At 41.8% G+C, this 144,179-nt stretch overlaps 1 protein-coding gene across 1 annotated transcript; it reads right to left on the reverse strand.

Moving 5' to 3' along the window:
• Positions 1-30,198: 30,198 nt before the first annotated feature.
• On the reverse strand, positions 30,199-95,091 carry Sv2b (synaptic vesicle glycoprotein 2B). Its single transcript, XM_051206569.1, has 12 exons — positions 94,398-95,091; positions 72,492-72,672; positions 71,832-71,983; positions 62,419-62,552; positions 61,111-61,200; positions 55,514-55,624; positions 54,616-54,704; positions 51,509-51,673; positions 41,278-41,411; positions 38,729-38,929; positions 35,359-35,518; positions 30,199-33,065 (listed from the first exon to the last, which is right to left on the reverse strand). The coding sequence occupies exons 1-12, from the start codon at positions 94,846-94,848 to the stop codon at positions 32,882-32,884; spliced, it is 2,052 nt and encodes a 683-aa protein (XP_051062526.1). The 5' UTR covers positions 94,849-95,091; the 3' UTR covers positions 30,199-32,881.
• Positions 95,092-144,179: the final 49,088 nt, after the last annotated feature.

Consider the following 144,179-nt stretch of genomic DNA (forward strand, 5'->3'; position numbering starts at 1 on the left):
GTGTCTTTCAGAATTCTCTGTTTAGCTCTGTACCCCATTTTAATTGGATTATGTGTTTTTTTTTTTTTTTTTTTTTTTTTTACATCTAGTTTCTTGAGTTCTTTATGTATTTTGGAGATCAGTCCTCTGTCAGGTGTGGGGTTGGTGAAGATCTTTTCCTATTTTGTGACCTGCCTTTTTGTCCTAATGTCGGTGTCCTTTGCCTTACAGAAACTTCTCAGTTTCAGGAGGTCCCATTTATTAATTGTTACTCTCAGAGTTTATGCTACTAGTGTTCCATTAAGGAAGTTGTCTCCTGTACGAGTGCCTTCAAGGCTACTTCCCATTTTCTCTTCTATCAGGTACAGTGTAACTGGATTTATGTTGAGGTCTTTGATCTACTTGGACTTGAGTTTTATGCAGGCTGTAGATATTTGCATTCTTCCACATGTCAACATCCAGTTATGCACCATCTGTTGAAGATACTTTTTTTTTCATTGTATAATTTTGGTTTCTTTGTCAAAAATCAGGTGTTCATAGGTGTGTGGATTTACATCAGGGTCTTTGATCCAATTCCATTGATCCACCTGTCTATTTTTATGTCAATATCATACTGTTTTTTTACTATTGCTCAGTAGCAGAGTTTGAAATTAGGGATAGTGATAATTCCAAAAGTTCCTTTATTGTACAGGATTATTTTCATTATCCTGGGTATTTTGTTTTTCCATATGAAATTGAGTATTGTTCTTTCAAAGTCTGTAAAGAATTATGTTGGGATTTTAATGGAGATTGCATTGAATCTTTACATTGCTTTTGGTAAATTGACCATTTTTGGCTATGTTAATCCTACTGATTGATGAGCATGAGAGATCTTTCCATCTTCTAATATCTTTTGCAATTTCTTTCTGTAAGACTTAAAGTTTTTGTCATATAGGTCTTTCATTTTTTTAGTTAGGAAGAATCACTCCAAGATATTTTGTATTATTTGTGTTTATTGTGAAGGGTGTTGTCTCCCTGATTTCTTCCTTAGCCCATTTATCATTTGTATATATGGTTCTTGTAAGTTAATTTTGTAACCAACCACTTTCCTGGAGGTGTTTATCAGCTGTAAATGTTCAATGGTAGAATTTTTGGGTTCTCTTATATGTGCTATCATATCATCTGTGAATAATGATACTTTGACTTCTTCTTTTCTGGTTTGTATTCCCTTTATGTCCATTTGTTGTCTTATTGCTTTAACTAGAATTTCAAGTAATATATTGAATAGATAAAAAGAGAGTGGACAATCTTATCTTGTTCCTGATTTTAGTGGAAAAGATTTAAGTTTCCCTCCACTTAATTTGATGTTGGTTGTCAGCTTGCTGTATGTTGCTTTTATTATGTTTAGTTATGTATTGTCAAAGGTTTTCTCAGCATCTAATGAGATTATCATGTGTGGGGTTTTTTTTTAGTTTGTTTATATGGTAGATTACATTGATAGATTTTCATATGTTGAATGATCCTGCATCTTGGGATGAAGCCCATTGATCATGGATGATTATCTTTTTGATGTGTTCTTGGATTCTGTTTGCCAGTATTTTAATGATTATTTTTGCACCAATGTTTATAAGAGAAATTGGTCTGTAATTCTGTTTCTTTGTTGAGTCTTTGTGTGGTTTGTGTGTCAGGGTAACTGAGACCCCAGAAAAAGAATTGGACAGTGTTCCTTCTGTTTATATTGTATGGAATAATTTGAGGATTATTGGTATTAGCTCTTCTTTGAAATTCTTGGAGGATTATGAGCTGAAACCATATGGCCATGAGCTTTTGTGGATGGAAGACTTTTAATGACTACTTCTATTTCATTAGGGGTTAGAGGTCTATTTACATTGTTTAACTGGTCTTGATTTTATTTTGTTATGTGGTCCCTATAAAGAAATATGTACATTTAGATTTTTCCAATTTTATGGAGTACAAGTTTTTGAAGTATGACCTAACGATTCTCAATATTTCTTTGGTGTTTGTTGTTATGTTCTCCCTTTTCATTTCTGATTTTGTTAATTTGGATATTCTGCCTTTTTAGTTAGTTTGGATAAGGATTTGTCTATCATGTTGATTTTCACAAAGAACCAATTCTTTCTTTAGTTGATTCTTTGTATTGTTCTCTTTGATTCTGTTTTATTGATTTCAGTCCTCAATTTGATTGCTTCCAGTCATTTACTCCTCTTTCTATGTTTGCTTCTTTTTCTTCTAGAGCTTTCAAGTGTGCCATTAAATTGCTGGTATGAGATCTCTCCAAATTCTTCATGAAGGCACTTACTGCTACAAACTTTCCTCTTAGTGCTATTTTCATCGTGTCTCAGAAGTTTGAGTATGTTGCGCATTCATTTTCATTGAATTTTAGGAAGTCTTTAATTTCTTTATTTCTTGACCCACTGGTAACTCAGTTGAGAGTTGTCCATTTCCATGTATTTATAGGCTTTCTGTACTTTGTGTTGCTGTTTAACACCAGCTTTAACACATGGTGATCTAATAAGATACAGGAGATTATTCCAATTTTTTGTATTTGTTGAGATTTGCTTTGTGAACAAGTATATGGTCAGTTTTAGAGATGGTTCCATGAGTTGCTGAGATGAAGGTATTCTTTTGTATTTGGATGGAATGTCTTGTAGATGTCTGTTAGATCCATTTGAGTCATGACATCTTTATTTGCCTTATTTTTTTTGTTTAGTTTATGTCTAGAAAACCTGTTCATTGGTAAGAGTGAGATGTTGAAGTCTCACACTTTTAATGACTGGGGTTCAATGTGTTATTTAAGCTTTGTTGATGTTTCTTTTACAAATGTGGGTGCCCTTTTATTGGGAGCACCAATCTTCATAATTGAGATTTCATCTTGATGAGTATGAAATGTACTTCTCCATCTCTTTTGATTAAATTTAGCTTGAAGTCTGTTTTGTTAGATATTTGGATAGCTACACCAGCTTGTTTCTTAAGTCCATTTGACTGGAAAATCTTTTTCCAACCCTTCACTCTGAGATAATGTCTATCTTTGAAGTGAGGTATGTTTGTTGTCTGTAGCAGAATGATGTCTCCTATTTTCATATCCATTTGTTTAGCCTGTGTCTTGTTATTGGCAAATTGAGTTCATTAATATTAAGGGATATTAATGACAGTAATTGATAATTCCTGTTATATTTTGGTGGTGGTGGTCGGTGAGAAAAAGAGAGAGAGAGAGAGTTTTTCTTTGGATTTTTCTGGTGTGAGATTATCTATTGCCTGTGTTTTCAGCTAACTTTCTTTGGTTGGAGTTTTCCTTCTAGTTCCTTCTGTAGGGCTGGATTTGTGGACAAGTATTGTTTAAATTTGGTTTTGTCAAGAAATATCTTATTTTCTCCATTTATGGTGATCAGAAGTGTTTCTGGGTACAGTGGTCTGGGCTGGCATCCATGATCTTTTAGTGTTTGTATGATGTCTGTCCAAGTCCTTCTGGCTTTTAGAGTCCCCATTGAGAAGTCAGGTGTAATTCTGAAAGGTGATATGTTACTTAGCCTTTTTTTTCCTTTGAAACTCTTAATATTCTTTCTTTATTCTATATGTTTAGTGTTTTGATTATTATGTGGTGAGGAAAAAATTTTTGGTCTAGTCTACTTGGTGTTCTGCAAGCTTCTTGTACCTTTATACGCATGTCCTTCTTTATATTGGGAAAAGCTTTCTGCCCCAAAATAATTTTTTTATTTTGTTTAATAGATTTTCTGTGCCTTTGATCTGGGATTCTTCTCCTTCTTCTATTCCTATTATTCTTAAGTTTGGACTTTTCATGGTGTCCCAGATTTCCTTGTGTTTTTTGCTAGGAATCTTTTAGATTTAAATTTTTCTTTGACCAATGAATCTATTTCCACTATTGTTGGGACCCATAAAAAATGGCTTTAGTTTATCTTGACATAAGATCAGAGAGTTCAAACCCACTGTTGCTCTTTCAACCACAGAATGTTTGGCATTAGGTGCAGCTGTTACTTATCTTGTTTTGACAACCGGATACTTGGTTATGGTGTGCTTATGTGATGTTTTGGGTATTGCTTGTTCTTTGTACCTTGTTAAATAAAGTCTTTTTGCCTTCCCCCACTTTTTATTGGGGTATATAAGGACTGATTGTAATAAACTTGAGGCTTTTTCCAATATTCACTGGAATGTCCTCCCAACTCTATCCTATGTCTCTCTCTTTAGTGTCAATAATTTTTCTACCTGCATCCCTATAAGCATGAATGAATAAATTGGGGTGAACCCAGGGATATTACACTCTATCAAATCTTTAAAGCCTGATACTCTCTCTTCAATCTCTTCTATTCTGTTGGTGATGCTTGCATCTGTAGTTCCTGATTGCTTACCCAGATTTTCCATTTCCAGAATTTGCTTATTTTTGTGTTTACTTTATTTGTTTCTATTTCAATTTTCAGGTCTTGAACTGTTTCCTTCACCTGATTGGATGTTTTCACTTGGCTTTCTTGGCATTCTTTATGGGATTTATTTATTCTAATTTTTTTGTTTCTCTTTTCCTCAATTTCTTTAAGGGAGTTTTTATTTCCTCTTTGAATGCCTCTATCATCTTCATAAAGTTTTTAAGGTCGTGTTCTTGTTCTTTAGCTACATTGTAATGTTCAGGTCTTGTCTTGCTGTCATAGGATCACTGGGTTCTGGTGGTGCTATGCTGCCCTTTCTGCTATTTAATGTGTTCTTGCACTGGCATTTAGGCATCTGGATGACTATAGGTCTAGGTGTTGATTCTTGTGTTTGTCTTATTGGATGGGTGATTTTTACCTTTGTTTTATATTTCCTCTCTTGGCTCCCAACCTAAGTGGTCAAGGGCTCTGGTGACTGGCAAGTTTTCATGTCATGGGACCTTGGGTGCCTAGATCAACCCTTGCCTCCAATAAAGACAAAATCTATGCCTATAGACTCTGCTCTTCTTCTACCTGGTATGTCTGTTCCTGGGACTATGGGGTCTACTGGAGCTGCTGGAGGGGACTGATGGGGAATTGAACAGATCAGTGATGTTCCATTAGAGTTGGGAGCAGGGCCCAGCAGCCTTGCTGGTGCTGAGATGGGATAGGGAGAGGTGGGGGATGTGCCCTGAGGCTTAGGGTCTAGAGATTGAGGCAGTTAGCTGTACCTGTCACTCACCTGTTCTTCAGACTGGTGTAGACTGTACCTGTGCTTCTTATGAAGCCTTCTGGAGTAACTTACATAGTTTTCTTAATTTTCTTTTTTCTTTTTCTTTTCTTTGTTTTTTTGTTTGTTTGTTTGTTTGTTTTGTTTTGTTTTTTGGAGGGGGGCTGTCTAATAGCATCCAAATTGTAACAAGTGACTCCATAACCACAGAAAGAACTCCAAGAACTCCTAACTATGGGCTCTTGTTTCTCAAAGGTTTCTTTTTGCCTGTGCCATACTTAGCCAGCTATAACTGACAAAGCTCCAAACGCATCAGGCTCAAACACTGTGTTCTGAGCTTCAGATGGTAAAGCTTAACTTGTTTAAATCAAGAATCCAAACAACTACCTCACAAAGTCACCATGGCGTCTTTCAGTTTGGGGCAAACTAAATATATACAATGACTATTGACTCTGTAGTAAAAGTACACATCTGAAACAAAAAGAGTCAAAATAATACACCTGTTCTGAACCCCCCAGAGGATTATAAGAGGAGGATTACAGAGCACATGACTAGCCAGCATGGACAAGGCCCTAGTTTTAATGTCCAGACCCATTGAAAAGTGAAATGTCTTCATGTTCACTGATGAGTAGCCAGTTTCTACTATGAGGGTGTCCACATTATGTACTGAAATGTTTGAAATAAAAGGGGACCTAGATTCAAAAAAACCATGTCTTACCAGAAAAAGAAAATGAGGAGCAATGACAGTCATCACTTTTACTTCTGTCTGTCAAGATTAACCACATAGTTGGAACCCACCAGATAGTTTGATGGGTATAGACTTTTTCACTAAGCCTGACCACATGATTTAGTTCCAGGAATCCATATGGTGGAGGAGAGAATTGACTCTCTCAAGTTGTAACTTGGCCTCCACACTTGTGCAGTAGTAGCATGTGTAGAGAACACACACTCAAATACAAAATAAAAGTATAACTGAGATATAAAAGATTAAAAAAGATTAACCACAGAGGCAAACTAGAGTGATGCCACCATGGAAACATATATCTGATACATCATTCTTTGGAGATACTGCTGTATCTGGGCTTTCTCACAGGTCATATGCATATACCACAGCATTTATCAGAAGGGTCTTGCATGGCTATGGGTTAGATGCCCACAGAGATCCTTGAATCAATGACCTAGGTGGATAAGGAAGACCACATACCTAAGGCTATCAAAAGCACATACATATGAAGTGCTAGCATCAGCACCAGTCCCCTCAGTAGCTGAGGAACACCTGGGAGCCAAAGCACTATCTCTTGGTGATCTGGTGAGGCTCCTATGGGCCAAGGTTCAGATCAAAGACCTTATTGTCCATCAGCCTCTGTATCATCTCATCTGCCAGCTGTTTCAATATTTTAAACATGTCATCTGGGTTCAGAATCATGGAGAAGTCATGTCCCTTAATCTGTATGGTGATCCCAATGGTGTCCATGAGAAAAACATTGGACATTTTCTCCAACTTTGGCCTGTCAGCCCAAAGGATCACAAGTTTAAGTTCCTTGCCCAGGAAGAAGGAGTAGAAGCACAAGTAGTTGATGCTGAGGTAGAGTCATTCCATGTTTCCTATGTAGGAAAGAGGGCTAACTCCAGGGCTGACTGAAATGCCTCAGGTCTACTGTAGATTGGACATCAGACTTTAACACCATTCTCTAGGCCAACAAGCATCAGTACAATGCACTGTGATGCAGCTATGCTGGTTGTCTGGTTCCCAGGGGAAAGGTGGGTTTCCAGAGCCCTGCATCATAGCTCATCTGCTACACCAAAACTGAATTCCTTAGACCCATCAAACAATGCACAAACCAGAACACTAAAACGTCTAGAGTCAGAGCAGGCTCTGAGAATGCTAATGGAAAACTTGATCTGATAGCATTTAAAGGAAAACAGAAGTGAATGTCTTTTTTTCTTAAAAACAATCACATTTATGTTTATGGAGAGGGGTAATGGTGAGTTCATACATGCAGATCAACCAGCAACTCTCATAAAGACTCTGGGGCTTGAACTCAGGTTGCTGGGCCTGGTGACAAGAGCTTTTACCCACTGAGTCATCTCACTGGCCCAAAACACAAGTTTGTTTTCACCCAGGGCCCTTTCACATGTGAGATAACCCTGAAATCCGGCACACTAGAGAAAACTAATACTTTTCAGATCCTGGACAATCCTATGAGGGCAGATGATTTGCTGAAACTGACAACACCACCAAAGTGGCTAAGGAAAGTACCAAGACCATCCATTTATAAGCCCTTGCTTGGCATACACAGTGAAGCATGAAGACACATTTTATAAGGACTTTGAGAGATACCTCTCCTAGTTTGCTTTCTGTTGCTGTGACAAAACACTGTTACTCAGGGGAGAAAGGATTTATTTGTCTTATGGGTTATATACAGGCCTCATCAAGGGAAGCCAGGGCAGAACTCAAGGCAGGAACCTGAGACAGAAACTGATGCAGAGACAGAGGCATACAGGCTTGCTCTCCTGACTAATGTTCACCTTGCTTTCTTATTTAAGCTAGGACCACCTATGTGGGGGTGGCACCATCACCAATAGAGTGAACTCTGCCATTTCAATCATGAATTAAGAAAATGCCCCAGACTTGCCCACAGGCCAATCTGAAGGGGTCCCACCTTCCAGGTGAGTCTAGTTTGTGTTAAGTTGACCTTAACCAAACAGAATAATGCTCACCAGAAAATATTAATGAACATAGATCATTCTCAGAGATTTTTCCAACCAAACTATTCCTAGAAACCCAGATCATTATATAGTTGTCTACAGAGAATGGAATATTATGTGGTCAAGAAATAAAAGTCACAAGGACCCAGCTTTATTTGGGGAAGCTCCTGGGCAAGAATTCCCAAAATCTTACTAGACAACCATAAGCAAAAGTGTTTTCTTCCCCTACCTAAACTGACTCCTGGCTTGACATGGATGGATCCTCTCCAGTCTAGCTGCAGAACTAGTCCCAACACATAGGCAAAGCCATGAAGCCACCAGAGAGGCCAACAGGAGTAAACCTTCCCAGATGGCAGAGCTCATCTACCACAGACTGACCTTGACTGGCTGAATAGTTCTTGTTAAATGTTAACAAGTGGACTCAAGTGGCACAATCAGACTCACTAAGCCCCAGCTTTAGTTCTAAGACTATAATTTCAGATCACACAGTCGGCTCTGTTGGGCAGGAGCCTGGTGCTGTGTGTGACTGCCACTGACGGAGCAGATCTGTTTTCCCTCCCATGGCATCAGTCATACCAGTACAGCAGAGAACTTTATTGCTTTTCTGAACACTTGCTTGACTTCTCAGAGAAGAGAGGAAGTACAGGTGCTTGAGAGCTCCTATGCCCCAGTACCCTCCCTGTCATCACTCAGCAGGTGTCAACCCACTGAAACCAACAGGACACCAGCTCGGGGAATAGATACTTCAAAACCTCTCCATGAAGCTGTAAAACCTCATTGTGGCCCTGTGAAGCAGCCAACTATCTCACAACCACAAAGGGATGAAGGGAAAAAGAACACAGGCAACTTTTTGATATGAGAAAAATTTAAATATCAAAATCCAGAATGGTTCCACTCGCTGCATGCAAGTATGCAAAGTTATCTATGAAACTGGAACTAATTGAATCCCTAATGGGAACATCTAGGCACGATGAGTGGAATTCTATTATGCACTAGACTACTGGAGAAAAAAGGCTTGTTAAATTGTTGTGTACCTTCTTATTTTATCAATTTAATGATATCATTTAAGAGTTTGAACATCAGAGAACCATATTATCCATGATAGCTTTTGTAAAGGAAGGAAGTTAATAGGCAATGGTTATATATGAGATGTCAAGGGATGTACCTGCAATAGTACAATTAGCCCTCACTACAAAATTACAAGGTGGATAGAGCTCTCTCTGTTTTCTTCCTCATATAATACAAAGAAAATTGCTAACCGATGCCAATAAATCAAGCTATGGTCTCAGGTCTTAACTCTTTCTCCAGTAACAGGATTGTATGGCTGTAACCTTTTCTAACCTGTTCATGAGAAAACACACTCTTCCATTGGCTCTGAGCCCAACTAGGTGGCATGTTTGGACTCCTAGGATATTAGCAGCTTGGAATGTGTTTTTGTAGGTAGGCCTACAATCTTGCCCCTCTGCCTTTCTGCCTTCACTAGCCTAGTCTTCTGGCCAAAAAAAAAAAAAAAAAAAAAAAAAAAAAAAAGAAAGAAAGAAAGAAAGAAAGAAAGAAAGAGAGAAAGAAAGAAAGAATAAAGACATATGAATTAGATCCACACACACCCCTGAGTCAAATGTAGCTATTCCTATCCCCAGCCCCCATTGCTTATTCACCCGGTCTCATGCTGCCCCATACACATATGAGCTAAGCTAATACTTACAGTGTTTGGGGAGCTAACTTTTTGTTTTTAATTGACACATAGTTAACTAGTACTGGGCACAATGCCATGTTTCATCTACAAAACTGTTGTATAACAAGAAAATGATGGCAATTGACAAATCAACTCAAATATTTATCACATCATTGTGAAAGAATATCCAAAGCCCTCTCTTGAAGCTATTTTGAAACAATAGTGCATAATTGCTGACTGGAGTCAATCTCCCATGCAACAGAACTTAAGAACTTAGTCCTTCTACTTGACTATAACTTTATTCTCAATGGGCAACCTCCCCCTTTGTGCCCTCTCCAAGCCTGACAACCCTCTATCTTAGGTTTCTATAACTAAGATAAAACAACATTATCAAAAGCAACAAACAAAGGGTTTATTTGGCTTACACATCTAAACCACAGCCCATCATTGAGGGAAGTTAAAGCAGAAAATCAAGCATGAGAGGAACCTGGAAGCAGGAGCTGATGCAGAGGCCATGGAGAAGTTGCTTACAGCTCATTCCCCATTGTTTGTTCAGCTTGCTTTCTTAGACAGTTTAGGATCAATGGTGCCACTGTTCTCAATGGACCTGGTCCTCTCATGTCAGTCACTAATGAAGAAAATTCCCAGACTTGCCTGTAGGTCAATCTTATAAAACAGTAATTCTCAACCTTCCTAATGATGCCACCCTTTAATACTGTTTTTCATGTTGTGCTGACCCCAACCATAAAAGTATTTTATTGCTACTTCATAACTATAATTTTGCTTCTGTTATCAATCTTAATGTAAATATTAAGCTTTTTCCTGTGGTCTTAGGTGAACCCTGTGAAAGGGTCATTCAACCCCAAGGTCAAGACCCACAGGTTGAAAACTACTGTTATAGAAGCATTTTCTCAACTGATATTTCCTCTTCCCAGATGTTCTAGCTATGTCAATGTTAAGTTGAAAACAAAAACAAAAACCTGTCAAGAATGCCTTATTTTTATGAGATCAACTAAATACCCATGGAAACTCTAATGTTATGCCATTGAAATGTGATTGGCTGTTACCATCATTATGGACAACATCAATGGAAACATTAAGTCAGAATTTAAACCCAGGCCAAGAATAAAACCCATAGTTGTTACAGTAAGGTTGTTCCTGCTGGCCTGGACCTACCGCGGCGCCAGCCCCAAATAACACACAGAGACTCTGTATTTGATATAACGCTGTTGGCCAGTTACTTCTTATCGGCTGGCTCTGTCTTAATTATTAACCCATTTCTATTAATCTAAGTATTTCCACGTGGTCTCATCTTACCAGAGAGTGAGGCCTGTGTCTGCTCTCCCCAGTCTCTACATGCTGACTCCTTCCTACTACTTCCTCAAATCCTCCTTGTCTCCTAGTCCCGCCTATCTTGCTTTCCTATTGGCCAACCGTGCTTTATTCATTAACCAATATGAGAAACATATTTACAGAATGGCATCTCCCATCATCTCCTCTTTTCTGTCTAAATAAAAAGAAGGGTTTTAACCTTAACATAGCAAAATATATCACACAACAGTTATCAAATAAGAATCACAGTTAACAATATTTAGTCCATTAACATTTAGTAAGACTTAAAAAATATTCTATCATCTATCCTATCGTTATTTTCCTTCTCAGGTCTTGATGAGGTTGAAGATTAAACTATCACAAGTATTATTCTCTCTTCCTAGTTAGATATATTAGGTACTAGACTTAAGTTTTCCAGCTTAGGACAACTCTATTGTAAACTCTGTTATGCATTCACCCTAGGACTAGATATGTAGGTTGTTTTGTTCTCGATTTTCCTTTTCTTAGAGCTCACTTGTTATTCACTGTTTTGTATGTAGTTTTGTATCAAGCCTAAATCTTTTCTTTAGACTAAAAGGGGAATTGTAGTGGGATATTCACTTTGTCTCCTTCTGTGGCACTGACCATGCCCATTGGGGGGTGGAGCCAGGGGCAGAAGTGACCTGTGGAACTAGGTCTGAGGAGGAGCTGGGGAATGCTGTCTTACTGGTGGGCTGCGGAGACAAGAGCATCTGGTGGAACTTGCTGGTGTTCATCTGTCTAGGTTGTAAGTTATTTCTCTCTGAATAAGCGTCTATTTGGCCTATTTGTTTATCCTGATCCTTATTAAACTGCAACACATAGTCTTATTTTTTTTCCTAAGCCACAGAATCTAAAGCTTTCCCATTCATGCTTGAAATAAATTGTTCCTGGCAGTGTGGACTGGTCCTGAGTCTCAGGGCTAGACAGGGCAGCTGGTGGATCCTAGTCATACAACTGGTGGGTGCCAGTCGTGCAATTGGTGGGGTTCTGGTCTATGAAGAGACAGACAGAGCTGGGTCCCTTAGCCATGAGAGCTTGAGAGTCTCTCATAGGGAGTGGGCTGGGATCTGGTGAGCCTCAAAGAAAGGGGAAAAGGCCCCCCTAATGCACATTTGATATGTGGGAAGTTATGATCAAATAAAAAGAATATTGAACAAGTTCAATCTTTGCCATCCTTTCTCTTTTCCCACGAAGACTCTCCCTCTAAACTGGACTAGTCTCTACCCTAAAAATAACAAAGCAATTGGACTAACACAAACTTTGCCACAAATAGTTAAAACTGAATTCACTGTGATTAGAATAAAATAGATTTTATAAAGTAATATCTGCTATCAAACAAACAGAATCACCATTACCAAAATCCTAGCAGGAAGATGGCTGCAGTACATCTAAGCAACGAAATAGCCTTCTCGATTTTATATGTAAAAGCTAAGTCAATATTTGCTTAACTTTGAATAAACATGGAAAAAGCACAGATGGCACTCTCAACTCTCACGTTGATCACATCAACCTGGATGGAAAGCACAGCTGTAGATTTTAGAGATTCAATGTGGCCCATCTTGAGTTGTACCTGTGAAAACTGCTCACAGGTAAGCCTGTGTGATCCTGGCTCTGGCTACCTCTTCAATAATTCACAGTATCTTACATTTTGTTCTCACATGCTAGGACTAGGTGATTTTTCCAGAACAGGGGAAGGAGATTACCAACATTCCCTTTATTTTATCTTTATATTGCTCTACTTACTTATCCTGTGTCACAGTCAGCCATTGTGTATTTGAATTCTCTGCTTCCTCTCTCTCTCTGCTTCCTTCTGATTATCACAGGATAACATGAACTCAACTGTCTCCCATTGTTGTCTGAAACCTTGCTCACTTTTATTCCTTTTTTCTCTCAATTCTTCTTGCCTCATCTCTGTTGATATATACCCTATTTGGGTAATTCTTTTCTTCTTTCACTTCAGATCAAGCCTCAGGCCCTCTCTGGTAAATGTTTAATCTGATTTATGTACTTTCCAATTCCATTTGTTCCTGTTGTATAATCTATATTTTGTATTAGTATTCTTTATCCGGTATACCATTGTTATCCTACCTTCCTTTACTTCCAAATGCTATTGTTGCCATTATTTGTGTGAACAGACATAACATTAGTCTTCTGCTATAGCAATACGACACCTGGGTCTGGGGAGACATTTTATTTGAAAAGACACTTGCAAGCACAAGGACCTGAGTTCAATACCCACAACCACATTAAAAATGAATTAATTAATTAACCCAGTAATAATTAATTAATTTACTCAGTGGTGTGAACTGTAATCTCTGCTATGTAGGTAGAGGCAGGTGGATCCCTGAACTTCACCAGCCTGACCTACTTGTCAAGCTTCAGGTCAATAAAGAAAAGTTATGTCAAATAATAATAATAACAATGATAATAATAAAATCTGTAGTTGCCCTATGACCTCGCATACTTACATTTGCCTGCACATTGCTCAAGCAAGCATACACACATATCTATGGCATCTGATCTCTCTCGCAAGCAGTTTTTACAGCTCTCTGACTTACAACACATAGATAAATATTTTTCTGAGTTTGCTTTGTTTTGTTTTTTGTACATTGCATTTGTTTTCCAAAGTGGAAAGGATCTCTAAATGGTGCTAGTTTATAACACAAAAGTGAACCTTTAATTTAGCTGGCTATTTGAAAATGTGGCTTGTACTAGATTTCTTGGAATCAAGCAGACAGTATTAATAAAGCCAACAGACTATATGAAATGATTTACAGAAACAACGTGTAATTTTCTCACCATTACTTTTATGGGAAAATAGCTTATCTAAACTGCCATGTAGGGAATGTTTCTTTATATACTGTCTAATTTCCTGGTGGAAACTAAATCTTTTCAATGGTGGATCATAACAGCTCTGGGTACCAGTGTCTCTGAAAAGATTGCGTTTGTTATTCTCCTAATTTGTTGTTGTTCTTGTTTAGTTGCTGCTGGATTTAATATGAATGTGACTCCTGATGCTGTTTCCTAGAGATGTATAGACTTGGGTGTGGCATAGTCACCTGGCAGGCCTTGATTTCCTTCCCCTACATCTCCCAGAAGCCCAGCTCTCCTAGAAGCCTCTAGCCAATTTCACTGCCCTCACCAGTCCCCTGAGGTAGAAATGTACTCAAACCTAATCCGGTCGGATTCCTGATGTTCATGTTGGAGATTTGTTTTGACCCCAAAAAGGATCTCCAGTCCCCAATTGTAAGCAAACGAGCTGGTCAACAGACTAAGCTATGCTTTCACTGGGCCTGCGTGCCAGCTGTCTCTCCCCACAGCATTTGAGAAGGTCCTTGGGTTTGAGCATCACACTTTAAATGACATCAGCTGCTTTGGGAGGGGAGTAGGAACATCTACGTGCTTTGTGGACAGTTTTGCTAACTCTCTGTGATGTAGCTGGGGGGGAGGGGCAAGGGAATGCTGTTAGCTTCTCTCTGCTCTAGAATGGATGCTCAGTGAGAAGGATACCATAGATTGGGGTCTCTGTGTCTTGCCTGCTGTGGCTTATAGGCTAGAATAAAGAGTGTATAGGAAACTCTAATACCCTCAACCTACCCTAGTCCACAGTGCAGGGTAAGCAGAAGGGAGCCTCTACCTGGGACTCTGTCTCAACAGCAAGTGCATAGGAACAAGATGGGGAATGCTAGTGTCTGCTCCTCTCAATAGAACAGTCTCTGGCTGGTAGCAAATAGACAGGGACTCCTGGGTTCTTGGCTGCAGCTTTCAGACATGGAGCGAATTTGGTCAGCAGACAAGTTGAAGAAGCGAGCTCACTTCACGGGAAGGGAACAGGTAGACACACCCCATTTCCTGTTCAGTGCCCATAGTCTCCTGAGTAGCTCTATGCACTTGCTGTTGGCCATTGAGACCTCTTCCATCGGCTTCCAGGAGATTTGAACCCTGATGAGTGGGTAGAGTTCCATGCTAGCACCAGAAGTTGATCTCCAGTCACTAGCCTTGCATAAATAATGTTTGCAACCCATGAGTGTATAAACATAACAAGTAAAAGCATGTAAGGATTTTACTCCCGACATGTTCGTGTATAGATGTAGAAACTGAGGCCCAAAGTCATTAGTTCAAGGCTATCCCCACTTGCTAGCAGTAGGGCTTGGACTCATATTGAGGTATATTTCAAATGTGTATCCTTTTTTGTACCTCACCCCTCATCATCGGTTGCTACATACAGTTTCTGCGAGTGTCCTTAACCCCTTTTCCTGGCCCCAAATCATTCTCTAGTACTCACCACACCTCCATTGTTTTGTGGTAACTTGCCCTGAGGATTCCTGTTAAGTCTCTGCCATATTTTACTCTAGAGAAGCATGATAATGGAATGAGACCAGAGTATTTTCCAGCCCACAGTAAACAAGTGGAATCCTACTATACTCAATGAATTGAAAGGCACTAAATTTACTAAGTTTCTATTCCCAAGAAAATCTATTGCCTTCCCTGAATGAAGGCAGATGTGATCATTATAAAGAAAGCCCATAGTGCATGGTGGAAATGCCTGCAGTTCTCTAATGATAGATACATGTCACCATACATTAGTGAAAATCCACAGCCATGCAGAGCCATGCAGGAGCAAACTGTGGACTTGGGCTGACAACTGTGTGTCATTATAAGTCCACTGATGTGTCACTCTTGGGGAAACTGTCTCTGTGGGTATATGTGGGGAAATCTCTATAACTTCCTTTCAGTTTTCTTAAAATTGCCTGCTCCCCAAATTAAGTCTTAAAACTAAAGGGTGTCTTCCTCAAGGACCAGGAGAGATGCTTTAACTGTATTCGTGCTGGAATAGAAAAGCCAATTAAACGCCATGTTGAAATGCATGACATTCCCATCAGGTATTTTTCCCTTTCATGTGACCAACCATCTGACAGTTTAAGGAGGTAGGATTAACAGCTCATGTCTGGATGAGCTTGTCATGGGGCTTAGTTGCCTCTCCTAGATCAGGAAACAGGGCTGGGCCAGAAACACCTGCCTTGTTCCCCTAAAGCCCTCCTACCTCCTCCAGCTGGGCCCCACCTCATAAAGGTTGCACAACCTGGCAAAACAGTGTCCCCAGCTGGAGACCTAGTATTCAAATATGTGATCCCAGGGGAGAACACTTGACATGCAATACATGGCACTTCCTACAATAGCTAAAATATACAAAGGAGCAATCCTGAGCCTTGGTGAGGGCATAAAGCAACCAGACTGCTGGAAAGATAACAATTGCTACAATTTCTCTGGAAACTTACAGCGGTGTCTGTTAAAACTTTAGTGTATATGAATTCTAAACTCCAGCAGTTCTGCTCTGAGTACAGACCCCACTGAGATGCAGATACACATTCAACAGAACTGTAAGAGTAGAAAAGGTAAAAGTTGGAAATGACCTCATGCTCTGCAGGGAGCTACAGTAGTTTACAGTATGTTATTAAGGACCATCATTGTGAACGGAAAGGAAACAAAGTTGGGCAGAGAAAGGGATGTTTGGGCTAGAGTGCAGTCACATGACCTGCCTGATTCTACAAGGAGTCCTGAGCCTGGGATGAGAGCCCAGGCTGTCCTGTTTTCAGAATCCACAGTGTTAGATATACCTACCTCGACAGAGATGTGCAACCTTGGGCAATACAGTTCTCCTTAGCCAGTGGAGCAGAGGAATAGTATCTCCTTCAATACGGAGAGGTTATCCAGACACACAAAACAACAGAATGAGAAAACACAGTGAATGAACTGAGGGAAATTCACTCAAGGAAAAACAATACAGTCATAAGAATAATGAAATCGTAGAACCAGACATACTGAGGAGGCTACAGAGCAGATGGGAGAATTCCAAACATACAAGTTTCTAAAGCAGCCACAGAGGAGGGTGGCGGCTCGTCTGGTCGCAGTGGACAGGACCATAGAGAGTTCTGCTCACAGAGTCTCTTGGTTTGAGTTCTGGGGATGCAGGGTAAGGAGATGTCAGGGAATTGCACATGTGACTTGTGAACTTTTTTTTGAATGGATTTTTTCCCCCTCTGATTAAACTTTTCTTAAGCAGAAAAATAAAAGAAGAGGGCTCAGTTGAGATGGAGGAGGAGCAATAGAAAATGGGAAATAGTGAATTAAAAATGATAATATGTCTATAAGTAGTATAAGCAATAAGTTACTTGGATTTTGTGGTCTAAGGGCCCTTTCAGTTAGTTCTTGCCTCTCGTTTGCCAGGTTTCTCCTGTTCTAGGTGGTGTTGGAAGACAAAGGAGAATATAAATCAAGGAAAAAATAAGAGTAGGCATGGTAGTCCTAAATCTCTCAAAAACCTCATGACCTGGATGGGGCCCAAATGGGACCAGGAGGGCATGTGGCAGGTTCAGCCTTCCAGAAAGAGTAAGGGACAATGATAAGGGGAACATCCCTCTGCTCATCTGCCCTACTTCAACAAGGACAGCTCCCACTGAAGATACGGCCTATTTCTGTGGCCTGGAGCCCCCCCCCCCCAGTGCCACCCACTACAGAGCAGGTCCTGGCTTTCTTTAGAATAGTTCCATTCAGTCACGTCTCCTTTAATCTTATTTGACTAAAGATAACTCTGCTTTGTTGGACAAAATCGCATCTGGAGTACAGCATCTTCCCAGAGAATGGGCCCAGATGGTAGAGGTATTTAAGGAAATACAGTTTTCCAAACTGGGGATTTGTAACCCCTTCTGATTTCATTTATACGATTTGCCAAGCCCCTCCCCCTGCTGTGACCTTTACAGGCTGCTCAAGTGCCAAGGGAGTTGTGTGATGTAGTCATAGTAACCTTGAAAGTCACTATGCTACACACACACACACACACACACACAAACACACACACACACACACACTGGGGGGGGGGAGGCAAAAGCTTCACCCACCAGCTACAACTCCAATAATGACTTTCATTCTTCTTCAAGTGAGCTTAAAATACCAGACACTAAAGCTGAGCGAACCCCCGCATGTTGTGTTTTTGTCACTATGTCTAATTAGTATTCACACTGAAGGTAGAAACCATAGATGGGTGGCAGGTTGTTTTCCGCTGAAGACTTTCTTTGGGTTGAGAATGAGGAATTCATACCCCCTACCCCTCACCCCCACCCCTCACCCTCCCCACCCCCTGCTAAAACAGAAACTTGAAATTGAAGGTGGCCTTAAAGACGCACACTTTCCTGTTTTCACTTTCCTTGCAGTAATAATTATTCTTGGCTAATCACATTGGCTTTTAAGGCAGGTAATTAGTGCTTTCAACACAGTAACTGAATTCTCTGGTGGCAAATACCTGCATTCCACCATCCAGGTCCCCATTATTTGACCAGGAGCTGAATTTCAATAAGAGGAGATAAGAATCCCCATGAATGTACAGGTTAGGCCACACCTGAGTTAGAGAGGAGAGTTTCCAGATGGTTTTGGGAAAGCAAGCATGACCAGTTCCACATTCGGATCTGAGCCAGATCAGAAATCCTTGTCTTAAGACCAGAGGAAGGCCAGTGAGATACCTCAGTGGGAAAGACAGCTGAAGCCAAGCCTGACCACCTGAGTTCAATCCCCATAGCAGCCTGCACAGTGGGAGGAGAGAATGGCTCCAGCGAGCTGTCTTCTGATTGTCTCACACACACACACACACACACACACACACACACCATGGCATGAGCATGCACACACACACACTATGGCATGAGCATGCACACACACACACACACACACACACACACACACACACTATGGCATGAGCATGCACACACACATACACACACACACACACAATATAAAATAATGTGAAAGACAAGAGGAGTCTGACCTGCAGAAGTCCAAACTTAAAAATCCAAACTTAAAAGTCCAAACTCTTTTACACTACATCACCGCTGAAGAGCAGAGTAGCTCTTGGGGAAGGAGGTCCAGGGATACACTGCTCCAGGCCCTCGCCACCCTCCATGGTGAAAGCACTGGCTTCAACATTGGTCCTATGTGCTCTGCAGTGGCATGTTTGAGATACCCCTCACTCTCTTAGTCTCTTGTAGAGCCATAGAGGGAAGTTTTCCTCTGGGAAGGTGATCTAGGGATCAGGGCATATGGAGCATACAAAGACTGGGAAAGCCACTATCAGTGTGCTCTGGTGTAGTGTAGTGATCCACTCATTTCCACACCTAAGGCCTTAAACTACCCTCCATTTTATATGTAAGCATTCATTAGGATGGCCAGTTCTTTGGTCATGCCATGTGATAACTGCTGGTGAGTGCACTGTGTGAACGTGTGTGTGTGTGTGTGTGTGTGTGTGTGTGTGTGTGTGTGTGTCCAAGGGTGGCAGGAAGCAAGAGGACTTCACTGCAAGAAACTTGTCAAACTTGCGTGGCTGATGGCCATAGTGGCTACCATGGAAACAGAGGCTAGGCCAAGAGGAACTCGGATGACATAAAAGATGCAATCGATGTGTCCACAGAAGTGGAGTAACATCTAAGCAGGTAGGAGATGCAGGCCTGGATGCTCAGTCACTTGTTAGGGGAATAGTAGTGAATGGACTGTCCATTACTGACTCCAGGATGCAAGTCCCCACTCCAGCATCTTTTCCAGGCATTGTACTGTGATGGTTTTCATGCACTTGAAATGCTGCTTGCCAGTGGGCTCACCTTCTACCCCTCTGACCTGTTGGTAGGTAGGGTGCTGTGCCAGGCCCAAGACCGGGGTCCAGGTGCTGGACTTTTTTGTTCCCCTGTCGGGCTCTCCGAACCCTTTCTCTCTGTATTTCTAGAACCTCTTGTAATGACCTATTTCTTGCTTCCCTGTGAACCACCTGCTACTCCCTTCTGACTTGGTCTTGTTCCAGGCCCTCTTGCCTTCTGTCTCCTTCCCTCATGATCTCAGTCATTCTCTCTCTTCTCTTTAGCATCTTCCTTTTTGGCCTGGCTTCCTGGGGGGAAATCCTAGATGCAGTGTAAATTAGATCTGAGAACTTGATGAAAATACATTATTGATTTCAGAAGCAAGATTGTGTAAATTGCTAGTAGTCGATTCTTATTGCTGGAATTTCTTTGACAAAATTAGGAAGCAGAAATTCTTTAAAACAAGGCTGCTTAAAAAAAAAAATGTAAGGGTCAACCCATGAAGACTTCAATGCCCAGCATTTTAGAGACAAGTTAAGCTACTGAATTTTGTTCAGTTTCTCCACACTTCTCACCTCTTCTTCCATGTGAGACACTTCATTTTCCTACAGCCACTTTTATGTGGTATGTGACCTGTAACTATTCAGTATACATTTGTGTCCTATACACCAGTCTTATACACCAGACCACATTCCGTCTTCTCCCGTGTTCCTCGGGGTTTTCTCCACAGGTGCCACTCACCTTTGAATGGGGTTACACACCAACAGAAATGAAGTGGGAAAATGCAATAAAATGATGACGAGATGGCTCAGCAAGCAGATGCAAACAGGATAACTGAGTTCAGTCCCCAAATCCATGTAAAGACAAGCACACACACACACACACTACACCTCACATGAGCTAGTGGCTGACAAGGACCTACCACTTACAGCCAATGCCCAACATAACAAGAATTTAATCAAACCACATACCTTCAGCCAAGAAAAGGTTGAAATTCAAATTTTAAAGAACGGCTATTAGTGCGCATACATTATTTTGCTCCATCATAAACTGGAAAAGAAATGTAAGTCAAAGTAGTATAAGTCAGGAAGTATGTCTGTATAGATTTAAGTGTCATTAAGAACCACATGGTAATCTAATTTAACATGCCTATCTACAGATCCAAATGTAGCACCCACATATGAGACAGAACATGCAATACTTGTCTTTCTGGGTCTTGGTTACCTCAATCAAAATGATTATTTCCAGATCCATCATTTACTTGAAAATTCCATAACTTTGCTTTCCTTGACAGCTGAATAATATTCTATTGTGTAATGTACCACATTTTCATTATCCATTCATCTGTTGACAGACAGCTAGGCTATTTCAATTTCCTGGCTATTGTGAATAGATCAGAAACGAACATAGATGAACAAGTACTTTTATTATGGGATGTGGAGTTCTTTGGGTATATCCCCGAGAGTGGTATAGCTAGATCATAGATCTATTCTGGGTTGGGGAAGGGAACTTCCACACCAGTTTCTATGGAGACCATACCAATTAGCCACCCCCACCAAGAAGCTTCTATTGCACTAAATGGAAATTAATACAGAAACCCACAAATGATCTATACCTAGGAAATAGAAGATTGCAGAGTGCTCGGCTCTAAATGACACATCTATGTCACACCCCTTCCCTGAGAGGTCATCACAGAAGAGAGACTGGAAAGATTGCAGGAGCCAGAGGCAGTGGACATCCACAGTAACACAATGCAGGGCCATCGCACACACAGTGGCTGTGACTACAAGAACAAGACCTGCACAAAATCAAGCCAGCCAAAATCTCTGCATGGATGGAAGAGAAACTCATGACGTCCCATTCCTAGCTGAGGAACATTGACAATTGGTGACATCTGGGAGAGGGAAGTAAGTTTTCTTTGGGAGTGCAGACCCAGATAAGCTACCCATGCTTCCGCAGATGCCACTGCACTCATGCACATACAGGCAGCACTCAGCAGACTCGGTGGGTCTTAAAAAGATGATCACATCATCAGTGTGAGGAAACCATGGGAGGGGAGATATGGGTGAGGAAGGAGAGGGGAGGGAATGCGGGTATATTTGACCAATACAAGTATGAAATCCTCAGACAATAAAGAATAATTTTGAGAGTCACATAGCTGTCCTGTCTTAGTCAGGGTTTTTATTGCTGCAATGAAACACCATGACCAAAGAGATTACACTTCCACGTTGCTGTTCATCACTGAAGGAAGTCAGGATGGGAATTCAAACAGGGCAGGGTCCTGGAGGCAGGAGCTGATGCAGAAGCCATGGAGGGGTGCTGCTTACTGGCTTGCTCTTCATGGCTTGATCAGCCTACATTCTTGTAGAACCCAAGACTACAAGCCTAGGGATGACACTACCCACAATGGGCTAGACCACCCCCCCATGATCACTGAGTGAGAAAATGCCTTACAGCTGGATTCATGGACATATTTCTTCAACTGAGGCTCTACTTGTGTCCAGTTAACACACACAATCAGCCAGTCCATGGCCTTTAACTGTTTTCCTCATGCCCTGCGACATCTTGCTTCCTTTCATCAAAGCACACCCTCAAGCCCTTGCCCACTTTCTGCATTGCTAAGACTGCAGCCACAGAATCTGCAACACAACTATAGTCTCCTCTGGGATGAGTAAAGGCCTCTCTGTCATGAGTGGCTCCCAGGAGGCCCAGAAACTGATCTAAGGTTGTATTATCTTTCCTGTCCTTTTTTGCCCATGCTGTGTGCCTGTTTTTAATCTCTCTTCTGAAAGCCAAAAGAATCCTGTCACACAAGCTACTGCCAGGAAGTTCTTCTAAGAAACACAAGAGGACTAGAATTAAAGAAGCATCCAAGTCCCTCACCCATCTTTCTGAAAGCAATGTGGCTTCTTCAGTACCCTGGTTCTCCTAGTATACTCTAAGACATTTCCCTATGTGTTTGGGCCTGTGGAGAATCACCTATACTGGATGGGTGAAACTTAAGCTTCAAGAAATGAAATCTTAGAAAATGCTCTCTCTCCCTTGCTATCTCTCTCTCTCTCTCTCTCCCTCTCTCCCCTCTCTGTCTCTCCTCCTCTCTCTTTCTCTCTCCTCTCTCTCTCTCTCTCTCTCTCTCTCTCTCTCTCTCTCTCTCTCTCTCTCTCTCGCTGTCCACCTTCTCTAGGACTTCCCTTTTTCATCTACCATGTCACTGGTATCTCAGTTAAGGTGTTCATTCAAATCTGAGATCAATTTTCTCTGTGATTTTCCTGTAAACTAATCCTGAACCCATGTTTCCTTCAATAAAACACAAATCACCTGTTGCTAACTTGCTCCCTCTGCTGGTGAGCAATAAGCCGACCCTTAAATAAGTTACCTGGCCACACAGCCAATATGGCCTGTGCACTTTCTTACATCCAGTCATGAGTCCCTCTCAGTGCTTTGGTTTGCATGCATTCATGGGTGGGCGTTGTTCTCACTCTAGAGTCAGAACTTGTAGTCACTTTGCAGCCCTTTTTGTTTGAAGCCTTTCTGTGTTAAATATGAAGCAAATGTGATCAAACAACCAGCCCAAGGCCTGGAAGCCTTTCTCTAAACTATACCCAAGGGACTCTGGGCCTCCCAGAGGAGCTTCTTCTGGTATATGCCGATATCATTACACGACTCAGTTGTGCTTTGGACACAGTGCCCATTTCTGTGACCTCAGGCAGATCAGTGGCTATCTGATTTTACAGCTAATGTCAAGAGTCCCCTCCCATACGGAAGAATTCAGGCTTTGAGGAGAGGTCTTCTTGTTTAAACACATTATCCTCATGAATTTCCAGGCACACACACAGAATTTTTTTTAACAAAAAATTAACCAAGGACAGGAAACAGCGAAGAGCTGATGTGTCTGGGTTCAAACTCAGCTGTCTACTAGGATGGTGCAGGGAATGTCCACACCAGTGTTTAACAAGCGTTACTGATCTACAGTTCCTCCAGAAACAAAGACATTTCTTTTTTTCAGATCTGAGCATACAATAAGCCTGAGGGGACTCCAATGTCCTTCATAAAATGTCTTCTGGAGTCCTCTCTATATTCACCTACATACTAAACAACAGAGTGTGAAATAAGCATTTCCTCAGGTTGATCTTTCACTGGACAGAGACTGGGTGAAAGAGGTAACCAATCCTGGAGGAGAAGCAGCCTTGCTTATTCCAGGTAGCCACTGCCCTCTAGTGTTGGTACAGGAATAAAGCGTCAAACATCCTTAGATTGAAGTTTTTAATTAGCTGTGTGTCTCCGCAGCCTTGGCAGGTACCTTGGTGACCTCAGTAGGGTTGAATCACCATGTCTCTAAAGCTTCTAATCATCTCATTCACACCACGCTTCCATACTTCCATACCAGTTAGCACAGCCAGGTCTCTCCTCTGGATGCCCCAGTTCTCTCCACTATCTAGTAATTAACCATAAAGCTGGAGAAAACAAGGGGCTGGAGAGCGGCTTGGAAGTTAAAAGCACTGCTTCCACTTCCAGAGGACCCAGGTTCAACACCTACCACCTGCATGGTGTCTAACAGCCACTTATAACTCCTTTTCCAGGGGGATTCAACTCCCTCTCCTGGCCTCTGTGGGCACCAGGCGTGCCGTGCACAGAAAGTCATACATACAGGCAAAACATTCACACACACAGCATAAAAAAAAAATCCCAGCAAACAGGGACTTCACACCCAGCCAGCAACCAGCACTGCAGCAGTGCTGAACAACCCAGAGGTGGACTGTCCTCAACATTCAACCAGAGTCTCTCCATCATGTATGGTCATCCACTATGACCACACAAAAGTCACAAGGTGCAGGAAGAGGAGAGTCCTCTTAGGCCATGGTCGTGTGCCCTCTCTACATTTAAGATGGCTACTAATTTAGCGAACAGCAGCAGGGTGGCCCAGAAACACTGCTGGCTGATAGCCAGTCTCCACTGGGGCCTGTCTTGGAGATCAGTGGGCTGCTGCACTGTTTTACGAGCTGGGTAGTGGCGGTGGGAGCACTGATGTTGCTCTTTCTTTTTTAACCTTCATTTCAAATTTTACTTCCTTTTAGCGTGTTTCTAAAATTTCTTCATTTTAATTTTAATGTTTATATGCAGTGTCTTTTGATCATATCCATCACTCCCCCCCCCCTTTAAGTCCTTCCAAAACCCCAGTATCCCCCTCCCCACTTCACATTATACACTTTCTCTAAGTTTCTCTGAGTTGAACTAGCCTTATCCTTAGCCACATGGGCATGGGTATAGAGTCATCTCCTGGGGCAGGAGCAACACCCATAGGGATTTCCCCACAGCCCGGGGTCGGGGGCTGACTCTCCCTCCCATAGCATCCATCAACTGAATTGCTTTAATAATAGAAACTTTTATCAAAAACAATTTGTTTCATACTAGGAATGAACCCAGGGCCTTATGAATGCCAGAGGCAAGAGCTCTACCCCAAGTTGCACCCCAGCCTTTGACCCCAATTATTAGGAACTGTTTGATGTTTGGTGAGCGACTTAATCTATGCTTCTTATTCCCCCATTTCTACAAGGAAGAAAAACAACACATCCTTAAGCTATTACAGGAGCTACATGAGATAGTCTACACAGGTCCTTGTGAATTCCAGCTAATGTGAGGATTGCAAAGTTTTAAATCTTAAAAATTCATTCGCTGACCGCCAAATGGAATACTCATTGGAACATTTCAGATTCCCAGGGATGATGAGAAGGAAAGGGTTCAAGGGGAGAGGGGCAACTCGAGCAGGAAAAGTAGCATGAGAAACGCAGCACAACTGGGCCTCGCGCCAGCACCGGCAAATCGCTCACTCGCTGCAGTTGCTTCCTGGGGCTTTTTGTATGGACTGATATGAAAAACTCGAGGTGGGTGTACAGTCAAACTGACCCAGTGAGTTGCCAAGCCATGTTGAACTGGATGGCCTCTTTGCACATTGCTTGCAGACTTCCTCGTGGCTGTGTGCCACTCACTTGGCTGTGGTACTCTAGGACTGGTCATTGTGACGCAAAACTAAAAACAAAGCTGACTTTTAATTAATCTTTTCTTAATGGTGTCTTACAGAAAGATGGCAAGCTTCCCAAGGAGCATATCACCCCTCTTTGGTGTGGGCTGGTATGCGTCATCGGCACCGGTAGTGTTCCAAATGCCTTCTTTGGGTGGGTCATGACAGAAGAGAAAAGAAGATTGGCGGAGGGGGGAAACAGAGAGGGACGTAGAATGCATGTGATAATAAAGCACAGGATGGGCTAAAAAGGCAGAAAAAATGTAAGCAGCTGGAGGCAGGGAAAGAATGGGCCTGGCAAAGGCAGTGTGAGAAGGAGACACATGAGAACATACACACATGTATGAAGATCCCATGAAGAAATCCATTACTTGACCTTAACTGTTAGTTCTTTTAAAATCCTCCCCATGAGTTTTTTTTTTACCTACAAACTATTTTTCACTCTTCACTGGACAGAGTACCAGAGCATCCCAAGTACCTGAAGATACGGCCGCCTCCGTCAACATTGTTCTTAGTCACCACTGTGCCAGAAACCTCCTCAGCAGCTCACATCTAAAACGCTAGAGGTAGCTAGCGTCTCACCTGCTGAAAGACCTAGGATGGCACCTGTGTGGAAACTGCTGGGGGAACCACTCTGAGGACATTCCCACACCACAAATAGTTCCAGCTGTGGTTTTGATGAGGTTTGTTCCCATTCATACTCATGTTGGAGCCTAGTTCAATACAATGGAGCTGAAAGTTGTGGGGACCTTAGAGCATGGTAGGGAGGAGGAGGAACTGACTGGACCATAATTCACCCTCAGGAAGGGATTAATGTTGGTCTCTCAGAGTGGGTTAGGACTGATGGGAGTGAGTTAGTCCTAAAGACAGCAGGTTATTATAAGAGTGAGCCTGGCCCTTTCCTGGCTACCTTCCTTTCTCTCCCACTCTGTGAACTCTCTTATCAGGAGATGTCACTGGCATGTTTTTACTTAGCCAAGGAGTCCTTGACAGACACTGGCACCACATTGCTTAAACTTTACAACCAACAAAACCATGAGCCTTATTAACCTCTTCTCATTACACATGACCCAGAGTCAAGCGTTCTGTTATAAAAACACACAGTGGATGGGACAGTCATCCCAATATACTTTATCCTTTCTCAAACACTGACACTTTCCTAGGACCATCTTCCACCAAAGAATAAAGCCTATTAGCCCTTCAGTTTTTCACTAGAACCCAAAACTTTCCCAACTTAGGACATAACTTTGGAATTGGGAAAAGACAAAAGAAAACAAGCATACATTACTGTGAACTGCATATAAGCCATCAAACCCTGAGTCCTTTCTAATGCATCAATCTACTTAACCCACCAAACACACACACACACACACACAGAGAGAGAGAGAGAGAGAGAGAGAGAGAGAGATATTTCTAGTATAGTAAAGTTGGAGACATCCAGGATTCATCTGTGCCTTATTTTCATGTAGAAAAATAATCCTAAGTATCTCCACTATTGAAGTCTAAAATGCACTTGTCCCTCACATTGCTGTTTGGCCTATTTGAAATAAAGCATGCTTTGAAAAATTGCATAAGCTATCTGATAAATATTTCAAATTTTCAAAAATCTTTTTCTATTTTGTTCCTATGTAAAAATTAAAAACTGACTAATCCATGGTGTGTATATTAGGCAAATATGTGTGTCTGTGTCTGTCTGGTGTGTGTGTCTGTGTGTGTGTTTTGTGAGACATTTTTTATGTTTTTATGTCATAAGTACCTACATTGCACTTTCCCAAAATACAAATTTTTAAAAATGTTGGGTTTCTTTTCAATCCATCTATTAATCTCCCAGGATAAGCACACACACACACACACACACACACACACACACACACACACACACACACGTTCAGAGTTACCTACACAGCATGCTTTCTCTGGTTCCACCAGTCATAGCTGAGCAACACACTACCAAACTCCTTTAAAAATGATGATCTATGGTGATATCACATCTCCACTATTCAATGTGAACACTGGAGGCTGTTTTTAAAGTGACCTCTCTTAAAACCATTAGCACAATGCCAGTGATCACATCACATGCTGTCTAATGAATTTCAGTAGGAAGGACTTTAACCAGAGACTCATTTCTAATCCATTCATCAACTGCTTAAAAGTTTTCCCACTCATTCTTAAACAATGCTTTGTGATATGATGTCCTTGGAAAGCTGTTTTTATTAATTTGCCTTTACACTGACAAGTCCAAATTACATATATTTGTGGTACGCAACATGCTTTGATATATAGATCTGTGCTGCATGGAGATAAGCTGTATAGGCAGTTATGGTCCTCTAAGACTGGGCTTCCTGGTAGCTCTGTACCCAATTTTGTGTGGGCACACACTCTGATGTTTGCACCACTTTAGAACAGCCTAACATTCATTTCTCAGAACACACCTGCTTCTCTGGTTAAACACATGCCTAAGTATATATTGTCAGGTGGCTAACTCAAGCTATTTAACTCCACATAGTTATCTCCTTTTCATTTTTCCTTTTGATGTAATAAAATGCTGTTTTTGTAGGCTTTTTGTTCTGATTCTGCTGACATCATCACAAATGCTGATTTGAAGAAACCTGAACTACTGAGCATGTCTATTGTAAGTGAAGGTCAGGGCTGCCATTTTTAATGGTTTGTTCTCCAAAGTGACAGGAGCTGTGCTTCAGTACACGTCCCTGCCTAAGTGAAAGTACCAAGCATGGTGCCCACATTAACTTCAGGAGAAGACATCTCCACATGTCTCCATGAACACTAACATTTTAAAGTGTGCCGAAGGTAAGTGGGCAGCTAAATGTGCATTTAATGTGAGGTGACTGTAAGTACTCTCTCTCCATTCATGAACTGAACCTTACATAGGTTATGGGATGAGCCTGCTAAATAAATTTCCTGCCCAACCCATGACTTACAGTAACTAACAACTTTCATTCTTCCATTTCACATCTGTGAACAGTTCTAGTCTGTTTTTCATTCCATTAGTAATCTTACAAAAGCTGTGTATAAAAATTCTTCACCATGCCTCTGCAAATTAAATAAAATGTGCCTAAAGCACACTTGAATTCAAAGGTGCTTTGTGATTGATTTGCAAAATGGCTCTGGGCTATGTCCAAAGATGGCAGGGCTACCCACACAGCAGCACAGCATTTTAACTTGGGAAAATCCTCCTAGGATCAGATCCCTGACACAGCACAAGGGCACGGGAGTTCTGTAAATTGTGTCCCATGGGATCTGCCCTGCCTCATCTCTAAAGGGAAAAATCTTCCCATCCTTGTCAAGAGTGTCACCAAGCAAGGTCAGCTGGTTTCAACCTCACTCTGTCATGATCATCAGGTAGAGAAAAGCTTGTAGAATCAGACTGTCACTGGAGAGACATAGTAGTTCCATATACCAAAGGCATATTTGTTTGCAAAAGTCTATAAACACAGCCACTACAAACAAACCAAGGGGAAATAGTCAAGGCAGACACCAGCAATCCCAGGTGAAAGCTACCCCTGCTGAGACTAGGAAGAGGCAGAGCTGGACCACCAGACATGGCCCAAAGGCCAATCCCTGGGGGGAAACCAAAGTCTATAGAGATGAAAATGTCACACTAACACCAAAGAGTCCCTGATGTCTGCCATTAGTCAACACCTTTGAAATGGTTTTAAAAACTCTGTCACCCCATCCCCATTCCAACAAATCTAAAAATCTAAGTACTTTGCTATGGACAAGTTGACTGTACTTCTCCAAATGCAATTTGGGGACTAATACCACCCACATCATACAGAAGTTTGTTTAAAATGTTGATTCTCAGACCCTACACCATACATACAAAACCAGAGTCTCTGGGGATGCAGCCAAGCTGTATGTTCAGATTCGTGTTGGGGGTGGGGTGTACATGCACATGAGTATAGAGACCAGAGGACAACCTCTGGTGACATTCTTCAAGCAGTGTTCACATTTTCCTTGATGTTTCTTATTAGCCTGGAAGTCCCCAAAGAGACTAGGCTGACTGTCCATCAATATCAGGGGTCCTTTCCACCTCCCAAGTATTGGGATGATTAGAAAGACACAATGTACAGCTTAGTAGGGTCCTGGGGATCTGGCCCAGGACCTCATGCTTGTCGAGCAAGCACTTCAGTGGCTGAGATTAAAGCCCCGGTCCCCCAGTCCAGGTGATTCTGATGAACAATAAATTTAAGAAGAATGATTCACTGGTTTGCTTTCTTTTTGTACCAAAAACTCACTTTGAAGAAATGATGGTCATGTACCCTGTAAGTATATTTCCCAGCATGCCCTGCAGCAAGGGAGGTCAATGATGCTCATGTGGAAGTAACTGAGAGGGACCCCAGTAAAGCAGGTTTGAAAGTGACTAGTTCCACTTGGAGAGTTAGTCTAGAAAAAAAGACAGCATCTTACTGGGCCTTGTTGCACAGTCCTAGCTCCATAGGTGGCTGAGCCACATTTACCAGCCTCTCTAAGTCCACATATGATAAAATAAGAAAGGCAGAAGAAAGAATTCTGTCACCTTAGAAGAGAGCTGGGTACCTGAAAATGTTCTCTAGCCTCAGTTCTTAGAGAGTCGCTTACGGTTATTTTTATTGATTTTGCCATGAGTCAACATGGCAAAAGTGGAGTTATTTATTACATGATCTCAAGCTCATGGGCTACAAAATTTCAGAAACAGGACACCTCTTTCACTAATTAGTTTTAATAAAATGAAAGATCAAAAATCAGCATCAGGAGATCACACAATACAGACGAGACTGTTGAAAAGAAGAACTCCCAAACTGACCATCATAAAATCCATCATGAACCACAAACAGTCTTGTTCAGAGAAGGAATGACTCTTCACTTTCACCCTCTATGGATGCCATGAAGAGGGCAAAATAGAAGATGGATAGGTAAGAATATTGTACATTATCCCCCAATGACCTGCCATAGAGACTATTTTTAAAGACTTATTCATCTCATCAGGAGTGACAGCAGTTATGAAATGGCCAGGTATTATGGCCAGATAATCCTTCATGAGAGAGGTTGCAGACAAGGGCTGCATCCTTCACACAGCCCATGTGATGGATGGGATGGGAATTGTCCTTGGTAGGTTGGGTAGTTAGTTTAAGGATCCATAAATGTAATGTAGAAGACAGAGCTTAGAAACTAAACAGAGTTAACCTACAAATGGCTGCAGCTACCCCTGCACTCAAAAATTAATCAGATTACAAGATCCATCTGACTGAAAACGTAGACTCTGTCTTATACATTTCTTAAGCGGTAGCTGCTCACTGAGGTGTATTGTCCCATTAAAGAATACTGTTATGAGGGATTTGTAATCACAGATTTACACAATTCTCTCATGATCCTAGCCAATGCATTCCATATCACAAGAAAATGGGAAAGGATATTGTAGCTATAGTACAGAAAGTCTCTCATTATCAACAGAGTGGTGTGTTAGTTAATGCCTATAAAACACCAAGAGAAGCGTTAATACATTCTGTATATTTATATATATTTATATTTGGGGGAATCGGGGTGTCATGTCAGAGCTGATGTGGCATCTTCCTTCCCTATACAGAAAGTGAGGGAGGTGTAAAGAAGTGTGAACCAGAGAAGCAGAGTAAACATGTCAGCCAGACTTGAGGATAGGAGAAAAGGTCTCAAAAAATCCACTCATTCCCCCTGCTGGATTACACTCTGGAGGATTACAGAAAGATGGCTTCAGCTGTATACGGGTTCTACATAACCCACAAAACTGAGAAAACACTCAATGTAGCCATTAGTCTCATTTAGATTTGGGGAGGTTTCTAATGCACAAAGTTTAGCACTTTATAGCTCCTGGGTGTGCTGCAAATAAAAAGAGCCAACTAGTTCTTACAGATTGATGTTCCCCTGGCCCAGGCAAGCACAGCTCCAATGACAGGAACCCCTAGCTCCCTGTCTCTACCACTGCTAGATAACCCCTGATGAAAAAAAAAAGTTGTTCTTTCAACATGGAGTCAAGGCCTCAGATGATGGCTGACACCATCCAGAACAGTTTGTCCTGACTTCCTCTCCCAACCCGCTTCCACATTCAAGTTCCAAACTGGATCTCAGGATAGATTCCTTAGAGCACTGAAGAAATGAATGTATTTAACACCCATCACATCCTAACTTCCACCCTAATGGCCTGTTTCAAAATCCCTGGAGCAGGGTGTAGAGCATAGATTTCTCATAGGTCCGAAACATCATAGTAAATGTGCATCGTGTTCTCCTGCTAAATCAAACAGGAAGAACTCACATTTTGAAGAACTTTTTCCCAACTTTAGTCAGTTACCTGTGTTGTTTTAGTCTCTATATAGAGAGTGCCAGCAGCCATAGAACACTTCCTACTGCTTCTGAGTAAACAGCAGAGTCAAATGGCCCTGGATTTAAGCTTCACAAATGGTTATAGGAGAGAAAAGTAACTGCACCACTAAATTGAAAAGTTCCAAGGTGATGGAAACTACTCATGGCTTGCTTTGTACATTCTCTTGACAACAGGCTCTATAGCTGTATTGAAATTGTGGTCAACTGTCATCCAATTGCACCAAGTTTCCAGGGACCTTGAATGGCAAATCCTTCCCAAATATGGCTAAAACACTGGCAACGTTTGCAGCTACCATTTGTAGAAATAAAACCTCAAAACTGTTATATACAAACTCAGTTTACAGAATACACATTTTTAGGTTTCTCTGACTAGAGCAGAATCATAAATATCATTCTTAATGTATCATCTCTTCATTGTGCAAAGTTGAGGACGCTTTGGAAGAAAAGTCAGTCTATACAGAATTTGCTTAAATATTTGGTTTTCCTATATCAGAGTACCTTCAATACTACTGTGCCAATTTAAAATTGAAAATATTATTGGTGATACTTTCTAATGCAAATGTATATCTCCTTCTCCTAGCCCAGTATTCACGTAATGACCTCAACTCCCAATGGAGGCAATCTGCTAGGTCACAGGGCTCCTGGGAGCTTTGTGGAGGAACTTAATTGTTTGTTGCCCTCGATTTCAATCTGAAATGCAAATAATTCCTCGAGCCTCATTTACAGAAACACATATTCCTTGCTCACTGTATGTGTTTGCTGGATTCTCCTCCCCTTCCCTGCCTTGGATGGAGAGACCTGAAACTAAGCACACAGTTTTGGGATCCTAAGGGTGACTCAGGGTACCCCTAGTCAATCACCTGAGTTACGAATGTATTGACAACTGAAGTGGGTCCTAAACTAGGGATCTCAAAGTCCATTTCTCCTCCTGTGTTGTCCATGGTATCCCATGGACAGTGAGAGGTGGGAGTCGTGGCTGTGCTGGAGTGTCCTGGAGAAGATCATCCCATCTTTCTCCCAGTGAGTTGTTCACATCAGGACCTGCTCTCGGGTCTCTGGCAGTCGAAGGGCAATCAGGCCACCGCCAACCAGAGAAGCAGCAGCCAGAAGAATGGGAACCACTTTGGTTATCCCAACAAAAGAAGCAAAGATAGTGTTTCCCAGGATGGCGCCAAACTTGCACAATCCATTGAGGATGCCAAAGGCTGTAGCCCTGGAAAAGAATACAAGAAAGAACTCTGTGAAGTCCTGGGCCTCGCTAGATGAGCCTTACCCTGTTGTAAGAAGAGGAGCTGTGGCAGTACATTTTTTACCTAAATATAAAAGCAACATCTTTTTTGCCAACATTGGAAATTCAGAATAATAGAAAGATATAGGGACATTTAAACTAACAACCACTAGTAACGTTTTAAAGTAATGCCTTCAAGCTTCCTCATCCTCCCAAGTTATAAGGATTTGCTTACAGAAAAACACCAAAAAATTAAGCTGCATGCAAAATAAAATGTGAGTGCACCCCTTTCACAACACTCTCAGGACACAGACTGCTTGCTCACCCTGAAAAGCAGGTACCCAAGTGTAAGACTACATTTCCCAGAGTTCCCTGCTGCTGGCTGTGTGGACGTGATTTCGTTTAGGCCAATGAGACAGAAGTGCAAGCAGAGCTACTGAGAAATTTCCTGAAAGAAGATTTGAGTGGGCTTTTGTTCTCTCTTTGTTTATTTTTTACCCCCTTTTGTCTTAAGTCTTTCAACAGAGATGGTCTGTGGTGGAATATAAGGAAGGGACAGTAACAACATAAGCTGCTAATGGAGAGGATATGCAATGCCTAATCCCCACGCTGTTCGGATTTTCTATTGTCCATGACAGAACCCAGTACCCTAGGTCGCATTTCAGTGGTAACCATCAGGAATCACATAGCCTGTCCTAACCCTGCCAGTATTAAGCAGTGGTTCTCAACCTGTGGGTCGCGACCCCTTTGGGGGTTTTAAATTACCCTTTCCTGGGGTTCCCCTAAGACCATTGATAAACAAAGATATGAATATCACAATTCGTAACAGTAGCAAAGTTACAGTTATGAAGTAGCAATAAAAATAATCTTATGGTGGTGGTTGGGGAGGGGGTTAACCACAACATGATGAACTGTATCAAAGGGTCTCAGCATTAGAAAGGTTGAGAACCACTGGTATACAGGAGCAGTATTTTCAAAATGGCCATTCCCAGGCTGAAGTAAACTGTTTCTCTTGTATATCAAAAGTTTAGGAATGTTGGCATCTGCTTTACAGTTACAGATCTTGTTCTACTGCTATCTATACATGAACAACATGGCACCTTTATGAGCTCCAGCCCCAAGCTGGGTCCTTCTGTATTTGCTTTAATTTTTTTTCCATTTTCATATGCATGCTTTTCTAAATAAAATTTAAAATGATGTTTTTTCCCCCAACTTTCCAGGAGAGGAAAAGTCTCACCGAATTTTTAAAGGACTTGGAAAAATTGAATGAAACTTGTCATTTTTCTGAGATTAAATCGTCTTATCCACAATGAAAAGTGTCTTGATTTCTATTTTATGTTAGCTTCTATATTGTAGTAAAAGTTTATGGTTTTAATCATGAATGTTTCAAGTTGGCTTCTAGATATTTTATAACTTCTCCTGTTATCAGGTGTATTTTGAGAACATTTTTAACTTTTTTGATATAGCTAAACATTTACATTCTAAGATTTTATTTTTGATCGCCTAATGTTTCTAAATTGTATCTTTATTTCCCTGTCCTAAATTTCATATCTGTAAAGCCACAGCCCATTCAATAATGTCCATTGTGCTGTCTCTTACTATTTATAAAACTTGGCATCCTGTGGTTCAGGAAAGGGTCTTCAAATATGGTATGAGGGCACAACCATAGCCATCCAAACCCTGGACAGTGTGTGGTTGACATTAGGAATGTCACTAAAAGAATTCAGAGTTTCATTTACCCATCCTCCATATCATGCCTATTCCTTATGAGCACTTATCTGCTGTACTTACAATTTGCAGTCCCTTCATGAAGAGAAACACCTACTGGGTAATAGCCTTCACCCTCTGCTTTTAAAGAAAAAGTAAACCCTGGCAGTCCTGGACCACTCTGCCTCCACCCACCTTTTCTTCCTTCCTATCAAGTCCCATCCCATGCTTTTCCAAATCTTCACCTTTTCTCCTTAGTTCCCATTGGCAGGTCTGTGCTCAGCTACCAAGAGGACTGCACAATACTACACAAGGCTTTATCCACTCTTCACTCTTACCCCTCTCCTCAGACACTTTACTCTTGTCCTTTGGATCTTGTCCCTCACTCAATCTTATCAAGCCCAGCCTGTCCAGGTCCAGGCCTCTGTCACCATTTTGGAGAGAAAACCAACTGCCAAGGAGACATGGACTCCAGGAAGATCAAGGCCATGTGTGGTGCAAGATTAGACAGGAAGCAGGCATCTGGCCAAAGAACCACCAGTCCTAGGAGGAAATCCAGAGAAGAACCAACCTTTGATTGGTGGGATACAGCTCCACTGTGATCACATCCAGAGCATTCCAGGCTGCAATGCTGGTCCCACAGAACAGGCATTGCCAGCCGATCATTGCAGACTCACTGTTGCCAAAAAACAGGAAGAAACAGCAGACTGCCGAGATGAGCATGGAGCCACCTGTGGAGACAAGATAAGAAACCTGTGAAGCCTGTGTCCTAGAGTCTGTTCCCACAAGATCTACCCACCTCCCATCATCATAGGCTCGGCTGAGGTAACATGTTGCTTGAGTTATTAGGGTCCATCTTCTACTTGGAAAGAGTTCAAATGAAAAGAACAAACTCATGCATATTTTAAATTAGAAATACACATAAAAAGTAAAAATAAATACACATAGAAATGTAAATATTGACATAGGCATATGGAAAGAGTAGTTGTATGTTTATATATGACCCAAATTTAAGGTATTAAAATTTAACATTTTTAAGAAATTAAAATAAAATATTAAGAACCCATACTCATGTAGCCTACATTCCAATGTGAACACATCTGTGGGTGGCCTACAAAGTGGGTTCCAATAAGTAAGTGGGTGAGCCCTTCCCTGCCCTGCCCCCCAGCATCAGGAAAGTGGGGCAGAGCATCTGCCTTGCTAGGAATCCAAATGCTTACCTGACTCTAACAAGAAATTACTTCCTGATGGGACCTCACCCTGGAATCACACCAGGACCCTGGGACTTGGAGGGAGCCTGGCTAAAAAGCTAGGGAATGATAATTGTCAGCTGCAAGCAGACACTTCATGTTGTTTCTAACAGCCAGGGGAGGTGAGTGGAGGAAGGAGGCCCAGCATCTATGGGCCACAAGAGTCCTGAGAACAATTCACTCTAAACACATATTCTCAGACTGGAGAGATGGCTCAGAGGTTAAGAGCACTGGCTGCTCTTCCAGAGGTCCTGAGTTTAATTCTCAAAAAGAGAGAGAAAACTAAACAAAACCAAAAAACCAAACACAAACACATAGTCTCCTCAGCGGGACCAGTGTGAGGCTTAGCTAATAAATTCTGATAAATAAAACACCATTGTGGAATCAAGCAACAGTCAAGGAGAGTTTCCTTGACTCTGTGTTAACTGTTCCTACCTTAGAGCCTCAGGGACCAGTGTACTTTCACGCCCATAACCCTGCCTCCTCATCTAACTAAGAGGTCTGAGTTCAGATTCAAGCTTCACCACTTCCAATCTGTGTGACTCTGAGTAGATCATTTACCCTTTCTGCTGTGTCTCATTTTCCCATCTGTAAAATGTTAATAAAGAATACCTACCCCACGGGGTTATAATATGGTGAGGGTTCAAATGCATTAATGTTTACGAGATGCTTGGAACAGAGCCTGGTGGATAATAAGCACCCCGGCATTAGTTAAATGAAATCTCTAGCTTGTGTCTGCCTCTATCTATTTATCATTTGCTCTTTAAACATGAGGATATTGACGGTTTCAATTACTGTTATATTCCCATTGCTTCCTTGCAGCCTGGCACAGAGCAAGGACTGTATAAACAAATGTTTATTAAATGATTGAGCAACAGCCTCATTAAGAGAACTTCTACACTGTCCTTAATAAGAAGTGACTCCAACCAGACAAGAGCCCCAAGGAGTGAGCAGGACAAGGCTGAAGCAGCTACAGCAGCCAGGCTGCTCTGAGGGTCTCAGAAAACACTGCTTCAAAGAAGTTCCCTGCATCCTATTGTACAGGGTGGAAGGGAAGTTCACCGAGCGCTTGAGAGACTGGTGCGGTGCTCCTTATGAAATGAGAGTGCTGTATCTGGTCCATGGACCCAGGCCTTTCTGTAAAGGTGAGGGGTGCAGAGGGTGAGCAGTCATGGCCTGAGCATGCTAGCACCAGGGTATTCTCTCTCTCTTCCTATCTCTCTCTCTCACTCTCTCTCTCTCTCACACACACATACACACACAATTTCTCTCCTCTGTCTTTCTGTCTATATTTATCTATCTCTATCTATATCTCTCCCCTCTGTTTCTCTCTGTCTCTCTCTCTCTCTCTCTCTCTCTCTCTCTGTGTGTGTGTGTGTGTGTGTGTGTGTGTGTGTGTGTGTGTGTGTGTGTCCTTGAAGAGACTCCTGAACTGAAGGGCACTTCCCCTAACAAAGGCGACTCATTCTGTGGTACCCATAAGATGACTTTCCATCTTTCCCCTGAGATGAAGAAGCCCAACCACAGGCACATTTTGTGGTTCACCATTTTGAATATTCATCTCCTATTTATAATAATAATATCCAATACAACCCAAACACCCAGAAAGTTTTCTTCCCATGAAGATTTGATCTACTTTCTCCTCATCAACAAAATGACAATGTGATTGATTTTGTTTTGACATTGGAAAGTTTGGTATTAATTTTCCTGATTAACAGCATCCTGGGGGCAGATCCTTAATGGCTTTTTTTATTAATATACCTCTACTTCGCTAGCTCTGGTCTTAGCTCACATTTAGTACACAGACTTCTTGGCCCTCAATGTACACATTTTACTTTTATTGATCCCTCAGCGTTGTGTTTTGGTACCAAGTGGCGCACATCCTGGTGAAAGAAACAAGGCAGATGTGAATAGAAATGCCACTCCAAAAGTACATTATAAGATGTTTGGGCTAGTTTATGTTCAACCCTCACAAAATCCTCCCAGCTGTTACACCTCATATTATAGGCAGCCAAAACCTAAAGTCAAATGGCCATGTGTGCAAGGATTTCAACATGAGTCTGTTCAACAAAGCCTAAACTATTTTCATGTAATTTAAAATTGTTTTTATTCTTTACCTATTCACCTATTCTTTCACAATTTCATACACACATAATAGAATTTGATTATATCCCTGTTATATCTCTTATACCCTCTCATTTCTACTATCAACAGAAAGTTATTATTAAATAAGAAAAGTAACATGGAGCTGGATGCCTTTAATCCCAGCACTTGGGAGGCAGAGGCAGGCAGATCTCTGTGAGTTCGAGGCCAACCAGGTCTACAAATCTACACAGAGAAATCTGCCCCCTCAAAAAAACAACAACAACAACAATAATAATAATAATAATGTTTACCTTGACTCATTAAACTATCTTTAAAGAACATTAAATATCTTTCCTATAATAACTTTATGAAGCAGGTGTGGTAGATATGTTTGATAATTGTTTATGGGAATACTAATAGAACACCCTAGAAACGATGCAGAAACCCTCCCTTCAAATCCTTTCTATAAAACCCTAGGATTCTGTGAATATGCCTCCTTGGTTTTACAGCAGCAGATCCAGCCTTACCTCGTGCAATATTTCTTTAAAAGAAGGAAGCAAACCACTGTGGCCAGCAGACCCAAATGCTCCACCACAAGCAACTCACCAATCATCTTGAGTCTTCCGATTCTATCCATGAGCAGGGCAGAAATTATGTTCCCAGGCAGGACAGAGAGGCTGCCGAGAAAGCTGACAAGGTAAATCAGAAAATCGTTGTCCTCCTCGAAGTCCATGTGGCAGCCCTCCTTCTGCTCCAGAAAGGTGGAGTTGATAAATCGACAGTCAATGAACTTGTGCTTGTACAGGTCTGGGGAGAGAAAGAAGCCTTGATTCATGAGAGTGGCAGGAAGCTGGGGCAAGAAAGGCAGAGACAGAGATGTCCTCTTTAGGGACAACCTGTGACCTCAAAGTCAAGGTGATGTTTGGCCAAACATGTCATGTTCAAATTCCTGCAATAAAGAGAGATAGTTTACATGTGTATGTTTGTGAGGTATGTGCGTGAGTGTGTGTGTGTTTACATATGTATGTGTCCACAAGAATATAAGACATGTTGGACATCTTGCACAGCATCTCTCCACTTTATCTATTCAGGTGGGGTCCTTCACTGAAAGTGGAGTTCACTTATTCCAGATTCTTGAGCTAGCCAGCTCGCTCTGAGAATCCTGTCTCTGCCCCTCCAGTGCTGGGGTTACAGACATCAGCCACACCTGCTTAGGCTTTACATGGATTCTGAGGATGTTAACTCCAGTCCTGGTAAGCACATTATCCAGGATCATTTTCCCTGCACTGGAGTATCCTGTCTGTCCCAATCAGGTGACACTCAGGGTCATAGAGAAGCTGGAACAGTTCTCTGAAGTAATCCAGCTTACAGAGTAGAATTTAAGAACTGAGGTTAGGACCTGGCAAAATAGATTAGTAAAGTGCTGTCTTCGAAAGGATGAACACACACACACACACACACACACACACACACACACACACACACAGTTCACACACAAGAATTAGGGCCAGCCTAAACTGTCTGCAGCAGAGCCCTGGCAGTAGCTTATTCAAAACCCTAAACTTTCTCAAAAGTAAAAACCACTTGCTGTGAAAACAACTCCCATGTTTTCTGACACTGTGAAAGACCAACTTTTCTAGTAGGAACAATGCTAAGTAGGGAAATCTGGGTCTGATGGCTGACCCTAACATGAATGTCTACCTATAAAAACAAAGGTGTACAGGAGCCAGGGAGATGGCTCAAGTGGTAACGTGCTTGTCATGAAAGCCTAAGGACCTGAGTTCCAATCCCTAGACCCTGGTTTAAAAAAAAAAAAGCCAAGTATAGAAGCCTGTGCAAGCCTGGGGAAGTAGCACAGGGCACTCTCCAGGGCTTGTTGACCAGGAAGTCTAGGTGAATCTGTGAGTTCCAGGGTCAGTGAATGACCCTGTCTCAAAAAATAAGGTGAAGAAGTGATTGAAAAAGACATTCAGTGCCAACCTCCAGCTTCCATATGCTCATACACACACATACACACACACACACACACACACACACACACACACACACACACACACACACACACACCTGACTGTGGCCTTTCCTTCTCCCAACTATGATATTTCCCTACTACAAATGCTAAGGGGGAAAAAAGGCCTGTGTTGAGTATGCAAATGAAATGAAATGAAGACTCATCATTGAAACTTGAAAGAATAGAAGGGTAGGGCAGTTTTTAATAACAAATAGAACTTCTGGAATTAGTTATTTTGTTAAGGAAAAGCTAGGAAGAAATTCAGGAAGGTATGTCCAGTAACAGATTAATAGTCACCGGAAAATGTTAGAGACCAGATATTGAACATGCTGAAACTGAGAGCATGAGAGAGAAGAGGTTGTGTGAGTGTCTGTTGACATTGATGCTAAGGAGGAAGCATGAATATGAACATGAAGCCAACAGTCTGGGCAGAGTGCAGCTGTTTGGGCCAGGTATTTGAGAAATGGCTTCCAACTCCTTCTCCTTGCTAGCTGTGTCCTTGATCAGTTGCTAAAATCAGAATACACGTCTCCACAGGAACCCCATAAGGAAACACTCTCCTAATACACAATGAGTTCCCACGTGTGCCAGCCACATGGGCGAGGCCCTACACTGGTTATGGTGAACACAGCAGAAGTAGCAAGGGTGTTGGAGTGTTAGAAATCTGTGATATGCTTTTTAAATCATGAAACAGTGAAATTCTAAAATGCTCTTATGTACCAAATCTGAACAGAGATAACATTCCCTTTTGAGCTATTATCACGAAAACAGTTTTTGATTGTGCAGGTTTTAAATTATGTAAGGCCTCCAGGAAGGAATCCAGCATCCTGGATGCTGGTTTTATGAATGTCATACTGTATTTTTGAATAGCATCAGTCTCGTTCAGATGAGGACACTCAGCCAGAAGTTTTGTTTCAATTTACATGTGAAAAACAATGAGATATAGATTAAACAAATGCCAGACCATCCAATGGACCTTACCTAATGAATGCCCTCCCTGGGTGTAGAGACCATTTCTTCCCCCACTAAGGCTGGCATTAATAGCTGTGAATCCCTTCACCCCTGCTCCAGCCCTGACCAAGGGCTTTGACTCCTAAACCCCAGGCCACCTTTTTGTGCTCCTCCCAACCGTCCATCTTCTTACCTGTGTTGTAGAAGGTGGTTGACTCAATGGTACAGTTCTTGAAATATGTATCTGTGGATGTTACATCTTCAAAATAGCATTTGTCAAAGAATGTGTCCTCGAAGAGGACATGTTTAAAATACATCTTTACAAACCTGTGGGAAAGACAGTATCCCTGAGTGAAGCATCCCAGGAAAAGAACACTTGTGATCAAAGAGGAAAACACAGAAGGTCAAAAGCAAGAATGCCATAGCAAAGGTACTAAAACATTGTTTCAAGCCAAACTACTGCCCCATTTCTCAACTGCTTTTCTATTATTGACAATAGGTTATGGGGCCATGGAGGACAACATCTGGTCCAGGTGTACATGGAGGACCCTGCACCAATGACATGGCTCCCAAATTCAGATCCATGGACCCTCCCATCAGAATGACAGAAATGGGAAAAGCATGAAATGGAGATTTAACCAATGTCTCATTTTCCCATGAGCCTTGAATCCATGCAGATCCCCAGGATAATCCTACATGTGGATGGATGGGCACTGTCCTCCACAATGATAGCACAGTGTAATCAGTGTAGTTTCTTTGGGGGACATTTTCACAGAATTTAAACTTTACATCTCCTTTGACCTAGGAATTATCTTACATGTATTTGCTCATATATTGAAGGAGACACATTCACTGGTCTTTGATAGTAACATTGCTTATGGTAGAAATGGACTACTACATATCTTTACCTACAGGTATATATTTGTGCATACATGGGAGTTAGACCACAGACAGCTACTATGCAGTGTAATACTCTATGACCATTACAATAAATAAGGCAGATCTATATGTATTAATAAGGAACCATGTTCAAGACATGTCAAGTGAGCAAAGTGTGATGGTTCACTCTTGTAGTCACAGTACTTTGGAGACTGAAGCAGAAGAATTGCTTTGAATTTGAAGCCAGCTTGAACTATTTAATGAGTTTCCAGACAGTCTGAGATACAAGCAAGCCTCTGAGATACAAGGAAGGAAAGTGGGGGAGAAGAAGAAATGGACATATTAAGTGAAAAAAACTAATCAAGATGCAATATAGGGCTGACAATGTGGTACATGTTTTCAAATATATCTTCAGAGTTATGTCACCCAAAAGAAAAGAAACAAAAAACAGCAGTCATGAGGCCTGGAATCTTATAATAAGGTTAGGAACTGGATCAACTTTTCACTTTGGACCAAGAGTATAAGGTTTTGTTTGTTTGTTTGTTGTTTGTTTTCACTTAGTGGGCAAGGCATCTAGGTAGTAATGAGGTACAGCCACATTGGGAGGCCTAGTGATTCAGCCCCAACACCCATGTTATAGCTAGAAAGGAAGTCCTTTCCATGATTGTTAATCTCATCCTTTGTAACTTGGTCAGATGTTTGGGCTGGAGCTTTTGGATAAGTCCTTGTTAGTGATCAACTACAAGCCACTTACATTTGTATGTTCAATCTTTAGCCAACCCTCTCTGAGCAAGATACTAAAAATCATGGGTACTGTATCCTATGAGCAGAGAGAAAAGCCGTGTTCCCCACCCCTCAATCTAAGTTGGGGGTCAGGGGGAAGAAATGATTCTTCAAGAGAAGTAGATCACTGCCATAGAGTGGGATCACAGAGACAGAGAAACACAGGATGCTAATTGCCATTGCTCCTCTTCAGCACACCAAGATGATGCACTTCCTGACAACATGCAATGGCCAGTGTTCTACTGTGGCCTGCTCAGAGCCTAACCTAGAGAAATAAATCATTAGCTTCCTCAAAGGGAGCACCTTCCCCAAAAGAAGGTTTAGGCCAGTGCTTCCCACTGTCATAGCCTCTGAGCACTTCATCAGAATAAAACAGGGAAACTATTATTAAAAATTCAGTTTCCATTGCTGGACATGGTGAACACCTGTAACCCTAGCACTGGGGTTCTGAGGCAAGAGGATCAAGAGTTCAAGGATAACCTAGGATATATAGTAAGATCTCTCTCTCTCTCTCTCTCTCTCTCTCTCTCTCTCTCTCTCTGTGTGTGTGTGTGTGTGTGTGTGAGATATATATATATATATATATATATATATATATATATATATATATATTTCTCAGGAAGGGAAAATAGTTATAGTTAAGATCTTCTGAGTAAACTGGGAGGGGACTAGAAGGGAGGGATGGGAACATAAGAAATCAAGAAGACTGAGTTGGGTGAGGGACGGAGGGGAGAGCAATGAAAGAGATATCTTGATAGAGAGAGACGTTATGGGGTTAGGGAGAAACCTGTTGCTAGAGAAATTCTCACAAGCATGACCCCTGCTAAGACTACTATCAATAGTGAAGAGGGTATCTAAGCAGGCCTTCCCCTTTAATTGGATTATTGACTGCCCTAACTGTCATCATAGAACCTTCATACAGTAGCTGATGGAAGCAGAAGCAGTGGCCCACAGCCAAGCATTGGGCTGAGCTCCTAGAGTTCAGTTGAAGAGAGGGAGGAGGGGTCATACAAACACCTCATGCCAACAGGCATGGAAGTAAACTCAGAGAGGTGAGAATGAAAACTCAGTTCAGACTGATTTCATCAACTGGGATCAAGACCTTGGGGAGTCTGATTCCAGGTGGTTTATTCTCAACAAATTTAAACATGGAAGAATTTGGGAAAGGTTTCCTGATGTAATAGAAGTCCGGTGCAAAAGGAGAAATAATTAAATCAAAACTTAATCCAGGGTATAAGAAACTTCTTCCAAGAAGATGGGTTCTAGAGATAGGCTACCTGTACTAACAATCTAAGGGCCTAGGGAAGGGTCTGTCCTGGTCTCAGTCATACAGATGGCATAGAGATCATTTGGCCTATTAGCCACCTCTGGTCCTGGTTGTGAGAGCCTGAGGAAGCCTCTGGCTGTACAGACAGTGTAAGGGTCATTTTAGACCATTATGTTGCTCTGGTCCTGGTTATAGGAGCTTGGAGCTCTGGCTATATGGATAATGTAACAGTCATTTAGACTATTGGGCATCTCTAGTCCTGGTTGTGGGAGCCTAATATGATCTAGCCGAACAGATGACAGGGCTTTATTAGTCACTGCCAATTTTCAGTTTTCTGAATGGAAGAATAGGTTTTACATCTTCCCCATTGGAAAGACAATCTTACATGCTAACATTCCTGGAGATCTGTGGACACAAGGACCTTCATGCTGTGATCCCAGCAACATTAAATCATTTTCCTTAGGCACAAATTTGAATGGACATTTGAACTCAAGCTTACAGAAGCTGAATTTTTCGGTCTCTATAGAAAAACTAAGTGGAACATGGTAGCTAACTCCTGTCAAAGCAGCACTTAGGAGGCTGAGTTAGGAGAATAGCTGCCAGTTAGAGGGCAGCCTTAGCAACAGAGTGAGGCCTGTCAGAGGAAAAAAAGATGAGGATGGTGACACTTGCCTATGACCCCAGGATCCCAGCATTTGGGAGGCAAAGGAAAATCAGGACTTCAAGTCACCCTCAGCTAGGAATCTGTGGCCAGCCTGGTCTATTGGAGACTCTGCCACAGAAGGAAAGTGGGGGAGTAGGAGAAGGGAGGGGAAGAGAGGAACAGAAAACTAACTGGGACACTCTTATTACAGGACAATGTCTGTGGTTTCAAATATTGCACACCAGATGTGTTTATGTGGGACAGCTATTCCTGTCTCTGCCTTCCTTAAGATAGCCTTCTCTTTAACACAATAATAGGCAGGTGATGTGGCCTTCAGAGGTATTTTAATATTCTTCCAAAGGTGGGTAAGAAAGCCGGGCCATAAATCAAAAATGAGTCTGATGCAGGCAGACCTTAAAATGTATCTCCAAGTGGGTTATAAAAAGCCAAACTTATAAAGAAAAAGATAAAAGGAGAAAGAACCAACACATATTTTATGAGTCTTTCTTTACATAAATCATCTCTCCCAATACCTAACTTACACACTGAGCCATCCCAAGATTCCTCATTCAGGAAAATTCAGAGGCCAAAAGCAATGTGACCAAAAGCAGGTGTCATCAGGATCTGCCTTCAAGCCCTGTGCTTGGGAGACTGAAGTGGGTTCAGAGACAGTCTGGGCATACATCAAGATCCTGCCTCTTATGAGATGCCACTAGTAATGCCAAGTGTGGAACAAAACTATTATGACAACTCTGCTGAGCCTACGCGGCTACATGGCTCCAATGGATAGTTCCAACTCTGTTGTCAAATGAGATGTCCTAGCTAAGACCAGTGGGTCCCAGACAAAACAAAAAAATATAGATATGTGAAGTATGGTCGGCAGAGATGAAAGGGAGGTAAGAATAATCAGGATGCATTTTATACTATCTGAAGTTGTCAAAGGACAAACAATACACTTTAAATTTTAGAAAAGAATCATTATGTAGTCTCCTTTAGACTCAGTGCTTTGTCTACCAGGTTATCTACAGGACACCGGACTTGTACCAGTGTAGTCCTCATGGTTGTGGTTTGATGGTGTCACCATCAAGAAGATGGCTCTAAAGAAAAGGTTGACGGTTAAAATGGAGTGTGATCATTACCAAGACAGAGTCTATAGTACCCAGTCACCACCCAGGCTCAGGAAATACTGCAGTGGAGGGGGGCAGAAATAACGTAAGGGCTTGAGGGTAAGGAGGAGTGCTGTGAAATGCTGGCTAAGGATCATGGCAGGGCTGTTTCTCCCACGAACTGGCAGCAGCTGTGATTGCCTGAGCAAGAGCAAGCCAGTCAACATGCCGGCAGAGATGGGAGAGGGCTCTTGAGGCTCTATTGCAGCTAAGGAGCTAGTGGGAATTGATGGCTGCTGGGGGAGTCATTTGTCTCCAGGAGTACACCCACTTGTAGGTTGTCCACGCTGTGGTGGGTGGCCCCACACCCATGTGCCTATAGACAGCACTAACTGAACTTAGTGATCAAAAGAGAAGGGGGTGGGGAGATGAAGGTGACGGGAGGAAGTGTTAGGGGGATCCCAGGAGCGAGTATTAGGGAAATTATGGTTGGATATGACCAAGATTTGGCGTATATTTGTAAAATTTGTCAAAGGATGAATCAAAATTAAAAAAAGGAAAAGAATGCATTTTACAGACTCATTAGGATCCTTGTCACAACAAGCAGAAGGAATTGCTGAAATTATACATAACTCAAGAGAAATTACCAGCATAGAAACACAAAGATAAAAGGAATGGAGGACAGAAAAGAACATGTAAATGCTGTGAGGAAATACCAGTCTAATATAGGTACAGTTCAAAATTCAAGACGAAAAGGGGAGAGAATTTACCAGAAGAAATACTTAAAGAGATGATGGTGGATAATTCTAAAGGAATAAGAAGACAAAACGGTATGTTTTGTACGGAACTTGGGAAGTCCACAGAGGAAGTACGGAGGAAGCACAGGGAAGAGAAGGATGCCTCCTAAACACAAACATAAATAATACAAGGGCAGGTGTGGGGGTAGGGAAGAGCAGAGTGATGAAAGAGATATCTTGATGGGGGGTCCATCTGGGGGATAGGGAGAACCCTGGTGCCAGGAATCCACAAAGATGATCCCAGCTAAGACTTCTAGCAATAGGGATCTTCTCTTCACTGTGAACTGGCTTTCTCCTGTAATCAGATTAATCACCACCCTAATTGTCATCAGAGAGCCTTTATCCAGTAACTGATAGAAGCAGATGCAGAGATCCACAGCTAAGCACTGGGCCAGGCTCTAGGGGTCCTGTTGAACATGGGGAGGAAGGATTATACGAGCCAGAGTGTGTCAAGATCATGATGGGGAACTCACAGAGACAGCTGACATGAGCTAGTGGGAGCTCATGGACTCTGGACTGGTAGCTAGGAAGCCTGCATGGGACCGATCTAGGCCCTCTGGCTGTGGGTGACAGTTGTGGGGCTCTTAGCAGTGGGATCAGGACCACTTCCTGGCACTTGAGCTGGCTTTTGGAACCTATTCCCCATGCTGGGATGCCTCACCCAGCACCTCTCTTGATGGAGAGGAGGAGCTTGGTCCTGCCTCAACTTGATGTGCCATGCTTTGTTGACATCCATGGATGGCCTGCCCCTTTCAGAATGAAGGAGAAGTGGATGGGAGGGTAGAGGGGGAGGTAGGAGAGGGAACAGGAGGGAAGGAGAGAGGGGAAACTGTGCATATGTAAAATAAATGAAAAAAACTTAGTGCAAAAAGACTACTTTTCCAGCAGTACTGTAATAGTAGAACAATACAATTGCCCAGCAAAAGGAGAACAGAATAATACATCATAGAATATACATGTAATGAGCTGCAAATTGAAGTAGATGAGTTAAGCTATGCTAACCATCACCATAGCTGCACAAGGCATGCCAAGAGTGAGCACACAAATAGTCACAGACAAGGAAGAGACCCACAGAACCCAGCTCTGCCCAGGGGAGCTGTTGGCAGTTGATGACTGTTGTGGAATATTAGTTGAAGATGTGTTACATTTGTTTATGCTGTGGAATATTTGTTTTAATGGTGCAAAGATGTGCTGCATTCTTTTATGTTGCATCTGTTTAACTCTGAAGCTGTATTACTTTGCCTGCCTGAAACACCTGATGGTTCTAATAAAGAGCTGAACAGCTGCTAAATAGTAAAAGGCAGGAGCAAGGGTAGACAGGGCTGGCAGGCAGAGAGAGCAAATAGAAGAGTAGAAAGAGGATCAAGAAGAGGAGGAAGACACTGGGGACACCGGCCCAGCCACACAGCCAGACATGGAGTAAGAAGTAAAGAAAAGATATACAGAAGTAGGAAAAGGTAAAAGCCCAGAGGCAAAAAGGTAGATGGACTAATTTAAGTTAAGAAAAGTTGGCTAGAAACAAGCCAAGCTAAGGCTGGGCATCCATAAGCAAGGATAAGTCTCCAAGTATTTATTTGGGACCTGGGTGGTGGATCCCCAAAAGAGAAAAGACTAAAAACGACCAAGTAGAGATGACTGTGGGTGACAGGAAGACATTGCCCTGAGTGGTGTGGCCACTGAGTCATCACACTTCCATGGATAGCTTTGCACCTATGTCTGGGTTAAATCCAGTGAGGTAAGAGGATGGCAGATGAATGATCCTATCTTATACGTAAGTGAAATTGTCACAGAATAAGTGATTTTTTTAAAAGATATGGGTCCAAAAAAAGTTGTATAACAATTAGCACGTACAATGCTAGGGATGGTTAGTGCACAGTTGAAATCCTAGTGGGAAGTGAGAGCAGGAGAATCAGGTACTCAGACATCTCCAGCTATATGGCATGTTTGAGGCCAGCCTGGGCTACATAAGGCACTGTCTGAAAAAGCCAACAATCACAGCAATTAATATAGACACATATCATATAGTGTATCTACCCAAAACTCGACACATATAAATGCCAATTGTGTGATGCTTATAGATATAGAAATACATGGAGAAAACAAAACCATGCATGAGTATAGGACACCAACTTCTGGCAATGGTGAGCATTTCCTCTGGAGAGACACAGGAATAGTGCCAACTATTTAACCCAAGGATCCGAGGGTACAGCTCTATGGAAAAGCACAGGCTTAACATATGAGGGGCTGGGGTCAACCCTAAGTGGCTTCCTGTCACCAGAAGGAAGCAAGGTTAATAAACTGAGCATGTAAAACCTAAGCTAATGACCTAGAAGCTACGGATTTATAAATCTGAGTGTCCCAAACAGTGTTGTTTGTATTAATCTCTAGTTTCTCAAAGTACAGACTACCCCACAATAAAAAAGGAAACAAGGCAGTAATTATTCAAAGGTGATAGGACTACAGAACCAATAGCGAGGTATACAATCAATAGGATTCCTATGTATTTACAATAACGTGTACAAGCCTTTTATTGGGAGAAATCAATCTTATTTTCAGTACCCAACCAAAATACACAGTGTCCAGAAAGTCTTTCAAGAAAACTACACAGGACCCACAAACAGCTAGAGACTGTACTGTGAAATCTTACCACATCATCTGATACGAGGTCCACACCTGAACTGTATCCTTCAAATGAGAACTGTGAGTACATTCCAACATGTGCCTGGGCTCACCACCTAACTGTTGGCCTTTGTAAGGGACTTTACTGTATTGAAATTAGCCACACTGCGTGTGATTTATGTGCTCCAAATAAGGCCCTGGCAGCTTGGTGACCTTTTGTGTGATGCCTGCAATCCACCTCTGCTCATTGCATGGCTTTGCCTACTCCCTCTGCTCTCCCTACTTCCTGCCATACTCTCTGTCTCATTTACAGGTAAATCTCACAGGCCTCATTTTCACTCGGAGCTACTCACAGCTGACCTTTAATGAAAGCCCTGTTGACTTTGGATGACTGTAATAAGAAAGCCTGTCTCCTCCTCGATGGCAAATCACCTGCGTGAATAGTAATGCATTCCCACTGCTGTGTTCAGAGAACAGCATCAACTTCCCTTCTGCTGTGAGGAAAGATGGGGGTCAGAATATTCATTCCAGGGCACTGACCTATCACAGACAGGAGTCAGGCAGCCCTCCCTGGTGCCCTCCCCCCCAAGCCTGCCTCTCTCACAAGCCAATGCTGCCAAATCACTTCGGCCTAGCAGGAGGCACATTAATTAGTCAGCTACTTAGCTAACACTTATTCAGATGGGAGCTGGCCTTGCTCTTAACTACTAATAAGGCCAACCTGGCCTGGCATTTTGGCTAAGAGTGTAAAATATGGACTTAACCTTTGCCTTTCTTGGACTTTGAAAAGCTCACAAACTCTGAGGTAAACTGCATGTTGGAACTCATGCGCCATGGCCCATAAGATGCACCAGGAGGCAATGGGTGATCCCTTGGGTGGGGCCCAAACTAATCTGTGCATTTTCATTTCTTCTTGAGGCGAAGCAGATAGATTTCTCAGCAGGATAAGGGTTAGCTTTCAGTAGGACCTACAGTACATGGAGGAAGTGTGGGGCCATGTTTACACAGAAGTCATTTCCTCTGTGTGTTTTAATCATTAAAATAAATCACAGTCATCTAAATTTTAAAGTAGCCATGTGTGCATGATGTCACAGGAGGGAATATGCCACAGAAGTTAGTTGCTGAGAACAGCTTGGGGCTTTGAAGAAAAAGGCACTGTTACATCCTGACCAGCAGAGGGCAACATGACACAGGCCAAGAAGCTTGGTGTTCTTTGAAATCAGTCCATGAAGACAAATAAAATACACTTAGAGCTGAATAGGCTTCAGAGGGGAAATTATGTACTCCAGTGATAATTTATGTACTCCAATGATTGTGATGGTGCCAATGTTGAATTAAAATGATTAATATGGAGTTTATGGCATTGACAGTGATGTGTCTAAGCCAAGGCATATCCAGCAATTCCACACAATTCTACAGACATTCACATACAACTTGACTCAGTGACCTTGCTAGATACAGTTCCAGAAGGCAAACTTCAAAGGGCCCATACTCACCTTGAAGAACAATATGGCTGGAGCAGGCTTATCTAATGCCCCACCTGTGTCTACCACTTCACCTCCAGAGGGCAGCCTCAGAGAGGCAAACCAGTGGCCTAAACTATCTATTTCATTTGTCCAAGTACTACAGAGACAAATCAAATGGACTGAGGAAGCATCCTCTTAAAGGTGTAGATGGAACCTTTCTAATACTCCACTGACTTCTCCCCTTAGGACAAGACTCCCACTAACCACACAGCCTACTGATCCACATCCTGAGATAGTCATATGAAGAATCACAAAAGGTAGTTTCTTAATAGCCTTGCACAGAGAAGCTTCCAGAATCAAAGAAATGACTCAACAACCAGCCACAGAATGTTTGAGACCTTGGCACTAAAAGCTGTGGATCCTTTATTTCCTGGTGCAATTGCATAGCACATGGTTACCCACACAATCGTCAGCCACTCTCTGGGAACTTGCTAAGCACAGTTGAAGCTCAGAGGAAGGCATGTTCCACCTAATGAATAGTGTGGCACCATGATAGAATGTGGGTTTCTGTTTCTTCCATCAGAGGATCATATTCTCAGGAAAGATGGCCAGATTGGTCACCCTCCGCCAAATGTCATCTCATCTCATAACTAGGTGGTTAGGGAAACCTGGGGGTCAGTGCAATACAGATTCAGCCATCAGGGGACTGTAGCATCTCTAACAGCCAGGATGGGTTGTGAGGACCACTTTATCCTTAGAGCCCATCCTTAGCACATAGAACTTTCATCTTCCCAATGCTCTCTCCCAAGGAAGCCCCAATGACTGTCACTCAGGCCCAAAGAAAGCCCATGGTCACACACTTACTTATCGTTCACAAGCTTCCCATGTTGGTGGATCTGGTTCTCCATCGTGAAGTTGATTGTGGCACCATGCACATGCTCACCAAAAAACACCTTCATTTTAGATTTATATTCTTCATCCTGGAAATACCGGATCATATCAGGGAACCACACAGTCAGGCCATAGTAACTGCAAGAGAGAAGGCAGAAGGTCTGAGAAGCCCCACGGCTCATTCTGCATCCATGACTTAATGTAGATCAGACTCAATGTAGTAATTTGGTTCATCATTAATTAGAAAATTGAATACAAAACTCATCACATTAACACATCCAAGAGACAGAAGAAAATGGTATTCTGAAATTCATTTGCTTAAAAAGCTCATTTGTTACAAAAAAAAAAAAGAAATGTACCAACAAATCAGAGATGGGCAGACTCCTTCCTTAACCTACAGAAAACACATCTTAACTCAAAAGCCAGAACTGTAGTAAAAAGGGACATATTAAAGATGTTCCCACTAGTATGAGGGGCAAGACAGCATGCTCATCACTGACTTAGCTGTTCTTACACAACCTGGTCAGATGAGAGAAAGAAACAAGAATGAGGGCTGAGCAAATAGTTTAGTGGATAAGGTCCTCACTATGGTCGTTCAGATCGTTCAGATCCCCGGCACCAGCATAAAGTCTGGGTAGACAAGATGGCCCTCCTGGGGAGGTAAAGACTGGGAATTCCTAGGACAAGCTGGCTAACTAGACTAGACTAGATCCAGGTTATGTGTCACCCTGCCTCAGCAAATAAAGTGGGAACAATCTGGGAAGATACTCAACTTTCAATATCTGGCATGAACACACACTATATGAGCATACATATACACACCACTGTAAGGAGTAAGGTTTTTCCGCCCACCGCTGATCTTGGCCCGCCACTGTGCCAGCCCCAAAGAACACACAGAGACTCTGTATTTGATATAATTCTGTTGGCCAGTTACTTGTTTCTTATCAGCTAGCTCTGTCTTAAGTATTAACACATTTCTGTTAATCTACATGTCTACATATTTCCATGTGCTTTCATCTTACCGGGGAATGGGCTGACATTGTGCTCTCCCCGGTCTCTCCATCTGGACCTCTCCTTACTACTTCCTCTTTCCTCCTTGTCTCCTAGTCCCTCCTATCTTCCTATCCTATTGGCCAACAGTGCTTTATTTATTAACCAGTATGAGAAACATATATACAGAATCGCATCTCCTATCACACCACATTAACACATGTAACAAACATAGAAATAAAAAAATATAAAACTAGTTCTCCTTTTGAATACTGTAGTTTATACCTTAAACCCTAAGATGTCAACTCAAAGTAATAGATACATTAGACTAACAGTAAAGATGCTCCATTCTATTATGTCAAGAATGCACGTATGTATAGAGGAGAGCTTACTAATGCCTAAAAAATGTTTCTGGTGGTATTATTTCTTTTGATCCTGAATCACTCTTCCATGAATCTAGTTCTGACAAAACATCCCCCATTGCAAAGTTTCCTGCACATAGGACTAGACATTGTGACAGTGTGTACAATAGCAAAATTCTGGAAAATCACAGGTGTCTAGAAAAGAAGACTTGGTTAATGATGGGTGATGGGGTAATATAGGCTACTACCCAGACATATAATTCCACTGCAAAGAAGGAAAGGGCAGCTAAGGTAGCATATGCTTATAATTCCAGCATTTAGGAGGTAGAGGCAGGAGGATCAGGAGTTCAAGGACAGCCTCAGTTACATAGTGAATTCCAGTTAGCCTGGACTACATGAATTCTGTCTCAAAACAAGGAAGGAAGGAAAGAAGGATATAAGGGAGAAGGGACAGATAGAGGGAGAGGCAGATGGAGAGAGAGGGGGGTTGCTTGGGGGGTTGTAGGCTGTAGAACAAAGCAATCTCACAGATCTAAGTTTACAATCTTGCTAATGAACACTTGTGTGCCAGATGCCCTTGGTGTGCACAGCTGAACAGCCTCTGAGTGCCACACACACGTGCCCTCTAGAACTGACCTAAGAAGCAAGGTAATGCTATCGGAAGCCAAAAAGTGCCTGGGATACCAGCCTGTAGTTTAAGGCCAGAGCCAGCTCTGGCTCGCTGTATCTTTCTTCTATATTGTTGGGCACAGTATGGCAGGAACTGAAACTTTATTCAGACATTAGCCTTCTGGAAAGTACAGGCATCTTCAGCTTCGGGTTAAATCTAAGTGAGTAACAACTCACAGGCCGATCTCACTTCTGTAGCCAGTAACAGGAAAGGACTCCCATCTGGCTACTGGGAAAATCGGAAATATTGGCTCAGGGGCTTCTCAGAAAAGTACCATCAGTTTAAAGAAGAAAAACAGAGGCTTGGTAATTGACAATTACAGCTAATGGTAGCAGTTAGGTCACAGTCAACAATCAGTGCTTACTTGAACTCTGCTAAGGGGGGGACCTTTGCTGTTAAGTGGGAAGGAGGAAGAGGAAGAGAAGGAGAAGATGATGGTAATGATACTGAAGTTATGCACACATCACCACATCACCATTAGCTTTATTAGTTCGAGAAGCTTGTATATACTGAAGAATTCCATTGTACACCATAAACATGAAGATTTTCTTTTTTTTTATTTTTATTTTACATGTCAATCCCAGTTCCCTCTCCCTCTCTCTCTCCCTCTTCCCCTCTCTCCCCTGTCACATGCACCCCGACCACCCCCCCTCCCACCCACCCACCCCACCCCACATGTAGGGTGATGCCATCCAGGAGGAGTCATCTAAATCTGTCAAGTCATTTGAAGTAGGGACTAGAACACGCAGATTTTCTATTTGTCAGCTATACCTCAGTGTGAATGGAAGAGAAAGCTTGGAAGGGTCAGCCTCTCCTTCCTTCAGGCACTTGTTCTGTCCACAAAAGCCTGCAGGCACTCTGAAATCACAGCAAGACTGGCCTGAGGCTGGAACACATCCCCCTCCTGACTGCCCTGAGGATTCTTGTTGGCATGAGAGGTTTGTGTTCACAGAAGCCACTAGATGGGGCTGCTCGTGACTTGCAGCCCAAACCATCCACTCTGAGGCCAAGTTATAATCCTCAATCTATCAGCCAGGCTGACATGAGATGGAACTTACCTTAATGCCATGGTGAACCAGACTACAGCCAGAATCAGGGTGTTCATTCTGTATGGCCCCATCACACAGTACAAGGCGTTATCCCAGACCTAAACCACACCAGAGAAGGACAGTTAAAGGAAGGGACGGGTGACAGGGAAAGCACATTCCTCAGATTTGCTAATAAAGTGCCTAGGACATCCCAGAAGAAGGGGGCATCCCAGCCTCTCCCAAAGGAAGAAGCCTTGTGTACATAACAAGGCAAGCCCAACCCTTCTTTCCTGTCAGCCTTGAACATCAACAGCCCTATAGTACTCCTTCCTCCTCCCCAGGGAACATGGAATGTGTGTTAATGTGACCAAAAGCACACCAAGGTTGGGTTCCAATGCATTCAATAACCAGTATCCGTCACTTCTACACAACCCCCCCCCACCGTGAGCCCCACAGGCAGGGTGACACCTGAAATGTTTATTGACCATAAAGCATGAACCCATTGAGTCTCAGCAGAAGCTAGAAGGCTTGATCCTTCCCTGAAAGACCCCTGGAGAAATAGAATCACTGTCTGATTCCTTCCCAAAGTCACTTAAAATCCCAGGGTCCTTTATTTTCGTCACATCTTCCCAGCTGTGCATTACTTAAAGAGAAGTTTCTGGAGAAAAGAGAGCTTGCTTAGACCATCAAAGCCTTGGCCTTGATAAGAACAGCCAGGCAAAGACACTAAAGTTTAAAGCACTCACATCTCTAGGCACAGGACAAGTTTAGAGTTGGCCCTGCATGGAACAGACAACGTCCTCGGGACTGTCTCCTCTTCATATGCTGCCTTAGTTTAAGGATGCTTGTGTGGCCTTTCTTCACCCACTGAAATAAGAGACTCCCATGGAGCCAGTCTCCCCTCCAAATATGTGGTCACAGGTCATACCTGCTTGAAAATGGTCATGAACCTGACCAGCCAACGCTGGTACCAAGTTCCTGTTGAACTCTGGATCTCAATGAATTCATCCATTTGCTTGGGTGTTTTGATGTGAGAAACCTGGAAAGCAAGGACAGATGTGGCTAGCTCAGCACCAATTAGCTTTAATTTTTGTTTTGTTTTGTTTTCTTTGTTTAATGTAATTGACTTTACTGAGTTATCTAGCATTTAAAAGGTGTTCAACAATCCACTAGTTATGGTTTTTTAATCAAAGATTTGCATGGAAGCTCTCATGTCACCATACCTGAAAGTGAACCTTCCCATATGGTTAAGTCTGACTGCAAGCAAAATGAACTAGAATCTTTTCAGTACATCAAGTCATTGAGAAATGTATGCTACCAGGACTATAATATGTTGACTGATAGAAGATGATATTACCTTAAATTCACACTTGTCTAACTAATGGGTATAAATGTCACAGAAGGCTAGAATGTTGGGAGGAGATGTTGCTACTTATGATGTTTTAAAAACACAACAGAATGAGAGGAATCACGGTTTCAATGGCATCCCAGTTCCCTTGGTACAAATGAGTTTTGGAGTCGAGTAAAGTGGAATAGCTATGTATTCCCCTCAAGGGCTATGAAAACATAGAAAGTCCAATGCAAACCACCCTTGCTCACCAAAACAAAAACTTCAAGTAAACATGATCTCTAAACCAACCATTAAATTGCAGACCTAGTCAGTGTTAAGGAGACTCCTGCCCATCAAACTCCTTTAGTGGAGTTATCCAGGTCCATGATGTAGACATTCTCCCCAAATTCATAGGACCACAAGAATGCTGTGCTCCAAAGGCCAGAAGCAATTCTATTGGTCCTCTAAGAATGCATTTGAATAGGTATAGACAGAGTTGAGCCCTCCATCCCTTTCTTCAGTCAATAAACTGAGGATATGAAGATGCAAAAGAGATGGGCTGGGTAATCTTCAGGATGGCCAGGCACCTGATCAACAATGTGCTGACAGTCACATCTGTGCTCTCGGGACTCCAGGCTGCACAGCCTTGGAAACTGCTCTTTTGTCTGGGGTTAGCCTGGGAAACTAGACAAGTGTCACACAAGTCTCAGCAGAAGCATTCAGTGGCAGTTGATGGAGCAGGGCTTCAAATCACCTCACCCCATGGACATCACAGCACCAGCCACCGCCAGAGGAGGTCAAAGGGAAAGGGTGACACCCAGTTAGAAAGCCCCTTATAAACCACACTCCAAACCACCAAAGTAGCCTCTGTGCTATGAATCTCCTTTGCTTTGTTCCTTGGGGAAATAACACCCTGTTCCTGGGCTTCTGGAGAGTGGGCGTGTTGATTTCAAGCACAACTGCTGTAATTTACAATTAATTAGAACACTCTCTTTGGTGCCATGGAGAACAGCATATGCCCTGTGTTCCTGCTTCCCCTGCAGAACACAAGTTCTTCACAGTATGCCCCAAGGTCCTGACCCTCCAGAGGTGTCTCTGCCGGCAAAGCTTTTGGGAGGTGCCTATCAGAGTTGCAAAGCCTGCACTCAAAAGTCAGGCAAGAGGTGAACACCCAGCCTAACAGATTTGGAGCTGAGCTGCTCTTCTGCTTAGGCTACTGAGCACACTATGAGGGGACACACAGGAACCAGCTGGTGTCTCTGGTCCGTGGGTTGGGTATCCACCTTCTGCTGATGGCCAAGGTCAGCCCAGTCATCTGAAGTTAGTAAACTCTCTGTTCCTCCTTCCCTTTTTACTTTCCTTCCTTCCCCTTCCTCTTCATTCCCCTTTCCCTCTCTTCCTTCCCCGCCCCCTTACCCTTTCTCCCTCTCTTCTTCCTTCCTCCTTCACCTCCTTTCTTTCCTCTTCCCATCTTTCTTCTCTTTCTCCCCTTCTCTTCTTCCTTCCCTCTGTCTTCTTTCCCTCTCCCTAGTTTCTTTTCTCTTCCTTGGACTATCCAGTTATCCATTGCACATAGCTCATGACCAACAAAGCAGTATGGAACATAGAACTGTAACTTTTTAGTTCCACTTTCCTATTAGGCAAAAAGCACTAAAAGCAGATGTGAGACCTTGGGTCTAAGAAGTAGCTAGCATACATTTTGGGGTAAGACACAACCCAGCATCTGAGAGCCCTGTGCATTCCTCTCCATGGACTTTCTTCCCCGTGTGCTGCCATCCCTGACCAAAAAAGGACCAGTGTGCTTGTGCTTGTTGCTTAAATCATCTCAGACTTCCCAGAAGGAGTGGAGGAGCTAGCAGAATGCCCCAACCTCTCCCTGGGAAAGGTTTCCCTGAACTCCCACAGTGGATCCCAACCACCTCCAGGATGGAACTGCAGACTCACAAATCACTTCCTGTTCAGATAAAAGTCTAATTGCAATGTGAACTGGAGCTTATCTCTTTGCTCTTTGTCAAGTGAGAATGTGGGATCCTTTTCTACAAAGGACAGCCAGTCGCACAAGCCAAGCCAGCTTTCAGAAGTATCTTAAAGAAGCCACAGTCCGGTTGCCCTGGGAGAGGCTTCAGTGAGAAAGGTGACCAAGCCTAAGTAGAGAATGAGAGTGTAGCCCCTGGGAATGAAGGATGCACAGACAAGCACACATACAAAAGGGTGGAGAGGAACTCTCTAGCATGATGTCTCTTAGGAGAGTCCGTAGTTGTGGTAAATCTGTCGTGAGCTGTAGAGGAATTCCAGACTTGAAAGACCAGTTGGCTGCCATGCATGAGCCAGGGAGGTTTTCCTGTTTTGGATCATGTGGGGCGTGGTGAGGGTGAGTGGGTGGTAGGGGAGGGATGCAAATTCACAAAAAGAGGTAAGGAAGGGAAAGGACTGGAGGAGAGGAAGGGCAAAGCTATGTATCCTGCATAATTTCCGTTATGGCCAATTTTCAGTAACACCACTAAATTCCAAGTGCTTGCTGCAGGTGGTGGGTGGCTGTCTGGGTGAGATGCTCCACACCAGGTTGATGTGGTCCAAAAGCCATTGCAGCTAAGATGGAATCGGAGAGTGGAGGTAGAGAGACAGCCACGGAAACATTTCCCAGGATGCAGCAGGAGCTTGGACTTGCCCAGGCTGTGGAACAGGGCAGGGTGGAGGGCTGCAGGAATAATGGCATGGGCAGGGAGAATGTCCTAACGCCTGGCTTCTGTGACTGTAGCTCACTTGCGTGTGCATCATAGTCCACCAGAGAAAGCATGTGTGGTTAGGAGACTGGAAGGGCCGTTGTCCCTTAATGTCTTTCATTTGGAGCGCTGTCTGTTGTTTGTGCCTCATAATAAATTTTAATAAGGAAAGTATGGCCCCATAAAAACACAAGGAAAGTATCTAGAACAAACAGAAATAACAGAAGGGGAGAATAGGGGGTGGGGAGGATGGGGCTGTTGCTAATACATACAAAAGACATGTTTATAAATATTTTAAAGTAAAAGTAAATCAAATGTCCATTATTCAAAATAATTTACAAGCATTAGAACTGGGCAAACATGCCATTAAGCAGTTTTCTATAAAGAATATAATGAGCTAATTAATGCAAAATATATGTCATAACATTTTTCATAACTGCTAATATATTGTAATACTCCAAGGTAGGTACTGTTTCGGATGCTTTGTTTAATTTCTGTAGTAACTGTCTTCACAGACACATTGTCTGCCTTTCCCACGAGGAAACCCACGTGCTGCCAAGAGATGCTACTTGAGAAGCCAGGGCTTTAAAAGCAGCACATCAACAAGGAGACATTAGGGAATGGGAGTTGGGTGGGCGCTCATCCGGGAGGGCTTCTCAGAGGAAATGGATTTGAAGTGGGTCTGAAAGGGCCTTCCAAATGCAGGTATAAAGAGCTGCCTGTAGCGAGCCTTGCTTGTGTCTGGTTACGAAACACGGCAAGTAGGTGCACAGATCTCTCTGTAAGGGACATCTTCATGGAAATCACAACTTCCTGGTTCCTAAACCCAGGGGAACAGCCAGTGCTGATAGGGTGTAGAGAAACGGGCAGCTTGCTACTTAAGGTTTTGAAGAGTAGCGTGACTCTAATGAGACATTACTTGGGAATCATCTCAAGGTTGTATCTAAGTATTGAGAAATATATACCTGTGCATGTATGTATGTAATAACAACTAATGGGAAGGAGGCCATGAATTTGAAAGAGAGCAAGGAACAATATATGAGAGGGTTTGGAGGGGGGAGGGAATAAAGGGTATGATTATATGATAATCTCAAAAAATAAAATAATAAAGAATCAATGCCATTTGAGCCAGTAATTTTTTTTTTTATATACAGAACATGACAGGAGCTTCATGGATGAGAAGGTTCATCACAATCTTTACAGAAACGAGGTAATAAGAGAGTGGAAAGGAACCTCTGAAATTAGGGACATGTTGAAAACAGTGTTAATGTTCTGAGCACTGACACTCATTAAAATGATGGCATCATTCATTAAACCCACAGTGTGAGAGGCTAATGGGGAGAAGCAGTGGCTGTGGATGCTTCAAGGCAACATCCAAAGTGCTAGCGAATGCTGCTAAGTACAACACACACATCTTCATGTGTACATTTGTTCATAGGACTATAGGTAGTCTTCTTTTTCTAAATTCACTCATTTTTACTTTTTGGGGAGCCACCTTTTGTATGCAGCTGTGCTTATGTGCCACATGTATACCTGGTACTCACAGAGGCCGAAAGAGAAGGCCAGATCCCCTGAAACTGAAGTTACAGTGAGCTATCATGTGGGGGCTGGAAATGCAAACCCTGGTCCTCTGCAAAAACAGCAACCACTGAGCTATCTGTCCAGTTCCATAGTTTTTTTTTTCTTTCTTGATGGTTTGGCATGTGTGTATGTGTGTGCGTGAGCATATGTGTGTGTGTATGCACTGCATGCATGTGTGCCTGTGTGTGTGTATGACTTCATACATACTTGTGAAAGTCAGAGGGTAACTCTCAGAAGTCAGTTCTCTCCTGCCACACTGTGGGATCCAATGATGAAAGTCAGGTCATCAGGCTTCATGCAAGTGCCTTTACCCATGGAACTATTTTGCCTATCTTACCAGCCCTAATTGTTTTTTTTTTTTCCTATTATAATTTTCTAATAATATTTCCTAAAGAAAAATCTAGAAAGGCAGCCGCCAAAGGCAAAGACTAAGGCTGAGGAGAGCCTAGGCAGTAGAGTGCTTGCTGCACACATGGGGCCCTGAGTTTGACTCCCCAGAACCCACAGTAAGAAAGCTGGGTATGTGTGTGTCCTTACAGTCCCAGCATAGGAAGGTGGATCCCTGATGTCTGCTGGCCATCTAGCTTATAGGTAAAAAGTGTGAGCCCCTGTCTAACAACAAAAAACAAATGAACTAACGAAACAAGGTATAAAGTTGACCTCTGGCTTCCGTATGTACCCACACAGCCACACATACAAACAAACACACACACACACACACACACACACACACAGACACACACACACACTGCAAAGAATAATTCTAATGAAGGGATCTTCCAGGTATGAAAGTAATAGAAATATTAAACAGATAATTTTCTTCCAACAAAGTTGATGTTCCACAAAAGCACACAGTGACAAAGTGCCTTGTTGGTCCTGGCTAGCACCCACCGTGAACACCTTCTCAGGGGTCCCCTTAGCCCTCATGTTGGTGTCATGGACTTGCTTGAGTATCATCCATGCTTCATCATGTTTTCCCATCTGGAAATCCAAAGATAGAGACATGAAAGTTCATAGGTGCATACATCTTCTTTTCATTTGGATGGAAACCCCTACACCCCTAAACAGTGCTCTGGGTCTGAAGGATTGGACGTGGAACCATTAGCCACAGTTGAGGACTATAGCAGCCTACAGCAATTCCCCAGTCTGCATAGGAAGGACAACCAGGTTGGGACTTCAAGGGGTAAATGGCACGTGTTATTATCACTCTGAATAATTACCGTCAGTATGAAGTTGAGTGGATCATGGAGAAGGAGCCATGGTCCTCTCTGATGAGACAAAGCAAAAACCTAATATATTATGTGTGAGGTCCTAAGTACTACTGCACGCTGGCTGTGCTGCAGAACGGCCTTGTTCAAGGAAGGCTGCTGCTGGTGGAATTAGTTAACATTACCTCAACTGGAGTGGGCTGGTTCCCCAACCCAGTACAACTGGTGTCCTCATGAAGAACAGGGAAGGCCTGCACATTTCAGAGGGGACCCAGCTCTGCTGGTACCTTCACTTTGTGCTTCTCATGTATGGAACTTTGAGACAAATTTGTTGAAGTCGCTCTCTGGTGCCCATAAGAAATGCGTAGATGTAGGATTCATTTCACAATGACCCTGGTTCAAAACTGCCTGCTGTATGTGACCACTAAGCAGGATGCAAGAGGGAGTTCAACACAGATCATCATTGCAAAAATCAATGAGGAAGCTGATCTGGGGACCAAGGCTGTGTGAGACTGAATGCTGTCCCGCAAGGCCAGCTCCCACAGCCTGAACAGGGCAGCCATAAGAGACTCCAGAGTTGACAAAACACTAAGATCACCAGAAACTTCCTAATGGGTAGAGGCCTTGCAGAGCTAAGTCCTAGAGGCTCTGGGACAGTGACAAGATTTACCCAAGAGCTCACTGGAGCCACACATGGGGTCAGGCTTCATGTGAAATGCAAAAGATCTCCTATTCCGGACTCTATGAGGAGGTGGCCCCTGGCTACCTAGGAGAGTCCCTCAATACCCTTCTAGCCTGAGGGAGGGTCTCTGCCTGTTTCACCATGGGCTCCAGTCCCTGACCTGCCACCATCACCAAGAAGAAGGGAACCAGTTTGAATGATAACCACAGTCACAAGCAAGGGAAAGTGTGCAGCAAGCAGTAAGGAGACAGCAGACAGCCAGGGGCTGAGGGAATAAGGTCAGGACTCCTGTAGCTGGTGAAGACTCACCTCCAGCAGGAACCTGGGGCTTTCTGGCATGAACTTCAGTGCCACCATGGACACCGTGCAGGGCAGAGCACAGACGATGACAAACACTCTCCAGCTGTGGAAGTGGTAATTGGTCCCCATGCTGAAGCCCCATCCTGGAAAGAAACAGAAGGTTTGTGGGATAGGCTTGCCCACTGCAGGTGAAGCTGAAGAACAAAGCTCTCAAGCTCAAGGACACTCAAGCCATTTGGGAGAAGCTGCTGAAAAATGCCAACTCCCTGGCTGTCTGGAATGAGCTGGAAGTTTGTATTTTGACAAAGCCTGAGTGCTGGGCCTGCCTGACACTTACAGAGCCTTATATAAATGTATAAAAACAAAAGACAAAAAAAAAAGCTTCCCCTGTTGAAGAGAGAGAGGAAGGATTAATTATATGAGCTGGGGAAGGGTCATGACAGGGAAACCCATAGAGACCTATAGCTAGGAAGCTTGTATGGAACTGACCTAGGCCCTCTGCATGTGGGTGACAATTGTGCAGCTTGGTCTGTATGATGAGTCGTTTACTGCCAGCCTGGTCCCAGAGCCACATCAGCCCCAAATAACACACAGAGAGAGTGTATTATATATAAAGCTGTTGGCAGTTACAGCATTTCTTATCGGCTAGCTCTGTCTTAAATATTAACCCGTTTCTATCAATCTAAGTATCCCCACGTGGTCTTGGCTTACAGGGAATGCCAGCCCTGCATCTCCTTTGCCTGCTACATCTCTGCAGAGAAGAGAGTGATTTCCTGTTTGTCCCTGCTTATATTCTGATTCTGCCCAGCTACATCACTTCCTGCCTGTCTGTACAGACCTCTAGACCTCTATAGTTAGCTAGTGGCAGTATCTGCCATGCTACGTCACTTCCTGCCTGGCCAAACAGTGTTTTATTCATCAACCAATAAGACAAACATATATGCAGAAGAACATTCCCCATCAGGTCTGTTTGTGGGGCCCCTAACAGTGGGCTCAGGAACACTCCCTGATACTTGAACTGGCTTTTGGGAACTCATTCCCCATGCTGGGATGTCTTGCACAGCCTTGATGCCGGGGGAGGAGCTTGGTCCTGCCTCAGCTTGCCATGTTTGTTGACTCCCATGGGAGGCCTGCCCCACTGTGGATGGAGATAGAGGAGTGGATGGGGAGAAGGGCTAGAAGGTGTTAGGGGGAGGGAAGGGAAGGAAAAGAGGGAGGGGAAACTGTGGTAGATATGTAAAGTGAAAAATTAATAATCAAAAACGAAAAGGAAAGGAAAATAAAAGAAAAACAACATCTGACAAATGTGGCTACGTGCTTATAATCTGAACATTCAGGTGGCTGAAACAGGAGGATTTCTACAAGTCTAACACAATCCTAGGCTACATGGTGAGACTTTATTTAAAAGAAGCAGAAACAGTATCAGTATTTTTACCTTTATCTTTCATTTTTTTCTGACAGGGTCTCATATAGCACAACTTGGCCTGGAACCCACTACATAGTTATTCAAGGATCACCTTGACACCTTTTCATAAAACATTTATTTTTTTATGTCTATGAGTACTTTGCCTGCATATATACATGTGTGCCGCATGCATGCTCTGAACCTAAGGAGGTCCGAAGAGAGTATCAGATACCCTGGAACTGAGCTATGGATGGTTGTAAGCCACTGTGTGGGTGCTGGAAATCGAAACCTGGTCATATACAAGACCAATAAGAACTCTTAATTACTGAACCAAGTCTCCAGCCCTAACCATGAACTTCTGATCCACCTGTCTCTGTTTCCCAAATACTGGGATCACGGGCATACCCAGTTTATATGGTGCTGGAGATAAATCCAGGCCTTTGTGCTTGCTGAACAAACTCTGTACTAACAGAGCTACATTCCCAGCCTACATGGACATTTAATGAACAAACTGTTAACTGAAGATATCCTACAGCACACCTCCACAAATAATGGCCTAGAAGGCATTCTCATTGAATGTTCTTTGCTTCCTACTGGGCAAGAGGCCATATGCCAAGTGGTAGACACACACCCTAGACTGTCATTGTGGAAAGGGCTGCTCTTGTCTTGATCACAGTCATTTAGTGGAAATGAGTGCTCAGAGCGTGATCTGGCTGGGAGGGATTTGGAGAATTCAATAAAGACCTTATTGGTGTCTATGTATTCATCACACAAAGTAATGGTTCTCATAATGACATTTTCATTCAAGCATGTCATGTACTCTGTCTGTACTCATATCCCATTATCTTTTCATGTATCCCCTTCCTATAGTCCCTTCATTTCCCCAATTGCCTCCTTCTACTTTCATATCACACATACATAGTTAAATATAGACTATACATATGAAAGAAAACATGTAATATTTGTCTGAGTCTGGCTTATTTTACTTATGATAATCTCCAGGCTTATCCATTTTCTTGCAAATGCAATAATTCTGTTTTTCTTCATGGCTGAATAAGCCTTCATTCTATATCTGTACCACATTTGCTTCATCCATTCATGTGTTGATGAACATACAGGCTGGTTCCATATTTTAGCTACTGCAAATCATGCTATGGTAAATCCAGATGTGTACCCCACTCTGCAGTATGCTAACATAGATTCCTTTGGGTACACATCTAGGAAGGGTATAACTGAATCATAGCAGGGCCCTAGTTTTATTTTGTTCTTGTTTTTTTTGTGAGGGGGGAGGGGACTCTGTTGTGATTTCCATAGTGGCTGTGCTAGTTTACCTAAGCACTATTTTTAATGTCTTCATGGGGAGGCAACTGCCTGCTTTCAAGGAGCAGCAACACAACACCATGGGAAGAGCTTAGGCTTTTGTAGTCACATAGGTCGGAGTTCAAATCCTGACCATATCATTATCTTAATGGTCTTCACAGCCACAGAATACAGACAATGGTCCTCTGAAAGCTTGCTATGCATGCCCATTCCTGGCATGCATATGGAGTCACTTGCTTCAGGATCAGATTCAACTTGTTCAGAAATAACTATGTGACATTTAGTGTAATAGCTGCTGGGGAAAACGGATGGATTGCTTTTGAAAAGCAAAGACTGAGGTTCCAATACCCCTTGGGGCTTATCTAAAACCAACCCAATCTGTGTTTTAATAGATAAAGCTTCAGAAATAAATACACCCACTCCTAACATTTAGAAGATAGTAACTACTTGGATACAAAACTTCTAGATCTTTAGTTTAAAAAGAACACTTTATGGCTAGCTTGGGTAGTGGGAGGCTTACATTTTGAGTTTTCTATGTCTCTCCATCATGGTTCATCTCGTGTATCCACAATAGACTCTAACCCACATCTGTGTGCCTACAGATACTTCCTCCTGAATGCACACCTGAACAATGATAGCCAAGCAGGGGTCTGGGGACTGAAATGTGGCCTGTTAGGGACATGTGACCACAGCAAGGACACTCATACCTCATCCAGTACATTCCATTTTAATTTAATGAAAAGGCCTTTACTTCCTCCTGAGAGTAACACTAGTCAAGGGAACATAAAAACCATAGCTCAGGTCCAAACACAATTCTGGCATTGTTAGAAACAAAGTTGACCAAAACTTGCCAGGAGTCAAACTCAAATGGATGCCCAAGAAAGAGGGACAAACATTGGTATATTTAAACCATATCCTGCACCAGAAATATTTTCTTCATTATAATATGTATGAACTATCTAGCATCATTATTCTCCCGTGCTTCTGTGGTTTTTCTGGGGATTTCAGTCATTTGCATTTACAGCATTCATTAGGCACATCTCTGGGGCCTTAAATGGAATAAAATAAAATGGTGAACTGCTTCCAAATATTTGGAACAATATTAATTCAGAGGCAGGGATTGTTCTGCTAGCTGATCTGTCAGCTTGACCTACTTTTCTCTGTCAGGATTTCACGAACATCTGGTGGGGTTGACTACAATGAGAGCCAGTCTTCTCTCATATCCCCAATTGGTTTTAGCTTTTCCTGGAATGTCCCCCTTAATTCTCAAAAAAAAAAAAAAAAGACTCCAAGTTTTGTCATTTTCTCTCTCAGTGAATCAGTTGCCCAAATTTCTGGAGTCAAGACTCCCACTGTTCATTCTTACAAAAGCAACTAAAAGGATTATAGTGGATTACACACACCATGCATATGCAAGCATCGGTCTCCTTCCCAGAGTCCCTTCACATTTGTTATAGGACTGATGTCTCAAACACATTGAGAAACAGCATCAAATGTCTATTCACGGTACTTCAAACATTTGGTCTTGGTAAAATGATGCCTAAGGTAAATAATCACTTTTGCTGTATTCTGATTCTACCATGTTTCTAGAATAGTTTTCCTCTAAGCTACTGACTCCTTTGATTAAATCTCTATTTCTAAATTGGAGTACAAAAGTCACAGGTTTCATACGGGCACATGAATAAATAAGGTCCCTATCCATTTGGGGTGAATTATTTAGCCACAAGCTCTGCCGTCAAACAGAAAGCAGTGAACAGACAGCAGCCGTGTGGTCCCTCTCATTTTGGTTCCTTCACTCCCCACCTCAATTTTTCACTGAGACTTTTAGTGGTTGGTACATGCCTGTTATCCTAGCTCCTATCAGGCAGAAGCAGGAGGGCTGCCAGAAGTTCAAGTCCAGTCAGGGCCACAAAGTGAAAAAGAAAGAAAGAAAGAAAGAAAGAAAGAAAGAAAGAAAGAAAGAAAGAAAGAAAGAAAGATAGATAGAAAGGAAGGAAGGAAGGAAGGAAGGAAGGAAGGAAGGAAAAAAACAGGTGTGTGTGTGTGTGTGTATGTGCATGCGTGTGCATTTTATAAACCAGTACAGGTTGAAATGATTAATGCAACTCTCCTGTGCTCTTACAGCTACAGCATCTATCCCTGCCCTTTCTTCGACACTTCTCCTACTGTATGCCAGACATGTGGCAGGGGGAAACTAACCATTCTGTTAATTCCACAGGTGGGGAAGGAAGTACTTCTCACTCATCCAGGACCTGCGTCTTCCAGTATATGGTGATTGGTTTGAGAGGAGAACAGGTCTTAAGCTCATCCAATCAGAGGAAGTCATGGCCTCTCTGTTCTCGTCTGGGATGAGGACATGCTTCGTTTGTACATGTCCTCTGTATCTGTAAACTGATGGGTTAGAGTGACAACTGTGTCCAGGAGGAAAGCTAAGCTCCACTACAACCATCACCTGGACAATCTTCTCAACACTGTTGGCCCCCTGGGAGCCACCATACTGCAGGCTGTGGGGAGTCTACAGCCAGGGCTGCAAAGTTGGGGTGGTATGTCCCACATTGCACAGCACCACTAATTTCGCTCAGATGTTATTCAGATTATTTCATAATAAATACTTATTTATTTTTATTCAGATTTAGCCTCGCCCAAAATGTTTCCCAGTGACTTCTCATAAATGTGGAAATCATTCTATAGAGAAGTAAAAATAATTTTAGTTCTCAGACTTGTATAACTTAATCAGTGGAAAAATTAAATAAAAAATTAAAACATGCATCTGATGAGGGATAGAATGACCTCCTACGGGTGTATGCAATTTTATATCTAAAGTCATGGAAAATGGCCTAATAGCAGAGTTACCAGGAAACTCCCCTCTTTTCCTTACTACCTATTCATAACTTTCACTGCTTCTATGAACTAGTAGGTGCTCAAATATTAAAAATGGCCATAACAATCTGATGGTCCCAAACCATCTACTTTCTAGACCTCCAGCTGGCCTGTTTCCCAACACCCACCACAGATATGGGGTAACAGAACGCGAGTAAAGGTGATACACTCCATTTCATGACCTGCCCTTAAAATTCCTTCATGGAACTGATCCTGCTTTTCAACCTGAAAACTTGAGGGGCCACTTTCCACAACCCAGTCAACAGAATAAGGTAGAAAGCTTTTATTCTGCTCAGAGCTCAAAATTCATAATGCATCATGGCAGAGAAGGAATGGTGTGGACAGTTCACAGCTGTGGCAGCAGGATGTAAAATGAACTCGTCATATCAGCAACCAGGAAGCACAGAGTTCAAGCCAGAGCCAGGTCCAGGCTATAACCCCCTAGCCTGCTCCATGGACCTCTATCTGTCTACCAGCTACATTACAAGACCCTATGCCCAAAAGCTTCACAACCTTACTAAACAACAACACCAGCTGGGGATCATATGAAACCATATGAGCCCATGAGGGCCATTTAACACGGAAACCCTAATGTGCTGAAAGTCATCTGTTAAAGATGGTGAAACTGCATAATGTGAGCAAAGCCATCCTCAAACCGGAAACATCAGCCTGACTCAGGAGGAAGCAGCTAAACCACTAAATTTCGGGATCTATCAGTTTCTCACAGCAATGCACCCAGTACCAACTAACGCAGCAGCAGCAGCACACACTGCAACTGATTCTCACAAAGATGCACATCGGCCTCCCTGAGCTCAGCACACACAGCAGAGTCATTTAAAATGAGAAAATGGCACTGCCCTGTGGGATTTTACAGCACAGTAGAGCCTAGGCTTATCAATCAACATTTTTTTTTTGGGGGGGAGCTTTCAAAGGATGCTGATGACAAGACCAGAATACTCAAAAGGCATCATAAAACTCACAACTGCTGTTTCTCTCCATTTAACTCTCAACAAAACTGAGAGTAGAGTTACTGTTGCCAGGTCTCTGCAGGGATTGCAGTTTGTTACCTATTGGAGATAATAAAACCAACCTGGCTGAACAAATGAGCTTGTTGTATTGCTTCATGACTGTGGACAAACAAGAATGGCATCAGGCATGAAAGCAGAGTATTTCAGCACAGTGTCAGGAGACAACAATCAGCACACAGTCAGCAGTGGTACCACGTCCCAGTAACAAATTTACATAAATAAATAAATAAATAAATAAATAAATAAAACCTTCTTAATCCCATTCACAATAGCTTCAAAAATACCTATAAATAAACTTAGCAAAGGCGGTAAAAGGCATCTCCTGTGAAAACTTAAGAAATGGAAGAAGATATTAGATGGAAAGACTGGCCGAATCATAGACTGATTGATGTGGTTAATATCATTAAAATGTCTATATTACTAAAAATCTACAAATTTGGTGAACTTTCAATTAAAATCCCAATGATATTCTACACAGAATTACAAAAAAAAGAGTCCTAAAACTAATAGCAAATCACACAGAAGAACCAAAGTACTATCATAATACCTGAGTTCAAATTATATAACAGAGCCACGGTGAAAAAGTATGGGGCTGGCACAAAAACAAACATGCAAACTCATAAAAATAGACTAGAGGACTCAGAAACAAACCTACACAACAGCCTGTTTTTTGGCAAATATGACAAAAGCATACATTGGTGGAAAGACGACAGCCTTTTAAACAAATTGTGCTTGGGAAATTTGATTTCCAAAGGTTTCTACTAGAAACCGGATCTACACCAATCAGCCTGAACAAAAGTCAGTTCAAAATGATCAAAGGCTTCATAAAACTGCTAGAGGAAAACAGGTAAAATATTTGAAGATATGGGCACAGACATGGAGTTTCTGAAAAGGACTCCAACAACACAGGAAGCAATCCCAAGAACTGACAGATGAGTTGCACAAAATTAGAGAGCTTTGGCACAACAAAAGAAAGGGGGGACACCAAAGTAAAGAGGTCTTTTACAGAATAATTTCTTTTTCACAAGGATTCATATTTAGGGTACATACAGTACTGCAATAATTAAGCATCCAGTTAAGTAATCATCCACAAACCCAAGTCATCCAGTTAACTAATGGGCTGATGACCTGAATGGATGGTTCTTAAAAGAGGAACGAATGGCCAATACATACCAGAAAATGTGTTCAACATCCTTAGCCATCAAGAAAACACAAAATAAAATCTCTTTGAGATTCAAGAAAACACACACATACACACACACACACACACACACACACACACACACACACACACACACACACTGACAATAGTGTAGGCAAAGAGGAACTCTGACTCATGGAGGATGGGAACGTTACTTTGAAGGCACATTATAGAAATCAATATTGAACTTCCAAAGAAACACCAATAGAACTGGACCATAGGAATGGTCCAGTTCTTACACTTCTGGATATATAGCCAAAGGGCTCTAAGTGGGCACACCACAGATATATATTCACGTCCATGTTATTGCTACAATAGCCAGGAAATGGAACCAACCTACAAGTCCATCAACTGATGAATGGATGGAAACAATGTGAAGCATATGCATAATAGCAATTACATATCCAAAAAGAAAATTTGTGATTATGATATTTGCAGGGAAATTGGTGTAATTATCAATCTTTATGTTAAGTGAAATAAGCCAGAAAGATAAAGAACTCATGCTTTCTCTTACAGAGTGAACACACACCCTAAAACATAGACATACAAGTAATATTGTTTGAACTTAAAAGGTTGTTTTCATATATTTGTAAGCACACATGTAACAACAATGAGAGAAAAAGGTCATGAATTTGAGAGACAGAAGGTGGGTACATGGAAGGTTTTGGAGGAGGAAAGAGAGGGAGGAATAATGTAATTGTAATATCAAAAAATTTTAAAATAGAAAAGGAAAAAAGATGACTAGAGAAGAAAAATGTATGTGTATGTGTGTTTTATATATGTGTGCATGTATGTGTTTATATGTATATCTGTGTATGCAGGTATGCATGTGTGTATGTTTATGAGGATGTAGATCATAAAATATAAAGAAGAGCTCTTAAATGAGTGGGGGAGTGTAGAGAGCAATAGAAACCTGTGATAATAAATCGGGTGGGGCACTAACTGAAGGACAGAAACCAGCCAATGGGAGGAAGGGGGCCAAGAGGAGGAGAATTAATAAGATCAAGTATATAAGTATAAAGATGCCACAATGACACCCATTGCTTTGTATGCTGACTCAAAATTTAAAAAGAAATAAAGAAAATAGAAAGCGTGCACCTAGAGGAACACCAGGCTTCTAGCCCTATACTGTCACTGGTAAGCCATTTGTCTTAATGTTTGTTACATTTGTCATCTATATAAAAAAAAAAAAAAAAAAAAAACAGGACTCCCAAAGCCTGACTCATGGAAGTGAAGAGGATTAGAGAAAATGAAGCTTGTGTAAATAGAGAACTGAATCTCCCAAGTTGTCTTCTAGCCTTCATAGGTACATACATGAGAACACACACTGAGACATAAGTAAAAGAAAACTTAAAAGAGGGAGAGAAGAGAGCAGGTGGAGGGGGATAAAGGGTAAGAAAAGGAGAGGGGAAAGAATGACATTATTTCTAAATTAAAATTAACAATTTGTCTTCAACATTATAATTTGTTTTTAAAAGTCTCATTCAGAAACTGTACAAGATGAGGAAAAAGGTTGAGATCGGGTATTTGTTTGATGCAGTTGCCATAGAAACAGAAAACCCAGAGCTATCTTAAGTCAGTAGCTCACCATAGTGTGGAATGATGCTCCAGGCCATGGCAGAAGCATAGATGCCCCCAGTCATCCAGAAGATGCCCAGCCAGCTAAGGTGTTCACCTCGTTTCTCCCGCGATAAGAACTCAGAAAAGTAGGCAAAAACAATTGGCAGGGAGCCCCCAATACTGAAGAAAGAAAACACCAGAAAGAGACAATCAAGTAATATACTAAAAAAGATCAGAACAGAAACCAAATTGCCTTCTACTATACATTTAGACTCTGGTGAAAAGCACATTAACTTAAGAGACCAGCAACAACCAGGCTTGCACTACATTTGGAAAGGAATCTTGGGTCCTTTGGGCTTTGAAAAGGTTATTGCATTCATTCACTCATTCATTTATTTGATTAATTGTGTGTACATGAACACACAAGACATGATATGATGCACAAAGGCTAGACAACAACTTGTGGGAGTTGGTTCTCTACTTCCACAATGTGCATTCTAGGAATTAAACTCAGGTCAACAGGCTTGGTGGAAGACCCTTCTACCCACTGAGTCATGTTGTCTGTCCTTAACTTGAATATAGTATCTTTAAAATCAAGCAAAAGCACTTAATCCAAGTGCTTCTTGAGGTATCACATGCAGCTAGAAGGCTAGAGGAGATGGATGCATGGTGGAAAACGGGTGCATACCCTATGCCTGAGATGAGTCTGCAGAAAAGAAAGGCTCCATATCCCTGTACGAAGGAGGAGAGGGAGGCGAAGGAGGCATTGATGGCCAAGGACATGCTGAGGACTCTCTTCCTTCCCAGTTTATCAGCCAGACCCCCCAGGATGAAGGCTCCTGCCATCATTCCTAGGTAGACTATCAGTCCTGTGAAGAAGAAAAATACAAGGGGTAAAGAGAGAAGACAAGACTTTAGAGAGCATTAATTACCTTCTACCCCACCCTCAGGCTCTGTAGTGAAATAACACAAAAATCTGAGAGACCAGCCTGGTGTTGGCCATTAGCATTCATCACCCAATGCTTGCTTTACCCATCCTAGAAACCCCATGTCAAGCACATTAAAAGGGGGAATGGAACAAGATCTCTATAGCAAATCAGAAACTCTCCAACATGCTGCCATTGCAACAAAGCAATAAGCTCACTAGCTTTGCATGTATACATACCAACACAGATCAACTGAAATTAGGATATCATACTATTCTAAAGGCTGTGCATTGCTTTTAAACAAGACAAATGTACTGTAAAGGCCCTCACATGAGATATGATGTTTAAAGAGAGAATTTCCAGGATAAATTGCATGGGAAACATTGCAAAGAGGGAAAATAATGGAAATGTAAAACAACAATTGGCAACAGCATCAACTGACTTACACACACACATGAGCATGTTTTTTCAAACTACAGTGTTTGGACTTCTTTAGCAAAATATAGTTATATAATTTATAACAGTGTGTGATGAGTCCAATTTCACTCCTTTGCATGTGGGATTCTAGTGTTCACCACACTGTTTATTCACGAGATTGTCATTCCCCTGTTGCGTTTTATTGGCATCTTTCCCAAAGGCCAATCCACCATGTGGCTGAAGAGATGTCTCTGTGTATAAAAGCACTGGCTGTTCTTTCAGAGGACCTGGGTTTAATTTCCAGTACCCACATGGCAGCTCAAAACCATCTGTAACTCCAGTTCCAGGGAACCCAATACCCTCTTCTGGCCTCCTCGAACACCAAGCACAAATGTGGTGCACAGAAATTAATGCAGGCAAAACACCCATACACATTAAGTAAATTTAAATATACATATTTAAAAGACCAATCAACCCTAAATTTGTGGCTTTATTGCTAGATCACAGTTCTCTTCCGATGATTCTTCTGTGTCAGTACCATTCTATCTCGACCTTATAGTTTTGAAATATATATGAAGTTGGGCAGAGAGTGATGCCATCAACTTTGTTCTTTTATCTCGAGATTTCTTTTAGTCTTGTGTTCCATACAAATTTTACATTTTTTCCCTAATACTGAGAAAAATGGCATTGGGATTTTTGATGAGGGTTGCATGTGAGATAAAAGAGGATTTTTAACATTATCAGTTCTTCCATCTATGAACAAGAGATATCTTCCCACTTACTTGTATCTTCTTCAGCATCCTTCTTCAATGTTTTAGGGCTTGGTGTGTGGCTCTTTTATTTCCTCGCTCAAGTGTATTCTGAAGTATTTGTTGATGCTATTGTAAATGGCATTGGTTTTAATTTCTTTTTTTCAGATAGCTCATTTTTCACGTTTAAAAATGGTACTGATTTTTGTGTGTTGGATTTCCCATGCTACAACATAACTAAAATTGTTCACTAGTTCCAACAGGTTGATTTTTGTTTTGTTTTGTTTTGTTTTGTTTTGTTTTGTTTTGTTTTTATGGTGTTTAGGATTTTTTCTATAGTGTTGTATAATCAGCAAATGACATTTTTGCTTCTTCCTTCCTGATTTGGATGCCTTTAATTTATTTCTCTTGCCTGAAGGCTCTGACTAAGGATATTCCAGTACTAAGTGAAAAGAGTGGAGCATCCCGACCTTGCTCTTGGTCTCACCAGAAAGTTTTCACTATTATTAAGCATAATTCTGGCTCTGGGCTTGCCACTCATAACTCTTAATATGGTGATGTGCACTCCTCCTTCCCATGATTTGCTTTAAGTTTTGAATCATGGTGCCTGCATAGCTTTATGTCAGCTTGACACAAGCTATAGTACCATGACAGAAGGAAGCCTCAACTCAGTAAAAATGCCTCCCTTTGACCAGGCTGTAAGCTTACTAAGCTGTGATATATTTTTTTCAAATTAGTGATTGATGAGGGAACGTCCAGATCACTGTGGATGGTACTAACCTGGGTTTGTTTCTATAAGAAAACAGTCTGAGCAAGCCATGGAGAACAAGCCAGTGAGCAGCTCCCATTCATAACCTCTGCATCAGCTCCTGCCTCCTAATACACACCCGGTTTGAGTTCCTGTCCTGACTTCCTTCAGTGATGTACTATGGTTGTGAAAGCATTAGCCAAACCAACTCTTTCCTCTTCAAATTGCTTTTGGTCATAGTGTTTCATCATATCCATAGAAACCCTAAGTAAGACACACATATTAAACTGTCTTTACATTGCAAGAAAAAGGAATTCTACTTGATCATGTTGTATGATCTTCCAAATTTGTTGTCGTATTTGATTTGGTAATATTTTGTTGAGGACTATTGTATAAAGTCTTATCTGGAACCTTGGCTATAATCATCTTTCCTTGAGTTTTCTTTGTCTATCTGAAACAGGTCCCAGACTTTAGCACAGGCACAGTTGTCTCCATTACAGAAGCACCATTCCGGCCTTAAGACCCAGCACATAGGCAGCAATGGTTGCCAAAACAGGAACAAAAGCTAAGTAGCTAATTCTAGGATCTGGCTGAGAAACTCCCTGACTGCACTAACCTTTCATTTTTAGCTTCTGTAGTTTTGCTTCTTGCTAGCCGAAGTATATCATCCAGGATGTGGGTCTTGTGCCTAAAACACCAAGAGCTGTAAGGCTCAGGGCTGCTTGATTCGAGCTCATTGCTCCATGCCGCTGCTAGCCAGCACATAAAGAATTTCTTCTCAGCTTTAAGAGTGTCTATGCAGTAGTCACTGAAGGGTTTGGTGTCACAGTGATGCCTGTTTATAAAAGTGAGTTTGGAGATGCTTAAAATGGGGGTGGAAGAGTCTAAGAAAGATTGCCATTAGTTCTTCTCCAGCTGTTTGGTAGGGCCCACCGGTGAAGACTCCAAGTCTTAGGTTTTGTTGTATTGATAAGTGCTTAATTACTGATTTAATCTCTACTAATTTTTAGTCTCTTCAGATTTCCTGCTTCTTGTGATTCAGTCTTAGTAGTATGTTTCTATAGGTTTATCTATTCCTGGTCATCTAATTTGTTGACACACACTTGTTCACAGAGGTATGTTATTATCTTTTAGAACTCTGGTGTCAGCTGCAATGTTCCCTCTTCCATCTATTTTTGTGAGTCTGCTCTCTTTTTCCTTAGGTCAGCCAAAAGTTTATCAGTTTTGTCTATCTTTGAAAAAATAAAAGAGCCCAGAGCTATTACTCGTTACTGCTCCTTGTAGACAAACATTGGCTAGATTTCTTTTCTCTGTATTAGTCCATTCCTCTTTGTTAGTCATCTCCAGGACAACCTGCTAAGTGGGGAATAGTTCCTTCATTGCAAGGAGATAAAAATAAAATATATCATCACTACTGAGTGAGAAAATATGTGTCAAATATTAAAACGTGGAAAAGGAATCTCAGTGTCAGAAGGCTTCCAAGAAAAATATTCTGCTCATATTGAAGTGGTCATTAAAGACTATTACTGTGACTGAAGAAATGATTCAGTTAATAAAATGCTTTTCATACAAGACTAAGATATTGTTCACATATCCAAACCCACATAAGCACCTGCTTGTAATCCCAGATAGGAAAAAAAGACAGGAGGATTCCAGACGCTCACATGCCAGCTAGCCTGCCATGGGCAGTAGAAAAACAACAAAACAACTGTGTCTCAAACATGGTAGAAGTCCAGTTCGTCCTCTGATCTCCACATACATAGCACAGTATGATTAAGCCTGAGTACACATGCCTGCACTCATACCTGAATGCACACACAGATACACAACCACGCATCATACACACACAGGACAGTGTCCAGTGGCATGTGCAAATACAGGAAGGAAAAAAGAAACTCTGGCATGTCTGAGCGACCACTGGCATGTAGCTGAGTGTGAATGATGTATAGTTAGTGGGTACCTGAAGGGGATCCGAGGCTAAAGTGTAGGACATAATTGTAAAGAGCTCTGCATCTGCGTGTGTAACAGAGGAGGGAGCCTGAGTTCCTGCATCTCTAATAAGCTCTCAGGTGAGGTTGGCCCTACTGGTCCAGAAACAAGGCTTTGAATAGCAAAAGGACTGACAGCTGTTAGCCACCATGAGGACACTGGATTCAGAACCCAGTGGTTTCCTCTACCAAGTGTATGTTTTTGAAGAAAAAGCTCTTGCCCTCTGGGGCATGAGAATCTTAGCTACCTCATTCATAAACAATTTGCCGAACTCCAAGCCATCTTCCAACACTTTTGTTGTTGTTGTTGTTGTTAAAGAAATACAAATCATGAAAGATGATTTGTTCTGTAGACTTGTCACTTAGAACTCTTTGGGTTAAAAACAAGCCCCACAAGATGCCTGAGAGGGAAAAGATGATTGCCAGGGATCCAGACAACCTGAATTCAATCTCTGTAACTCGGAGGGTGGAAGGAGAGAGCTAAATTTCCCCAAGCTGGCCTCTGATTTCCACATGCATGCCACTGCACAACACACACACACACACACACACACACACACACACACACACACACACACACACACACAATAAATAAATAAATAAATGTGTAAAATTAAACATAAGCCTAAACAGATGTCTAATAAAACTCCCAAGGGCCTCAAGACATGTTTTTTGTTTGTTTGGTTGGTTTTGGGTGTTTTTTGTTTGTTTGTTTTTTTCCAGAAGTTATTCATTTACTAGCCCAGGAATGAACACAGTGCTAGGCATTAGGCTATAGTCTCCCAGTTCCAAAGTCATTCTGGACCTTACTTGATGCTGCTTCCTTCTAAGCTTTCTCCACAGAGGATGAGAGAGTGACTCAAAGAGCAGGTTAAGGTCCTCTTCCCATCCTGTTGAGCCTCTGATGGCTTCATCATCCTCTCTCACAGAGGCAGTTCCTCCTCATGATAACAGATGAATCCAATTGGCAGAAGCCCCACTGTGCCCCCATCCTCCTTTCTCACATCATGGTGAGCCATCCAGGACACTTCTTCTGAAACACAGCTCCAGGGTAGCCCTTCTCTGATCTGACTAATTATAATAATTCCAGCACCTTCTCTCCATTTCTGCAGTCCTGCAGGTGTTAGCTATACCCATCTTTCACCATTTAAGCCATGCTTTTAAAAATCATTTCACTCACTCAATTAGTAATCTTTTATATCCAAGTCTATCTTTTCAGATAACTAGTATAATGTTGGTGTGCTTGCTGTTCCGTGACAGGTCTGGACTCACCAAGAAATTGGCAAATCTTAAAAATTAGACTTTAAATTCTACCCCATCTCCTTTTTTATCAGATAAAGGTTTAGCCCCAAGAAACTCATGGCTTCCCCAGAAACTTGATGCTGGCTGGCTGAGGCTCTGAGATCACTGCATCCCTGCTTTCCTGGCTCTTAGCCTGGTGCTCTCACCTGTAAACCTCCCTGTCCAAGCCAATGGTGGCACCAGGAAGAACATGATATGCTTCTTAAATGAGACTGTGGGAGTAAGAATGGAAGAAAAATGATCCTATCCACCAGGGAAGAGAAATGCGAAATTAATGACGCCTCTGAAATGACTGCACTACGAAACTCATTCAGAACCTGTCTTTAGCTGAAGAAATTAAGATAATAAATTTGGAAAATTAGAGCGCAGTGGAGTATCAAAAATTACTTTAGCTCGAAGCAGATGAGAGACTACTTGGAAAGATGGGAACTATTATCCTTCAATGCCATTCAACAGGCTGCTGGGAGATTAGGGAAGGGTCCTCCAGTATACTGAGTTTTTTTATGGAAATTAAAAATTTCCATAAAGAGTAGAGCTAATAATGTCAAATGGAGGTGGATATGGCCAGGAGGGCACAGCTTTCAACTGGTGACAATGAAACAAAGATATGGAATTCCCCTGTGTGGAAAAGAAAGGAGTCTTCAGTGTCAGCCATGGTGGAAAGAACAGACACATCTTCACGTCATGCACAATTACCAGCAACATGGCCATGGTTAGCCCAGATACATCTTTACAAATGTCAGCCAGTGGCCTTCTTGCAGAGCTGTTAGAGTAACATGAGTTGAGATGGAAAGGGAGTGGAGGTCCAACATGAAAGCAGATGTACAACCACCATAAACTTTTATTGTTGTCATTAATAGTTCATCTGTGTGTGGGTTACTGCCTTATAAAGCCAGGACTCGGGGAATTGAGAGTGAAATGGTGGCATTTTAAAACCAAGCCAACCATATATGAGAGGAATCACAAAGGAGGCTAGAGAGTTGCAGGAGGTACTTATTTATAGTAGCTTACACTTTAAATAGACTTCCCTCCCCCCAGAGAAGAAGCCATATTACAATATAATGCTTCCTTCACCAAAAATACTTTGCAGGTTTCTCTAACAAAACTTAAATGGGAAAACTTTCCCCTACCCAACTCTCAAATTTCTTAAGTTCCCATTGTAAATGTCATTCCATTAGAGAAACATCCCCAATCTTCTAAACTCCACCTCACCAAATTTTTCCACCAAGGGCCAGAAAGTAGCTATTTTATTTGCAGGACGTTACTTCATAGACCTCCCTGAGTTTTTGCTATATAGTTGGCACTGCCTTCTCTTCCTCCTCCCTTTTTGAGTTTGTACTTTATATGAAAATACACTTAGAAGGGATGTTCTAGAGCACAGGAGGTTGGCCTAGAGTCTACAGAGACTTACTGTTTATTTTATAAAGACTGAGAAATGTGCACATCTTAAATATCAGTGCTTGGGAAGCTGAAGCAGACAGATCTCTATGAGTGCAAGGCCAGGCTAGTCTATCAGGCAATTCCAAACCAATTAGACCTATGCAATGAGACCTGCATCAGAGAGAGATAGAGGATGAAAAGAGAAAAATGGTGTTTAACAGTTCTGTATCATGTACATATATCAGCCTATCACATTGTATCCCATATATATATATGGGTACTTTGTGTCCATCAATTAAAAATTTAAATAAATATATACTTCTCTTTAAACAGTATGAATAGAACTAGGTCCCAGTACTTTGAGCCATACTTTGCTGACCCCTGCCCCAAACAAATGGTCACCCTGCTCATCTTCCAGATGTCTCTATTTGTTATTAGATACCCTTTCATCCAATGAATATCAAACTCCTCTGACTGTTGACTCCTGCAGGAGTCCTGTCAATTCTGCTGAAGTTCCCCCACTGCGTGCCACACACTTAGCACAAAGTATGCACATAGTAGGTGCTCCATTAATATTTGCTCAGTGCTGGGTTTGTATTCAACAGCAAAGTGCCATTCAAGGCTGTATACTCAGTCCCTAGTACTACCAAAGCAAAGGAAGCCATTAGTAATTGTTCAATAAATAAAGCGATAAAAAAATAATTTGTATTCACTATGGGACAACATGAATAGTACCCCCAAAATGGAAAAAAGATAAGGAAATAACGATCCATCACAGTTTCCATCTAACGTAGCAGTTGTCAGCATGTTGGACTCTTCTGTCTGTAGGTATAATACTTCATGTAGTGACAGGGTCAAAGTCACATGAGCACTGGAAGCTTCAGAGTCTCTTTTTCCCACTTCATAAATGACCTAGGGAAGGACATCTTGGTGCAGACTCCATTGTCTGCATTGTTAGCTGTTTTCTGGAATAAATCCTAAGGAACAGGATCATGAAGTGACAGGGGATCAGTGAGTCTGTGGTTCTCAGCATGTAAGGCCAGATTGCCTTCCAGATAGCAGGCATGTACCAAAACCTCCTCACTGCTATATGGCTTCCTTCCCACACACAGGCTACGTCCCCTAAGCAGGGGCAGCAATGTGATTTAAAAAAAAAAAAAAGATGTATAACCAGATTGCATGTGCTTAGAGTGGCGTGGGGGAAAAAAGAGGCCCCACATGGATGCTCATATTATTTAGTAAATTAACCCAGGATGAAGAAGCCGTCCCTTGCTTTTGCTTCTTGCCTGAATACATAGAAATTAAATGTACTAATTATGCTGGGGAAATTTTCCTAGAAGTATTCTGAGCTCCCCTTCGCTGCAACCACTTCAAATATTTGTTGCACTCTATGTACACACTTTGCAAAGAGAAAATTCAGCACCCCCTGGGCTCAATGGTCTCGGCATAGCATAGGCCAGTCTGAGTTTGATTGTGCAGCCAGCACAGTCCCATAATAAAAAAATAAATAAATCAACCTCTGTCAGCTAAATTATCTCCATCCCACACACCATTCATAACAGATAATTCCTGACAGTGCATTTCCATTTATTATTATTATCTCTCTCACCCTTTCTTTGAAACAGAGTTTTCTTGTGTAGCCTTAATTGCCCTGGAATTCACTTTGTAGATCAGGCTGGTCTTGAACTCACAGAGATCTAACTGCCGCTGCCTCCTGAGTGCAGGGATTAAAGGTGTGCTCCACAACCACCTGGCTGAAATGTACTCCCTTAAATAAAGATATTCTCTTGGACTAGGGCCTGGGGTTTATAGATAGATGTGATGATCAATGTGGGGATTTCCAACTCTAATACACATGCCAGTATCCCAGAGAAGTCTTATGTTGGTTTCAAGTCATAGAAGAACATAAAGGCATCTTGGTTCACAGTCTATGAAATCAGAAGGGCTGGGTAAGTTTGACAGGTATTTTATTTATATATTATCTGTCACCTGAGAGTGAAGCCTCCTCACTCACCACCAGCTCTTCAATTCCAGCTGAGCCACAGCTCCATGAAAGAGTGAAGCTGAGCCTCATGTAAGTTTGATGTTCTAAGTGTGGTCAGCAAGCCTAGGGGTTTGCAGGCAGACTGGAGGATCAGAGAGTAAGATGCCCCGTGTTTCCACACCATGGTGTTAGGACAGACCATTAAACCAGAGAGCATGTTTATGGGAAACTAAGGACCCTCTAAGGCAGCCTGGAGAAGTCATCATCCTAGAGGATGGGCAACACACCTCCAACCTCAGGAAAACATTCTGCCAAGACTCCAGAGCCCTAACCATGACTCTGTCAGCCATTGTAGAGGCAACTGTAACAGAAACGATGCAGAACCCCTATGAGGCTTCCTACCAGGACTCACCCTAGTCCTGAAAATAGGGACCATCTTCAGTTTTCAAAATAAGAGGCATTGGTGAAGACTCCCTGGAAACATTGTAGGAAAATTATAACTGCCATTTTTGAACACTACACTAGACATACAAAGTAGAAAGGCAAGGTTTCTCTTTTGGTACTGTATGCAAAATAATTGTAAGTAAGGTAGATAAAAGGCAATGATACCATAGGCATAGATGTATGGCACCTCTGGTGGCTCTTCTGGGCTCTGTGGATGGACATACTATTTATGATCATTGCTCATCAAAATTTAGCAATGCCTCAGCTTTTTGTCTTAAGGTTATGTGGTGACTGCTGCTGTGGTCCTTGCTTAGAGGGCTGAAGCCTATGTATGATGAGATCTAGAAACAGTTCAAGAGTGTCACAACAGGGTCGATCATGGAGTAAAGCTGAAAGAAATGACAAGTGATTCCATGACAAGGACATGGAGATGAATAAGTCAAAATTCCACTACTTGGTTATACTTACTTGTGTACGAATATATGTAACAACAATTATTTTTTTAAAAAAAGGACATGAATTTGAAAGAGAGAAATGGGTGTGTATAAGAGGGTTTGGAGACAGGAAAGAGAAGAAGTGATGTAAGAATATTACAATCTCAAAATAATAAGAATAAATACAAATTTAAAGGACATAGTGACCATTCTGAATATGGCTCAAGAGCGAGAAAGTATACATGCTAGAATAATATAAATAAAACCTTTAACAGTGTTTAATAAAAAGAAAATCTCTGCTTTCTGAAAATTCGCAATCCAAAAGGTTTTGAAAAAGATAAGATCAAAGTCCAGAGAAGGAACACAGCAAGAATGTTGGCAGGCGGGTGCCTGGAAGAGGCCAGGAATCTGCATGTGGCTGACTTAGACTTTGAATGTGGAATGGAAGAAGGGGACAGGACTGATGAGTGTTACACCGCATGATCAGAAGGTGACGGGACTAGAAATTGGCAGAAACCAAATTCATGCCGATGTCACATCAGCTCTTCTAGCACGTAGACACCTTTTTCACCCAGTGACTGAACCAGACACCTCCTCTTCAGGAGTCAGTATCGCCTATGTGCAGGGACAGATTGATCTTTATCTCTGTGAACACTTAGGTGTGTGCCTCCGACTTTTGGCCAACATAGGGGCATCTATGATATGCCATAAAGTCAGAAATTCTCCTAGAAGCCTCTAGTGTCATTCACTGATGATTCTTGGTGGTATAGTGGCTTAATCTACCTGGCTTGACCACATACCACTGGATAGACAACTGCCTCAACCTGGATTCCCTTTGGGCACTTTCTGCCTTGATTAATTCCAAAACTAAGATTTCCTACACATATCTGAGTAGCTCAAACTGGAGGCTAGATGTCCCTTGGGTCTTTAGCTAGATGTCCCTTGGGTCATCTAGCCCATTATATTATCCACTATATTATTTGATTTTAATTAGAAGTCTTCTATGAACATGCTTAGAGGAGTCATATGGATCCCTTTAAAATATCTAAACTAAAACAAATAATAAATAAACTAAAATTTAAAAAAAAAAAACTAAACTAAGCATCATGACCTTGAGGTTTCTAAGCCAGATGTTCACAGAACATGATAAGTAATGCACATGGCATTGATAAGGACTGGGTGCAGGAGCTGTGGAAAACCAAAGCATATGAAGACAGAGGTAAGAGAGATGTCTCAGTGGCTAAGAGTGCCTTCTGCTCTTGCAAAGGACACAAATGCAGTTCCTCAGCCCACATCGGGTGACTTACAACCTCCTGTATCTCTAGCTCGAGGGACTCTTACGCCTTTTTCTGTTTCCTCTGGCACACAGGCATGCCATGTATGAGCATGTTAGAGTGCACACACACACAGAGAGAGACAGACAGACACACAGAGAGAGACAGAGAGAGAAGGGGTATTTTTTTTAAAGAATGTGAAAATAGATGATTGATAAATAGACAATAGATAGGTATGTAGGCAGACCAACAGACAGATAGACATACATACATATCTCCATACATACATACATACATACATATATAGATTATAGATAGACAGAAAGATGGATGTCTCATTTAAGGGAGTAACAACCACCTATCCTCAAACAACTGAATTATGTATGACCAATCTTATTTTAGTTTCACAGAGAGGCAGAAATTTGAATTGCTAAATAAAACTCTGCTTTTAAAATACTCTACTAGCAAAACAGTTATTTTTATCTATTGCTTAAGAACCCATGTGTCTTGCTTGATTTGAGCTTTAATAGTATGTTAATAAAGTGAATACTCATATTTTTAAAAATACAATGTAACACATGAGTCCAATCTCTTATTTTCACTCCTCTGACAATTACTCTTAACATGCTGTTTACACTGAGTGGCCCTGAGGTGCCGATGTCCTCTGCCCTTCCCTGCCTCCGTGTCCCGTCTAGAGCTTGCACACACGGTCATTCTCCTGTCTGCAGTTCTTCACACATGTGTTCCCTCTCACACTCCATCCACCCTAGCCTCTCCTTCCCACAAAGTGGATCCTGACAATCAGCAAGGACACCGTTGTCACATCTTCCAAGTGAGGGGCGCTGACAACGGGCTGAGATGGAGGCAGCAGAGGCGGGATGAAGCGGCAGCATTAAGGTAGAGGCTGAATGGGTTCTCCGGAGGCATGAGTGGCCTAGAACACCAGAAAATCCCAGTGTTCAAAGATCAGAGAGATAAGAGAACCTAGGGACGGAGACTGCAGCGGCACAGCCAGTGAGCAGTAACAGGAAACGGGAAACAGTTGACATGAGAAGTCTGATGGGGGAGGGCAGTAAGTGGAGGGGGGCAGTAATGGTGACAGTTGCTGTGACTCAGGCCAGGGGGTTGAGCATTAGGATTGAACCACTGGAATGAACACATTGGAGCCATTAGTGGTCTAGGCTAGAGTAAGCTTCTGAAGTGGACTGAATCTTGCTCAAATAGGTTCAAGGGAGAATGGGGGAAGGGGTGGATTCTGTGCAAGATACATTCGAGTAAACACTGCTGAAGCTGCAGCACACTCCATTAAAGGAAAAAGCTCTTGATGGCACAGAAGGTGAGAATTGTAAAAGTGATACCCCTGGGAGAAGGGAGATGATGAGAGTGGGTGTGCAAATGAGTGGGTCCCCTCCCTGAGTCTCAGGAGAAACGTGTGGGCCAGAGGCAAGAAGTCAGGTAGCCACCAAGCAAGGAGCTGTGGACATTCTCTTCATCAAATGTCTGTTGGAGAGGACTCAGAGGAGCAGAGAGGCTAAGGCTCTGGAAAGTAAGTATTGAAACCACCAAGAATGATGACTTTGGAATGTGACATTGAGCCTGGAGTCTAACTCCTAAAGGACCAAAACACTAAGACCGAGATATCACTGGATTTCTGCTACAAGAATGTGTAGAAAGTGGCCGACCCTGGTGACAAAAGATTAAAGTTTGTCAACTTTTGGTCAGGAGAGAGACCAGTGATTTGGGGAGGTTAAGGAGGGTCAAGAGTCCTGGAGTGCAGGGTGTGGAAGAGAAAACAGATCACACTGAGTATTGCAGCCAAGTAACACTCTGAGGGGAGAGCAAGTTTGGTTATAGACAGAAGGTAAATGGCTTTCAGAGAAGACTTAAGGGAAATGGGGGCCCATCATTGCATGTGGATAAGAGTGTGGGTGATAAGGTATAGCCTAGGAGACATGGGACTCCCAGAGTGACTGACACATTGGGACAAAAAGCATAACAAGCTTACCCTTGTTTTGGTAGCTGGACTGGTAACATTGTGGAAAAAGAAATGCTGGCAGACCTACCAAGATTTTATTAAGTTCTTGAGTGCTTATCTAGCATAATAGGTGTTGGGCTCACTTTTCAACACTGCACAAACCAGGCATGCATAGTGTAAACCTGTAGTCCCGGTACTAGGGTCGGATGAAGAGTCAAAGGTCATCCCCCCACAAAGCAAGTCTGAGGCCATCCTGAACTACATAATTCCCTGTCTCAAGAACAAAGCAAGTACACTGGGTTCCAGATTCCCTTCATTCCTGACAGAGAAATGAAGGCTGATGGGCAGAGGCCTTTGATTGTTATATTTCTTCATAAAAATACTTTTGCCCCTGGAGGCAAAAGACTCATATGTCTCATTAATTGAGGGACAGTGAATAAATGCTGACTCCTTATGGTAGAAAACAAATGCATAGAAAATATAGGTATAAGCTCATATTTGGTGGATCCTCACATGGCAGAGATTATGCTGAGCCTTTCCATGTATTATCTTTTTTAAGCTTTACTTATTTTTACTTTTGAGTGTTTTGCCTGCATGTACACATGTACATCACATGTATGTCTAGTACCTGTGGAGTCAAGAGAGTGTCAGAGCCCCTGGAACTGGAGTTACAGATGGTTGTAAGTTACTATGTGGGCACTGGGAACCAAATCTGGGTTCTCTGCAGGAGCAGTAAGTGCTCTTAACCAGTGAGCCATCTCTCCAGCTCCCTATGCACTATCTTATTTAATCCTCATAAATGCTTTATGGTGTGCTGACGATACATTAATCCTATTGATTAAGAAACCAAGGGTCGGGATGCTGAAGTGACTAGTCTAAGATGGTAGAGATAGTGCTATAGCCTACTTTGGAAACAAGTAGTGCGTGTGGCACACCCTGTCCATTGCATTCCCACCAACTTTGTTTTCTCTTCTTTTTGTTAGAAGAGCCTTGGTTTGGTGTGGTTCTGGGTTTGTTTGTTTTTGTTTTGTTTTTTTCAGGAATCAAAATGTTTTCTGAAAAATTCCTCCCAACCCTTAGGGATGGCCATCTTTTCCAATTCTTTTTGCCAGTGATAAACCAAGGAAATGAAAGCAGTCAAGACATCTTTCAGAGGCCTCAGAGTACTAGGTCCTGGCAGACTAAGGGAACCTGGAGGAAGACAGAGACTGTCCACCATCCCTCTCCCTTCTCTACTTAGAAAACTATCCTGAGGACTAGGTAGAGCTCTTAGAACTGCAGTGTAGACCTATTGACCTTAAAGAAATGGCAAAGGCACTCATGAGGTGTGAGCCTCAAATCCCTGACACCAGCAAGTCACTGAATCAATGCTTGGGGACACATACTGTGAGAATTCTGGAGCAGTAAATAAGTAATGCCTTTGTGATTTCAAGCCACTTTTAAAAGCAGCCAAATATATCCTATGCACATATTGTCTCCTATAAAAAGAAATCACCCAGATAAAAGATCACCTGACTGGCTTATATAGTCATTTCTTAGGAACAAAGGCAAGAGAGTTTGGTACAGAGAAAAAGAATTCTGTGCCAGTTGATCTGCCTAGGTTTTTGTCAACCTGACACAAGCTGGAGTCATTTGGGAAGAGGGACTCTTAAGTGAGAAAATGCCTTCATGAGACTGGTCTATTGGCAAGTCTGTAGGACATTTTCTTGATTAGTGATTGATACAGGAGGGTCTGCCCCATTGTAGGTGGTGCCATCCCTACACAAGTGGTCCTGGGATGTATAACCAGAGATCAGGTCAGTAAGCAGTATTCCTTCATGGCCTCTGCTTTAGTTTCTGACTTCAGCTTCCTGCCTTGAGTTCCTGGCCTGACTTCCCTCAGTAATGGAGTGTGACCAGAAAGTCATAAGATGAAACAAACCCTTCCCTCCCTTCCCTACTCAAGTTGCATTTGGTCACAGTATTTTGTCACAGCAATAGAAACCCTAACTAGGACAACCAATAAGTAACAAGGAGGCCCAGGTTCTGGTTTCAGGATTCATGACCTTGACCAAGTTATATCCTCTATGGGGCTCTCTTTCCTGGAGCTAGAAATGAAGAAAATGCTATAAGTTCTCCATCTTCTTCACATTTGATACCACGTGGTTCAACAATGCTGTAACTTAGGTCTCATGGTTGACTTATAATCAGCTAACACATCTTCTTTCAAAGATAATAGTCCCTTCTCAGAGCCAAGGAGAGGTGAGACAGCCAGGCCAGGGCAGGGAGGAGAGTCCTTTGGACTATTTTCTGCACATCCCCAACAGAGATTAATGTGTGCCTCTGAGTCAGCAAAATTTCCTGCAGAGAAACACAAAATGCTCACTCTGCACTTCTGAGCAACCTGGTCAACCCACCCAGAGAAGAAAGTGTTCACATCCACTTTGTTAAGTGAACCCCAGGGGGTACATCAAAGGCTATGACATTTCTAAAACCTTTCCTCCCTCCCTGTTAATATCTATAACATCCATCCTTCCTTCTCTAGGAACTAAAGCAATCCCCTGAAGAATAAAAATCAGATCATCTGGGCTTATTCAGCTTAAGATTTATAACTGAAGATGGGTTTTAGACCCACCATCCTGTATGGGCCATTTTAGTTGTGTAGTCATGAACTCCACACAGGACCCAAGTCCTCCACCAGGTGATTTCTGAAGGAGAGTTGGGGGGAGGGGTGCATTTGTGCTTCTGTAGCTGTGGTGTATCCATGGTGACAGACATTACTTAGGGGGCATCTTTCTTAGCATGATGTAAAATGCAGGGCTGCTTTCCAACTTTCCAGAGGCCTGCCCTGGGTAGACAGTCTATGCCTTAAGGGATCACTGCAAATGCCTGTAGTCCCTTGACCTTTGTGACACAGATGGCTGAGACTCCTGTTATCCACAGAAATGAGTTGTCACTGATGTCAGCACTTAGCTAGAAGTCCAGCACCATCACTTGTAACTTACTAAATAGTGCATCTGTCTTAAAGGTTAAAATTATGTGTGTCATGGCACCTGTAGAGTCTTCTTCCATGGATGGTACAGCAAGGGAAAGGAGAAGCAATAGGTGATATTAGATATAACCAGTTTCAAATCCTAGTTTTGTCTCCAACTAGTTTAGACAAGTTATCTTAACCTTTTAAAGTCTACGTGTTCTCATCTGTGAAATGATGAAGACAATATTTACCTTGCATGCTGCAATGAAGATTAGAGATGACATGCATCAGATACTAGGGTAGAATTGATGAAAGGAGAAAGCTTATCAAATTACAGCTCTCGGTCATGGTGGTGTAATTATTATAATTTGCTTTTAAATTAGAAGACAGCTAACAGAGATTGTACAAGCTCTTTAGCTTCCATTTCTTTGGTGTCCTGGGAAGAAATCTTTACATGATAAAAAACCAACCTTCCAACCTCATGGCAGCAAGTAACCCATGCAAGGATGAATAGCAATGAAGGGCACATAGGACTAGAAAACGTCATTAGGAAGTGGAATGCGGCATTCATCACTTAAGGTCTCCAAGCAACACTTCCCTCATCTGGGGAACTGGGGGTTCATACTGTGCTCATCGCACTGGGTCATGTAAAGACAGCCCGAGAAAGACCAGGGAAATGGTTGAAAAACCTGCAAAGCACTGAGTAGAATCAGATGCACATTCACCCCATCATTCTTGTCAAGATAGTGGATAGACAAACTATCAAAGGAAGCCACCTGGGAATCATCTGTCACCTTGCATGACACAGTGAGCAAAGGCCCTGGCACACACACACACACACACACACACACACACACACACACACACACATGCACAATTTTGAAAATTTAGACTATAGTGAGGATGCAGACAGACTAGAAGGAAAACTGAATATTCTGATGGGAAGAACCATATGAGTGAAGGGCAAAATGATCATGTAGAATTAATTTTAAAAAGGTGAAAGAAAAAGAAACAAGTAAAGGGAGAAAGATAGAGAGAGAGACCTAGCATCATAGTGTTTCAGAAGGAAAGCCTCCCTCCCCTCAGATGCATCCACACACACTGCTTTGGTTTCTTTCCCACCTACTAAAGGTGGCACAGGTGAGTGAACACTGCACCATGCACCTGTGCTGTTGGGCTGTATTTCGCATACTTTCTGATTGCTCTTGTGAGAATAAAACTCTCAGAATGCTAACACTATGTTTGCCTTGTATTTCTATCAACCAGAGATGCAACAGGCACATATTAATGATCAACATTTTTTAATGAATAAAGGGAGGGGTGGAGTAATGGCTCAGTGGCTAAGAGCATTTGATATTCATCTATAGAACTGGGCTTCAGTTCGCAGAAGTTAAACTGAGCAACTCATAACCCTGTGTAACTCCATCCCCAGAGGATCTGTTTTCTTTTAGCCTCCACAGGCATGACACTCACATGTGCATACCCACTCACATGCACATAATAAAACATAAAGTATCTTTAATTAGTCAGAGGTGAAGCATAGAGACACATGCTTATAATCTCAGTATTTAGGAGGCAGAAGCAGAAGAACCAGCGATTCAAGGCTATCCTTGGCTATATGACAACTTTCAGACTATCCTGAACTATATGAAACCTTATTACAAAAAAAAAATTAATTTAGAAAAAAGAAGGAAAGAAAGAAAAGGGCTAGGGATGGCTCTGAGAGTGGAACACACACTTAAGGTTTCTAGTACTTGGGTTCAATGAATGGCAATTGCCAAAGCCTTTTTATAAACCTTTAAGAGACTGCTTTCCTTTTATGTGCATGAGTATTGTGCCTGCAGGTGTGTGAATGCACCACCATCATCCTTGGTGCCCAGAAAGGCCAGAAAAGGATGTCAGATGCCCTGGAACTGGAGGTTCAGATGATCATGAGCTGCCACATAGATGCTGGAAACTGAACCTGAGTTTCCCTACAAAGCAACAGGTACTCCTACCCACTGAGCCAACACTCCAGCTCCTTAAAAAAAAATGGAAAAGAAATGCACCAAGTGCTCAATGGATAAAGAAAGGCATGCTCAGACTGGAGTCCAGACACCCAGAAAGCATGTCAAAGCTGGGCAGCCATACAGCCACCCGAGTCCCAGCACTTGGGGAGCAAAGACAAGAGATTCCCAGGGCAAGTTGGCTAGCTAAACTAGCCAGAATAGGTGAGCTGCAAGGTTTAGCAAGAGGCCCTGCTTCGATAGGTAAAGTGGAAAGAGATCAAAGGGAACGCTTCAAATAAACTCTGAGCCCCCAAATCATGGGTGCACATATGTATGTGAACCTATACACCCATGTAATTAAAAGAAAGAAGGACATGCTTAATTAACAAGTAGATGCATTCTTGCATTCTCCTTGTCTTAAAGGTGACTTAAAGGTGAATAGAAGCATGGCTGAGCATTCAGGGCTGGCCATAGTTTCTTGAACCTGTTTTCTACCCAGTGTGGCAGATGTTTATGAGGGGTTCACTAAAACACAATGCTCAAGAGAAACCACTAAGATACCAAGAGAGCAACTTTAATTTTCCTGAACTGATTAATTTCTTTCTAGCAAGAAAATAAGAATGATCTATGAATTAGACCTTTGTTGTTCTCTGTATTATTGTCTTGGCCACTGAGAGTCAAGCTAGAGCCTTTGCTTGTGAGAGTTTTTTGTTTTGTTTTGTTGTTTTTTTGTTTGTTTGTTTTTGTTTTGTTTTGTTTTGTTTGTTTTTTACAAACAGTACACAAATGGGAGAGAGAAAGCTCTAGGTTAATGTTGGAACACAAAGGTCAAACAGTTTGACCTTAAGGGTCCACTCAGCATCATTTTGGCTGAAGGATATGTACAAAGTCATCAGTGCAAATCTGGCCCTCCATTTGGGTGGCTTATCACTACCAAACAATTGGTATAATAATAATAATAATAATAATAATAATAATAATAATAATAATAACAACTTCAATCAAAATCAATAAAGATAGCTTGAGCACCTGTGAGGTGCAGATAGTAAAACAGCTAGGTTAACTACATTAAGTCCAATACTGTTAAATTCAGTCCATCTACACAGAAATCCTATGCAACAAGCATTACCATCACATTTTACAGGGCAGGGAACCAGAGCACAAGGCAACTGAGTAACTTGCCTGAGGTTGTCCCACTAAGCATCAGCAGAGTGTTAATTCAAACCAAGCCCTGATGTTCAGGCTGCCCCATTATGTCAACACAATCAGGATCCATGCCAGTGCTGGCAGGATGGTGGCATGGCACAAGGAAGGGAGATGAGATGTTTAGATAGCATCCATACTGTTGCTCTGTCTGCATTATCTCAGTCCTCACAACAAATGTGTCATTATCCTTCCTTGTTCCTCAGGAAAACTGAGTTGCTGGAGTTGGAACTTGCCCTAAGTCACTAACTGATAATGATATAGCTAGCTGCCAAACTCCCATGATCAAAACACCAATGCTCCAGTCATTCTCCACTGTAGCATGATCCCACATGGAGGGAAGCCTGCTCTGGGGTGTAGCTTCTTTCCCATAACCTATGCATAAGGAAAAATCAGGATGGTACAAAAGAGTGAGCATAGACTTCAAAGACTGCCATCCTGCCATCGCGCCCTGCTTGGCACTTTCTCAGACAAGGCTCTCTGGGTCTTTTTCGTCATGTGGGCAGCCTCCAAGGCAACTCTGAGACTCCCAGTCATCCACCTACCGGGATTCACTTAGACTCACCTCTAAATGATTCTGGTGGGAATTTCTGCTCAGGATCTATGTGCCCTTCTCAGTTTGAGTCATAGCATCTTCTTGGTAAACATGGGGCAAAATTACACCAATGCAAGCTTTCCAGACCATAACCACCTTCCCTTGGCTCCTACCCAGCATTGGCCCTGGAAGAGGCTGGAGCGGACCTGATACTGTAGTTCTGCTAATGAGGTTGCTGGGCACTGTGGTGCCAGAGAGACTTATAGGCATTAAAGCATTATTGACATCGCCAGAATAAACAGGGACTTGGGTTTCAGTTGGGAACAGCACAAAACAAATTGATGGCTTCAAAAGTCAGTTAGGGATGGACTGGTTTCAGTTGGGAATTTTGTTCTTTTGTTTGCCCTTTTAAAAATCAACTATTCAGGGCTAGAGATATGCTTCAGAAGTTGAGAGCACTGCCTGCTCTTCTAGAGGACCCAGGTTCAATTCCCAGCACCCACATGGCAACTCTGGTTCCAGGATGTTTGATACACACACAGGAATACATGCAGTCAAGACACCTGAACATAAAATGCAAATAAATTAATTATTTAAAATATATTGTTTAATATTTAAGTTTGGGTAGTATGTATGTACACACACACACACACACACACACACACACACACACACACACACAGCTAAATTTTATTGGCTTCTAAAAAGCTGACAGACTTCCCAGCTTCTCAAAGCATTTTTTTCCTTTAGATATACTGACTGGTTGTACATACTCAGCCTCCTTTAATTTTCCTGGCCATGTCTGATGCAGTTGTAATCATTTTAAATGTGATTATAGCTAAGCATAAATGTATAAGACAAGTTTTAATGGCCCAGTGCCATTCTTTTTGTTTGGCTACTTCTGGAGTTTTTGGTTGCTGTTGTTTTGTTTCTCAGTGATAATTCTTCATGTTTCTCTGCATAAACATCTTTAGTTTTTTTCAGATTTTGTGAGAGTCTCACTAAACAGCACAGGGTGCCCTCAAGTTCACGGTCCTCCTGCCCCCACCTCCTAAGTGCAGTTGCATCCATTTTGTTTACATATTGTCTCTGGATGATTTTGACTACAGCGATGGATTTGGATAGTCGTGGCAGAGGCCATCTGGGCTTCAAAAATGTTTACTCTCTCAGTCTTTTCAGAAATGTTTGCTAACTCTGTCTCCAAAGTCAAGGTCTAGAATCACACAGGCATACTCTAAAGTTTCCTGAAGTTATTAAGTCTTTTCTGGGTTCTTGAAGACCTTATATATATATATTTGTAAAGAAACATGATATTTTCTCTCCAGAAACTGTGTCACAGGTGCTATCCTTCTGTAGACCAAAAATATGTACCAATTTGTTGAATTGATGAGTTTGGTGGCTGAACAGGGTTTGAACTCCTGAGGGCCATCAAGTATTTTTCATCTTGAATGAAAAACTGACTCACAGGAAGTTCTCAATAGCTTCATATTTCCTGGGCTCTTAGAGAGTAGATATGACTACTTAGGGACATCTGGGGACCAAGACAAGCCATTAGCTTTATTATGATGAATCTCTTCTATTCCACACCATGTGTGCCCATGCCCTCTCTACGTTCACAAAATCCTCTCTGCCCAAAGCTCTGATGGTTGAGGCTTGGCGCTGCCAGTGCTGGTCTGCTGTCATCCATCCTTCAGAATCCATCTGTGATTCACACCATGGTTCTCAACTGCCTGCATGGACTCTGTGGATAAGCCCAAGCTCAACAGTTAGCCAAGGCACATGGGCACTCAGCCACTCCCTCTTAGTACAAGAGAAGCTGGGAACAGTTGCCATTGGATTCTGGGAAGACACATAAAGGAGGAATGATGGAAGAGACCTCTGTCTTACCCCTTCCAAAATGTATTGTTACTTGGATACAGAAGATGTTTTATAGGAGAACAACATTTGGGGATCAAAGAAAGAGCTAAGAATCAAACAGATTTGAAAAGAAAATCAAGCTTTGATACTAGCTATGTAAATTTGAGCCAGTCAATTGATTAATTTATTTCTATAAGACAATAACACCTTAATGGTAAATGACTATAAAAGTATAACTTTGCAGGATACCATGGCATATTTAAGATATCTAACGATGACAGAATATATATTGTGTGTATTGTGTATATACATACATATATAATGAAGATATATATATATATGTATATATATATATATATATATATATATATATATATATATATATATTCTCCTTTACTTTCATATATTTGATGTCATCTTTGGAAGTTCCTACTTACCAAGCATTCCTTTCTTGGAACTGGACAGACACATGTCTTTCTCTGCACTGGGCAGGGCAAAGCTCACCACGAATACTTCCACTCCATCAGCCATCAAGGCCAAACCCAAGACAAAAAAGAGGGTCCACTGGAAACGTCCGTGGCCACACTCGTCAATGATGGTCTCATATTGGTGGGCCAACTGCTCCTCATCTTCCATCCTCTCAGCCATCATGTCTGCCTGGCCCCGAAGGCCATCTGCTCTGGAAGGTGCCATCTTAGCCTGTTTTGACTTGACATCATCTGGATGAGGAATGCCCTGGTACTCGCCCTCGTAGATCTCATCCTCTTCATCATGGCCTTCTGTAACATCACTCTGGGCATCTTCTTCTGGGTTTGACTCATTGCCCCGGTAGTAGCCGTCACTGGGGGCATAGCCCTCATAGTTGTCCCGATACCTGTAGTCATCCATTTCCTCTGTTCTGGGGTGTTCTGATAGCCTCTCAAGCTATTTCTTTTGCTCCGTGGTAAATTCTTGGGCTGTTCCAATAACCATCATCTATAATATGGTTGAAACAGAGAGTATGCCCATGTGAAGTCTTCAGTGAAGGCGGTACCTTTTTAATTTGTTTCTCAAATCAACTGGATTCATACAAAGACAACCTAAGTGGCCTTTTGCACTCAGTGTATGTTAAATGTCTTTGGAAAATTTCAGACTCTGGCCTATTCTTCTGTGACCCAGAGGCTTGTGCTGGGAAGTGCTGATTAAAACGAGTCCAGCTGCTCTCTTTGGCAAGGTGGCAGCTTACTGGCTGTGGTGATTTGTCCTTCTACTGAAGGTTATGCCCTGTGAACAGAGACAGGAAAAGGAATAGTTACAAAAAGCTGAGATCCTGACATGGTCTCTGAAGTAAACGAATGGATTTACTAATACCCACACTTTGTGTGTAAGGTGAAGCAGGTCTCAGTTAGGCACATGAGCCTAATGAGGATTGAATCAGTGAGACTGGTGAAGGAAAACCCTGGCCAGAGAGCTTTTTTGAGTTCTGAAGAACTGGATGAAAGTCAAAGGTCAGCCCTTCCACAGGAATGCAATAGGAAGGGGTCAAGGGATTTACAGAACAAGGCAATTTTGTGTTATGGGTTTTCTTTCAACTTGGCAAGCTTTTGGCAACAGTGGCAGTATCTTACAGGTCACTCTCTGTTGTGAAAATGCATGCTTTTCCAACTTGATTGTGAAGTAACTGTACCACTTTACATCTAAAATGTAGAGCACAGAAATATCCTAGATAGCTTTCTCAGAGGCCTATCTCACTTTTGAGATCAGCCCTGTGGCTAAAGGCCACTCTGACTTTGTACTTGACTCAAATGGTAAGAACAAGAGAGTCTGAGGCCCAGAGCATGTTTCCTGGATCTTTGTGAGACATGACTCTAATGTATCAAAGGCATGAAGGTACACACCTCTTTCTGAGCCTTGGTGTTCTCATTCATAGTTAATGCATAAGATTATATTTCAAGTACCCAGCCTGAGTGTAAATATCATTTTGGGCAACATTCTTTTCCTAGTTCTAGTTCTGGAAAACCAGGAACCAGCTTTGTCAATGGCCAAGACACTGACTTATAACCAAATACTAATTACTGGGCCCCTCTGTTGAGTTCAACATTCAAGATTCTTCTAGAATCTCAAGTCTCCCAAGGTTTGTACCATCATTGGATGATGCTTACCATGTACCCAAATGCAGCCTAAAAGTGAACTGCAGCCTGAGAACCAGAGGAGGCAGGGAAGAGTAATGAAAGAAAGAGAGGAGGGGATGGAAGAGTGTGGAGAACATGACTATTTCATCTAATGGATAAAGCAAGCATGGCTCGGAGAAGGTTAGTAACAGAAACAAGGGTGCCACAAAGCTAGGCTAATTCACTGCAGGGTCCACAGTTCTTTACAGGCTGTGTCCTAAGTGATGTCCTGGGTGACTGACACATTGTACCACATGGGGACTTTGAAAATGCAGTCCCCAGAGCTCGTAGAAGGACCAATTGAACATCACAAATCTGAATTTTCACACAGCTTCCCAAGTAGACCAAGGCCCCACCTCACTGAGCAGGCCCTCAGCAGTTCAGGATAGACCCCTCCCTCACAATTCTCTACTCCAGCTGTGCCCAGGAGCCAGGTTTTCTGACTTGAGAAAGATATTCAGATTTCCTCCCCTCAGAGCTGACAGAAACCCATTCCTCAGTTCAGCCCACCTGCCAAACTCATAGCCATCAACCCTAATGAGGCCTCCATCCATACTTGGAACCCACTGTCCTTCCCCATATTCAATAGATGTCATCTCACAATCTCACACTAGGCTGCACACACTTCCCTTGCCACAGTTGACAGATGCCTCACCTGCCCACAGCCCATCCTTCTCCAGGTTCTCTGCCCTACACATGCCACCTGGATCTTCCTACCTTCAGCCTTGGACAGACTCGGGCTCTGGGAATCATCTAATCCCAATCATACAATGCATGTTTTCCTGGGAGAATAACAGAAAACACTGGATCTCAAACACAGAGTGAGTGAGAACCACCCAGGTGGCCCATTAGAAATGGAATCCTAGGACCTGTCCCTCAGAAGAACTGTAGTGTAGAAATCAGGTCTGGAAATTTTATTTTTCATTAGCATCACTACCAACCCAGGGGACCTGGAGCAGTAGTTCTAAAGGAGCAGTAAATCACATCTCCAGTAAATAAACTTCTATTGGTCCAGGCTGGCCTGGATCATGTCAGATTAATATTCTACATTGGTTTTTATTGCATGCATCAAGGAACCCTAGGAGGATAATATATCACACATAAACAGTAGGGGCGTTTGCAGCATGCTGTCACATGGAGACAGTGTGCCAGCTGCCTTAGATCTGTCTCTATTCTGGAAGCCCCACAAAAATGTCACTGGCCAGGAATGAAAGATTTCAGTTCCAAAAGCATATGTGGGAAATACCATTTGGGTAAAAGATTCTGGGACTTCTTTGTGAAAGAAACAGGTCTTTGTCAAAACTAACCCCACTCAACCCTAGCTGGCTAAACAAACAGCTGTGAATGTCAAGTGCAATGAAGCAAAGAGTCCACTGTCAAGTGCTCTTCAGTGTTTCCTGAAGCTTCTATCTTATTGAGAAATGACAAGCTACTTCATTTTATTTTATTGCAATATAACATTTTCTAGAGAACACCAATTAGTCATTTGCAACATTGTGGGTTCAATTGCTTCCTTCAGAAAAGATAAATTGAACCCTGACCCTTAGGATCTTAGAGTGTTATCTCAAAGAATAGAGTCTGAGGCTGGGGAGAAAGTTCGATGAGTTAGTGCTTGGTGCATAAAGGTATGAGTTCAAATGCACAGGATGCTTGTGGGTGTCAAGAAAACAGGAGGCTTCTTGGACTTGCTGGCCTTTAGCCTACAGGAAAATTAAACTGGCATGTGAGCTCCAGTTTTAGTGAGAGATCCTGTTTCAACAAAATAAGTGGGGGGAGAGTGAGAAAGATACCCACTGACCTTTTCTAGCCTTAGCATTCACACACACACACACACACACACACACACACACACACACACACACACACACACACACACCAAGGTTTTACAGGAATGATTAAACAAGACATCAGGGTGAGCCTAAAGCAACTGTGACCTTATGAACAAAGCAAATACAGATGTGGAGACAGATGTGCTTGGAGGGAAGATAATGTGAACACTCACAGACAATGCCATCTACGCACTATAACAGGCCTGAAACCACCAGCAGTTGTCTCTTTCATGGCTCTTGATTTAGGACTCCTAAGAGCCTCTGGGACACAACACACCTCTTTGATTCGATCCACCAAATCTGTATTATCTGTTACCATAAACCTTTGAGAGCCAACAAGTTTATCAACAAAACAGCAATGGAAATACACCGCTAAGAGCAGTCATTGGCTAAGCACTAAAGGGATCACTTCCCATGATCTCTCGTTTATATAGGCTCAGTGCTAGGAATGAAATGTGATTCTCTGTGTCCTGGGTGGAAAGACAGAGAACTAGGAGGATAAAAAGATGAGCCCAAGGGAATACAAAGAATCAGTACCAGGGACTAAGTATGGCCCTGAGTTCAAACACAATGTTAGGTGTTGTATAGAGAGAAAGAAACTGGGATGAATCCAAGAAGGCAAGTCAAAGCCCCACACTCAGCTAGCAGCAGAACTAATCTTGATGGAGAATGGATCCTACTCCCACTTGGAGCTTTTCTGCCCACCCTCACCATGCATTTCCCAGGACCTTTAGTGCTTAAGGCTCTGTGTAAGTGTTTACAACTTAACCTCATTCTCAAGAGGTTGTACCATTATGAGAAAGTCAAGTTAAAACAACACAGATTGTTGTTTAGAAATGATAGTCTGGTTAATCATCATTGTCAATGTGACTGGACTTAGGATCTCTTAGGAGAGACATCTCTGGGAATGTCTAAAGCTGTTTCAAGACAGATTTAACTGAGGAGGGTGGCAGCATCCCATGGGTTGGAATTCCAGACAGATGAAAACGTCAAGTGCTTGGTTCTCTAACTACACATGCAATGTGACCAACTGCCTCACATTCCCACTGTCAAACCTCCACCACCATGATGGACTTGACCTTCAAACTGTGAACCAAAGTCACCCTTCCTTCCCTATTTTTGACAGATTAAAAAAAACTAATTCTATCAGATTTTGGCAATAAGAGAAACAATAGATACACATCTTAATTATTTAATCAATAATGTATTTTCATTTATTGAACACTTGCCTTATAGCTTTGTGCCAAGTCCTGGGCTAAGTTTATCATGTTTGTACAAGTTTTACATCTTTTGATCAGCATAAGAGCCCTGTGAGGCAGTCCCATAATTATCACATTTCCAGAGAACAGGACTGGGCATGAAGCCAGACAAGCTACCCAGAGTGGTTAATGAGAAGGTTCTCTAAGGAGACTCATGGAAGGGCCACTGTGGGTTAGGACCTGCTGAGATAGCATCCTAGAGGCAGGGAGACATCCAAAGGCAGAGAGGGTTCAGGGAAATGTGAGCATCACAAGGAAGACACCAGAAGCTGGAGAGCAGGGCCTGGAAGTGAGACTTGCTCTTCGTTTTTGGACAGCAATGAGAAGCCGCTGGCCTGCCACAGAGGATCCATGTGGAGAAGTGGAGGAAACTGATGGGAAAGGAAAGAGGCCAACCTCAACAATCTTAGAGCTTTGTTCAGAGGTGGGATGTTTGTATAAATGTCAGGAGCCAATAAAGATTGTAAAAATGGGTGGAATGGGTTTGCAGAATGGAGGTCGGGGAAGATCTCATTGGTGGGGATGTGAGTCCCGGCTTTTAACAAAAATCTGAGATGGGGATAGTGAAACGAGAGAGAAGCATGTTTAAACAGCCAAATACTAGATTGCTGGTATTTCCAGAGCTCTGTAATTGGAACAATCAAAGGATTTTCCTGACTGATATATTTCAATCACCCTGATGTCTGAGAGACCCAGATCCAAATCCTGGTTCTTCTATTTGTTGCTACCTGTGTGGAAGCTACCAACAGCCTCTTGGTGCCTCAGGCTCCTCATCTGGTAATGGTTATAATGATGGCACTCATGCATAAAGTCACAATGAAGATTCCATGAGCTATCCTTGAACCTCAGTCACCTTGGCTCCCAGCACACACAATGCAAATCCCATCTCACTGTCATCCATACAAAGTGATGATTATTATATGTACATTGGGAACTAAAATGTAGCCAGGATCCCAGCTTGAGACCAGCTCCCTCCCTGTGAGATATGGACATATCTGGGCTGGGCTAGAGAACTAAGAACAGAGAAACAGTTTTCCAAACCCCCTAATGCTGACCTGTTTGGTATCATTCTTTAATGTTCACAGGGTTAACCTCATCTAGCTGCTTGGTTCAGAATCACTGTGCCACAGACACTTGTTCAGGATGAAGTTAAAAACAATAATATAAACAAATGATACAATTCTTCCCAGAAGTCTGAACACTATTAGGCCTGGAAGATATTCTTTTAAGACGGATAAAAATGATTATAAGGACAAAATAAATTTGGTAAACACTGGCTCGTTATTCAGGATTCTCTTTTGGTGGTTCACAGACACACTGTCAATTAGAAAGCTGTAAGTACTGAACAAAAACCTATTTAATACAACAAAGAGACACTACACACACCCACTCCTAGAGCTATAATCAACAGACAGATGACAGCATGTGTGGGCTAGGAGGCAATGAACTAGAACTGTTAGAAAGTGCTGGTGAGAGTGGGCAATGCCTCAACCACTCTGGAAAATAGTTTGCCAGGTTCTTAAAATATTAAACTTATATTTACCAAAACCCCAGCAATTTCAATTGGAAAATGTACCTAAGACAAATAAAGACATATGTTTACACAAAGACTTGTATGTAAGTGTTCACAGCAGTAGCATCTATATCAGCTCCAAAGTGGGATTAACACAAATGCCCATGAATGTATGAACACACAAATAAAATGTCATCTGTCTATGCAGTACATTATGAATTGGCATTAAGAAGGACCGAGTTAGTGATATGTACAACAGATTGGACAGATATTCAGCTAGTCACAATAGGCCACAGATTATATCATTCTATTTACATAAAATACCCAAAATAAGCAACTCAACAATGACAGAAAATAGGCCACGTTTGGTCTAAGGCCATGATAGGAGTGGATGTTGGCTCCAAATGAACTTGAGGAGATTGGGAAGCAGAGAAGTGATGAGAAAGTCCTCAAATTAGACTACAGTGGTGTCTATACAACCCAATATATCAACTAAAAATCATTAATTGTGTTTCCATGAGTAGATTCCATGATATGCAAAGCATATCTCTAGAGAGCTGTTCCTACTGAGTAGTCCATCTAATGCTAAAAATCTATGTTTATCACAGTCATAAGCCTCCTTATTAGAAACTGTGACAACATGGGTGTATGCAGGCTCTCCTAAATAGCTAAGAGATGTTTTTATAACTGAAGGTCCATTTTGGTATACTGCTTAGCATCCACCTGTAGGAGAGAGGAGAACTCTCTACTGGAAGAGAGAATTAGGAAGCAGAACTTAGTCATGGCCTGATGGGCCACAGCTGGGTAAGAAAATAAAATGTGAAGGTTTTCTCCAGGTTCAGTCAAGTTCTTGTAGTAGTACACCAAGGGCACACAATGTAGCTACTTCAGTGCCAGCAATAACAGAAGATGGTTCCCTTAGGAAAGACAGTAGGACCAATCACAGAAGAGCCCGCCCACTGGTGTCCTGCTTGATGGAAGTCAGAAGGAGTTAGTTGTGCCTTTGGCTAAAATTGGCCTTGTTGGGAAAGTCACCCCAATCTATGAGAGCAAAGAAGAACGCAGTGGGCACCCTGTGTTTAGAAGGGCTCATTCCCTCAGGTACCCCTGACTCTTCTACAGGAATTTGGAGAGGATCAAGGCACATAAGGACACATCTGGTAAAAATATTTCTTAAGAAGCTCATTGTCATCTATTCTACATGAATGAGAATGGGGTGGGTCAACAAACTCAGATAGATACCAAAGAGATGCTCATGTGTCCCAGTGAGCTTAGATGCTGCTGGAGTTCAGGATGTGCTGACCCCACATATGTCACCTCAACATTTGAAAAAAACCAATAGACAGAAGAATGTCTCTCTTGCCTTCCCTTTCTCTATCTCCACCAAAGCCACAAAAGAGTTCTTTGTCTTATTACCAAAGTTGGTCATAAGATCTTTGTTCCACAGGTGCCCACCCAATGCCCAGAGGAAATGTACATCCTCATCTATACAAACAACAGGCTGAATGGTTTCTGTGTGGCCATCTTCCCCAATATTTTCTTGTGTATTTACACTAACATACAATACATTATCTAAGAAATATGTAATGTAAGGGTTCTTATTTTAATATCTAGGATAATATCTCTTTCTAGTTAGGAGCAATGTTTATAGAATGACAACTTTGATAGCTCTTAATTCTTGATCACTTTAGAATTGATCTAAGAAGTCCCATGGCATAATGTATGTATGTATGTATGTACACACACACACACACACACACATATATATATATATAGTACCTTATATGATGGTTATTCATGTCTCTTTCTTTGTTCGTGTGTTTCTCTGCAGGAAATCAATGAACAAGTCTAGGAAAGGAAATGCAGTATGTTTTACTTCGCTTTGAAGCTCCATCACTAAATGCAGAGTCTTTGAGACTAGCAGGTCTTTGAAAATATCTGCTCAACCAAGAAGGTTAACTGTTATTCAGTGTTTCAGTAACAGCAACTCAAAAAAGGCCTGAGAGTCAGAAGGCCCCACTTTGCTGTAAATGGGCTACTGTTTCAATACTGTTGAAATTAATGCTTCCATTTCTAAAAAGAAAATTACCTAGGGCCACAGGCTAAATGACCCAGAGACCTAGGATAGAACCAAACACAACTGGAGGGGGGAAATGTCAGTGTAATGATGCCTAATGTTATTCTTCTGCACTCAGAGATTAGTATAATCTAACCCAACTGTCATCAGAGAGGCTTTATCCAGCAACTGATGGAAACAAATCAGACCCACAGCCAGACATTAGGTGGAGTTCAGGGAATCCTGCAGAAGAGGGGGAGAAAGAACTGTGGGAGCCAGAAAGCCCACAGAATCAACTAACTGGGCTCACAGGGGCTCACAGGGACAGAACCAACAACCAGGGAGCCTGCCTGGGACTGACCTAAGCACTCTGCAAATATGTCACAGTTGTGTAGCTTGGTCCTCTTGTGGGACTCATAGCAGTGGGAACAGGAGCTGTCTCTGACATTTTACAGGCTTTTGGAACCTGATTCCTCATACTGAGTCACCTTGCCCAGTTTTAATACATGGGGAGGTACTTAGTCTTACTGCAACTTGCTATGCCATGCTTTGTTGACATCCATGGGAGACTTGCCCTTTCCTGAACAGAAAGGGAGGAGGAGTGGATTGGGGAGGTAGGAACAGAAGGGATTAGAGATAGAGACTGAGAGGAGAGGAGAGAGGGGAAGCCACAGCCAGGATGTGAAATAAATTAAAATTAAAATTGAACGACTAGATAAGTGAGACCCCTGAGGAAGCCACTGTGTCTTTCCTCTCACCTCCATGCTGGCAGGGTTGTAGTTGAGATGGTGAGGGCACAGTGCTCCTAGAGAGCTTGAGTTACCAAATTTCTGAACATAAAATAGGCTTTAACCACTTGCAATATTTCTTGAGACATGTTGTTTGGTGTTTCCAGCAGAGGTTGCATAAATGTGGATTGAAAACACCAAGGCCCACTTATCTGGCTGGGAATGGGAGACTGCTCTCGGAATCTCCAACAATCACTTCCCGTTTGCCATACTTGAGACCATGTTAGTTCATTAGTGTTATAACCTTAAGGGTTTTTCTTCCTTCTTAGCTGAATGCCCACTGTATTGGAACAGAAGGCTGGTTTCAAAGCTGTGAGAAACAAGCAGGGTTAAGCAAGACCAAATCCCCTGGGATTTTTCCTCAAGAAATTAAAACCAATATACTTTAAAGTAATACTAAATCCTTTCAAGTAAAGCCAGACTTAGACTGAAGTTAGAGAATGTCTCTTGCTTTTAAAGAAAAGTAGGACAACAGCTGATGAAGAATGTTAATTATAGCATTGCTTATATTAACAAATATACTAAATGGGGGCCAGGCAAATAAACCATGAAATATTTATACAGTTAAATAATATGGTAATATGAAAACTGTGCTTCTGAAGGACTTTCATTTAGGAAAAAAAAAAAAAGAAAATGGGAAACTATATCAACGAAAACATTAGAAAAACCAGGCAATCATATATTAGACCAATAATATCCATAGGATTACATAAATCTATAGAATTTATTTTGTGCAAGTTTCTGTAACAGATTTGTCTTTATAAGACACAATTGTTTTTATAAGACAGTAAGTATTCACTCCTTTCCTCATGAAAAGTTCATTAGTTCCCTTTCTGCCTGCATTCTAAAGATTTGACCATGATTTTTCACTGTGCCAGTTTGCCTTGTCAGGAAAGCCTCTTAGTACCACTCAGATGCAAACTCCTGGACAAAAGAGTGCTATAACAGAAGGAGCATGGAAATCTGCTTCATTGGCAAGCTCTGTCCCTCAAAGTTAAAGACCTGCCTCTGGCCTAAGCCCTCCTCCCCTGGAAGCAAATCATCATATCTTTGTGACTGAAAGGCAAGAACAAAGAGACACCCTGCCTTCAAACACCTGGATCCTTCCAGGAACTGAGCCAGAAGGGAAGGACACGGGAGCTGGTTGGTGTGTTCAAACTTAACAGAGATGCCCCACCACTGGGGTCACCTATAGGAGAGATGGGAGTCCCCCAAGAAGAGCTGGACCCAACAGTAACTTTCAGCCCACAGTACAACCTACTAGAAACCCGGAGTCCTTGAGCTGTGCCGTTGGTTCATCCAAAGCAGAACTACCAGTAGATGTCAGCAGGCTTGTACCTGAAGACAACACTGAGCAGCAAAAACATAGTGAGGAGCCATGGGCCAACTAGCCAGGCAGCCCACAGTTTAGGAGACCTCTTCTTTGAGATGTATGATAGTCTAAGGAATGGAGCCGAATTCAAACCACTTACAGGCTCATGTGTGGTAGTGCACAGCTGTAATCCCAGCACTTAGGAGGCAGAGGCACAAGGACTACCCATAAATTCAAGGGCTGCCTGAACTACACGGCAAGATGACAAGACCCTGTCTCAAAACTAAAATCAAACTTATAGACCGCTTGCCAGTCCCGCATCTCTTTGATTTGATTTGATTTCATCATAATTTTTTTTCCACAGCATTTCCTGCCTTGGGGTCAGTGTTATAAAGCAGATTTTTGACATTGTATATATTTATAGATACCAGCTCTGTGAATCAGAGCAGACAGTTGACCCTGAAAGCTTTGGTTTCTTCATGTGTGAAATGGGAATATGACATTCTAGTTATTGAGTTGTTATGAGAGTACGTCAACATTTTCACAAAGCTTGGGCCAGTGCCTATATCAAAGAAGAAACTCAACAACAGCCGAAGAAGCTACTGTGTAAATACACACAGAGAGAAAGACCTTGCTTGTGTGCATCACTTATGCATCAAAGCAAAACCAAACCGAAAGGACAATGGAGGTTTTAGCTTCACCTCCACCCAAATGAAAATCTTCAGTCTTCTCAGGAAGAGTCTTTAGATTCTAGCACCTCCGCTCTGCTGGAGCCCTGCCCCGAATCCCTTTGCCACCTTGGTCTAGGATCCTGACTTTCTTCCACACGCTCCCAGATCTCCTCTATATACTGACCCTGAGCTGTAGGCATCCACTCATATTTTGATCCCCAAATGGATAAGTACTAAGGTGAAAATTTCCAAAGCAGTGATGTTGCCCTTCATGATATCCAACATGATTTTTATACCAATAAATAACATCAAATTACGAAGAGAAAGAATGACTCTACTGGTCATTTGGGTCTTTTTGAAGTAAGAATCTCCAAGGGTACCAGCTCAGCTCTACCAGCTCCCTGTTAACTTTCTAACTGTCCTTTCTAATGAAATAGGAACAAATCTCAAGCTCAGAAACTTTAAAAGGGACAACTGTAGCTTACAGCAGCTGTCGTAACACTGTAGTATTTTCACTGGGTTTGCTTTTATGATTTACATAATATGCACAGTAATAATGTTTCTTTCTTAAATGAACACATCTGATTGATATTCCTATTTTTGGGTGTGGATGTGATATATATGGGAGTAGTGTGTGTGTGTGTGTGTGTGTGTGTGTCTGTGTGTGTGTGTGTAAGCCAGAGGTTGACAATTGGTGTTTCCTTTTATCACACTTTAGCTTATTGCTTGAGACAAAGTCTCTCCCTGATGGCAAAGTCTCTTCCTCATTGGCTAGACTGGCTGCCAGTGAGCTCTGGGGAACATCTGTCCTCATACTCCACACACATCCACTTTTAGATGCATACTTCCATGTGTGGCTTTTTACACAAGTGTGGAGGGTCTGGACTCAGTGAGTTATGCACTTTTACTGACAGAGCCATTTGTCCAGCCCCTCAGCTGGTACTTCCAAAGTAGGGAAGTAGGGAAAGGTCTTTGCCAAAGATACAAACTCATTAAGGTACATACTAATATTTTGTAAACTGAATAATTTTTCCTCTTCAATTTTACAACATTAGGAGACAGATAACTCTCTTCCATTTCATAGGTGACATAACTAAGATTCAAAGACAGCAAGTCTTTGGGGGTATAGCTCAGTGGTAGAGCATTTGACTGCAAAGACAGTAGTCTCTTGCCAAGATCCCCTAATGAAAGTAGATTTAGAAGTCAGCAATCAAACTCTGCTATACCTAAATGTCCATGTCCACCTACCATGTTTACTGCAATGCCCACTGCTAGGCCGACAACTCCTGGCAATCCACAATAGATCAGGAAACACTGTCTACATATGGAAGTCTACTGTCTGCCTCTGAAAATGCCAGGCTGCCACCTTGTCCCCAATCTAAAGGTAGGTTTCATCTCTTCTCTACTGCTTCCCATTACAAGTTTACCCAACAAAGAACATCTTCTGTCAGTCATGAATGACTGTATGATCACTTAGGAACCAACCCTGAGGTGAACAGTGAAGTTGAACAAATTCAGATGATGTCAAACTACCAGGTGAAGGGATTCCCATGGTGGGCAGTGAGGCCAGCAGATGGATGTTTGGCAAGGTGGCTGCCAATACATGTGGACAGAAAGATGGGCACGGTTGGGAAAGCATGAGCTTGAGTGAAAGCATGAGCTAATTGACACCTCAAGACTTGAGAAAAGAAACCAGCACAGGTAAGTTTTGGAGTTGGATGGGGAGGAAGGGAGAAGATTTGGAAGTGTCAGATGCTCTTTCTGTTTCTCTTATCTGAGAGACAATTTTTCTTTAAAAATAAAAGTAGAAGCTATTACAGTACAGGCCTCTACTACTGGATAGATGCATGTAAAGGCTCATGGGACACAATGTAAGCTCCCCTAAGAAACCACGTATTATAGTTGGTCATATTTCCAGAACTTCAATATCCTGGAGAAAGGAAGAGATATTATAACCTTCTGGACATTTCAGATATTTTTTCTTCTTCCCAAAATAGAGCCAATGAAAACCAATTCTACAGGTAAAAAACCTTGTCTCAAAAATAGAAATAGCTTGGACCACTAAGCCAATAATAAAATCATAGCTGACCTTGAAGATTATTGGTCACTACAAAATGAACCAGGAAGGACAGTTCAATATCCCTCCTTGTGTGACTGGCAGATTTTGCCTGATGACACTACTAGCTTCTACGTTTTGTCACCATGCCTAAGAAGGTCCAAGCACTCTACACCATTCTACTGGCATGGCTCTTACACACCTCTTATGCCAATCATCCCAACACTACCAGGCCCTTTGTCTTTCAAACAGCTGGAAAATTTATGTTAGTAATCTCCCAAGACTTTCAAAACACTTGATTGAACAATACACATCCCAGCTCCCAGCTCCACTTTCCTCTTTCTGGTGGCTCCTCCCTAGGGCAAATGGACTTACTTGGTTCTTATTGTGGTTCTCATAATCTGTTCTGTCAAACTTTGGGAGTCATATGGAGGTCCTGTGTCAGGTGCCAGGGACACTCAGGAGAATTTAACAAGCTCTCACTCTCCTGTCCCTTATAAGACAGTAGGTATTATTTTTATTAAACATAAAAGCAGTAACCTGTCTATAAGGATATGGACCTCTTAACACACATAACACATTATCATCTGGATTGTTGGCGGTTTTGGAAGAACATTTGAAAATACAGAGACAGAACTGTCATTAAACCTACAAGATTATTGCTCCAATAGGGGCAACAGCTTGAAAAAACTGGAATCCCAAAAAGCTCAGGGAGAGCTGGAGAAGTAGCTCAGTGTTTAAGAGGACTGGCTGATTTCCCAGAACATGCAGGTTGGATTACCACCACCCCCTACCGTGTTGGTTTGCAATCATCTACAACTCCAATCCCAAGGCATCTGAGGCCCTCTTCTGGACTCCTAGAGCACTTCAATCACACAGTGATGTAATATGTGTAGATAAAAATACTCATATATATAAAATAAAAACAAAGGAAAAATATTTTAAGGGCTCAAGGAACTTTGTGGCTATATCTTTATGGGTTTGATTTCAAGGAAGCCTGGGAAACTGATAAAGATATCAGGGTGGATTTTGGACTATTCCTCCCACATATACCCAAAGGCAAGCCTGAGAGGGGCTGGCTTGCCACAGACCCACTTCATATGTCTTGACTTTTCTCTACCTTCATGCATATACTTCTCTTTCTAGAAATGATCTACCTTTGTCTACAAACTAGCCCTGCCATTGTCCAGTCCTGGAGACACCCCATCTTCTAGGACTGCTTAAAGTGAGAACCTTGTACATCTCAGACACTCTAAGGCACCAATCCCTGATCATTAGACTTACCTGGTATCTATTGCTTAGCTATGGCCTCACTGAGTATGGCCTCTGGGCCTTGGTAATCTCCTTACTTCTCTCAATTGGAAAATTATAATAATGTCCTCATAGCTGAGCTTGCAGCCCCATCTATTCCCTGAAATGATTTTTTTTAACTCATTTCAATACATTAAATACTTACCTCCATCCCTTAGTTATCCCCAAATCTCTAAGCCCTGAGTGATATTGGCTCCATGGTCCTCCTCAGCCCTGACATACACACCCCACTCCAGTCTATTACTTCTGTGAAATTAGTCCCTTTGTCTCTCTCGATCCTTACCCCTAATTCAGCCTTGGCATTGTATAAACTTTGTAATTAGAAAGGGCTCACATGTTGCCAGAAATGCAAACACATTTACCACTACAACCTAGCATTTCGTGCCATTGTAGGCTCTACTCCAAATGCTAGAGAAACAGAGAAAGACAGTAAAGAAAGGAAGTGTTAATGAGCCTTTAGTCCATGTCTGGGATATTCTAATATACAATCTCACACAATGTTCCTAGAAACTGGATCTCAGTGAGCTCAGAGACCCAAAAGATCTTGTCAAGGTTACAAATCTAGAGAAAGGCAGAACAGATTCCATCCCAGGTCTATATCCTTTATCAGTGGAATCTGAAATGTCATATTTTGTACCCTTGGTCTCCAACTAGTGGCATTATTGGGGGAGGTTCTGGGCATTTTGGAAAGGTGGGACACAGCTGCCAGAAATAGGTCACTAGGAGTAGGTCATTGAATATTAAATTCAGCTGGTTCTCCTCTGTGTCTCTCTGTCTCTGTCCATCTCTGCCTGTCTCTCCTCTCTCTCTCTCTCTCTCTCTCTCTCTCTCTCTCTCTCTCTCTCTCTCTCTGCCTGTCTCTCCTTACTGGTCAACCATTATTTGAACAGCTCTGCCACACACTCCAACCACAATGATTTGAGCCACTCTGATCCACTTTCCTCCACCCTGCTAGACAGAACCCTCTGAAACCATAAACTACAGTAAACCATTTTTCTCTTGAACTGTTTCTACCAGGAACTATGGTAACAGTGATGTGGAGACAACTAATAAAATACCTTGTCATCTCTGTTGTGGCCTGACACATGTATCACATGTAACCTCCAGGTGCCTCTTTTTTCTGTGCAAATGATGGCTACATACTTGGCAAGGAGAGATGCCCAACAATATCAACATTTTTCAAGAACCTGTAAGATACAGAGGGCAGTCTCTCATCCTTACAGTGATTGCTCAATTGTAAGCACCTGAAGGGTAGAGTCCAACCATACCTCATCTTTGCCTCCCACACAGCATGTATCAGGACTTGGCACAGACTCCTGCCCAAGTCAAGCCTAGAGTGACGGAAACTCAAACAGTCTACTATGGCATTCTTCATTAAACTGCCCCTGAATGTTCAAACAACTGGCAGTGCCAAGTCAGAGGAGTATCATGGGGATCAGGAGAGGGAGGAGAGAGCCACCAAGCTGAGGGCACTAAGCAAGTCAGCTTCAAAAGTATGTCATTGTTTTTCTATTCCCTTCCTTCTCTGTTTTGACAGAATCTCACTAAACAGCTCTCAAACTTACAGCCCACCTGCACCCACCTCCCAGTTGCTAAGATCAAGAGTATACACCACCATACCCAGTGCCTCCTGTGTCTAAATTGCCATGGTATACAGAGGACTATCTCAAACAGGAACTTTTTAAAGAAGCTCCAGCAGGAATGTTTTCATAAGCTCCTCAAAGCCCTTCCCCCAGCTACTAGAAACAGATGGCTCATAGCTACAGGAAGGACATTCCTACATCAGACAGCCACAAGATCCGCCCCCAGTGCTGCTGGCTGCTGTCAGCAGGAGCCCTGAAACCAAACACAAGATGTCTTTCCGTGCTGCATGACTAAACACTGTCATCAGGAAAGTGATTTTTAACTACTTTCACCCTGCCTTGAAACCAGCTAACACCCTGCTGTTTTCTTTTTGATGATGGGTTGAAAAACACTTCTTCACCATAGCCCACACAGCAATGGTTCCCCCTCAAAATCCAAGGAAACAAGAGGTCATTGCAAGCTGCTGTACCTCTAAGTAGAAGTCCAGATACACAGGCTTTTGTGCATGGGGAGGGCTTTGTGATTGTTTCTGGGAAAGTGGAAACCAGCTGCTCAGATTTGAGTTTCTAGCACGTGGAGAAAGTTTCTGGGGCTTGCACTGGACCAGAGATCCAGATTAGATGGTGCATGCGTAGGCAGGAAATTCTGCTCCAGAATGTGATATCCTAGTCAGGGAAGAAATGGCAGAAGCTGCAGTGTCTGATTTTCCCTGCCCCTGCCTCCCTAGAATCAGACTGTAGACCAGACTTCCCTATCATCTCCTTCCTGGAAGGAAGGAAGAAAGGAAGGGAGGGAGGGAGGGAGGGAGGGAGGGAGGGAGGGAGGGAGGGAGGGAGGGAGGGAGGGAGGGGACAACGAAACCTAGGATAAAAACTCCCTAACCTTCTTCCCATCTCATGTGACTTGTGCCAAGCTCTACATCTGGAGTTGGAAGGAACACCGAGAAGAAACAAAAAAAAAAAATTCATCTCTTGCTAAGTCCTCCCCATTAGATCATATCACACATTCACATAACTGTCCTCAAAAAAAAAAAAAAAAAAAAAAAAAAAAAAGCCACAGATCTTCCAACAGCTTTGAAGTTGCATTGCCAAAGCCTCCTGTACTGCACAAAACGTTTACTAAATAAATTTGTATGCCTTTCTCTTATTAATCTGTTCTTGTTACTAGGTCTCAGCCATAATCTTCTCAGTAAGTAAGGAAATTATTTTTCTGCCCTATAACAATGAGCCAATGAAACAGACGAGACGATGGCATGCACCTCTGCTTACACAAACTGGACAAATCATATCCTTGGTGGGCACCCTCACACAGGCTGTTTGTTTCCAGGCACAGTGACTTGGGTAATTCCTTCCTGAGTCAGGGATTTGCTCTCGATGCAGTATGCCCTCTTCAAAACTATCAGTCTCAAAAAATACCTGACATGTGAGTATTTTAGGGAAAACTGCTCATCATTCAGTTTTACAGCCCATTTCATCTTGCAGTGCTGGGAACTTAACAAAGGGCTTTCTCTGCACGGGGCGAGCATTCTACCACTGAGCTATATTCCCAGCCATCAACTGCATGTCTTTTATAGAATTACCAATTTGCTTTCACTCTGAACCTAACTCTTCCTTCTTGTCTCTTCCAGCCTCTCTGGAAGACATATGCCCAGCATTGAGTAACAATCCCCTTTTCTACCAGGGACTGTGCACACAAATCAAAGACCCTAACATTAGACCAGCAGTCTGTCAGGCTTCAAGATCAGCCAGAGGACAGCTCCCCACCTCACCCACTCACCCAGACCATGCTGACCACTCAGTGTTCTTTTCCTACTAGGGAATATATTCAAGAGGAAAGGCATCAAAGTCTGGGTCTTACATCTGTAATGTTAAGAGCACATCAGTTAACAAAGCAGGAGACAATCTATTATTCTTTTCAGTAAAAGTGTACTCTACAACCCCCCACCCCTCACTCCACTCACTCACTCACTCATTCAAAAGGATTTTTTAATCACTAGCTTTGAAGTAGGCCCTGCCCACTCTATGTCCAGATAGGAAAGCCCTTCCCAGATGCCAAGAAAACTGCCAAGCTTTCTTTCAATCTGATTCTAATCAAAAACAATTCCTGCCAGGGTATCTAATTTTACCTCATTGAAAGGAAAGATAGTAACCCTAGTCAGGCCTATTGTACCATCCATGTATGAAAAAGCCATTCCTGGGGCTGGAGAGATGGCTCAGAGGTTAAGAGTACTGGTTACTCTTCCAAAGGTCCTGAGTTCAATTCCCAGCAACCACATGGTGGCTCACAGCCATCTGTAATTGGGTCTGGTGCCCTCTTCTGGTGTTGAAGCAGACATGTAAGCAGAGCATTGTAAACACAATAAATAAATCTTTAAAAAAAAAAAAAAAAGAAAGAAAGAAAAAAAGAAAGAAAGAAAAAGCCATTCCTACTGCTACATGCAGGGAGAAACTTCTGGAAGAGGAGATCCTTAACAAGATATTTACAAAGATCATCTCCTGGAGATAGAAATCATGTTCACTGAACCATGTCCATAGCTCTTTATAGAAGATGGGGCAACCAAAGAAAAAGAGCAGTTGGAGAATCCTATTAATTACTAAAAAAGTATTTGTTATTTATGTTTATATGTGTAAGCCTCTGTGAGTCCATATGCACCATGCATATACAGGAGCCTGCAGAGGCCAAAAGAGGGTATTAGATTCCCTGCAACTGGAGTTTCTAGCTGTTGTAATCCACAAGATATGGATACTAGAAACCAAACCTGGGTCCTCTGCAAGAGCAGTAAGTGCTCTTGGGCAACTGAGCAGTCTCTCCAGACTCAAACTCTCAGTTTGACTAATTCTGCTCCTCAGGACTTGTTATTGTTAGCTTATACTCATTATAGGATTGACGAGAATCTCTGTATTTGTTCTCTGTCATGCTTTACCCAAGACACTATGAATTCTGCATTAGACCCACCTGAGTCTGCACCCAAACAAATACCTCCTGCAAATTATTAAATTTCCCCTTTCTCACCTATAAAAATTAGCTCTCAGGGTGTCTCCTAGAAATGTCAGAAGCTACACCCATGAAGGCTCACCAACATGGCTGCCAAACATGACCTGAGTAAGGATGATGTCAACAGACACACTAATGTGAAGGGGGTTAGCTCACAAGGCCTTGATCCTAGACAAAGAGCTACAGGTGATCAAAGAATGCCTAGCAGGAGAGGAAAAGTCTTTCCATGGGGAGAGCTCACAATACCAAGTAGTCATCCCTGAAAACATATACATAGAAGTAATATTATATGGACTGAGCAGTTTGCAGTTTTACCCATTTGGGAACTACATACATACATACATATAACAGAGTGAATATATATATATATCCATATATATATATATATATATTTTCGAAGAAAAAGAGGTCATGAATTTGAAAGAGAGCAATGTGGTACTGAGGAGGTTTTAGAAGGAAGAAAGGGAATGGGGGAAATGTTATAATTAAAACCTCAAAATATAAAAAATATATTTTGCAATAAAGCATTGCCATTAAAAATTATGAACCAGAAAATCAAAGCTTATACTAAGTTATCAATTGCAATCATTCCAAAATGAAAATGAGTAATCAACTCTCAGTCTGGCAATGAGGAATACAAGAAAGGCAGTGGGATGATAGCTAAGCACAAATGCCACGTATGACCGTCAGCTCTCAACACATCAAAAATGGGTTCCTCCTCAGCAAATGTCCCCACTCAAAACGTGAGGCAGCAAAAGAAACAAGGGCACCATCTCCACACTCCATCCAGTAGAAGGCTGTGTGCCCTGCACAAGTCTCTCTTCATCAACAGGACCTCTAGTGTCAGAGGCTCACAAGAAGTTGGTTAGACCTCACCAGTGTCCTAGGACAATTATCACACTAACTCCAGGTCCTCAGTAAACTCCCCTAACCCTTTCAAAGAAAATGCTTAAATGAAATCCTCCATGTGGGGTATTTATATTTCATTAAATGTCTGTAAAACCCAAGGAAAGACCATAAACATAAAACAGTCAAGCCATTTTAAAATGTCAAAGGGAAAAAAGTCAATAGTGTTTGGATAAGGCTCTAAAGGACATTCCATCATAAAACTTTAGCCTTACCTTTCAATTATTTGGATGCAAACACTCTTGAAAGTTTGTGTTTGTTTTGTTTGTTTGTTTGTTTGGTTGGTTGGTTTTTTGTTGTTGTTGTTTTGTTTTGTTTTTTGCTTCACAACACAACAGCATTCCAGTTGGTAGGAAAGATCATGCTAAGACCTGCTGGCTTAGACTACTCCAAAGGTTTGCCCTATTTGCTAAAACAACTACAATAGCAAAAAGCAATCACCTCATCACCTTCTCCACAGAGGAACACACTGATCAAACCAACAGAACTGATACCACAGCTGTTAGACAGCCCAGGATGATCACCCATGGGCAGCAAGCCACAAGGAGAAAAGCTTGTAGATGAAATCTCTATGGGGAAGCTAAGACTCCCAATAGATATGCTCTGTACTCAATGGCCCCTGGACTTGCTAGAAATGTATAGGCAGGAAATTAACTCCTAGATGAAAACAGTGCAGTCAGAAGTCATCATCCCAGCCATGTACTATAGCAGATTTACTCTGGGGGATGACTGGAGTGTTGGGATAGTCTACCAGCATGTGCATGGTGGTGGGAGAAGAGATGCAGGGACAGAAAGAGATTGACCTAGGTGAAAAGGATAAAACAATGCACAAATAAATGAGACAGGGTCTGTGTTAAATGAGGACTGCATAGGAGCATGAGGTAAATTCAGACAAGCCAGAGTGATGGGAGCTCTGTTCTGTAGAGGATTGAGGGAGGCCCTTGGGGACAGAGTATTATTTGAGTGAATGAGAAGAGCTAAGTCAGGTATGTTCAAGGGCATGCAGTGTCCCATAAAAGAGGCAAGGGCAAAGTTGGAAGTCATGAAAGTATTGGCCAGAGGTCTGGCAAGATTTGGCAAACTCTAAAAGGATTTCTCTGGTTGCTTTACGGGCATTCTGAGACCATAAAGGAAGCAGGGAGGCCAGGTAGGAGCACCTGGTCATAATCTGAACCAGCAGTGGCAGTAATTTGAACCAAGATCTTATCAAGGACATGTTAGGAACCGGAAAATCCATACAAGAGATGGAACCATTTACACAGAGCAGATAGATCAAATGTGTGATAGCAAAAGAAAAGCCAAAGATGGCTCCAAGATTTGGACCTCAGCAGTTGGAAAGTGCTGTGCACTGAGATACAGAGGTCTGTGAGAAGAACAAGAAAATGGATAGTGCAAGGCCCTATGGAGTAATGCAACTTAGCTCAATTACCATAGAGGTCAGCAAGCAATGGGGCAATAGGCTGTGGGCAGGCTAGTTATAAACAGATTCCTCAGCCAGATTACCAGAGATGAGTCTCAGTCCTACTACCGGCTGTGAGACCTTCGGTGAGATGCTATGACTGCCTTTCTGAATTTCACCTGTAAAATGGCAAAAACATTTGTACTAACCTTATGCTGTTGCAAAAGAAGTAAATATGATCGAATGTGTTTGGAAAACAATTGATTTCATTCAAGAAGCACCATGTTCAGATTTAAAAATTAAAATAAGGCTCTCAATCTAAAACTTCAAAGCTCATATTTGTAGAAGAGACAAAGGAAAGGCAGCTAGGTGGCTCTGAATTCTAGCTTCCCAGACAGGTCACTGGGGATCTTGGGCTTATCTTTGAAAGATGGTTAGGAAGTGGCCAGATGGTGGGGGAGGAGAGGGGGAAAGTCCAAGACAGAGAGAACAGTCTCCCCCCCCCCATAATGCAGCCAGCATGCAACAAAATCCAAGAATAAAATGACTGTCTTAGAGTTCTTGTCTTACTTTTTCTTGATACTGTAGGATCGGAGACAATTTTTGGTTTACTTATTCACAATGAATCAATCTAGCCCACCTTGCGTAACCTCCACCAACTGCCACTGCTGAGTCAGACCAGAGATGCCATGACCATGACCCTGCCAAAGTTCATACTGAAGCTGAGAGCAATCTTGGCATTTCAGGAGGCTGAAGTAGGAGAATGTGGCATTTTTAGGTGAGCCTGAGCTAAATAGTGACTTTCAGGCTAGGCAGGGCTATGTAGCAAGACTCTGTCTTTATATAGCAAGACCCTGACTCAATACATATATTGATATTTTATTTATTTATATATATATATATTATAATACATCAAATTTGATATATATGTACACACACACAGGCCTCTGACAGTCACCATTCCTGCACCCCATAGCTTCCTTTTTGATATCCAAGGAAGATGTACTCAAAAGTCATCAACACAACAGAGGCATTTATAGTTGTTTCCATCACATCTGGACATGTCCCACAGGCCATACGTTCCAATAATATGCCTAAGCTCTCACTGCATCTTGGTGCCTGATAACTCTAGTGGAGGAAAACAATGTAAAGGTCAAAATTTCAATTCTAGCAGAGCAATACTGCTTGGATTCAGAAGAAAGATCCACAGAGCATCAGATGCCCTTCACAGAAGCCTAATCTCTTGGAGAATCATAAAGCATCAGAACACAAAGCAGTAAGAGAGGCTTGAACTTGGGCCTGAACTTTCTAATGCACTTTGGATATACAAATATGACAGCTTGAGTCAATATTAGCAGATGTCGAGAAGGAAGCAGCTCCGGAACTGTGGGAGTCTGCCTGTCTTGTCAGGCCATTCACTGGAAGACTGGTAGTCTGTGAGCCTGTCCTCAAGTATACCCTCAGTGAGAATGCACCTATCCACCCCAGCTGCCACTGTGCCCAGATGGTGAGATGCCCAAGCCTGCTTTATCATCATCAGACAGCCTTGAAGTAACCTTCAGTCTGAAATAAGCTGTCAAGGCCTCACCCACAGTGTACATGTCCAGAAACGCCACTGGGCCACCATTTCATTACATGACTGACCCACTGACTCAAATGGGTTCTGAAACCCAAGTCCTATAATGTTTCCACAGAGTTCCTACTCTGCTGTCTTGAGTCTTAGAAACAAATTCCAAGAAACATACTGCTTGTCACTGGGATTCTCAAAATATTTGCTTTGTTCAAAGATGCTTGAGGGCTTAACATACCCAGGGGCATGGTGATTAACACAAAAAATATTTAATAATGAGCAACCAAGACTCATCCCCACCCCAGGAAAGGGGAAACACAGAGAAGAAGAATCCATGTCATTTGGCATACACACACACACACACACACACACACACACACACATGCATGCATGCACACGCATGCACACACACACACACACAGAGAGAGAGAGAGAGAGAGAGAGAGAGAGAGAGAGAGCACATCATCCTTACCACCACCACCACTTAGGTTCAGTTCTCCTGAGCACACTGGCGTACAGTAGCATTACTACACATTTACACTATCTCTCTCCTTTTCAGAAAATCCTACAGCCATTTGCTCATATTCTTTCCCTAGAGAGTGATGGGTGTAGATAAGAATCAAATTATTTTTCTGAAAATTCTTCCCCTAAGACTCACTGAGATTACCTCTAGATAGTTTAGGTGGTATAAAATGGGTTTTATATTTAATGAAAACTGCAGTTTGTGATAATGGCAATGCTGCTACAAACTTTAAATATGTATTTGAAAACCAAAGGAGATTCTACAGATCCTAGAGAAAGATCTTCACATACCTCAGAGTCTCAAGTTAGTAGATTCCAGCTCCTACCATGTGTCTACAGCTGCACTAGTCTGGGTCAGGCCCCAGTCATCCACATAGCCCCCAAATGTTATAATTAATTGTTCCTGTCATTCTTTCTGGACAGAATGCCTTCCTCCTGGATATCCTATCTTCTTCCCGGTCCATGTCCTTCATTCTTACAGCCCAGGCTCTGTTTGTCCATAGAAGAAGTTCTGTCTACTCATAAAAATACTATATTTTGCATTTAAAGACAATCCATCTTTAGGTTTGTTTACAAACTGAATATGCCATTTAAACCAATATGCTCCCTTCCTCCAGAAGACCTCCAAGCATGCACCTACACACATGTATCATGGATGCAAACCAAGCACTGTCATAGAGAATAACCAAAAACTCACTCAGTGCCAAAGAGAACATCTTTGATAATAGGCCTCTGTGTCTTGCTGAGAGCATTTCCATTGGTATTCTTAAAATATTGTGAAATGTTTCAAATATAGAAATAAAAAGAACTCAATAAGCCACCATGAATCTACTGTCCAGCTTCATCTGATCTTAACAATTGTTTACTTGCCCTATTTCTCTTAAAGCAAAGGAACTATATAACTTTAATCCCAATACTCCTTTGGAGGCAAAGGCAGGTGAGAATCCATGAGTTCAAGCCCAGTCTGGTCTACATGGTGAATTCCATGCTATCCAGGGCTAACCCACAAAATCCTATTTCAAAATAAGTAAGTACAAAAGAAAAGAGATTGAAGACCCTTCGTGGCTATTTTCCATCTTATTTCTCTCTCCTCCCTTCAAAGAATTACTAACTTTGGTTTTCTCCACTTATAAGTGTATTCAACCTAGAATTCTTATGTGCTTTTTTAACTTTAGTAGGGCATGATGACACATGCCTGTATTCCCAGGCCTTGAGAAGTGGAAGGAGGAGGATCAAGAGCAAGCCTGAGCTACACATTAAGTTGAGTCTAGTCCAGGATTCATGAGACTCTGTCTCAGAAATGATAGATAATTGATTGATAGACAGACAGACAGACAGACAGATAGATGATAGATAAAGCAAAAACTTTGTGGTAAATCCAGAAAGTTTTTTTTTTTTTTTTTGTTATTGTTGTTGTTCAACAATGCATTTTGGAGACTTGACCGTAAAATGTATATAATTCTAATTAATTTTCTAGTTATATTCCCTTGTATCCCTCTATGTAAATAGTTTCCCTTTACAACTTGAGATTTTGCTATTAAAAGCAATAATCAGAGCATTTTGATATGTTGCTAGCTATTGACTCTATGGGAAGATAAAGTTTTGCTAATGCTAGCTTGATTCTTGTACCTGTCAGGGGGAAAGGGACACAGGTCTTTCTGTTTTGCTTCTATTGCAGATTTTAAAATCTACAACTACTGTCACATATATGTAGAAGGCCTAGGTTGGTCCCATTCAGAACCCTGATTGTTGGTTCAGATTCTGTGAGCTCCTATGAGTCAGATTAGTTGAATCTGTGGGTTTTCTTGTGATGTCCTTGACCCCTCTGGATCACACAATCTCTCCTCATTCTCTTCATCAGGATTCTCCCAGCCTGTCCCAATGTTTAGCTGTGGGTCTGAGGCTGGATCAGTCATTGGTTGGCCACTCCCACCATCTCTGTGCTGTTCTTACCACAGTTCCTCTCCTCACATCCCATAGGCAGAACAGGCTATAAGTCAAAGGCTAGGTTCTCTACCACAGCTCAGGGACTTTATATCCAGGCTCAATTATGGAACCCACCTCATCTGTAGCTACATCCATACCCTCATCCTAGTCAGTGTCCTCCTTCTCTAAGCAGGATCACACATTTCCAAGGGGTGTCCAAGAAATCTTAAAAAGAAAAAAAAGTTAAATACCATTTTCTCTCCAAGGCTTTGGCCAACACCATCATGAACATTTTATATCACTCTCCCATCTGTGTTCTTGTCATCCTTTTGAGTAACTCTGTACAGTAGCTCTTATGATATCTTATTTTATCTGTGTTCTTGTCATCCTTTTGAGTAACTCTGTACAGTAGCTCTTATGACATCTTATTTTAATGATGCTCAGAGATGCCTATCTCTCACTCTAGAGTGGGAGTTTCAGTGTGAGGCCTGTATTATTATTACAATTATATTTAATATATATAATAATATGTATTATATGTAGATTATTGTTCTACCCCATAGTTTACTCTGCACATAGTAAAATGGCCTAATGTTTTGTAAATGCATCAAATGCAATCCATCCCTACCCCCATTGACTTCTAGCAAGAGTAAAAGAACATTAACTTGATGGTCTCGGTATCTATTGATTTATTCTTGGAAATAAAACATACTTTTAGCAGATCTGTGTTTTAGCTGAAGTCACTTAACCTAAACATCACCCAATAACATGGCTACTATTGCTGAGTACAGGTTAGAACTAAGGGAACTCAGAGGACTTGAGAAGATAACTCTCAAACCATACAGCAACTAAATGTCCTAAATACTTAATCCCAGAGCTTGCCTTCACCCATGAATATTAGGGTAGACCACACTGAAACACCAGAAACCAATTCTCATATTTGGAGGAATTAAATTTTCAAAGTAACTTCACAATCTATTGATTGTTTTAATCTTCACAGTTCTGGAAGGTTGTATCAACCCAAACAGATGTCTTTTCCCTTTATTTTATAGATCTGGCAGCTGTGAGTCAACAAATGTACATTATGCATTCAATGATCAAGGATAAAAACTTTTTATCACTGAGGACATATAAAGCTATGTGGTATTAGAAATATCTCCCAAATATCAATGACTTAAAACTGAGACTATTACAAGTTGACTCTGAGTCTGCTATAGCCTGTCCCATGTGATTTTCATTATGAGAGTCAAACAACACAGCAGAAGCAGCCTTGACCTTAACCATCATTTTTCATAGTGACAGAAAGGAACAAGGACCTGGCAAGCTATGAGGTGACTCTTAAAGCCACAATTACATGGGCATAGGTCATTCCATGCATCCTTCATCAGTCAAAACTGGTCATATAGCCATGACAAATTCAACTAAGGAATATTATCATCCATGATCTACCAACACAAAAGGACTCCAACCTGTACATCCTATAACAAAGAGTAACAGTATCAGGACCTAAAGTCAGAAATGCTGCCTTCATTTATTCAGTGACTTTCCAGTATAGAAAATGTCTTTACTTCATGCCTACATCCCTGCTGGGCTTCATGGATGATGGAGCTCCCTCTTGTCTAATAGGTTTTTCAGAGGCAGGAAGCCTTCATCCTAAATCACCAAAAATTTGTACTGGGCTGTTCTAGAAACATCCAGAGATAGGAAAGCTGATTAACCTATAAATACCTATGACTGTGGAAAAAACTTGCTGCGCATTCACCCAAGGAAAACAGGAGTCTGCATTAGTACAGGAGTAAGAATGTTTACAGTTGCCTTACTCATAATCACCACAAAGAGAAAGCAACCTAACTGCCCAACACATTATCCCAACTTTCTTAGAAGTGGAAGTAAAACTGAAGAATCTCAGAGACAGAGCAGGTTGGCAAAGTCACACTTTTAAAAAGCAGAGCCTGGGGAGATGGCATGCATTCCTCTGCCATGTCTGTTGCTCTGTCAATCACCTCTGTCACAGCTAAGTGTCTTCCTGCCTTTCCACCTCTCCTGCCATTTCTGTTTAATTGAAGCACAGTCTGTAGTGGTTTGAAAGAAAATGGCCCCCAAAGGAAGTGTCACTATTCAGAGAAAGTGCATCACTGTGGTGCAGGCTTTGAGGTCTCTTGCTCAAGCTTCCCTCAGTGTGTCAAGTCAGTCAACTTCCTGTTCCCTGCCAGATGCAGCACTCTGAATTCTAGCACCACATCTGCCTGTATGGAACCATGGTCCCCATCATGATGACAATGGACCTAGCCTCTAAAACTGTAAGCAAGCCACCCAAATTAAATGTTTGACTTTATAAGAGTTGCCATGGTCACCATATCTCTTCACAGCAATAAAAACCCAAACTAAGACACAGTCTCCTCACCTCTAGGTCACCTAGTACAAGATACCTGAAAAGCTTCCCTTTGCTTATTCCAACTGATGCAGTCTGTTGGAATGTCCAGCTGTTGTGTAATGACCATTAACTAGGTTCCTACAAGAGAGTTTCTGTTGATTCTTCATCTTTGTCACCTAGCAAACAGAAGTGTGTGTTTCCAGATCCCATTATTTTTACTAAAAAAAGGAGTGGGAAACTATGTGGGTCCTCGTGGAAAAAATTGATGTTTCATATGCCTACACATGCTGGAGTATATAGAGAATAATTCTGAGATTTTTTTCTGGACAGAGTGCCCAAGAAGATGAACATATTCACTTGCACCCATATCTTTCCCAGTTGTCTCTTTTGTGGCCACTTTACATGCATGTCACTTAAGTATCAGTATTATAGTAATAGAAAGGGACAGATATAAAAGCTGAGAACTTTCTAGCATGAAGATGTAAGACAACTTTGAGATTATGAAAGCCACTTTCATTCTGCATTGGCAAATGTCCTTGTGTTCTTGTCACAGATCTGATGCCTTCAAAGGCCTCAGATCTGTGACAGTGCACAGTCTGACATGAGGTCTGCTTCTTGATTATGCCTGCAAAGGAAATCCCCATCAGATCCATCAGACACCTCCTTCAGAGTACCCCCTTGGCTCTGATTTTGTTCTTGGATTTCTTTTTATAACTGATCTGGAAAATGTCAAGACAAAACAAAGTCAGTGCTGTTTTTTATATGGAATAGTGAACTACTCTGCTCAAATCTACATAAGAACAAATAGCTATGGTATTTAGTGCTAGAAGAAACTCCATCCTAAGAAACTATAATCATCATGAACAAGAAACTCCATATAACACAGAGATGAAGAATGGCTGATGGACTTACAAAGGAAGGCAAATGAACAAAGCCTAGTAACTGAAAATTTTAATAATTTCTTCCAGAAATAAAGTAGAAAAAGCCACATTGCATCAGAGCTAAAAATGTTTGCTAATGTATAAGGAACATTTGCAAATGCAGTGCACCAGGCCTGCAGGAAAAGCATCTGGGGACTATGGTTTGGAGCATGAAGCAAAAACAATAAATCAGCACAAACACTTGAAAATTAAGAAATGTTTTAACTTTGAAGAAAAAAGGAAGAAACAAAGTAGAAATCTGAAGATATTGAAAGCACCCCAGGTAAGTATTTTTATGACAGTGAATAAACAATAATTACCAAAACCACACAGGAAACATCATACCCAATGAGAAAATACAAGTGTTTATTTTAAGATCATGAGAGGAAAAAAAGATGTACACTATCACTACAACTGCATAGCACAGTACTAGCCTAACCAAAGCAGTTGAGCAAAATTTATAAAAAGTAAGGGGGGATGAAAACACATACTAATTATCACTGGAGAGCAATAAGGTTGTGGAGCATTCATGTTGCTGCAGTAATCCAAGGGAAGTACCGTCTATCATTATTATCAAAAACCAATAAGGAACTGGATATGAAATCAGATAAAAATGCTGTAATAATGAGACCCTTACATATTAAAGAGTTGTTCCAAAGAGAAACATGTAAGATCTTTCCAGAGGAAATCCTAAAACACTATCAAACTCTTTTATAACAGATCTGCATATTTGGAAAGATTTACCATCTTCATGTATAGTTATAATATTCTAAAGGAGAAAATACTAAATTGTATTAGTAAGTTAATTCAGAGAAATTTGGCCTTATAAAGTCAGAAGTATTTGAAATACACACAGAGAGAGGGAGGGGTGGGACAGGACTGTTCCCTTCTTGGAGATCAAAATCCATAATTGCTTAAGTTAACTTCAAAAGATTGCATACTATTGGCATCCAACCTACACACATTTTTCTATAGTTTGAATCACCTGTTGATGACTGGCAACACCAACACAATATAAAAGCTATGTGCATACACTGTGTTATTTAAGGGGAAATGATCCCCAATTTTAATTATTATTCTGTATAGGTGCACCATCACAGCCCTTATGCTATAGTTCATTAAAGAGGAACAAAAAGAAAACATTTAAGCAGTGGCTGTTAGGAAAAGCCTGTGGCTTCAACAAGATGATGGGACAGTCTTTATAGACTTTCTAGGGGAGGCTTACCCTCTCGGAGGAGCATGTGAGAGATGGGGCAGTGGAGGTAGTGGGAGGAGAGGAGGGATGGGGAACTTGGATTGGAATGTAAAAAATAGATTAATTAAAAAATTAAGTAAGAAAGAAAGGAAAAAGGCTGTGGCTACCTCAGAGTGTGCTACAGACCAGGGCATTTGAGTAGAGTCAGCAGTGTGCAGAATGTAGTACATTTAAGTTTCACTGTTTGGAATTTAAAAAATATTTTCCATCCACAAGTTGATTAAATCTGCTGTTGGCTGAGTTTACAATACTTCTACAGAACAGGGGAAGCAACTGAGGAGAAAGACAGGAAAACATCTGATAACTACACACATGACAACATAAAAAGCCAAAATGCTAAATACTAAGAAATCAAACAACCTAATCAATAAAGAAGTTAATAATGAACAATCAATTCTCAAAAGATAAAGTACAAATGGCCATCAAACATGTGAGAAATGTTCAACGTTATCATCTACAGAGAAATGCAGATCAAAACTATACTGAGATTCTATCTCACCCCAGTCATAATGGCAAATGGTGGAGAAAAGTGAGCCCTTATATATACTGCTGGTGGGAGTCTAAATTAGTGCAGCCACCATGGAAATTAGCATGGAGGTTCCTCAACAAAACTAAAAAATAGATCTACCATATGCCAGCCATAGCACTCCTGGGTATCAAAGGACTCCAAGTCATCATGGTGTGAAGATACCAGCACATTGATGTTTACTGTAGGGCTGTTCATAGCAACCAGATTAACTAAACCAACCTAGATGCCTGTCAACAAAACAATGGATAAAGAAGGCTTGCTAATATTGCACAATTGATTTAGAAAGCCATCAACAAAGAAAGACGTGCCATTTGCAGGAAAATGGGTGCAACTAATGATCCTTGGATTAAATTAATTCAGTCTCAAAAAGATACATATTGCACATTTTTCTCTCATTTGGGGAATTCCAGATTTTATGTATATACATAAAATCATGATTTATGACGTGAAAATAAGAGTGAAACTACTTAGGCAAATGAAGGAAAGTAGCAAAAAGGGGGAGCAGAAGAGAAAGATAGAGGGTAATGGGGGGACATGGTCAAAGTACATTATAGACCTGTCTGGAAATGTCCCTGTAAATCCCTATGTTAGTGGAACATAGAACCCACAGATGTGGGTACCAATTTGCTTGTGAGCATCATGTGGATAAAGTAAGAAATGAAACAAAATGTTGGTGCAGCACCATCTTGGAAAAATGGTTTTTGGAGAGTTAAAAATGAAAGGTGGGAAAGAAGATGTAGAACGACTGGGGCTTAAATTTCTATTAGAAGCTGCTAGAACATGAGAACAATATGAAAGAAAACCTATAATAGGTGTTGGTTCAAAACAAGTGCTTTCAAATTTTCTTTTTAAACACATCTCTGAGTAACATCCATCAGTCAAGATAAGCATTCATGTTGAAGGAGAAAAGTGTTTTGCTTTGCCTTCCAAAATTTTTGTAGCCAGGGGAGAGGGGGTACTTTCTATACTGGCAGATCCCTCCAGCATGCTCTCTTGACCTTTGTGAAGGCAGATTGTAGGGAAAAGCTTGAGTTACATCTCTTGGTCTCTCTGTAATCATTCCTGTTTAAGAGAGATCAGCATGAGAACATATCAATAAAATAATTTCATAAAAGCTTATGTGAAATCTCCACATACTGTATAAATACAGTAGCCCCAAATTTTTATGCAGATATGTTATGAATACAAAATATCTTCGCTAGAATTGTTATTTTAATTATTATTTCAATCAAACCCAAATGTATTTTTTAAAAGCTGCCCTACCAACATCAGATATGAGTGTTGTGTAGAAATTTACATGAAGGCAAACACCCATACACATGGAATTAATTTTTAGGAAAAAATTTAATGCCCTAGGGCCAATGAACAAGATGACTCAGCAGGTAAGGACTGTCTGTGAAAACCTGTCAATCTAAGTTTGATCCCTAGAATGCACATGAAACTAGTTGCAGAGACTGACTCCAAAAAATTGTCTTCTGACCTCCTCACACTCATACCATGGCATGTATGCATATACAAATACAGAGAGAGAGAGAGAGAGAGAGAGAGAGAGAGAGAGAGAGAGAGAGACATACACTCATACACCTACACTCACACACACACATGCTCACACAGAGACACACACCCATTATGAAAACACATAAACACACATAAATAACAATAAATAATAAATAAATGAAATCACCAAAAAATGCTGCCCTAATCTTCAATTATGAGGGTCAGTTCTTTCTCAAAGGCCCTAACTATCAGAACACAAGGATTCAGGGAAATGCAGCAAACATCTAAAAAACAAAACAAAGAGAGAAAGAGGAGGAGGGAATGAAGGAAGGAAGGAGGGAAGAAAGAAAGAAAAAAACATTAATCCCAAGTTTCTTCCTAGTAAATGAATATAGAAAGTTACAAATTATAACTGACTCAATAATAATTAACAAATGCACCTGTACCTATAACAAAAACAAAAGAAAACAAAAAAATAAAAACTTATGCTACCACAAGACAAAAACCAGCCTATAACCAAATGATTTAAATAGTACTGCTATCTACCTAGGTGTCAAAACAGTAACCTGAAAGATGCATCTCAACATCTAAAGGTTTCTGGTAGTGAATTATAAAAAGGGGCTGGGCATCCAGTTTAGTGTTAACTGAGAGTGCAGGAGGCCCTGAGTTCATTTCCTGGAGCTATGGAAGTAAGCAGATAACTGGTGAATTTTATCTTCAACTCTGATGCCTTCCAGATAATAAACCCAAAGCAACCAAGCTCATGAACAGTAGCAGCAGCTGAGGGTAGAGGACAGTGACCTCAGTCTGTTCCTCTCAGCTGCAGTAAACGAGGAATGTTCTCCTATTCTGCTGTCAAGTAGAAAATTATTGATTGAACTTGAGACTCTGGAATTCATATCTTACTGAGAAACATTTAAGAGCATTATAGAATTCGTTTTACCCATGCAATAAATCTATTGAGTAATGAGAAAAAGCATCCATTCACCAATATAGAAAAATATTTCCTCAAGCAGTCATGCCAAATAAATTATTCACCTCCTACAATATGCCACAAAGTGTGATGCAAATAGTTTTTTTTTTTAAATGCAGCATTCGTGCACACAGGAATGAGTGTTTATAAAATGTTAATGCCTGTCAGTTTTTTGAGAGCTATGACTTGTGCATGACACAAGTCAGGCATGGCATTGGTTATACAAATTTAGCAAATTCAAACAAGCATTTTTAAGTGCAAAAATAGCTTAACTTTTAAAAGATAAACAAACTCTAAAAATAAGTTCCATTCCTGTATTTAGTTGGCATATCATGTCTTTGTGCTCTTTTATCTTTAAAGTTTATTAAACATCTAGAACAATCTCACATTTCTATGAAGTGTTTAATAACACTGAGGTAGATAAAATTACCTCCTCTTAAAAATTAAAAAATACAAGACTTTCAAGATGGTAAAGGCACTTGTTGCCAAGTCTGATGACCTGGATTTGATCCCTGGGGTGCATATGGTAGAAGGATCGAACCAACTCCTGAAGGTCAACCTCTGACCACCACATATGTGCAGTAATATGCACACATACACACACACACACACACACACACACACATAACACACAACACACACACTAACACTCACACAATATTTTGTGCAAAATATAATCCTTAAAATTAGGAACTCCAGTGTACCCTCTGTAAACTGTGGGGCTAAGCTTTGAAACAAGCTTCACTCAACCTTTCCCATTTAAAATGCTTTTCCCATTTAAAATCAGCTAATGTTTGGCCCTGTGTCTTATATCACAGGGAAACAAAGAAATGAAATTATTTCATTGATTTAATTATATAAAAAGAAAATATGTCTATGAAAATGAGCTATCGAATAGGTCCCCAAGACCATGGAGATGCCACAAGTTGTAAAAAAAACAAATTAGCCTCGGTTTCCTTTTTATTTATATCACTAATGGACCAGGATATATTTGTTGGGACAAGGGAAGTAAATAATTCCATTTATTCATATCCTTGTTCATAAAAGAAAAATACCACAATGTAGAAATATGGAGTCTGTGATAATGATGGAGAGGGAGAGAAGAACAGCTGGACACAGCCTTGGCAGCTGACAGCATATCTCAGGAATCTAAGGACATCCTACTGGGATGTTCTGACAACCAAGTGATAAAACCAGCCTTGACCTAATGTGCTGATGCAGTGGCCTTGAACTCATAACATGGAGTTGGGACTCTATTACATGACCTTACACAAGTTATTTAACCCTCTCTTACATTCAAAATCCTTCATCTGGAAAAGAAAGATAATTATAACCTCCTGGCAGGGGATTGTGAGAGCTTAATGAGCTTCTGAAACAAGGTAATGGTTGAATAAGCCTCAGTCATTATCATCATCTTAACTCTATATGCCTTTTCTGCTGTTTGTCCTTTGTGTTCTTGGGAGGTTCCCTCAAAGGACCCTGACCTGTAGGCATGAGGGCTAGGAACATCTTCACTCCTCTGTGTCCTTTAAGCTTTGTTGGAGAAAAATGTATAGTCCCCACAACAGCTATGAGCTCTTGGCCAACCAAACCAGGGCTCTTCTGAGAAGTTGCTAGAGACAGCTTCACACATCATTGGCTCTGCACCCAATGGTACCTTTATGATCATTTAAAGGAAGCAAGGAAATCATGGCACCAAGTAAAAGGGCTACGTGCAGAAATCCAAAGACATGCAAGCAGGGCAAAACAAACATAGGTTACATGCCCTTATTGTGAATTACAGATCAAAGCAAACTCAATTTTGAAGCTTAATTTTTTTTCATTGTTCTGTTACTAATATTCAAACGAGTGGGCAGAAATTTTTATGACTATCCTGCTTAAAACAGATCTCTTGTGATGTCATTTCATTAACAGACTGGGTATTTATGCATGTTTTTGGTACACATTTATGCAAAATTGCCTAAGAAGCCTTCAGAAAACATTGACATTTTGACTTCTGTTTTTCAAAGAAGTCTTTGAAGATCTGAAGGGCAATTTCATCTGACTGCTTGAATTCTGAATGAAGTGGTGAAGGTTATGTAGCTGAGTGGGGTGTAATGGTAAAATGAAGCATGCTTTGATACAACAGATGAGCCACGAGTGGGCATTTCCAAAAATCACAAAGGAAGCAGGCAGACGCTAAAGAAGCAAACAATGAAATATAAAAGGTAGAGAGCAGAGAGATACCAACGTGGTGATCAAAAGGCAATGCGGGCTACCTTGGGAATGCTAACGAAAAGGGGCACATCTTAGGAAGCATTAACCAAAGCTAAATTGGTCCTCAATAAATAACTGGCACCTCTCCTCAGCTCTCACATCTGGCATCCTCTTCATGATGCTCACTAAGAGTAACTGAGAGGTTGCTATGTGCCAGGCATCCTGCCAAGCATCTTATGGCTTTCTCCACCCTTTGAGATGGGAGCCATTAGTGTTTCCATTTACTGTAATGTAAATGATTATCTCTCTCTCTCTCTCTCTCTCTCTCTCTCTCTCTCTCTCTCTCTCTCTCTCTGTGTGTGTGTGTGTGTGTGTGTGTGTGTGTGTGTGTGTGTGTGTGTTAGCTTCCTGTGGAAAAACTAAAGCTCTGGGAAATTAAATGAACTACCTAAGAACGTGTAGGAAAATCAATGGAGGTGTCCGGATGCACTAGGCAGAGTGATTCAAAATCTGTGTGTTTCTGAAGAGACAATGGAAAAAGACACTGAAATGTAAGGAAAACATTGTATAGCTGGACCTTTTGCAATAAGAGAGAAAAAATGCCACGTAATTTTTTTCCAAAGCAAAGTTTGTGTAGAGCTGATGTGGGAGGGAAAGGCTGGGGGATGGGAGCACCGGTGCATCATGGACTTTCCTGACTTGATGGAACTGCCTTGCTTCCCTTTATATCTTTTGAGTTTCTTCATAGTAGTGGTGGGCATATACCTCACTATGTGGAGTTCGGAGGACAACCTCAGGTGTGGAGCTCTGGGCATCTTCCAATTCTGTTTGAAATATCGTCTCTCATTAGCCTGGAATAGGGGCCAAGCTAGCTCGCCAGTCTCTACCTTTCATCTTGCCATCTTTGAGATTAGAGGTGTACTGTTTGTTTGTCTTGCTTTTTGAAACAGGGTTTCACTGTATAGCCTTGCCTGCCCTAGAATTCTCTCTGTAGACCAGGCTAGCCTTGAACTCATAAAGATCTGCTTGCCTTTGTCTTCCGAGATTAAAGGCAAACACCACCACCCCCTGTAGAGGTTCATTTTTTAATGTGAGTTTTGGGAACCTAATCTCAGGTTCTCATGATTGCAAGGCAATACTTTGTCTCAGCCCCTTTATTTGTATTCTGTTGTTGTTGGGGATAAATATTTGTTAATTTGTTTTGTTTTGATTTTGTTAGCGTTTGGGTTTTAATGTTTGTTTGTTTTCTCAGACATGGCCTTGCTATGTGGAATCCCTGGCTACCCTTGTGTTTACTATATTGACTGGCCTAGCCTCAAACACACAATGCTCTTCCTGCCTCAGCTTCTGAAGTTCTAGGATCACATGTGTGAGCTACCATACCTGGCCATCTTTACTTGCTATACATAATATGAAATGCAATTTCTAACTACTCTCATCATTTTAAAGTATTCTTTTTAATTGATACATCATTGGTAAATGATCCAGAGTATATAGTGTGACATTTGAGAATGAGATTAATTCCAAAAGCTGTTTTAGGTGGTTATCATTAAAGAACAGATTACCAGTCAGCTAAATAATAATCAGACAGAATAATCAGTTTGGTAGGTATTGTGAGGCAATTACTCTCTGAGTGGTCATAAGCAACATAAAATATTTCATAATAAAACATCTGGTCGTCTATCCAGAAAAACAAATGAGGAGGTAGGAAGGGTAGGAGGGAGGGAAGGAGGGTGTAAGGGGGAAAAGGATGGAGGGGTATTCATTTTAATATAAAAGAAAATGAGAAAAAAATGGACCCTTGAAATTTTGCATGTTCTTCTTTTATTATGAAACACATCTCCAAATACAAGATCTTTCTTGAGGTAAAAAATGGATTCAAGTGAAAAACACACTGGCACTTCCAAATGGACTCAAGTAAGCAAGCCAAGAAGATTGTTTTCCTCATGATTAATTTAAAGAGAAGGTTGGTTCCAGCAGGGAAAGCTGTTCTCCAGCTTAGACAGCTCACACAGCCTGACACACAGCCATCCATTTAACTGCCACTGTAATGAGCAGCAGCTCACTTGAGACCCGGCAGCACATTTCAGCTTCACATTGTAGCTGGCACACAGCAGGGGCTCAACTAATATTTGCTGAATTTGTGTGCACATGAATCCATATCTGAATAAAAAAAAAAGCTATCTCAAAAAAAAAAAACCCAAAATGTAGCTGTTCTTGTCTCCAGTAACTGAAATAAGATTATGAAACGGGATGTGGTTGCATTGATGAAGTTTGCCCCAATGACACTACTTAGAGCAAGTTCATGAATTCCATCCTCCTGGAAGCCAGGCAGCCCATAGAATTCTGAGCCCCCACACTCTGCAATCGATCCAGTCCATCACCCCTTAAAGATGTGCCAGTGTCCACCAAGGCATCTATCTCAGTTGCATCAGTCCTGAATCAAATCTGAGAACCTGTGTGGCTTATTCATTATAAAGACTTCAATGATATGCTCTTTTGATGTTACCTGTAAAACTGTCCTTCATGAGCGGAACAAAGACACTATTCTGCTGGATATTAGTTAACCCTAAGCCAAGCTCAGATGCACACAAATGTACACAGAACTGTCATGTTCCCAGCTCCTGTAGCACTGTGGCAAGCACGGAGAAACCAACTTCATCTGCACCTTCATGGGTTGCATATTCCCAGGATGAGGTGGACACTACAAATACACAGTCCAGTAAAAAACAACTGGAAATGTTATCACTTGGAGTGAGTTTATTTAATCTGAGTTTTTTGGAGATGTCTGCAGCAAGGTAACTTTAGAATTGATATCTCAATGATGAATAATTAAGAAAAAATTAAGGTTACCATAAATGCCCACAGCAGAGTAGGATGAATTAATGTAGCTAATCATGGGGATCACTCCCTTCACTTAAATTCCTCTGATTATCCCCTTTGCCTTTCTGTTGTCCACTGTCAAAATATCCTTTTGAGACATCAGGGGTATTTTTGGCCAGAAAATACGTTAGCCTTAACTATTTAGATTCAAATAAAGAGTAGATCGACTAGGAGCTGTATAAACATTCACTTCCATAGCAGGTATAGCTAGTTCTTGTGTCCAGTTTAAGGCATATGACTTTGTCCCAAGTTTGAGGTATGTTTCCCCCCAAGCAGAACACATTATAGCAGATTCTGCACTGTTTGTTCCCTTTTTCCTAAGATTTCACCCTCGCTGGAGTCCTCTGTTGAATGGTTTTATTGAACCTCACAGTCATTTTCTATGTGATTGTCAGGGGATCCATCACAGGACAAAGAAAATGAAAACCCCAGGCCCCAAAGCTCTGGGAACATCAATGAGCAAACAGATCAAACAAGTCAGATCCACAATCAGGAAAACAGGGAAAGAGGGAAGTGACTATTTGCCAAGGACAGAATGGAGCACAAATTGAGTCCCTCCTGACCTTCAAAATTTTTGACATTTTCATCTGCTCATCGTTTCTATGTCTTATTTTCACAACTTGCTTAACACCCTGAATAATTGCCTGGGGCAAAACAAACAAAACATGAAGAACAACAATAAAACCTGCGGTATCTTCTGGAGTTACTTAGTTGAAACTGCCATTAACAAGAAAACATGCCTGTTTTCATTTTTATGAAGTCTCTAGAACACATAACACCATATTGTGAACTCGCTGCATGGGAACGACTTCAGGAATATGCATTTCATTTCTCTCCATAGCCCAGTACCTAGCATCAATCCTAGCATAAAACCCCATTAAAGTTCTCTGAAGCACTTACAGAATAGAAGTGGTTTGACAAGTGGCTCGGAATCAGTTGGAGAGAAAGTGGACGTTCGTGGCTTTGGAGTCTGACGACGAGATTTTGAATTCTGGCTGCTCTTTAATAGCCACTGAGCATGGAAAAACACCTCAACTTTTAAACCTCACATTCTTTTTTGTCGAAAAGAGATAAAAACCACTCATATGATGCTGACACAGAAAGAACAAGTCAGGCCATGCTGGCAAATACATGAAGAAAAGAAATGTATGTTCTCTTTGCCTTCCCTGAAAATGACCAAATGATAGGTCAGTGATGTAATTACCTTTTTTTTATTTTCATTAGTAGAAGAAAAGGGTAGAGACCACTTCAGATTCAATAAGGCAAATATTTTGTTGGAAAAGTGTGTGTGTGTGTGTGTGTTGGGTATGCACACATATATGGATGTCAGGCAGTCAGTAGCCTTCTACTTTTCCTTTAATACAGGGTCTCTCCCTGGCCTGAAACTTCACCAAGTAAACTAGATTCACTGACCAGTAAGCATGCAGGGATCCTCCTGTCTCTGTATGGTATGTAAGCACATACCATGGCACCCAGCTTTTTCTGTTGGTGCTGGAGCTTGTGACCCTTGCCAAGTCCATGTGATGGTCTCTATCAGCTTGGGACTTGGCCAGCAAGGTTATAATCCAAAAGGACCCTCAACCATCAGCCAGAATATAGAGCCAAAGTCTGCCCAGCCTCAAGTATTTCATCATAGTAACACAAAGTGGTATGATACATAGCACTACTCCTGTGAACCTTGTAACTGGGAAAGTCTCCCACCTCCTAAGATCAAACAGCCAGATCTGAGCTCAGTTTCGCTCTCAAGCTGAATCCCACAGGGGACCACCAGGCTCAGAAGACAAATGCTGACTGAGAGGCTTGACTACCCACGATCAGCCTACAACAATCTTTTAATAAACTATGTAGAGATGTCCCAAAATCACAGAGCAACTTCAGTAAAGCTTTGCTTCTGGTACAATTACACTTAATTACATCTGTCCCCAAACCAAATTTCCTTCCAGAGGGAAACTATCTGAGCCAGCCAGTCTGCACATGCTTCACCCTGGAGGCCACCTAAACAAGAATGCCTTTAAATGGCAAAACCATGGGATATGGGATGAGACAGTGCACAGTACTGGGATAAACGTTGAGAGACATAACCTTTGCCTTTGAAGTAAGTCCCTTTCCCCAGAAACTAGAGGCATAAACTACATTCAATTTCCAGCTAGGAAAAGGCTGAACATAAGTACAGATACTGTTATGCACTTGGGGACCTTTTACGCAGCTACCACCTATAGGACTAATAATTAACAACCTCAGGGATGTACAAAGGTATGAGCAACTTATCTAAAAGTAAAAAGGAAGATGAGAATTACAAATCAGGTTTTTCCCCCCTCCAGCTCAACTTTCTTCACTAAGAAAGGTTTTGTTCCCAGTATTCATTACCTCTCATTGGTGCACAAATCCGAGTTGCTCAAGGCTGTATCTCTAGAGCAACCCACCAACTCTACAGAAATCTGCTCAGCTTGCACATGCTAGACAAGTGATCAGAGGGCCATGCAATTGGTTGCTCGGTAATTACAGAAAATGATGGATGAGTGGCACCAGTAGACCTGATTTAAAGACCATTGCACTGGTTCTTAATGCACGGTTTGGAACACTAACCCACAGATGACAGAAATCGTCAGGTGGTTGGGACTAAAGCAAACCCACCTTAAAGTACTAAGGATGAGGCTAGAGGATGAGGCTGTTAAATCAAAGGCGTGGCTAGACCTTAGAGAGCTACAGGAATGGACCCTGATGTTTTACATGGTTACTCAGATTCTGGTGTTGGAAATACTCATCCATGAATACCTCTGCTTCCTTTGTGGAGCTTTCTGACAAAGAACTCTGGGTCTTTGGGATACACAGGAAACGTTTTTCTCATGGGAGCTGAGCAATCATTTGGGGGTATCATGAGGGTGTGGACACAGGATGGGGACATGGGAGGGCACCTAATGGACTGAAGGCCTCTGAGGACAGGGCATGCCTAGGGGATAAATAATGTCATAATACAATCCCTGGTGTTGAAATATAGTCACAGGGATCAGTATGATAGACAGCACTCCTGGATTGGGTGCAACAGGAACTTCAAATGTTGGTGTGTCTGTAGGACAAGGCTCTTTGGAATCAAACTCCAGCTGCTTGCCACAGCTGGGAATGTTTAATGACAGAGTCCTAGGAAGCCTGCAGCCCAAGGCCATCCTCCTCACCCTCCTTCTGCTCTTCAAATACTCTAGGCTCTGCTGCTTGGTTGCCTCTCGGAGTTCTCTCCTCCTTTCTTCCCAGGCCATTGCCTGGCTCTTCCCAGCACTTGTCTTTCAGTCAAGATGCAGCCTCCTCATTGACACTTCACACCTACCTCACCAACCAGAAAGTCCCACCCTTCCTGTAGAATAAATACAGCCTAGCACACTTAGCCCTTCGTGTCATAATGCTGTCATCTTGGTAGACTACTTGAATTTTTCCACTAGAAGCAACATGGCTTTTGGGTTTTTTTTGTTTAATTTTATATAACAAAGTCCAATTAAATGAAAACAAACATTTATACACAATATTTGGGAATTTGGGTGTCGTTCTTTCCAAGCTACTTCCTGCTGGTAAGGGGCGCTGTCGCAACATGGCTTTTGAAAGGCTGGCTCTTGCTCATCACAGAAATATTTGATAGGCAATAATAAAAATAATAATAATAATAACAGCAATGCTTATGTAACCTTATTATAATCCAGAGAGTCATATGTACTTCACATATATTAATTCACCTAATCCACTGGAGAGGAAATTATTTTGTTCCTGGACAAGACAGTATAGAGAGGTGAAGTACCCTGGAAATCCTGGAGGGCATCACCCTCCCTGTGGAGTGGGGGGGATGTGGGATGTGGGGAGTCAGGGTGGGGGGCATGGGAGGGAAAGGGAACTGTGATCAATATGTAAAATAAGAAAAAATAATATATATAAATATACATACATATACATACATCATATATACATATATACATATATACATATATACATATATACATATATACATATATACATATATACATATATACATATATACATATATACATATATACATATATACATTACCCTGGGAAATACACAGCTAGTTAAGACCAGAGCTTGGAACCTAAATAAGCTATCTCCAAGATGCTGACTTTCTGCTTTCAGTTGTTGAGGAGGAAAGGCAGCTTTTGGGGGGGATAGCTCTTGGAGACCTTATGTCCATCAGCCTGCCTCTGTCTAGTCTCTGCCTTGGATTCATCTCTCCTTCCTACCTATTGGAGAAGCCCACATTCCACCTTTCAAAAGCAGAATAAAAGGGGAACCACAAAGTGATGGGGGGGGGCGCTGAGGTAGGCCCAGGAGGCTGAGTTGCATCTCATACGCCTTCATGGTTCTGGCTTAGCAGAGAGTCTGATGCATGGGAGGCCTTGAAAGGAGTTGGGAAGCAGCTTTCCCTTGGAAAAATGCCTATCACTGACACCTACCGGGAAAGTGTTGTGGCTGCAATGGGGTACAGGGAGCAGGGGTGGGGCTGGGAAGAGAGCTGTGGCTAGGTTGAATAGGACCTGAGCTCTGAGCATTCAGTCAGGGAAGCTAGCTCCTCCTGCTTCTGACCATGTGTGCTTTATGGACATGTTGCTTATACTTTTCTCAGATGCTGCTCACCTTGATTTTAAGGACAAGATCTTTCACTGGGGATCTTTGGTTCACAGGGGCTGGCTGGCTTAATCCGCTTGCCTCTGCCTTCTCAGCACTGGGATTAAATATAATACATAATATAACATTGTTTTGTTTTTAACATGGATTCTGGGTATAAAGTCAGGTCCTCATGTTTGCAAAGCAAGTACTTTATCAGCTGAGCTATCCCTCCAGTCAGAGCTGGTGTGTTTAGACAAATGCATCTAGCCACTTAAGCATCACACAGCAGGACCTTCCACACTGCTACCCACCTGAGAAGTTTCACATCACCACAGAGTTTCCATCCACAAAATGGTGCCCTCAGACTGATGTTTCAAGCCATGGTTATTCAGATGCAGGGAAGGACTGGTACCACGCTAATACCCCTCATCTCTCCTCACGTGTGATCCATGAGGCAAAGAATATTCGACAGATAATCTCCCTTAAAGCCTCCTCAGAACATTGTCAAGTCACAGACTTTGTCAAAATTCCAAAAGAAGCATAAAATAGCAGCGCTGGCCTTTGTGGCTTAAGTACGGTGTTTTACCTATGAAGGGAAAACTGCTATCTGATCAATACAGCTGCCGCAGCCAACCATTCTCCTCACAAGCAGAGATGAGGCCATTTCAGTGATCTGTATGCTTTACAGCTGTGGGCACAGCCTCTGCAATCCATTCCACCACATCGCTCAGAGAAAATTAGCTGCCAGCTTGACACACGACCTAGACCAATAGACCAAGGGAGGCAAATGCAGTGAGTGGCTGCAGCCACAGAGAGACAAGGGGGCAAAGATATTCACCAAGCAGCCAGCCCTCACCCCCCCCCAGAGCAAACACCCAACTTCTCCTCCTCAGGAAGATGGTAGCAACACTCCTGTGGACAACTTACTATGTATTATATACACATTGAATCGCATTAATAATGCTACTTAATGATGATTCTCAAAATGTGAATCTTGACCCCTTTGAGGATGAATGACCCTTTCACAGGGGCTTCCTAAAGCCATCAGAAAATGTAGATATTTACATTATGATTCACAACAGTAGCAAAATTACAAAGTAGCAACAGAAAGATAAAGAAAAGTCCTGCAGATACCAAATGAACAGTGAATCCTGAGAGGGGTCACTCACAAAGAAAACGGCTCCTAATAATGAGGGCACTCAGCATAGCTTTTTTCAGTAGACACAACTCCACAGTCGAGGCCCACACAGTCTTTCACTGAAGGAGTCCTGGTCATTTACCTTACTAACAACCTAGCTGGGGCTTCTGGAGAAGAAGGAAGAAATGTACTCTGCTCCGTCTCTCCTGTCGATTACAATGCAAACCCCTGTACAAACTAGATAAAGCAGCTAAATAGGATCCTAAAAAGTGAGTAATGGCAGGCACTAGGAAGGGACAGAGTGGGGTGTTTACTGGCTTAGTTTCCTTTGAACTCTCCGTTCTCCTGCTCGCTCAGACACCAGCAGGGACCAACTGGAACACATCTTGGGAAAAAGTTCCTGTTTGTGTCCTGAAGACCAGTAAGTGGAATCCCTGTGGGACAGAGGATGCAGTGGTCTCCTCACGTTTTCCCTCCTGGCTGCCCATGACACAGGTTAGCCACAGTGAGGAACATGCATGCCCACAGCAGCCATGCCAATGTGAGCCACCCAAGCATCACACCTGGAGAGAAAACCCTGCTCTTATGACCAAGGGAATGGATTCTTCGCTCTGGAGAGTGTGGACAGAACCCTTTTAAGTTTTTTCTTTGTTTTTTTTTCCCCCTCACTTTTTTGACTCAAGAGACATAGCCACCAGAAGGGTAGAATTGAACAAGAAAACTAAACCTCATGTTTCTAGCCAGGGGCCAAGAAAAGGCAGACCCTCAGAGCCAGAAGGTGTGATGATGCTCTGAAATTGGAAGAACCTAACAAAGCTATCCTACAGGTGCGTGACTGGATGAATCATTTTTTAGCTTTTCCCATGCACAGTGTGCCGAAAGCCACAGAATAAATCCCATAAAAACTGATACCAGTCAAGACCATCCCAAATCCCATGCTGGCCCAGAGGTACACCATGGAGAACACACACACACACACACACACACACACACACACACACACACACACACACACGTAGAATGCTAAATTGCCAATGGAACCAGAGCCCACGGGATGAGACACAGAACTTGCCATCTGAACTTTACTGAGCTTATCACCTACCCTCAAAATACAAATCCATGTACTCCAAAGGATTTTAGCAGGGTTTGGAATCTTCTAACTCAACATTAGAATATACAATCTGCAATTAATCTGTAGTAGGATAAATGACTGTCAAACATGGACATACTAACCCCTAGATCTTACAGATGGGTATGGTAGGAGGGGTCATGATGAAGTTAAGGACCTTGAAAAGAGGCTAGTTCCCAGGGTGGTCCAGGTGACTCAACATCTTCACAAGGTGTAGCAGGCTTGTTCTTTTGGGCCACCAGCCAGCTCCCAAATCATGACACAGAGATATGTGATTATTAGAAGCTTGGTCCCAGTTTAGTGATAATGGGAAAGGGTGGTACCTTTAAGAGGCAGGGCTTAATGACTGATCAAAAGACTGACCCCTCCTGCTATGCCATCCTGTCTTCTTATATTATCATCTCCCCATCAAGCACAGGTCCTCAAAATATCCCTAAAGCCAAGCTGATACCAGTGCCACACCCTTCAACCTCCAGAACTCTGTGCTAAATAAACCTTTGGTACTTATTAAACAACTGTCTTAAGTATTTCATTACAGTAACAAAAACAAACTAATTTGTTCCAGATTTGGGAATTACAAAAGGTGTAAAAGTAATCACTCAAACTATATTCTGTGGAATGAATGCAAATACTTTTAAGTGAATGAAAAGAGAAAAAGTATCAATCTGGAGGCAGGGGTACCCAAAAAGAGAAGCTTGGAGCTATAATTTAAAACTCCTTAGAGGCCTTGAACAGCAGAAGGAAAATGACAGAGGAGTAAATAGATGAACTTGATCAATAAGGAATTGTCTAGTCTGAACGGTGAAGGAAAAACAAAGAAAAGTCAGAGGTCCAGGCACCTGTTAAGTGCTACCAAAACTGTAAGTATGACTGGTGTGGTGGTCTAAATAGGAATGGTCTCCATAGACCATGTGTTTGAATGCTTGGCCCACAAGGAGAGGTACTATTAGGAGGTGTGGCCTAGTTGAAGTAGGTGTGGCCTTATTGGAGGAAGTGTGTCACTGTGGGGATGGGCTTTGAGGTCTCAGCTGCCCAAGTTAGGCCCAGTGTGGCATTCACTTCCTGCTGCCTGCTGATCTGGAGGTAAGTCTCTCCTGCACCATGTCTGCCTGCATGCTGCCATGCTTTGTGCCTTGACACTAATGGACTAAACCTCTGAAACTGTAAGCCAGCCCTTTTCCTTTTTCACAGTTTCCATAGACATGGTGTCTTTTCACTCTAAGACAATTGGAGTCTCAAAAAGGGCAGAAGAAAGAAAATAAAATATTTAAACAAATAATGACCAAATTCTTCTCTAATCTGCTGAAGGACATAAAATTATAGATTATAAGAGATTCAATGAGCCCCTGTTAAGATAAAAATCTTAAAAAGATTAAAAGCATAATCAGTCATGTTTTAATCAATCTTCTGAAAACCAAAAGAATAATGTTTTACAAAATCATGTTTTAAAAAATAAATCTAAGTGTTCACTGTGATGAGCTTTAGAGATATAATTAAGGTCTCAAGTCAGTTCCAATGAAAAATAAAGAAATAGCCTTGGGGAGCTAGCTCAGTCAATAAGGTCCTTGCAGGCACATGGACCTGACCCTGGAACCCAGAAGAAAAAAAGCCAAGTGTGTTAACAGGCTTGCAAATCAGGCACTGGAGAATGGGAGGCCAGCAGATCCATAGGCCTCATTAGTCGATCAGTCTAGTCAAATCAGCAAGTTCCAGACTAGTGAGACCCTGTCTCAAAAGCACAAGATGGTGTGGAATGACATCCAAGATTGGTCTCTGACCTTCATACCTATGTGCATGTATGTGCACAGGCATGCACATGAGCACACACACTAAGAAGGAAATAAGTAAGCAGAAATAATCAAACGCCCTTTTCAATCAGCTCTATTAAGTCAGTAATGGGAAATCAGAGAGTCTAAGCACAAGAAGAATGGACACTCTGTCTGGGCTTAAAAATGAAGGAGAGTGTTTGGCTGGTAGTATAGTTGGATTCTAGGATTTGTTGTCATAATAAGCAAGGAAACCTCATCTTACAACCTGCAGGGCTTCCAGATGAGCTTGGCTGGCCAGGGAGCCACTTCTGTGATACCTGAATGGAGGACCCAGCCATGCCGATCCCAACTTCAGAGCAATAGAAACATGAAATCAATGGTTAGGAATAGTAAGTGTCCAACTCATTACCAGACTAGAAAATGAATCAACAGCACACAGTTTTCCTAATCAGGGGGATCACTGCTGCACTTTTCCCCAGGCTGCAGATTATTACATCACTTGCTCTTATTTTGATTTAGCAAAGTGTATTCAAGCAAATCCCTATTTTCAAAACTGCACATGCCCCAATTTCTTGTTATTTTCAATAACCCAGTGAGTACTCTTAGGGATTTGTCTAAATGAGTGCTTTTGTTTTTGTTTTGGTTTTTTTTTTTTTTTTTCTAGAAGACAGATTGTTAGAAGTAACTTTACTGAAGGAATACACATTTTAAATGATAATAGCTATAATCTCATTAACTCTATAAATAAATTGGCTTATACTTCCAGACACTCTATTATTCACATTTCACATGGTCTGTGAAAGGCTTAAGGTTTTATTTACATGGCTACATAGGCAAATTTTCTCCTCTCTTGGTCTGTGTATACCTGGGCTAACCTGAGATTTGATTCTTGGCTGTTTTAGTTGTGATGAGACAAATATGTGTGTGTGTGTGTGTGTGTGTGTGTGTGTGTGTGTGTGTGTGTGTGTATCTTATTTTACATATCAATCCCAGTTCCTTCTCCCTCCCATCCCCCCATCCTCCCATGCCCTCCACCAACCCCCCATCTCATCCCCTCCCCCATCCGCTCCCCAGGGAGGGTGAGGCCTTCCATGGGGGATCATCAAAGTCTATCATGATGAGTCATTCTCGATCTAACTTTTCTAAATAATACCAATACTTTTTCCTGAAATCTACACTCTCATCTTTCATATTTTCAAATTTTTTAAAAGGTTTGTTTGTATGTTAAGTATGTGTATGAGGGAATGAAATGCACATGAGTGCTGGTGCCCACAGCAGCCAGAGGAGACACGGATGCCTGGAGCAGGAGTTAGAGTCATATGATTGTGAGCTGGGAACCAAACTCATGTTGTCTGCAAAAGCTACCCTTGTTCTTGATCACTCAGTCATCTCTCCTACCTCACTTTTAATGTCTTTGGCATGGATTTTTTTTAATATTTATGTTGTTCAATATATTTCGATTTGTAGTTTCTTGTTTAAGAAAATCTTTAACTGTGCTATTCCCAATATTTTATTTTGTACTTTTTCTGTTTTCCTCTTAACATTTTAATCACTTTGTTAACATATAACTTACATTCATCTCTAGATGTGATAAGTCCCATATTTCTATAGGCATCACCATAACCCAGATTTAGAACATGCTACCATATCCTGTGCTTCTACAGTTAACCACTGCTTGTATTCTAGCCCCCCAAAAAAACCATTTGTGTCTAGAGGATCAGCCTTTTTGAACATTTCCTACAAATTATGTAGTGTGTATGTTGACTTCTTTCATTTAGCATATGTTTTTGAACTCTGTGTTATTGGTTTTCCATCCTTTGTGTTGACAAGTAGTGTGTCACCCTTCATATCTGTAGATTCTACATAAAGTAAACATGAATGAAGAAAGCCCCAGAATGGCCATGTGTATTGAGTATATGCAAAGTCTTTTTCTTATCACTAGTCTCCAAAAGCTACAGAAATATAAAACACTGTTGACTTGAGTCAAACTTGATAAGACAAAACCAGCCAAATTAGGCCTCCCTGGGAAATGCTGGGTTTAACGCACACTCAGAAACTGGACCTGGAGATAAGGGTCAGAATAAAGACTCATCGCTGATCTCCATTCATCTGGACCACCAGGGTGTGCACACATTGTGGAACCTCTGAGTGTTTTAAGTTCATTACTCCAGATAAAAACCATCCTAGAGACAGGAAGAAAGGTGGAAATAATACTTATGTAGCTGGGATGGGCAGGAAGAGAAGAAAAGGAAAGGAGGGACAGAATGGCTGGGGCTCCCATGGGGCTATGAACCCATCCCACCATGACCTAGAACATCTCTCCTTTATGCCATGCCTATTTACTGGAACCTCAGAGATGAGGCTAACATAAACCATTTATTGTCCTTGTATCCCTGGTGATTTTGCATCCACTTTCTCTAGAGATTGTCTCCAAGAAGACTCAGTGGGCTTTGATAAAGATGGATGGAGAAAGAAAAGAAGAAGTATTCTCCCTGAGTCCTACTCTGAATTCCCAAGTTCGGCCCTGACACCTGCTATCACGATTTCATTGTGTGATATACACAGGGCTTTGATCACCTCCTGATATGCTGAGCTCCCACCAAGGTCAATGGCAGCTGATCACCTCCTGATATGCTGAGTCTCCACCAAGGTCAATGGCAGCAACAGAAGACCCGGGGTAGCAGAGCACGGCTTGTGCCTGCCCTTGTTATCTGAGCCCTTGGCTTCCAGGTAAAGCATCTGTGCCAGCACTTTATGGAAACATAAAGATTGCAATTAGCATCCCACATAACAGAAGTTGGGAGTTCTCAGTGTGGCTCATAAACCTGGGAAGTTTATACCTGAGAACAGAGGCTAAAAGAACGCTATGGTCTGCAGTCTTTCCGGGCAGTGCTTGAAGCAGCTCACAGGAGCTTCCCTAGGAATTTTCAATGCTCACACTGAATTGACCACATCTCCATTTATCCAACAAGGACCTTTAACTAGAAATTACTGGAAAGGGAGGAGTGCTTGATTTGACCTTGTATGTTAAGGAAGGTCAGTTACCCAGGAAAGGAGTAGGTAGCCCAGAGCCACTGGCACCAATCTCTCCTGAGCCTCTTTCCC

This window comes from Phodopus roborovskii, unplaced genomic scaffold, assembly GCF_943737965.1.
Source record: "Phodopus roborovskii unplaced genomic scaffold, PHOROB, whole genome shotgun sequence".
NCBI lineage: Eukaryota > Metazoa > Chordata > Mammalia > Rodentia > Cricetidae > Phodopus > Phodopus roborovskii.

Bases quoted from the DNA above. Each gene is read 5' to 3' on its own strand.
- Sv2b (XM_051206569.1), bottom strand. From the start codon at position 94,848: ATGGATGACTACAGGTATCGGGACAACTATGAGGGCTATGCCCCCAGT. The intron at 62,553-71,831 runs GTGAGCTACTGA...GTTTCTTTCCAG, and splicing joins GAGCATCATTCCACACTATG to GATGGGGCTTCAGCATGGGG. The intron at 33,066-35,358 runs GTTGGTTCTTCT...ATTCTTTTCCAG, and splicing joins CTGTATCCCACCAATCAAAG to GGCTACAGCCTTTGGCATCC.